The 139,138-nt window shown below is 36.4% G+C and overlaps 1 protein-coding gene across 1 annotated transcript; it reads right to left on the reverse strand.

Annotated features, from left to right (window-relative positions):
- Positions 1 to 24,461: 24,461 nt before the first annotated feature.
- VWDE (von Willebrand factor D and EGF domains) lies at positions 24,462 to 95,235 on the reverse strand. The gene is made up of 30 exons (XM_044247011.1): positions 94,826 to 95,235; positions 86,218 to 86,312; positions 84,343 to 84,527; positions 80,722 to 80,953; positions 70,766 to 70,831; positions 69,371 to 69,618; positions 68,156 to 68,245; positions 65,702 to 65,846; positions 62,455 to 62,672; positions 62,136 to 62,209; positions 60,249 to 60,519; positions 57,450 to 57,658; positions 56,340 to 57,301; positions 53,051 to 53,187; positions 49,412 to 49,567; positions 49,201 to 49,305; positions 47,488 to 47,602; positions 45,304 to 45,554; positions 44,024 to 44,243; positions 42,359 to 42,496; positions 36,423 to 36,992; positions 34,916 to 35,011; positions 34,739 to 34,834; positions 33,014 to 33,109; positions 32,354 to 32,449; positions 31,027 to 31,122; positions 28,604 to 28,681; positions 28,391 to 28,486; positions 27,534 to 27,629; positions 24,462 to 24,779 (listed from the first exon to the last, which is right to left on the reverse strand). Exons 1-30 carry the CDS (start codon positions 95,233 to 95,235, stop codon positions 24,667 to 24,669), a joined length of 5,760 nt encoding a protein of 1,919 aa, XP_044102946.1. The 3' UTR covers positions 24,462 to 24,666.
- Positions 95,236 to 139,138: the final 43,903 nt, after the last annotated feature.

Raw genomic sequence — 139,138 nt, forward strand, 5'->3', positions numbered from 1 at the left:
GCTGAAGAGTTTTCCTTTTCCTTTTATTTGGATATTGAAACATGGGTGCAGCGGTTTCTGTAAATTCCTGACTTTGATCCCAATGATGTTCCTGTAATAACTGGTCTGAGAAATCCTTTCTGCCATTCTATTTTGTAGAATAGTCCCCTTTGTGGATAAGACCAGGCTTCTTTTCTACTATGGTTTGCCAATATTTTTTTTTTCCTCAAATGAAACAATGGTTGTGTGAGTAACTCTAGGTCATGAAATTACAAACATATGCACAGTAGGGAGAACAGTTAACCCCAGCAGTTACCAGTCAAATCCTTACTAGGAAGCAACTGACACTATCAAGGAAAAGAAAGACCATGTTGAGCTACTTAGGGTGGAAGGTAATATTTCGCAGGGCCCAAGGCAATCAAAGAGAATGCTCACTACTCTGCAGAAGGGAAAGAGGACTTTTACTTTTTCCTGCTCTTGCAAGCAAAGCAAAAACAAAAACAGAAAAGGAAAGAAAGGCCAGAGAATGGAATAAAAGTGGCAATGAGAGAGTGTTAGGCTGAAGGCTGAATTCTGTGTGGAGTAAAATGATGATAATACCTTAGTGGTATGGATGGTTTTAGAAATATTCAAGAACAAGCATGTCCAATTGATGTTTGTTATTTACTGAATGCAGTGTAATTGTTGAGCAAAATGTCTGCTCCTTGCAAACCTTGGATTATTGGTTAGTTGGAGGGGGAGAGATAAAAAAGGGCAATGCTGGGCGCCTGGGTGGCTCAGTGGGTTGAGCCTCTGCCTTCAGCTCAGGTCATGATCTCAGGGTCCTGGGATCGAGTCCAGCGTCGGGCTCTCTGCTCAGCGGAGAGCCTGCTTCCCCCTCTCTCTCTGCCTGCCTCTCTGCCTACTTGCGATTTCTCTCTGTGTGTGTCAAATAAATAAATAAAATCTTTTAAAAAAAGGGGGGGGGCAATGCTTGGTGCTATATGTACATGAAGGGATGATCACAAAACAAAAGAGAAACAGCCGGGGCGCCTGGGTGGCTCAGTGGGTTAAGCCGCTGCCTTCAGCTCAGGTCATGATCTCGGGGTCCTGGGATCGAGCCCCGAATCGGGCTCCTTGCTCAGCGAGGAGCCTGCTTCTCTCTCTGCCTCTGCCTGCTTGTGATCTCTGTCTCTCTCTCTGTCAAATAAATAAATAAAACCTTTAAAAAAAAAAGAGAAACAGCCAACTTTGTTCTTTGCCCAGGATTTTGCCTAGGTTATATGACATTGGTTTGAATTGATATGTCTATTTCAAGGAACTGGGAGACACTAACTGACATAAAGCTTATACAGATTATATAATGAAATTTACTTTGAAACAGAATTTTCTGTGATCTTCAAGTCAAAGAATATTTCATGGTAATGCTCATAGAATACTAACATCTTATATCTTCTTTAATATTGGGTTAAGTTCACTTGGATTTTAAAAAATAAATGTTAATTTTGTATTGTGTTCCTTAGGTTGCTGTTAATAATGAATTTTGGTTGTGACCACAGGTTAGTGCATATTCAGGGTAACTAAACACAGATTAGAGCTAGTGTTAGATTTAACAACATTTGTTATGTACCTTCAGGCACTAATGAACTTTTTTTCTTACATAATTTCATGTAACTTTGAAGATCTTTCTGTTGTTTGTAGAGAAAAATCATACTGTAATAAAAATATTATAGTAATAGAGTAGTAAATATTTCATTATCATTGATGTGCTGGTATTTATTTCACCCCATAAATTTGATATGTAAAATATCCCATTCTTTATCTTTGACTAGAAATGCTCCTGGGTCCTACTATTAAGTACACAAATCAAGGGAATTTGAATCTGGGTACAATCATAGAAATTGAGGTCCTGTCATTTAGATATATACTATGTGTAAAAGAAATTATTCTGAATTTATTATCTTTACCTCCCTTTCTCCTATTTGTTACATTTTTTTACGAATATAATATATATATATAACATTACATTCACTATGCACTGCATTATAAAGTATATATAATATTGATTACATTTACCTTTATTAATCTGTGTTCAGTTCATTTAAGAAATTCCTTTCTTAAATATGTTCCTCAATATAACTGATTCCAATTATCAAAGCAGTCTATTTATTTATTTTATTTAATATTTTTATTAAGATATGATTGATATGTTAGTTTCCAAGGTACAACATAATGATTTCATATTTGTAAATATTGCACAGTGATCACCACAATAAAGCAGTTTATTGGTACATCAATTTAAGAGTTGCATTTATTTAAATTTTAAAGGCCCATTTTGAGATAACATAAAAGGGCCTTGGAATTCTTTCTAAATTAATTCATTTATGTTTCTTATTCTGAGAATTTAGCCTTATACCCAAGGTTTTTTACATCTTTGTTATAAACCTGAGAGTATTTTATGATGAACTGCTTTGCTTGTTTGAGAAGTTCTTATATATTTCAAGGAACATTCAGAAACTAGGGGACTAAATGATATTGAAAAATTGCTTTATTCTTAAGATCAACATAAAAGTAGGTCCTAAATATGTTATGTGTATTAGACAAAATGTTCCTTTCAGTTTTAATCTCTTTTGAGGTCCTTATTAAATATATAGATTAACTACATTGATTTTGATTTAACTTAGAATTATTATTTAATGAAATTTTGATTAAAATTGCTTTTAATAATGATGTTGAAAGATTAGGGTTTTTTTTTCTCCTGCTTTTCATGCATAATTATAAATGTGTTTTCACCATTTACTTAGCTCACTGTGATATTTAATTCATTTATATATGGTTTTCTGTATTTACCAATTGAATATAATTAGAAAGAAACCATTAAAACTTCCATCCATAATAATAATCAATGGAAACAAAAAGCAAAAATAAAGCTATTAACACATTTTAAAGCTGAATATTCAGGTTACAGTTTTTAACATAAAGATCCTGCTTTGAAATGTGTAACTAAACTGGTAAAATGCAATATAATTTTCACAGCTCAATAAAACAAAACAAAATAATCAACAAAAGTCTCTTCAAATTAGAAAACAAAATGTAGAGTCAAGGAAAAAAAAGTTTCTGAAAACTTTACTCAGTCTTTGAAACTTAACTCATCAGATAGGGCTTAAAAATACAGAATTTTTGTATGTGAAGTAGAAATTTTTCCTGTAAATGGAGGGAACATCTGGGCAGACTCAGATGAAAACAGAATGCCACAATCAGCTTATAATACAAGCCAATTCAAATGGAAAGAGATGATTCTCAAAAAAGAAAAACCATTTTGAGAATAAAGGAACATACTCAAAACCTACAATTTATTCTTAATGATGCTTCATTTTTCATTTGCTTTACAGCAGCTTCTACCCAAAGGGCAAAGATTGACAGACTATTCCTTAGTCCCTTAATTTTAGCTGTCCCCTTAACTATGACTCTGGGGCTGGAATGCACAAACAGGACAATAAATCAGAAGGAACAAAGAACTTTTAAAGCTATATGGCAGAGGGAAGAAGTAAAGTATGCAGAGAAATTCCCTTTATATGTATCCTTAATAATTGATAAAAAAAAATACTGAGTTTGCTGAGTTCGGTTATATATTTTTCAAGACAGATATATTTGTTTATGGTTTCCCTGTCTAACTTAAAGCAACACAGAGTGCTGTTTCACATTTCTTCCTTAATGTTATACTCTAGTCAATGTATTTAAAATTAGAATAAATTGGGTTCGGTTTTAGAAATATTCATACTTGCCCCATCCTTACCACTTTCAAAACACACAATATATGCCTTTGTTGGTTTGAAGCAAACCTCCGTTTAAATGTCATCTTATCAAAAGTAGCACACAATTGCATTAGTCAATAATACTCTGAATGAAGGTCTCTCTCTAGATAAATCTAGCATTTCTGAAACAAACTTAATTTGCCAACTCCAATACATGAATATTAGTAATTTTTAGCATCTTTGTTATAAAGCATATCTCATTAGATTTTCTTTCTTGATTTAAATGTTTTATAATTTAATAGTTGAACTGTTTATATGCACTGAATTATTGTAGATAATTTTCTTTATGTAAGTAATAAGACGTCTTTGACCTAGTAACTAAAAGCATGCATATCAAGGTCAACATTTGTCATATGAGACGTCATTACTATTTTACTTCTGTCACTGTAGGATGGTTAAAAGCACAGTTAGGTCAGAAGGAAAGTTCAAGAATGGGGGTGGGGCGCTTGTTAGAGGTGCCTTAGACAAATTGATTTTGTTATTTCTGGTCTCAAGGACTTCAGTGATACTATTATATTGGGATTTGGGAGATGATCCCAAAGGGGCAGCACAGGGGAGCTGGTTAAGCTTTCCAGCTACTAACTCCAAGGAACAGTATTGAGAAAGAAAAACAACTCTGGTAATGATATACATGCTTCATCATGTACAACGTATACATGCTTCAGTTCCGCTGAGCTTCCTAAGGAAACTAAATATGAGCCTGGATGATGGCACTGCCTGTTCTCATACTTACTACATGTAGATGATTGGGGAAAGTTTGTAAAATACAGAAGGGATGGAGAAAGTTTGTGCTAATGCAGCAGTTTCCTTTGTAGTATGTCACTTCTAAATTTCTGTTCTTCCTTCTTAAATCTAGAAGTTAACTTGCAATATTTCTACCTTATATGTGGCATTAATATTGCAGTAACTGTCTATAAACAATAATAACTAGTACAGAAAAGTAACAAAGCATCTTTATGATTAACATCTGTTTTTTATGTCACCAAGGCGGGGGGGGAACATTTTAGTTTATAAATTCACTTTTTCAGCAGTCTTTATTTTTTTCCTTTTCTAAACACTTTGGATCCATTACACCAAATCTCTAAGCATTTAACAAATTTTATTTTGTAATCAGATTCCCCATCTTCATTCAACAATGCCCATTCTGTTACCAGATGTGCTACATCTAAAGAGAACTGCTCTGCCTCTCCTATTTAGAGGGGGAAAAGATTTGCTTATCTTTAACACTGTTGAAGCAATCTCACATAAAATACCCAGTGATGATGGGCATGGCAGTATTCAGGTGAAGCAAAAATGTTTTGTTTTCCTGGTTTATTTGGGAATTGGTCATGATTCTGAAGAATTCAACTCCCTCTTGTCTGAGGAGAAACACCCTTTGTGTTTTTGTGCCTTTCACACGTTGAAGAGTAAATCCAAGCTTTGGAAAGAAGTATTAACTCCCTTAAAATCATTAAAATACAAGTGCGATGATACCCCAGGGAGAGAGAGGAGACAGAAGACCCTGACATCTCTTTTCTTCTAGGCTTAGATCTCCACTGCTGCTGACCCCCACTGTCTCGGCCCATCAGAAGCTGCAGTGCTTGGTACCTAGGTAAGGGGCTCTGTAAAGATCAACAGCAGGACACAGAGGCAGAGAAGGACTGACAGTCAGTACAGATGTATTAAATAGCAGATTAAACAAATTTAAAAGATAATGATTGATTGAGAGACAGGTGTGAAGAAATCATCTAGCAGCAGAAAGAGACAGGATTTGGAAAATAAGGAATATGAGTTAATTGACATGTAGAATGGAATAGACAAGTGTTTTATATTTCTAATGGGTGATCTAGAGAAAAGAACACAAATAATGGAGGTAGGTACTATTAAAGGAGACGATAATAAAAGTAGTTGTTTTCCAATAATAATAGAAAACACGGGGGTGCCTGGGTGGCTCAGTTGGTTAAGGGTCCTACCCTTGGTTTCAGCTTGGGTCATATCTCCAGGTCCTGGGATTGAGCCCTCACATTGGGCTTCCTGCTCAGGGGGGAGTCTGCTTCTCCCTCTCCCTCTGCTCTTCCTCCTCTATGCACACTTGTTCTCTCTCAAATAAATAAATCTTTAAGAAATAATAATAATAATAGAAAACATATATAGCATTTTCTATGTGCTGGGTATTGACATCAACTAATTTAATCATTGTAACAATCTTAGGAGTAGGTATAACATGAATCCATAGATACAAGAAACACAGTAAATAGTGAGCAGTATAAACAAAAAATAAACTGACATTCACCTCTTAGTCGAACTGTAGAATACCAAATAAAAAGAGAAGAAGAAAGAGCCACAATAAAAGACAGTATCAAGAATTAGACTGATAACAGAAATTTTAAGAACACTGGAATGAGTCCAATGTATAGAAAGAAAAATAGGGTACCTGGGTAGCTCAGTTGGTTGAAAGACCGCCTTCAGCTCAGGTCATGATCCTGGAGTCCCAGCATCGGTCCAGTATCAGGCTCCCTGCCCAGCAGGGGTCTGCTTCTCCCTCTGACCTTCCCCCCTCTCATGCTCTCTCTCTCTCACACACAAATAAACAAATAAATAAAATATTTTTTAAAAAAGAAAAATAGCTATGAATGTAGAATTAGGTATCAAGCAAAACTATTTTCAGGTATGAGGGAATCACAGCAATACCCTAGGATAAAAACAATGTTTATATTCAAGACTTTCATTAAAAGAGCTTCAAAATGAATGTAATTCAGGGGGAAGAAAACTAATTACAAAAAGAGGGTCAAGAGGCAAGGCAGAATGGAGAGCAAATTGATAAACATTTAATTAAATTTTAGCAAATAATTGTCTTAATAAAGTAACAGTAATAATTTCTTACTTAGGATATACAAGAGGATAAATTTAAAATACAACAATAACATGTAACTTGGAAAGAGGGTGAAAATGGCTCATATATTTTGGAAATGAGAGTGGAAAGTGATTTATATTTTGTTCATCAATTGAAAATTTCAAAGAAAATTATCAAAAAGATCAAAATATAATATAAATCACTCCCAAGACAGTTAAAGGGAAAAGAGGAACCAAGAGTTAAATAAATATAATATCTCAGTCAAGAAATGCTTGAGTGGCTCAGGCAGTTAAGTATCCCCCTTCCACTCAGGTCATGATCCCAGGGTCCTGGGATCACCTGGGATCAGTCCAACATCAGGCTCCGTGCTCAATGGGGAGTCTGCTCCTCCCTCTGCCTGCTGCTCCCCCTGCTTGTGCTCTCTATCTGACAAATAATTGAATAAAATCTTTAAAAAAAAATACCTCAGTCAATCCAAAATAAAGGAAGGGAGGAAATAGTAAAAATGTGACAACTAGCAAAAACAAAATGATAGGTCAAAGTATTTATAATCACAATATTCAATTTTTTCCTGTTGAAAGACAGAATGAGGTACGCCTGGGTGGCTCAGTTGGTTAAGCAGCTGCCTTCGGCTCAGGTCATGATCCCAGCGTCCTGGGATCGAGTCCCACATCGGGCTCCTTGCTCGTCAGGGAGCCTGCTTCTCCCTCTGCCTCTGCCTGCCTCTCTGTCTGCCTGTGCTCTCTCTCTCTCCCTCTCTCTCTGAAAAATAAATAAATAAAATCTTTAAAAAAAAAAAAAAGAAAGACAGAATGACTAATTGTATTTTTTAAAAGAAATCCAGCTATACTTTGAATTCAAGAGATATGCTTGAAACCTAAGGAGAAAGAAAGGTTGAAAATACAAAAGAAAAAGATTAATCAGGAGGATTTTTTTTCTGGGAAAATTCTTAAAAAAAAAAAAAAAAGATGGAATAGCTATTAATAACCTTTAAGTAACCTTTAATAACCATTAAGCCTGGGTGGCTCGGTGGGTTAAGCCACTGCCTTCGGCTCGGGTCATGATCTCAGGGTCCTGGGATCGAGTCCCGCATCGGGCTCTCTGCTCAGCGGGGAGCCTGCTTCCTCCTCTCTCTCTCTCTGCCTGCCTCTCTGCCTACTTGTGATCTCTCTCTGTCAAATGAATAAATAAAATCTTTCAAAAAAAAAAACCATTAAGCAAAAAGCATTAGGAATAAAGAAGTTGGAACACTTACTGATTTACTAATAGCTGTATGTCAACTACTGTTATGGGCTTCTAAGTATTCACTTATTTAAACCTCATGTCAATCCTTAGGTAGGTATTCTATGTATCTCTATTTTTCAGGCAAGGAAAGGAAGGGATAGAGGTTAAGTAATTTGCTCAAGGTTACCCAGCTAATAAGGAATAAGGTTAGGATTCAAATCCAGAGAGCAATATGTCCCTAGAGTCCATGCACTTAACATTTTTTTTTTTTTTAAAGATAGGTACTGGTCCTCTTCTGAAACAAATCACTACCTATTCAAAACTGACCTCTTTAGTTTCTACTGAAAATTAGCCATTGCATTTAATTTGGTTCATGAGTCTTTGGGACGGCTGCTTCACCTCTGTCTGCCCCATACTATATATATATATATATATATATATATATATATATATATAATGAACAGAGCATTTCAATTCTATCTATAAGGTAAATGTTCATTAATTCATTTTAAAGTATCATTAAGTTATTCCTAAAAGGTTCCAAAATTTTTACATAATAGGCACTCTACAACTTTTAAGTATAAAACATTATTTTGTGGTGTATTTTCTCCCATAAATTCAAGCAAATATGAGCTCTTTGCTTGAATTATTCAGGTAATAAGCTCAATCTTAGCTGTAAATGTGACCTCTAAATATTAGAACTAATGCAGACAAAAGAACCTGGTTCCATCATTTTCATATGTAGTATATTTCTCTCCTGCCCACCTCCTTGCCTGATAGTATTAGAAATACAGTTTGATAACATGAATCAAGCTAATAACATTAGTCTGTGACTGATTACCTGTCCAGTTTGGACTCATATGAAAATTCCAAGCAATTAATTTTAATCTTACGATAATACTCATGGGATGGTAAACCATTCTCCCTAATTTAAATATAATAGTTTCCAAGTTAAATACATAAGCAATAATGAAAAAATAAAATTTTTTCTCTGAAAAGTATATAAGTACCATGGCTAAAATTTTATACAAAGAACATATTAAACTTTTAATTAATTTTTATTCTCTTCAGTTAAAGAAAATTACATATTGGTTCTTTGATTTTCAATTCCTATTATTCTGAATGTCTCTTAAATGGCATTTCAAGAAAGCTGCATTGTTTAGGACTAATTGGAGATTCTGCAAAAATATAAATTGCAAAAATAATATCACTATAAAAATTTAAGCACTACAAAGATTTATGAAATAATAAGTAAAATCTACCTTTATCATTCTTCAGCTCCCAATCCCATTTCCCTGACATATCTAGTTTTAAACATTTAATATTTGTCTTTTTAGAAATTTTCTATACTTAATATATATTAAAAATATACATGTTTTTATACATATGCAAACATATACACTTTAAAATGAAAGTATACTGTAATTATTACCTGGAAATTTGCCTCCTCACCTTTTTCATTTGCTATAACATAGCTATCTTTACAAGATATAAGAAATAGTTCTGCATGAATCATTATTTTATTTTATTATTTTATTCTAATGATGAGTAGGTAGTAATTTAATTATTTTCCTATTGACAGTCACTCAAAATATTATTTATTTTTATTTTTTCATATTGGAAACTGTGCCACAATAAACATTTTTGGCAGTGGAATTACTGCCCTAATAATTAAATTATCAGAAAAGTAACATATCAGGGGTTATTTTAAATCTCCAGTGCTCTATTAAATGGCCATATTTCTCAAAATTTTCACTGACAGTTCCCAGTTTATAGCACTACTCTTAACAGTAGATGTGATAATTCTTTAAATTAGGGCCTCAATGAAAGATTGTGGATTTTGATTTTAATTTTCATTTGTTCATTCTATTATTATTATATGTTAGCTGAAGTAATTATAATCATATGCCAATTTTATCTAGTTTAGCATAAAAATTATCATATGGTAGTATAAGAGTATTTGCTCTCTTCTGACAGTTTTATAGCTTTAATAAGGAACTTACTTTGCTTTTTAAAATATAATGAGTAGCAATCATCTTAATTAATTGCAACGTGGCTTTTACAAAGAGCTTGGAGCCTCATTAGTTAAAATCTCACATGTATATTTTCCACATGAGTATTCTTTCACAAGTTACAAACTGATTATTCATTTTGGTTTCAACCACGCTTGTCTTTTTAGCATTCCCTAAGGGGTAGGGAGTCTATCAATTCACTCTTTCTAGCAGATTCTCTCACTGGTGCTTAGTAATAGGGACAGTGCCTGTAATCGGCCTGCCTGCCTGGGTTGGTAAAGGAGTTTTTTGTTTTAGTGGAAACTCAGTATTTACTCACTTGGAAGACTCGTGTTCAAAACAATTACAAACAGGAATTTTCTCTTAATTGCTTGGCTTAACAGTGATAGGAAGGTTAAGTCATCTAAAAAGAGCTCACAAATAGTGTTCTGTTTGGGATCTTCGCTCTCTCATTTCAGGTGAAAAACAACAACAACAACAATGTATTTCTTGGCAGCCTCCCCTTTTTAATGTGACTCTAATGCTGGAAGCTTTTTAGAATTTTTTTATGCATCAGGACTTTATCATTAACTGCAAACTGCCTTCTGTCTGCTCTAGCCCGTTGCCCTTCTTGATTCAACCATATGGCTCTAGAAAAATCCCCCTCTTGCTCTGCAGAGCCAGGCACACAGCCATATGCCAAACCCTCAAAATGAGCAATTCAGGCTTTATGTTCTGGTAATGCAAATTTCCATTTCTTCTAGCTATTTCTTCTTTTATGGGAAGACAAAACCAAAATATTTTTTCAAAGTATTTGTCTGTGACTCATGTGAATCATAATACATTTTCTCTGTAAAGGAACCCACATTTTTCACCAAGCTCTGTTGGTGCCTTGTGATCTTTTTCTCTCCTGGATTGACCCATTCTACTCTTCTATGTAGTCCACTCTGTAGGAAACAACAGTGGTCAGACTATACATATCATTGCTAATGCTTTATTTATTTCTTTTGTAATGCTGCAGCGGGCTGTCTTTATGACATTACGCTGGATATGGCTTGACTCTTTGATATGGGGAGACAGGATTCAGGTCAACTCCAAAGAAGAAATTGACAAATTACCACCAGAAGGGTTTTAAAATAATAATAATAATAAAAAAAATCCTATCCACTTTTACAGTCCTCAGAATTGTCAATCATCAGCGAGAATGTATCAGCAGAGAATGCTGAGGTGGCAAAAACAGTCAGGTGGGGGATGAGGCATCCTTCGCCTGCCATCTGTATTAACCAACATCAAGGCAGCATCAAGGTCTTCCTTAAAAATGAGTGACAGGTCGGGGCGCCTGGGTGGCTCAGTGGGTTAAGGCCTCTGCCTTCGGCTCAGGTCATGGTCCCAGGGTCCTGGGATCGAGCCCCGCATCAGGCTCTCTGCTCGGTAGGAGGCCTGCTTCTCCCTCTCTCTCTCTCTGCCTCTCTGCCTACTTGTGATCTCTCTGTCAAATAAATAAATAAAATCTTAAAAAAAAAAATGAGTGACAGGTCTTGACAGCTAAAAAAAACTTGGCGGGGTGCCTGGGTGGCTCAGTCAGTTAAATGTCCCACTCTTGATCCATGTTCAGGTCATAATCTCAGGGTCCTGGGATCAAGCCCCCCCATCTGGCTCTGCACTCAGCAGGGAGTCTGCTTGAGATTCTCAAGAGATTCTCAAGAATCTTGAGATTCTCTCTCTCTCCATTCCCTCCCCCCCCACACACACATGCTCCCACGCACGCTCTTTCTCTTAATGAATAAATAAATCTTTTCCTCAAAATGTTGAAAATAGAACTGCCCTATGACCCAGCAATTGCACTACTGGGTATTTACCCTAAAGATACAAACGTAGTGATCCGAAGGGGCACGTGCACCCAAATGTTTATAGCAGCAATGTCCACAATAGCCAAACTATGGAAGGAACCTAGATGTCCATCAACAGATGAATGGATAAAGAAGATGTGGTATATATACACAATGGAATACTATGCAGCCATCAAAAGAAATGAAATCTTGTCATTTGCAACAACGTGGATGGAACTAGAGCGTATCATGCTTAGCGAAATAAGTCAAGCAGAGAAAGACAACTATCATATGATCTCCCTGATATGAGGAATTGGTGATGCAACATGGGGGCTTAAGGGGGTAGGAGAAGAATAAATGAAACAAGATGGGATTGGAAGGGAGACAAACCATAAGTGACTCTTAATCTCACAAAACAAACTGAGGGTTGCTGGGGGGAGGGGGGTTAGGAGAAGGGGGGTGGGGCTATGGACATTGGGGAGGGTATGTGTTTTGGTGAGTGCTATGAAGTGTGTAAATCTGGCGATTCACAGACCTGTACCCCTGGGGATAAAAATATATTATATGTTTATAAAAAATAAAAAAATTTAAAAATAAATAAATCTTTAAAAAAAGAAATAAAAACAAAAATAATAAAACCCCACAACTTGGACCCATGCAATAAGCAAACTCTAAGAAATTTCCTTTGATTTGTAATCAGAGCCCTTAACCAAGAAAGGAGCATCTCAATTTTGGCAGCACTAAGCCAAAACAGTGAAGGAAATGCAGATGAAGATCCCTAGATCCTAGAATTAGAATCCAAATTAGACAGTAACAATATTTCTTGGCCATATTAACAAGGATTACCACCAATTCCATGATGAGGAAGACTGAAGTCTGATATCAGAAGCCACTCTATATATTTTGATCTATGTATCGGTCATGTCTTCTGAGGGAATTGAAAAGTAAAATAAATTGGGATTATTCTCACTATAATATTTGTAACCAGTAAAGTCTTATTACTTTTCTCAAGTTCATAGTGTCTTGAGTCAAAGATTTTTCAGGTATCGTCACATACAATACGTGTAGCTGGGGGGACCTTACTTACTTCAGACAAAATGATGGTGCCAAGAAGGAGCACATTCACGAAAGAATCCTTTACAAAGATTTTTTTTTTCTCTCCCCCACAGGGTGTGCTACATACTGATTTAGGATTATTTGTTAAAGACAGGGAAAACAAGGCATAATTTTGAAATACCTCAAACTTCTGGTTATTTTAATTGCGAGAATTTTCCAAGCTCAATGTATATATGAAAAGCAAATGTTTTTCTGCTTACACTAATACCACTCACAACAATTTTAATCTAGTACAAATTGGGTAAATCACCACTTCTTTGAATGAATTGTTCAGAGCACTCAGGCAAGTGGCTGTTATTATTGATTACTCACCAGGTGAGATGAAGACATCTAAGTTCGCAGGAAAGACAGATATCGTATTAATGACGACTTTTATTTTGAAGAACATCCTGTTTGCATTAAATATTTAATATGCTTTCTCACCGAAGCGGCCCTTTCGCATTTCTGGTATGTTACCTGGGAACTGAGGATCTAGCACCACCTGCAGGCAAAAATTGGCTCATTTCATCTGGCTGTCGAAAGTTTGACAAAAGCTTTCCCACTGAGGTCAAAATTGTTTCTCCAAAGAAAAAGGTGGTCCTTACAATAAAAATGCAAAGCGAAGTGGCATCTGGTTTGTCTTCCCTTTCTTTTCTTCTCTCAGAGCATGCAGACTGCCTCCTTATAAGTACTGTGGTCTAACATGGTGTGTGGGCCACAGGCTGCCACGCTGGCCAGTGTGTCACCTTCTTGACCACGCACAAGAGGCACAGTGACTAGGGTTCACAGTACTTTCAAAGGCTCTTTTCTTTCTTTTAAAATCAGGGGGAAGAAACCTTTTAGCTCAAAGAAAATGTTTTAAAATATAAATACATTTGCCTTTTTGCCAACCCATCTGTAGAATATCACTTTAAATATTTTTATGTGAAGGAAGGGGCCGTAAGACAAAAGGGCTTAGGGCCCCCAGCCGCCTCCACGATGAAGAATTACAGGGAGCACCTCCTCACAGTTGCGTCAGGAGGCACAATCCACCGAACCCTTTGGAAAGCACTCACAACCCAGCCTGACACATGCGCAGCTCGGGAACGGTGCTCACTCTGTGCCAGCTGCTTTTAAAGCCTATTTACCCTCGTTCTTACTAATCATATGCCAGACTTGAAGTAAAATTTCCATTTACTTATTTTATCTTGTTTTCAACCCACATACTGTTTAATCAATGCTTTTTTAAAAGTAAATTCTTTAATCAGGGAGCAAGACTCATCAATATACAGTAATCATTGGAAAACCTAAAGCCCAAGTGGGGGAGTCTGCCTGCCATCCTTTCTTCAGCTAGTTGCACAGATTTGTTTTCAGCAACAGAAATAATATAAATAGTAAATATTAAAAACAAACATCAATATTGTCAGTAATACTGATAAATATTAATAATCAAACCCATATATTTGGCATTTATTAGATGGCAGTCACTGTGAAAAAATCATTTCTAATAATCTCATTTTTTACTTAAAAATACCCAGTAATGCTGTGAAATAAATATTATTTACTCCTATGTTACAAATGAAGGAATTAAATATAGAAGGAGGTGAAGCTCGGGGCGCCTGGGTGGCTCAGTGGGTTAAAGCCCCTGCCTTCGGCTCAGGTCATGATCCCAGAGTCCTGGGATCGAGCCCCACATCGGGCTCTATGCTCCGCAGGGAGCCTGCTTCCTCCTCTCTGCCTGCCTCTCTGCCTACTTGTGATCTCTGTCTGTCAAATAAATAAATAAAATATTTAAAAAAAAAAAAAAAAGAAGAAGAAGGTGAAGCTCTCTGTGCAAGTCCACATCACTGGGAAGAGGTAGAACAAGGATTTGGGGTTGAATTAAACTGAGAGTCTCCTAACTCTAAATCATAGCTCAATGTCCAGCTGCTCTCCTGGCTTTAGTCCTATCTCTGCAAGGATGCTTTTTCTTACCAGACATCTTTCTAGATACAGATGCATATTCCACAGCTAAGATCAAACAGGCTACTAATTCAGAAAGTCTTCTGGAAATGTGTTCCTTTCAAAAATATTTTTTCTGGGAGATTTAGAGCAAGATGGTATAGGAGCAGCAGACTGAAATATCATTAGGTCCCAGGAGTTCAGCTAGATATTTATCAAACCATTCCAAACACCTACAAACTCAATAGGAAATAGAAGAGAAGAAGAGCAGCAATTCTAGGAACAGAAAATTGACTTGATTATCAAAAAGGAAAGAGAAAGGACCCAAAATAAATAAAATAATGAATGAAAGAGGAGAGATCACAACCAACACCAAAGAAATACAAACAATTATTATTGTTTGTTAATATTGTTAATATTATGAGCAACTATATACCAGCAAATTTGACAATGTGGAAGAAATGGATACATTCCTAGAGATGTATTACCAAAATTGAACCAGGAAGAAATAGAAAACCTGAACAGACCCATAAGCAGTAAGGAGATTGAAGCAGTCATCAAAAATCTCCCAACAAACAGGAGCCCAGGGCCAGACACCTTTCTAGGGGAATTCTACCAAACATTTAAAGAAGAATTAATACTTATTTTCCTGAAACTGTTCCAAAAAATAGAAATGGAAGGAAAACTTCCAAACTTATTTTATGAAGGCAGCATTACCTTGATCCCAACCAGACAAGGTTCCCATTAAAAAGAAGAATTACAGGGACGCCTGGGTGGCTCAGTTGGTTGGACGACTGCCTTCGGCTCAGGGCGTGATCCTGGAGTCCCGGGATCGAGTCCCACATCAGGCTCCCAGCTCCATGGGGAGTCTGCTTCGCTCTCTGACCTTCTCCTCGCTCATGCTCTCTCTCACTGTCTCTCTCTCTCAAATAAATAAATAAAATCTTTAAAAAAAAAAAAAAAAAGAAGAATTACAGACCAATATCCTTGATGAACACAGATGCAAAAATTCTCACCAAAATACTAGCCAATAGAATCCAAAAGTACATTAAAAGGATTATTCACCACAACCAAGTGGGATTTATTCCTGGGATGCAAGGTTGGTTCAACATCTGCAAATCAATCAATGTTATATGATACATTAATAAAAGAAAGAATAAGAACCATATGATACTCTCAATAGATGCTGAAAAAGCATTTGACAAAGTACAGCATCCTTTCTTGAGCAAAACTCTTCAGACTGTAGGGATAGAGGGTATATACCTCAATATCAACAAAGCCATCTATGAAAAACCCGCAGCGAATATCATTCTCAATGCGGAAAAACTGAGAGCTTTTCTCCTAAGGTCAGGAACATGGCAGGGATGTCCACTATCACAACTGCTATTCAACATAGTACTAGAAGTCCTAGCCCCAGCAATCAGACAACAAAAAGAGATAAAAGGCATCTTAATCTGCAAAGAAGAAGTTTAACTATCACTATTTGCAGGTGATATGATACTTATGTGGAAAACCCAAAAGACACCACTCTAAAACTGCTAAAACTCATACAGGAATTCAGTAAAGTGTCAGGATATAAAATCAATGCTCAGAAAACAGTTGCATTTCTATACACCAACAGCAAGAGAGAAGAAAGAGAAATTAAGGAGTTGATCCCATTTACGATTGCACCCCAAACCATAAGATACCTTGGAATAAACCTAACAAAAGAGGCAAAGAATATGTATTCAAAAAACTATAAAGTACTCATGAAAGAAATTGAGGAAGACACAAAGAAATGGAAAAACATTCCATGCTCATAAATTGGAAGAACAAATATTGTGAAAATGTCTATGCTACTTAAAGCAATCTACACATTTAATGCAATCCCTATCCAAAATACCACCCATTTTTTTCAAATAAGTGGAACAAATAATCCTAAAATTTATACAGAACCAGAAAAGACCCCCAATAGCCAGAGGAATGTTGAAAAAGAAAGCCAAAGTTGGTGGCATCACAATTCCGGACTTCAAGCTCTATTACAAAGCTGTAATCATCAAGACAGCATGGTACTGGCATAAAAACAGACACTTAGATCAACGAACAGAAGAGAGAGCCCTGAAATGGACACTCAAGTCTATGGTCAACTAATCTTCGACAAAGCAGGAAAGAATGTCCAATGGAAAGAAGTATTTTCAACCAATGGTGTTGGGAATATTGGACAGCCACATGTAGAAGAATGAAACTGGACCACTTCCTTACATCACACATAAAAAAGGATGAAAGACTTCAGTGGGAGATAGGAATCCATCAAAATCCTTGAGAAGAACACAGGCAGCAACCTCTTCGACCTCAGCCACATCAACTTCTTCCTGGAAACATCGCCAAAGTCAATGGAAGCAAGGGCAAAAATAAACTGTTGGGACTTCATCAAGATCAAAAACTTTTGCACAGCAAAGGAAACAGTCAACAAAACCAAAAGACAACTGACAGAATGGGAGAAGATATTTGCAAATGACATATCAAATAAAGGGCTAGTATCCAAAATCTAGAAAGAACTTCTCAATGAGTAGAGAGAATAGAGAAAAGAGTGGGTCTATTTTCTTGATTACTTTCCGTTCTCATTAATCCCAACTTTGCATCTTGCCTTTGAGCTCTGCGACATTTTCTATATCCTTTTTCGCTAAGTCACCATTTTTACTGAGTTCAATCAAATGTAAAACTTCAACTTGATGGTTCGTACCTTAGAGAAGGGAGGCAGTTTTTATCAAAGTGAGACAAGACGGAAAATGAAGGAAACTGAGGGCAGTTACCCACTCTTCAACACCAGGGAGAGGTAGCTGTCCAACGTACTTGTCCACAGCATACTCCGGAGCAGTTCAGGCCATTGTGAACAGATAATAGATGCAGTGTCAACGACGCTGTCCATCATTTTCAACATCAATGAAGAGTTACATGAGGAGGTCCTTGGGAGGCAAATTGAAAACTGGGGGGTAAAACTGACAAAGTCATCAACAAGCTCAAGTTCTGCAACCCATTTTCAGGGTTGGGGGGCTGAGTTCTATGAAAAATGGAAGGTATCTAGGAAAAGGCTTTGTAAGATATTTCTTATTTAATATTAAATATTAGTAATTTCAGCACGACTGTGTTCTACTGCTGTTCACAAGTACACCATTTCATCCACTTCATCAGATGAGGAAAATGTGCTGAAGACTTATGCAATCTTAAAACTATCAGGCTTTTCTTTTTCTATAAACAAGAAGAGAGTTGACGTTTTTGATATCATTTGCAAACAGCGACTGAGAAAATACCAGCTACAGTGCTATTCCAAGTCTCTTATATAAGAATTAATTAATACATTCCACTTAGGTCATCTACTAAGCTTTATATGAACACATAACTATAGCTATCCCACTTTTTAAAAAAATACAATCTTATAACTGCCTGTTATTTACTTCTTACTTATAACATTGTAGATATAATACTGTGTTTCTTTTTTTCAGGTTTTCTGTATTTATTGCTTTTTCCCCATTTAATATGTTTAATATTTAGGTCACTTCATCTCATTTTAGAAGTAAGTGGCATGCTTATCATAAGGAATGAATTATTAAGTGACGTAAAGGAAAGAAAATATCACATTCATTTAACTAATATAAATACACGTGGTTTAAACTCTAGCACATGGGGCACCTGGGTGGCTCAGTGGGTTAATTCCTCTGCCTTCAGCTCAGGTCATGATCCCAGGGCCCTGGGATGGAGCCCCACATCGGGCTCTCTGCTCAGTGGGGAGCCTTGCTTCACCCCCCCACCCCGCCTCTCTGCCTAATTGTGATCTCTGTCTGTCAAATAAATAAATAAAATCTTTAAAACAAAAAAAAGAAAAAAAAAACCTCTAGCATGTAAATGCTTTAAAAACAATTACTTGGTTATAATGATACTTATTTTATATCTATCTGTCTATAGATAGATAGATAGATATAAAATGTTCCATTATAGGCACTAAATATTTCCAAGTAGTTCTAATCTGAAATTTAAAATTTTATTATGTATGTTGCAATTTGGATAAGTTTTATAATTTGTGAATATGAAAAATAAGATATATTTCTAATTCTATCAAAAAGATTATGATACTTTAATATTCTGGAGTAAGGGCTAGCAGCATTATTTTAAAGTTTAGAGAAGTTTGTATTTTAAACAAAGGGCCAAAGAAAGAGTCAGAATATTGGATGCATAATATTGGACGTAAACCTTTCATTTAAATGCTAACATGAGGGCGCCTGGGTGGCTCAGTGGGTTAAGCCGCTGCCTTCGGCTCAGGTCATGATCTCAGAGTCCTGGGATCGAGTCCTGCATCGGGCTCTCTGCTCAGCAGGGAGCCTGCTTCCTCCTCTCTCTCTCTCTGCCTGCCTCTCTGCCTACTTGTGATCTCTCTCTGTCAAATAAATAAATAAAATCTTTAAAAAATAAATAAATAAATAAATAAATAAATGCTAACATGAATAAATACAAAATAACCAAGCATATTAAACAAGGTCTATGATCTGAATTATTTTTGGAAAATGATTTATAAAGTAAACATTGAAAGGTATATATTTTCAAGCACCTTTGCTTTATCTTCAAAGTATTATCCAATAGACTATGGATAAAAAATTTTAAAGTTAATAAATGTGAAAATATCAACAAGAATAAAAAAATTAAATTTCTTCTCCATAAATTTATCAAATTAGTTGCTTTTCTAAACTCACATTATATTTCTAAAACATTACTTTCATTTGCATGAGCCATTAGCTTTCATAAGGAGTGCTTTTATATAAAATCTGTAAACCATAGCATTTCTTCATTATTAGCATGTACAGGCCCATTAAATCTATTATAAATGGGCAGTCTACTGATGAATATTTTAATTGTAGCTTGGGATTCTTGGTGTGGATCTAGAAAATGTTTATGAAAGATTTAAAAGTATTGGTTTAGACATTTCAGAATAAGTCCTTGAGCAATTATAACTTTTTAACCATAAAAATATACATTGATAAAGCTGCTATGTTGTATACTGAGCAAAGGTGACAAAGAGATGAATATTCAAATTACATCTATTTTTATTACAACTATTTTTGTAGGAATTTCAATTCTAATGATTAACTTTCAAAAAGTATTCATTTTTATCTAGAGTGCTTTTTTCTTTCTAGGACTTCTGTTTCTGTGAGAGCATAAAAATTCAAGCACACACTAATAGTCAAAGGTTTATTTTACATTTATGTATCCATACTTTTGGTAACAAACTAAAACACAGTGAAACATTATATTTTCTTAAATCTTTAAAACTATCTTTCAGTAAATATGATATAAACTAAAATCTCTTTAATTCTGACATTGAATGCTATTATTTACAAGATTCTTATCAAAGTTAGCATAATTTTATTCTAATAATGTCTTGCTTTATCTGATACTTTAAACACGGCTTAGGAATGTTCAGTATTTCCACTTAAAAGAACAAAATGAGTTTTGTGAACTTCTATGACTTAAAATAGACACAATCAAGTTAAAATATTTTCGAGGGCACCTGGGTGGCTCAGATGGTTAGGCATTTGCCTTAGGTTCAAGTCTTGATCTCCAGGTCCTGGGATCTGCAGGGAGTCAGCTTCTCCCCCTGTCCCTCTTTCTTGTAAATAAATAAAAAAATAAAAATCTTTTAAAAACATTAAAATATTTTCTGAAAAAGACAAACAGTGTGAGGTCAAGTATGAGATAGGAGAGGAAAGATTTATAACTATAGATAACCTATAGTAATTTTTATCTCTGAGACAAATCTTTCAATTATATGTATATACCTGTTGATATTACCCACTTCCCCAATAATTAATGCCATTAAATTTTGCTTTTATTTAGCTTTCACTTCTCCTTTGGTATTTGTAGAAGGATCTGATTTTGTGATAGTTTTTCTCTTGCTTCTACACCAAAATAGATCAAGGTACCAAAAGAATGGAAAAATGAAACGGACATCTTCATGTTCTTTTTACATATCAGCACAGTGACCAAGTAAGTCTTCTAAGACCAAAATTTCATTCTTTTTTCCACCTCTGTACAGGTCAGAGCAACAGAAAGACTGGAGGGGAAAAACAGGCAAAAGTAAATATGGTGTTTTCATCATGGAAAAACGAACGATGCTTCAGTATCTGGAATACAGTCCAAAGCAGTAAGATGCAGGGTATGTCCTATGTTAGCTCACTATCATCTCTTCATGACTGTCAGTTCTGTGTAAGGGTAGAGCTATGTTTTCTGGAATCCCCTTTCCTGTGTGGTTCTGGGTTAGAGTTTGCTGATGACAAAAGCTTTCCAGGGAGACATAAGATGGAAATGGGAAGTCATTATTTTTTCAAAGGTGTTTGCAGCTAGATATTTGGGTGGATAAAAGATTCACAGTGGCCTTCCAACAGATTTTTTTTTTTTATAATGACCTGCTTTGCTTGAGAAGTTGGAGTTTTTTAAAGATTCTCAAGTACTGCAGCAGCTCCAAGAAAGATGAAAAGCATCTGCTTGGTGCTTAAGGCTAGCATCTTCAATATCTACCTCTCTGACTTTCAGCAGCTGCTTTTGGGACCTCTATCTCCCTCTCTCCCTACATTCACCCCCAGGTCTTCCAAGAGTCCTGAGAGTTCGTAATTCTGCATTAAACACTTTATATCTGAATACATCAAATAGCTTCAGTTATGCTGACTGAGCCCTGATGATAAAGACACCATCACATAAGAACTGGGAAATAGTTTATTAGATAACGTGAATGTCTTGAATATCAGATACATCATTTTTATAAGTAAATATCAAATCACATTTCAAAATCCATTCAGATTACCTGGATTTCTTCTTTGCTTTTCTCTAACAATGATAGGTAAGATCATTCTATATGTTATTAGTTTCTTCAGTCTTTAAAGTAATTTTTAAAATTATGCTCAAATAAATTTCAAATAATTATCTTCAGCTTTTTCTGAATAAAAATTTCATTCTTATGACAGGCTTGTGATTCACATACTTGATATTAATGGTGTTTTATCTGTAATAAGAAGAGGGAAATCAAGTTTCAATGAATATTAGAAAACTGTTTAACCCTTGCTCATTATTTGTCACCTACTTCTCTCTGGCATGATACAGAAAGCTCTTGGTTCTGTGTTTGCCACTGCTTTCATGAAACTGAGATCTAATCCAGATCATATTTAAATATGAAAAAGGTTGTGACTAAATGGAGCTTAGAGACTACATGACTCCATCTTGACCAAAGGTTACACTCAAGAAACAGCCTTGCTCAATAAAACCCAGTACATTTTTTTTCCTGAAACTTTTCAGGAAAAGACTGTTTTCAATTCATGGCAACGATTCTTTCCAGTCTCTTTCCTCATTCTTTTCCTTCTCCATGTCTATTCTTCTCTTCAGTGTAATAACTGATAACCAACTAACCAACTTACACAGTGTTTTACATACCAGCCACCTGCGGCGACCTATTTAGTCCTTTAACAACTCTGTGATTAGGTGTTACTGGCACCACAGTACAGATGAAGAAACTGAGGCTCAGAGGAGTTCAATACCTTGCTGAAGGTCATAGAGTGTGAACAAGTGGCAGGGCCAATGCTAACTATACCTACAGCAGCTGGGCAGCAAGTTCAGAAGCCTCTGAAAGTCTTTCATAAACCTCCCCCTCTTCAGCACCTCCTTCGCCCAATTTCCCTTTTCTTTGTGTCCTTTGTTTCTAGCTAGTAATTCTCATTCTGTTGTTGTTTTCATTGAAATGCTGGCAACTCAATCACTATCTTCCATTTCTTTTCCCCCGGTATCTCAGGATGGTGGAAGAAGGGCCAAGAAGCAGGAAAGGAGTGGGGAGGAGTCAGGGAACGTTCTGTGAATGCTCATAATGGTACTTGTTTGTTTGTTTGTTTCCTATTAAAAAGAAAGTTATTTTTATCCTCTGTTTTGGAGCCATAGAAATATATAAAAACAAATGAAGCGACGATACCAATGAGCAACAGAGTAAAACTCAAGTGAGAATTAAAGTCAAGGATTTAGAAGAGCTGATTATATAGGAAAGCAGGACATAGGATCCTTGAGCTAATCTCTTCTTTGTTTTCCTTTTCCTTTCCTAATGTGGTTCCAGATGCAATCTCAGAAGTACCATTAGTGGGGATGATGATGATCTGAGGAAGGATTCAGGTAGTAAAGAAATAGATAAAAACAGGTTATAGCTAAGTCACCTAGTTTGGTATGTCGGAGTGAAATTGAAAGCTTTTGAGGTTATAGGGTTTTCTATGCCATAAAAATCTCCAAATTAGGGCGCCTGGGTGGCTCAGTGGGTTAAGCCGCTGCCTTCGGCTCAGGTCATGATCTCAGGGTCCTGGGATCGAGTCCCGCATCGGGCTCTCTGCTCAGCAGGGAGCCTGCTTCCTCCTCTCTCTCTCTCTCTGCCTGCCTCTCTGCCTACTTGTGATCTCTCTGTCAAATAAATAAATAAATAATCTTTAAAAAAAAAAAATCTCCAAATTAAATAAAATAATACATGTGTACACTGCCTTTAGGCCAGGGAATTCACATTTTTACATTTATTGTTCTTAACAACACTTGATCCAAGAGGTACTCCATAACTTATGTTTTCTGGTTTTCAAACCACAGTACTGTCATGAGCTTGTTTGCTTTGTTTTCACAATGGAGGCCATACGCATCCAGGCCAAACACCTGTGCAAGTAGAAACACATGTGCGCATGCACTTTGCCTCTGAGCCAGACTGATCTTGGATCACACTTCAAAAAGAAAATTCCTTATCATTTTTCAAATTATGGCACTCCAGCGTACTTTGATATTCACAACACTTGGGCCTTCTGAAGTGTGTAAAATTGCTTTTTATATTAAAATTAATATAGATTAAGAAATTTTTGAGATCTCTGTAGATATTCAGAAACTTAAGATTGGAGACAAAGTAAAGTTCAGTTTGATCTTATGAGCACAGATTTGATCATGGAAACTTTAAAAATAGATGTTTCTACAGCACTGGCCTTGTAAGAGTGAGGCAACATCAGAAACTCTAAGAAAGTGTTTACTTTTCCTTTGTTTTCTTGATTTTTCTAAAATAAAAATAAATCCTAATTCTAATGATATGAAGAGTTTTTTATTGCTTTCCCTGAAATGGATTTTATTTTATTTTATTTTATTTTTTTTAATATTTTATTTATTTGACAGAGAGAAATCACAAGTAGACGGAGGCAGGCAGAGAGAGAGAGAGAGGGAAGCAGGCTCCCTGCTGAGCAGAGAGCCCGATGTGGGACTCGATCCCAGGACCCCGAGATCATGACCTGAGCCGAAGGCAGCGGCTTAACCCACTGAGCCACCCAGGCGCCCGATTTTATTTTATTTTTTAAAGATTTTATTTATTTACTTGAGAGAGAGAGTGCGCATACACAAGCAGGGCGAGAGGCAGGCAGAGGGAGAAGCAGGCTCCCTGGTGAGCCAGGTTTAACCAAATGAGCCACCCAGGCACCCCTGAAATGGACTGGGGAGCAAATAAAGAGAAAGAAATACTGTCCGGGAAAAGAATGAAGATAGACAAGGTCTTAGTGGCACACAACCCATCCTCAAATCAATGAAGCAGTGGATATAAAAGTAGTAGATTTAAAAAAAAAAAAAAAATGGAGGGAGGGATGAAGGTAGTCTTTTTATCTAGTATTTGACCAAAATATAAATTAGTGGTATCTTAAGTCCATATTGGGGAATATTTGCTCTCTTTCAGCTCCAATGCCATGAAATAGAATATTACACTTGACAGTTATACCTATACATTAAAACTCCTTAAGTGCACATCAAACTTTTGAATAAGAAGATAACTCTATCATGACACAAAAATGATATTATTTTTAGTTTGAGGGTAAATAGTAAATCCTTGCATATTTTTTTAATTTGGAAATAAAATAAACATTAACAGATAGGTATCAATTGCTAAGCAGAATATCTGAGTAGATAGATGTCAATATTTATTTTCCATTTAAAATTTAAAATACCTGTACTTTCTTTTCACATTTGACTCCAGAATATCCATCACGACAAGAGCACACATTGGGAAATACACATCTGCCTCCATGAAGACACTTTTGATTGCAAATTGCTGTAATACATAAATTTTGACCATTAACATCCTTTGACACCAATGCTTGTGACATAGTCTATGCTAGTGGTCAGAAGCCATTCAGTAACTCAACTATAAAATAGTTGTAAGGGGCGCCTGGGTAGCTCAGTGGGTTAAGCCGCTGCCTTCGGCTCAGGTCATGATCTCAGAGTCCTGGGATCGAGTCCCGCATCGGGCTCTCTGCTCAGCAGGGAGCCTGTTTCCTCCTCTCTCTCTCTGCCTGCCTCTCTGCCTACTTGTGATTTCTCTCTGTCAAATAAATAAAAAATAAAAAAAATCTTAAAAAAAAAATAATAATAAAATAAAATAAAATAGTTGTAAGACTTTATTTATGGCCAACTACACTCCCATCCTTGTGTGGTCAGAGCACACACGTATAGTCATCATACACATAAAAAAAACAAAACACCCAGAACTTAACATAGCAGTTTCACTATTCTTTAAAGATATTATTAAAGCAAAGAGAATTTTCATTGGCTACATTTTAAACACTGGGTGTACGTTTTTGCTTTCTTTAGAGAGGAGATTCAAATTAGAAACACAAAATAGCATTCATAATTTGTTTCTTATTAATTTAGCAAGCATTTAAAAGAAACAATTCAGTACCAGCCAGTGTCTGGAAAAATTGACAATTTAATATACTATCATTGGAAGTTTAATGTGAAATAACTGTTTTAGACACTTCCTAAACATTTTTACACTACCAATTTCTTCCTTAAAAATTTCTTCTCGGGAAATTTATATATAGCTATATCTATCTCAACATACCTCAATATCGATCTATTTTTCTATTATCCACCTACTCTATCCACCTATATTATCATCTATTATCTGTGTCTATTATCACCTATCCACTTACAGACAGAAAATGCTTGTCAGAGTAATAACATAAACAACAGAAGGGCAAAAGTCAAGTGAATTATATAAATTATGTTATATATTTAAAATTATATTATATATATTATGGAACTTAATATTTCATTCAAAATTGTGTTTTGAAGGACATGGAAAATGCTTTTAAGTAATACTGAGTGAAAATAAGTATAATATAAAATTACATACGATACAGTTATTTTTCATGAGAGAGATATCTGCTTCCATAGCTCATTAGGAAAGTTTGTGTAACCCAAGAATAATATTCACTTTGGTATAAGTGCAACATTAAAAGGTTATGTTTTTAACCATGCTGTTGGGTATAGTTGGGCAGGTTGTGTAATGCACAAGGTACCACAGCTAAGGAAGAACTTCTCACATCACAGACATCATAGATTTGAATATTTGTTACAATAACTTTCCAGCAGATGGCAATAAGACATCTTGTTCAAATAATGTCAATATTCAGAATTTCTGGACAGTTGGAAATAAAACATTTTGAGAATGGGGACTTTGAAAAATTCATATAGAAGTGCTGCAAGGCGCAAAATTAGAGTGCAGATCATGAGGCTGCAGAGTACCTCAACCCACACTCACTGGACCATCTTCAGACACTTTTTTAACATCTCATTGTTCTCACCTGTGGACCACATAGCCCTCTTTCCAGAAAAAGCAGCTCAAATTGAGGGTGATAGCTCTTTTTTTTTTTTTTTTTTTTTAGCGGTTTATCACATCTAATTTCCAAAGAGAATTATTGATTTTTGAGCAGATATTTCTTAAGTAGATACTAGCACTTGGTGAATTCTTTTTGATAATATCTTCTTAAGATGTAAAATGTGTAAGTTATAATAGGTATTACCAATAAAATAAAGTAAGAGAGTCACGGGAGTTATATGCAGAATCTATGATACATGGAAACAAGTGTAGTTCATAAAACATAAAAAAACAGGGCAGGTATTTCCAGTAAAATCACATGGTTCAGTTTAGTAACTGTGTATTTTCAGTTTATAATGCACTTGGATTACCAGTTTTGAAATGATGTAAGTACTGATCATTTGAAAATATTTGGGGGGAGGGGCACCTGGATGGCTCAGTGGGTTAAGCCTCTGCCTTTGGCTCAGGTCATGGTCTCAGAGTCCTGGGATTGAGCCCCGAATCAGGCTCTCTGCTCAGCAGGGAACCTGCTTCCCGCCCCCCACCCCCGCCTGCCTCTCTGACTACTTATGATTTCTGTCAAATAAATAAATAAAATCTTTAAAAGAAAAAATATTTGGGGGGTATTTCCAGTTTTCCCCCATTCGGTTAATCTTTGTTAATATTTTAACATGTTATTTCAAGTTTTCACACATTTTAAAATTATATAATATTTGATTTTCCTCAATACCCTGAGACCTCATCTATGTAATACACGTGATTAAAACTAAGGGAAATGTATTAACATATTAAAGTCATAATAAGAATTAGTTCTGGGTAGTAGAATCAGGGACAATTTAGTTTTTAAAACTTTTTAATATAGTTTATGATTTTCATGATTGATATGTATTTTTCTCATAATATGAAAAAAATATTTAAAGTGTATATTAAAAACCATCTCCAGCACACCTGAAAGAACTTCAAAGGCAATGCACAGACCACAATTAGGAGTTACCTGTCACATAAAATCTTAATATATTTTACCATATTTTCCTCTTTTAAATGGGTATGACAATGAAGAAGATTTTCTTTATTTCTAAAACCATTTTTTTAATGGATCAGCATGCTGGGATTTGTTTTTTCTATGATTTCTCCTCACACTACTTTGCTCAATAACTGTAACAGATTCAGGTTCAGAAGATAGAGTAGCAAATTCTGTAGGCTTACGTATTTGACACTGCACTCCTTCCCATGTGGTAGGACAATGGCATATACTGGGAGCAATACACTCACCACCATTTTTACATTTCTGAAAGCAGACAGCTGCAAAGAGAAATATAAACAAGTTAAAAATTTATTTTGCTAGTCAAATACTCATGAATAAACCACAAAAAATTTCACCAAAGAAAAGAGAACCAGTTAAAAGTTAATGATTTAAAGGAGATTTTTTCCCATAACATTTTATCAAGAACATTTTTCAATGTCACACTGACTCTTGAATAAGGCGACTTTAAAGGTTCTATAACATTCCACTGATCGGATGTGTGGTGATTTAACTTTTCCTCAATTTGGGGGCATTTATGTTGCTTCTTTTTTCACTTTGACCAATAGATTATAATGGCTGGTAATTTTAAATGGTAATTTATAAAAAGAAAAAAATGAAATATTTGAATGAGGAGAGCTATTATCACCTCAAAACCTAGCCAGATTTAAAAGCAGTGGCACCCCACCTCGGAAGGTTCTGAATTGGCTGGTCTGAAATGGGGTCAAGGAATCAGTAACTTTTTATACCTTCTCCTGCCCCCTACATAAGACAAGGAGATGGGACTTAAAGACTTGACATTTATCCTGGCAATTATAGAGGACAGACTGGAAATACGGAACATCCTCTTTCTCTGCTAACCTAAAAGAATGAACTCAGAGCTCTTTTTATTCTACTCTATTTCAAAAAGGGATCCCCTAATGTAGGAACAAACAATAAAAAACAAAGACAAAACACAACAAAAACAAGGAAAATGCTCTTTGTAGTAAATTCTGCTTTATGTTCTCATGAGGCTTTAACATTTTAAGAGTGTTCCTCTTACCTATGTTGCATTGTTTCCCTCTCCAACCAGAAGGACAAGAGCAAACATTTGGTCCCATGCATTTTCCTCCATTCATGCACATTGGATCACAGATACCTTCAGGGAAAAGAATGAAATAGCCCTCAAGTAGCAATCCTTCACTATTTCATGTGTTGGATTTACCTCTGGCTGGCAATACCTTCAGTGGTGCCTTACTTTTTTGGCATCTCCTACCAGTGTATCCCTCACGACAGGCGCACACGTTATTTCTCATGCAGCGTCCACCATTCTTACAGGGAGGGTGACAGAGAGCTGAAAGAACACATGGCCGCAATCTGTGAATATTACATCTCTGATTATTACATATTACATATTGCCTCATGTGCTTGTTATCTATGGGGCCATAAGGCAGAAAAATGTGCTATTAAAATAAAAGATCACAACTGCAAGTCATTAAAATCATCCTTTCTAAATCATAAAATCCAAAGCTCATAGCTCTCAGCAGCCTGTGGATTAGCAAAATTTGAAATGTATCGATGAACTGTTCATAACAAACGGCATCTTGCTACTATAGTGCTTAAATTACAAACCCAGTCTTATATTTCACCATTCTTGAAAGTAAAGAGTGAAATGATTGGGGAAGAACCAAGAAAATAAGTCAAAACCTAGCTCAAAATAAGAGATGTATCTACGCCTGTAGAAATTAGAAAAATCTCCACAATCTAACACATGATTTTTGGAAAATAATTTTAAGTTGACTTTTGAACACCTGCTGAGGTCATAAAGGCAGAGCTTTATATGTCACTTATTTCTGTGAAAGCTTAGTGAAAAGTCCTTTTAACAGTAATTCCTTGGCTTTGTTAGGACTGTTTATTGGATAACCTTGACTACACCATACTAGTATTTTCTGTGTATATGATTCTGCTCCATGGAACTTAAAAGTTAGTATTTATTATCTTTTATGAGAGGATTTTTATTGCTTCATGTTTCTTCCAGAAATGACAATTAAATGCCTTTATTTAAAAAAAATAATAATAAGCAAACCTGCCTGGAAATTTTAAAACTTATTTTTTCCCTAAATGATAATAAAGATCATGTTTTTATTTCTTCTGCATCTTCTGCAGCATGTCCTAAAGACCACTGTGCTGGGGCACCTGCGGGGCTCAGTCGGTCAAGTGCCCGACTCTTCATTTGAGTCAAGAACTCTGGTCATGAATCTCGGGCTCGTGAGATTGAGCCCTGCAGTGGGCTCTGCCCTTGATGGAGCTGGCTTAAGATTCTCTCTCCTTCTACCTCTGCCCTCCCCCTCCTCCCCTAAAATAATAACCCCCCAAAACAATTGTACTATTATTTCTGGTAGCTAGCCATGCACTTACAGTATGTATGTCTCACTGACTCCTTATGTCAACTGTCTAGTTCAAACCCGAAATTCAGGAAGTCTGATCCTGGAAACTTTAAGTCAATCCCCAAATCAATGCCAGCTAGATGTTTTAGAGGCTACCTAACTCCAAAACCTGCTAGCATGACATATGTTCAACAAATGCATTTTAGTGCAATACTTAATAATTTAGAGATTTCCTCCTTTCCCAGTTACTCGGTCGGAATATAAATTATAGAGACGTTTTCTCACTATATCTTACATCGACAGCAAGGAGCATGGGGGTTATCAGCTTTTTATTCCCTTCTTAACGTTCTCAGTCAAAACTACACCTACAGATCACAAATACGGGTTTAGATGTAGCTGCTTGGTTTTCAAGGTTTGCCTTAATTTAGTCTTTACTTCTTCCCATTTCACAAGCTGTTTCCTTAAAGAAAATCTTAATTAGAAAAACTCATTTGCTATGCCTGTGTACCTAGTACTTCAGCAATGCCTTCTTTTCTACCTTGACTGCAACCTAAGAATCCTAGCCAACCTCCAAATAAAAGAGATGAAATCACATTAAAGTATAACATGGCAAAAGGAAAGTATAGGTTTTAGGAATTAAATTATGACAGGTTTTGACATGTTTCGACTAAAAATCTACTCTGCATTTTGCATAAACTCAAAGATATGAAGATGTAGAAAATACATTTTAAATTTCATTTATTGACATTAATTCATGCCTACACTGTCAGCCTCAGGACAAGCTGATAGCAATGCTACAGATTTTTTACTAGAATAATAACTGGGAAAGTGTTAAAATAGCAGGACATGAAGGGGGGAAATGATGCATCTTTTCGTCTCCCTATCACCTTGCACAGTGCTGTGCATAGCTTTTCATAAATGTTTAACAAAACTAAAGTTGAGAGATCATAAGATAATAGTGGACATTGGACTGGCCACAAATCAAGCATTTTGGCTGTGAGGGCAATAAAAATGGCACCACGGCACACAGCAGACTGCAAGGGAACTTTGCTTGTTTGGTTCACACCTTGATCCTACAAAACTGCCCAGCCAAGTGCTGAGGCAGGAGCCTAATACACGGGGAGGAAATACAAATATTTTACATAAGAACTCATACATTTCCATGATCTGATCATTCGGTTACCACAACAGCAACATCACAAGAAGGAGAAAAAAAAAATGGCATCTTCCCCTTTGAGACTAGTCTTAGGTTTACTCTGAGTTCTGTTTATGCCTTTCCCTTTTTATTTAGAAAGAAAGAAAGAATAATTACCATTCTGACACTGTGCACCAAAGAATCCATTTGGACAAAGGCAAGTGTTTGGCTTATTACAGGAACCACCATTGAGGCAAACAGGGTCACACAAAGCTAATGAACAGCAGGGGGAAGAGAGACCATAAAAGTTTTATTATTTAAAAAAATGAAAGCTGACTAAAGTACAAAATGGTGCATAATGAAATATTTTATTTTTACTGCAAGTAAAACCCATAACCTATAATTAATTTGACTTTGCCAAACATAAGAGGAATGAAATAACTGGATAATAGCTTTGAGAGTCTGTTCATTAAGTTTACAAATAATACCACGCTAAGAATATGGAGGTTATGATTAGAATTCAGAATGCCCTCTGTAAGCTGAAAAAATGATGGGAAATTGGAAGACACGTCAACAGCACTAACTGGATGGTCTTTAATCTGCTCAAATACATGGGGCCACATGTGTACCTCTTTAAGTCTCCTTCCTAATTCAAACAGGAACACTGCGTTCAAGTCCTGGCATGCTCAAAAGCATTCTATTTTTGCTTCTTTACTTTTGTTCCACTTTGAGAGTCACCCCCAAATCCACTTTTCAACCCAGACTTTATCCATCCTCCAAAGCCTACCTCAATACTATTTTCTTCCAAAGTGTAATTGCCAGAATGAATTTTTGTCTTTTCTGCTCCCAAGGAGCAATGCGCTATTACATTACTTATTATAATCCAACTTGTATCATAGTCTTTTTGAATAAGTGTATCCTGTGTCTCCTTCACTAATGATGTGCTACTGGAAGTCAGGGGAAAAATCAAATTGATCTTTGTTTCCCCTTGCATCATGCTTCACACATAGTTGGCAAGCTATAAGCATTAAATTACGTTTATGTTAAGAAAAGTCATTAGATCACAATGGCTTAGATTATTCATAGATAACCTCGAACATGCTGGCAAAGAAGTAAGCCTGATATTGTGATAAAGACACAAATACCGTGATGGTGTCCTGTAACTTTGAATGTTTCATGAAACAGAATGTCTGTGCTGTGATAGAAAACTTGAAAGAGATCAAGGAAATTTAACACAGATTTCTCTCCACTATGAGGCAAGTGGATGATGGAAATACAAAGGCTAAAAAAAAAAAGTACTAATTGGTCTTGATAACAGTAAAGCTGAAATTCTATGGTCTGATAAGAGAAGAAGAAGAATCAAGACAAAAGGCATGTTTTTAATAAAACTTCATACCAGTCTTGTTGCATTAGCTTTCTGCTTTGGGGTGCTGGTCTTTAGGATACCAGTGCACTTTACATTTGTTTTAACTGATTTATTCTTTGAACATATTTCTGATTTTACCTGTACCACAAGTAGGTCCATACCAGCCAGGCTTGCACTGGCAGGTATCTGGTGTAAGACATTCACCTCCATTTTCACAGTGCCTGTTACAAACCACTAAGGTCGTAGAATAAAAATAAAAGCAAGGTAGATTAGGTTTGGAAATGGCCATATTATTGGCTATTACCTAGCTCGCTTGTAATTGCCAATCACATCCTCTAATGAATAAGATCAGAGAGAAAAAGAAAAATAACTTATTCTTTGGCTTTAAATGGTCTCTGATTCTCACATTCAGCTATTTTTTGCTCATAGAGTTGGGGAAGGAAGGAAATCATTGAGCTGAATGATAAACAAGAGTTTGCTGATTGAGAAAATTAATGAAAATAATCATAGATCTAAATTAAACAAGATAAACTTATATGCAAACCAACAAACTGGAATTCTTATTATTATCTCAAGGATAGGGTCAAGAAGAGAGTTGCTTCCAAGAATAAACTTCTTTATCTTAGTACTGGCACCTGGGGCTCCCAGGGGTATGCAGAATGAGAACTGTCAGAACAAATCATGAATAATATGTCCTTTAAGTAGGCATAAATTGGGTTTATTTTAGTTAGTACTAAAGCTACCAACTACTCAAAGGAGCAGTTTTCTTACATTAGGCTGCAAGAGAGTTTTGCTTACTTGTTTCACATCTTGGTCCTATAAAACCATAAGGACAAGTGCAGAGATTTCCAGCCAAGCAGGTGCCGCCATGTTGACAAGGTGGACTACAGTGTTCTGCAGACACAGATTATGTTCTTAAGTCAGCTCTGAATTAGGAAAAGGTCAGTTGATATTTATGAATCACAGCCACAATATACTTTCTTCTAACAGCAGTTTATAGTAAACTCAGTTCTCATTTAGCCCTGTGGGATTGACGATACAAGTTTATACTCTAACACCACCAACAAATCATCAGCATGTTTTGGTTTACAAAACTCTTGGTTAGCATATAAATATATCATCTTGGGTTTCTTCTGAAGAGTGAGACCTGGATGTACACATTCCTGCCCTAAAAATGGAATACTCCTCTTGGGGCGCCTGGGTGGCTCAGTGGGTTAAGCCTCTGCCTTTGGCTCAGGTCATGGTCTCAGGGTTCTGGGATCGAGCCCCGAGTCCGGCTCTCTGCTCAGGAGGGAGCCTGCTTTCTCCTCTCTCTGTGCCTGTCTCTCTGCCTACTTGTGATCTCTCTCTCTGTGTCAAATAAATAAATAATTTTTTTAAAAAAAGGAATACTCTATATTTCCACAATTATTTTCATCATCATTGATATTGTTTCTATTCGTTCACTCTGGATTTACTTTAATTTGTACTTTGCCTTGTCAAGGAAGTATTTAGTGTGGCTCTTAGCTTGTTCATAGTTATTGTACCATCTATCAAAGATATTCTTTAAAATATTATTTAAGGGGAGCCTGGGTGGCTCAGTCATTAAGCGTCTGCCTTTGGCTCAGGTCATGACCCCAGGGCCCTGGGATAGAGTCCCGCATCAGGCTCCCTGCCTGGCAGGAGGCCTGCTTCTCCCTCTTCCGCGCCCCCTGCTTGTGTTCCCTCTCTCGTTGTGTCTGTCTTTGTCAAATAAATAAAATATTTTAAAAATAAATAAATAATAAATAGGATATTATATTAAAGATAACAAATATGTCCTTTTAAAATATTATCCATTTGAAAATGCCATTTCATAAACTCTCAAGATTCCAAAAAAAAAATTATATAGCTATAGACATGTTTTTATTTTTTATTTATTTTTTAAATTATTTATTTATTTATTTGTCAGAGAAAAGAGAGAGAGAGAGAGCACAAGTAGGGGGAGAGGCAGGCAGAGGGAGAAGCAGGTTCCCCGTTGAGCAAAGAGTCCCATGTGGGACTCAATTCCAGGACCCTGAGATCATGACCTGAGCCAAAAGCAGACGTTAACTGACTAAGCCACTCAGCTGTCCCTATATACACGTTTTTAAAAATCACTTTTTAGGATTCTTTTTACCGCCTAATATCTTCTAATTATTTGGTATTTAGCACTTTCTTAGAGCCATGACTGACAAGTCATTGAATAATCAGGAGTCCTCTGTTTGAAACTAAAATACATATTGGGATATGGCACCTTATAACTAAATCTCAAAAATATTACTTCTAAAGACAATTTTACCAAGGAAAAATAAGCTGTTACTCTTTGGCTACCTAATTTTAGAAACTTAAATGTTTAGAAGCTTCAAATAAATTATTTTTAATAAACATTAAAAAGCTTAGATTTCCCTGCCAGCGTTAAGATTTATCAGTATAGACACAGCAAAACTGAATTATCTTTCTAAAAAGTTTTAAAGAAAATAGTGTTATTTTGCTTCTTATTTGATTTTTAATTTGAATGATCACCTTCATCACATGTTGCTCCGCCATGCCCTGGGGGACATTCACAAACGTTAGGCTTAATACATTTTCCGTGGTTTCTGCAATCAGGATGACATATAGCTGTATAAAATAAAGCTCATGTTTTAGAAATGCCCATTATCAATTAAATTCATTATGCAAACTAGTGAGTGCTGTACCTACCAGTTTGGCAGTTAGAACCAGTGTAGCCAGGTTTACACCTGCATATGTTTGGGGCAACACACTCCCTGCTTTTTCCACATGGGTGTCTACAAATGGCTGCAAAAATCAAGGAAAAAAGGTTGAACTGCTGATACAATATACACATGTTGCCCATAGACTTACTTATAAGAAAAGTCAAATTCTCTGAAAATTCCGAGGCTGCTTATTGAACAATAATCACTACATTTATCTATAAAGTTATTTTTTTCCCTTTGGATTTGTTTTACTACTAGAGTGACTGAGAAACATGACTAATACAGTCAAAAAGAAGTATCATATGAGGTAATTACTCCCATAGCAAAGCCTGATGTTGAAGCTGGCTGCTAGCCATAAATGGGATTACACTTTTCCAGAGGTCAATAAAGTTTCAGAAACTAATCAGACAAATGTTGGTAAACAGTGGGAATAATCAGAATTTCAAAGAGCAAGAGGCTAGAAACACGTCATAAGTTTATAGGTTTATATTCCTTGAGCTTAACTACCTGATATATTTTATTAGGCATTTAACATTTTTCTGAGGTAAACAAAATGTATGATTGTTTTGTCTTACTAATAATATGACATTTTATATTATAAACATGTAAGTATTGAAAGTTGTTATTATTATCACTATTCCTACAAAAAAAAAAAAAACCCAAAAACAAACAGAAAAAGTACCTCTCAGTAATACGGAGAACAAAGAAATACATACCCCAACAGCTCTATTGCTTAATTAAGTTGGTCTCAAATAAATCAAAACACAAATAACACAAAACAAAATAACAAAATACCAACAACACGAAATAGCTTCTGCAGTATCAAAGCCAAAAATTTGATTTGCCTCAAAGAAAACAATACTGATAATTGTGAAAAGAAGCAAACACTCCTTTCAAAATTAAAGTGATGCCCAACTTGTTTTATTCTCAAGAGCTGGAGGGATTATAGAGAAACCCAGTTTATGCAAATAAGCAAATACACCCAAATTAGTAATTTAAAGTGCTAAATGCCCACTGCGAGCTGAAAAGAATCCAGACCACAATGTTATTCATATCCTTATTTTCTCTCTTTATCTGCTTAATGCTAGGCAAGTCAGTTAGCCCTGTAAGGCTCTGCCTTTCCTATCTGGATAATGGGAAAAATAATAGTCCATGTGCGGAGTCTTTATGGATTATATGACATAATTGATAAAGAATGTGTCTATAAACCTTGGAACACAGCATGTACCCAAACCATATTTATAATATATTATATAGTTATAGTACTATTTGATTTAATTTTTAAAAATAACTCAGGAACAGCCATGTTAATTTTTTTTGAAATATGAAGAAGATATATATATATAAATAATAAATAAATACAATGAATAGAAATTGGTGAACTAAATGGAATAAGCAGAAATTAATAGAGAGAATAGAGAGGCATCTCTTTTTAATCACTTAATTGTGAACTAAATAGTTTCTTTGCATCTTCTCAAGAATTTTCATACTACCTCTGCAATTGATACCATCTCCATAATATCCAAGGGGGCAGCGTCCACACTGGAAGTGACCATCTGTGGTTGGCACACAAGAAACACCAAGAAAACAAGGTGATTCAGCACAAGTTGATATTCTGGTCCATCCAGGCTTTTCTGGCAAAATAGTGATGGCTCTAGTAACCGATGAGGCAAACCCATCCTTATACTGTGTGTAACCTTTGGCAGACCTGTTAATTTGAGAATTATTCCCTCCAGCCTCTGTCTGGATAGTGCTCTGTTTAACATCCTTTACTTCACCAGGGGAACCATTTGGGTTGATGCTTAAAGAACTATGGTTTTTCGTCGACACTCCCAATTCCTCCAGACTGAAATTTGTACTGATAGTATGATCCGCCTGTTCAAACCCTGGTATCTGATGGGAAATAATGTTTTTTGAATTATTCATTTGAGTTGTAACTGATTTTAATGAGAAGTGCGAGATGTCACTGGTTGTGTTCAAGAACTTTTTGATAGTGGCAGGCCTGTGGGTAAAGCTTGCACCAGATGATGAATGATCTGTTGCCAGTGACTGAAATTTTATATCTGAAGAACCAAAAAAGAAAAAGAAATGTCAGTCAATAACATTTATTAATATTCTGCTCTTTCCCCAGTATTTAACATTAAGTAATTCATTCCTTTATTTAATGCCTATCACATGTATGCCATTACACTAAGAGCCATGCAGTAGTAAGAAGTCATCATACACTTCCTGCCTTCAAAGAATTTACAATCTATTTGGATATATCAGGTACCCAGACTGTTAAACATTGTAAAAGTTAAAGAACAATAATTAATAATTTTATTAAGAGTTAGAAATAGCCAACAAACATTTATTGACCACTTCATACACTGAGGCTCAAAGCAAAGGAAATTGCTCACGTTTGTATTCTTGACATGCGAGCAATTCATAATAATAATCTGAAGCAAATTTTAAATCATACAAACATACTATGTATAATTTTAAGTGAAGACTTAAAATTTTTTTGCTATTAAAATATAATTAAATTGACTGAAGAAGAGCCAGAGGAGTTGATAGAACAATTGCAATGAGAGAAACAAAAATAATCTAAATCTAAATAATCTAAAATAATCAAAAGTCATTAAATATGATGCTAAGACAGATGATCCAATAGAAAAAAAAATTACCAAACTATCAAGGAAAGAATATTGTATAAAACTCTTGCAATGCACAGAAAGAGATAATTTTTTTTATTTTTTATTTTTTTAAAAGATTTTATTTATTTATTTGGCAGAGAGAGAGAGATCACAAATAGGCAGAGAGGCAGGCAGAGAGAGAGGGGGAAGCAGGCTCCCCACTGAGCAGAGAGCCTGATGTGGGGCTTGATCCCAGGACCCTGAGATCACGACCTGAGCCAGAGGCAGAGCTTAACCCACTGAGCCACCCAGGCGCCCTGAGATGAAAAGTTTTATAAACATTTGATCAAGTGACATAATCCTAAAGTCAGTATCATTTATGAAAATACATATACATTTTCAATGAAATACTACCAGATGAAATGAAGCAGTGTAGTTATAGACTACAACATCAGGATGAAATTGACTTGTATTTCTACTTACCGAATTATATTACATAATTTCATTACGATATTATAATATAAAAAATATATAAAATGTTAAAAAGTAATTTGATACAATTTTCTCCTGAAAAACATTCTAAAAAAGTTAGTCTAACAAAACATTAATAGAAATTATAGCAAGTCATAAATGATGCCGAAAAACCATTTGATAAAATTTAAAAACCACTTTTTTTTAAAAGATTTTATTTATTTATTTATTTAACAGAGAGAGTGTAATCACAGGTAGGCAGAGAGAGAGGGGGAAGCAGGCTCCCTGCTGAGCAGAGAACCCAATCCCACTAAGCCACGCAGGTGCCCCTAAAAACCACTTCTAACAAATCTAAAGAGAATTCTGAGAAAGCAACAAATAAAAGGAAAATCCCTTAACTGGATGAAGGGTTTCTAGCAGAAACCTACCATAATATCATACTTAATGGTGAAACATGAGAAGAATTTCCATTAAAATCATTAAAAACTATTCCCTGCCTACACACTGGAGGTCCAGCCATTACAATGGGGGCTCAAATTTGAGAGCGGGGACTGCAGTTAGACTGCTCATGTTCAAATCTCTCTTCTTTTACAAATTGTATATATCTGAACAGAATACTTAACCCATCTATGCCTCTGTACAGATGACTAACATGGAAATAATAACTGTTACTGTCTAAAGCTATTGAGAAGATGGAATGACACAGTATATAAATATTTGTCCTGGCATATCATAAATATAGATTAAATCATAATTACTATTATAATAAGAAAGTAAGTAAGAATAAGAGACAAACTCACTATTGGCAAGAGGTATTGTCTATTTATAAAACCAAGAAAAAGAATCAACTATAAAAAAAGTGTAGAGTCTTTAATAAGGCAACTGGATGCATGAATAAATTAAAATCAAGAGTTTTCTTATATTACAGTAATTGATAAAGATATCTTGCAAAATAAGTGCAGTGATAATCTTGCAAGATGAATAGCTAATATAAAATGCAAAACCATAAAGAAAGCTTATGTAAAATGTGTAAGGTCATTGTGAAGACAATCAGAATATTAATTGAATAAATCAAGAGTTATAAGGACAGCACTGTGGAAAAGAAAAGGCCTAATGAAATAATGAGTTTCTTCTAGTCTTTAGGATTTAAGTCGATGTTGAATGACCAGGGAGCTGTAAAATGTAACTTTGAAATGGTCACTTATAATCATAAGCCTCGCAGAAATCACCTTAGATATCATTTGTTCATTATAGAACATGTATCATTTTTCTAGACTATAAGCCAAGGAGTGAATGGATTAGAAAGAAAAAGAATAATTTGTAAACTGCATTGTATAATCTTAGGCAATCTTTCTAAAGGGAAAAATTCCTAAGGAAGAAATATATTTGTCTTCTGGAAAATAAATGAGAGGTATTACTTATCCTTTGATTTTATTTAGCAAGACCATTACTTACTAGAGGCATTTCTATTTGTTGACTTAAAATGCCTGTCTCTCTGTATGGCATTTTTACCATACTCTTCCATAGTTTCACTTTTGTTAGAACTTGTTAAGAACTACAGTATGTGTGGTAGACTCATGTAAAAACTGTGTTTCAACTGCAGATGTATACATGAAAAACAGATTGCATGATTATAAAACCAAAATACTATGAATAAAAATGTCACTAGGATTGAACTCTTCACAAATTAGATTACAGAGCTAGCTTAAATGTCACCTCTTCAGCAAATCCTTGTATTATGGACCGAATTGTGTCCCCCAAATTTATTTACGTTAAAGCCCTAATTCTAAATGTGACTCTATTACCTTTAAGGAGGTAATTAGGGTTAAATGAAGTCATGAGTGGGGCCCTAATCCAATATGACTGGTGTCCTTTTAAGAACAGAAGGAGCCACAAGGAGGGTGCACATGTGAGGACACAGTGAGAAGGGGCCATCTGTCAGCCACGGAGAGAAGCCAGAAACCAACCCTGCTGGTACCTTGGTCTTGAACTTCCAGCCTCCAGAATTCTGAGGAAACAAATTTCTGTTGTTTAAGTCATCCTATCTGTTATTCTGTTATGGCAGCCGGATGTGACTAACAGGTGTTCCTATAGTCATATACCCACCCAACCAATTTCATCCATCTATATTCTCCCACAGAGTTTTGTCCCTGATATTGACTCGTGTGTCTCTTCTAGTCAGCAATCTAAAGAATAAGAACTGTGCTGTGTTGACTTTTATAATCAGTGACTCTGGTGTCTGCCATAAAACTAAGTAAACAATACCAATAAGAAAAAAAAAATTATTTTGTATTAACAAGCATCTTCCTAAATACACAAATGCCTCTGACAGAGTTAAGGAACTTATTAATCACTCATATGTAGTGGGAAATGGTTCAAATTGTTTTCCTCTTAAGTTCCACTTGATACAGGTTTTATTCAAGGAATGAGTCTCTGTTTGCAAAAGGCTGATCTTAGATCACTTTAGTGCACACAGTGAAGGGTACGATACTGTTGAGTATTTGGAACTGGGTATTGAAGGGGAAGTGTGAGTGGCTGAGATAGTAGGGAATTCCCCTTACCAGCCTGCACTGGGCTTAAATCTGTTACCTCTAGTGCTAGACTGGCCCACTCCAATCTGACTCACAAAGTGATTTATTTTTCATCAATATGAGGTCTTATTTACTTATAGGTAACAAAATACAGTAGACACTGTCTTCTATAATTAACTTTTCTCTTTTAAGCTTTTAAAAGGTTGATATCCACCAATTTTTGTCCTCCTATCTCTTCGTGTTCTCTTTGGGTAATTTCATCCATGACTGATAACCTTAAGAACTGTATCTTTAACTTAATCTTCCCTCCAGAGCTCCACCTGGAGTCACCTCTGTCCCTAAGTATCCATACTGAATTCATTCTTTCCCTTCCAAAACCCCTTCTTCTTACTTAGATGTCATGTGTGTCACGTATCTTGGTCAGCTCAGGCTGCCTAATAAAATACCATAGACAGAGTGTCCTAAACAAAAGGAGTTTGTTTTCCTACTGTTCTGGAGGGTAGTCAGTTCAAGATCAAAGTGCAGGCCCATCTGGTTCCTGGTGAGAGTCTCTTCCTGGCTCCCATACCTTTTCCCTGTGTCCTTACATGGCAGAGAGAGATGAAGCTCTCCAGTGTAGCCTCTTCTAAGGATACCAGTCTTATTGGATCCCAATCCTCCCTTGTGACCTCATTCAACTGCTTACTCCAAATACAGCCACAATAGGGTTTTGGGACACAACATATGAATTTTCAGGTGACACTATTTAGTGCATAGCAATATGAAAGCCAATTCTACATGCCCATTCACCTAAACTGAGCACTTGGCACTTAGTAACTCTCTTTCCTTCTCCATGCTAATCCCAATCACTAACCATGGACCATCACCTTGCTCCTTTGGTGTTTCTTTCAACCATTACCTCCTCCTCCAAGGTCAGAATATCTTCATGTCTTTCCTGTTTATTTGTAATACTGTCTTAGCTTTTCTCCCCACCTTCAGACTTGCACAGTTCCTTACACGTAAGTGGTCCATCCTCCATACTGCTTTTGAGTAGACTGTAAACTGTATCGTGTTTCTCACAGTTTCTCGGTGATCTGGCCACTGGCTAGGACTCCAGCTTTAATTCTTGCAGCAGTCCCTCTTACCCTCTATATTTTAAGCACACTTAATTACTCATAGGGCCCAAGTGTGCTGTGATGTTACATGCCTCTCCACCTTTGCTCATGATGTTTCTTCTGCCTTGAAAGCTTTTTCTCTCTTGATTGGATACATCAGATTTAGCTGTAATGACTCTTCTTTTTAAAAAACTTTTCATTACCCTCCAGGTAGACATGATTCCCTGCGTAGTATTCCTGCTAGTCTCTGCAGGCACTTCTATCAGCAGACATAGAACGCCATATTGAACTACGCTGATTACATCAGACTCCCTGGTATCATACTCAAACCCATTAGGTCAGAGGGCATGTCTTACCCATTTTTGCATCTTCCACCTCCAGCTTAGTGCATGACACTTAATGAATATACACTGAATGAATACAGGAGTAAAAGATATAATAGAACTGAGGGATTTGGATTAATTAAATGGAGCAAAAAATACTTCATGGCAGAAAATAGGGACTTTGGGGGCACCTGCGTGGCTCAGTGGGTTAAGCCTCTGTCTTTGGCTCGGATCATGATCCCAGGGTCTTGGGATCAAGCCCCACATTGGGCTCTCTGCTCAGCAGGGAGCCTGCTTCCCGCTCTCTCTCTGCCTGCCTCTCTGCCTACTTGTGATCTCTCTCTCTGTCAAATAAATAAACAAAAATCTTTAAAAAAAAAAATAGGGACTTTTACCATGACATATTTTCCCATCACCATAAAATCCTTTAGGACATGCACCACAATGATAGGAGCCAAAGGTATTGAGACACTCTGCTCCTGGAAAGCAAGGCCTGGATTCACACTCATCAACATCTTCCTGGCAATTTTTGCCTAAACAAAATAAAGATCGAGAGTTCAAATTATTTATTTTGAAAAACATTATGTGTCCTGTTAAGTGCTCATTATTTGATTTCTTTTACTTGAAGATATTTTACTTTTACTTTCCAAAAGATATCTTTACTTCTGTTACATTAAGGTATGCCCTACAAACTTCAGAAAAGCTGTAATATATTAAGAGGAATGTACTAATTTTAAAATTTACAACAGAGTAAAACATAGTCATTAATTAGATTCTATTTAACATTAAACAAGACCCTTCAAGTACATAAGATTTTCCCTATAAAAAAGAAGACAAAAAGCCATTAATATTTTAAGGAAAAAATTTACCATATTAGAGCAGCAATTTTCACTTTGTTAAAAACACTCCACGAATTTTTAAAAAGGTCTTAGAATGGTTGCCAGCTTAGTTTAAGGACACCTTACTGCAGTTATTGCATTAGCTGTGAAAGTCCATGAAAATTTTATAGCATGCTAGGAAAAGTTAGTCTTTCCTCAGTAAAATTTTTTGAGATCAAGTGTTGCTCTTTGAAATGTTCAAAAACTTATTTGAATGAATATATTCAGTCATTTACTCATTAGAGTAAAATCCATGAAACAATCAACCTTTGAATTCTTTCAAATGTAGTCTGTAGCCTAACAGTCCCAAATGATAAATTTTTTATTTTACTTTAAGATTTTATTTATTATATGACAGACTGAGCAGGAGGAGGCGCCAAAGAGGAGGGAGAGGGACAAGCCTAAATCCTCATGGAGCCCAGAGCCAATGTGGGGCTTGATCTCAAGACAGAGATCATGACCTGAGCTGAAATCAAGAGATGCACACTTAACTGACTGAGCCACCCAGGCACCTCTAACATTTTTATGTTAAAAATAGATGCCTTCAGGGAAAAAAACTGCAACTCAATAATTACATATTTACTTATGTAACATTTGTATCTATTTAAATTAGAGGGAACATTGGTATGACTTGCAAAAAGCTTTGGGAAATTAAAAGGTGTCATTCATACTCTTAGTTGAGGTTTCTAGAATCAGACATTTGAGGATAATTAATGAGTTAGCAAATTTCATTTGATTTCAACTCTAACTTTATATCATGATCTTTTAAGTAAATGAATTATCAACCTTTCTTAAATGATAATTTTTACATTTCCCATGGCAAACTTCTTCATTATTCCATGTTATATTTTAATAGAATACATTTAAATACATTTCTACCTACCAAATTTAGACAGAAATGTTTAGGAACCTGCAAAATACAACACAGCCATAGAATATTGCCATTAAAATGACAAAAATGGGCAAAATTATAAAAGAGTTTCTGTAAGCAATGTACAATAATAAAAGGATATTGGTAGCAAATGTATTTGTGATGACTATTACTATACTTTTTAAATGTATATTAAAATCTTTAGGAACATACACTTGGTTGAGTAATCTGTAGATTACTTAGAAAGCCACAGAACTTTCCTTTCTAATCTGATCACATACTAATTTCACTCATGAAGAACCAAAACTCACCTTTGAGTTCAGGTGGACATACACAAGAATAACTGGGAAATCCACTAATACACCTGCCAAGGCCACAGGGGTTTGATTGACACTCAGTGACGTTCACTTCACAGAGAACCCCCTCAAAGCCAGGCAAGCAGATGCACAGGTACATTCCACTTCCTGGAGGAAATTTCCTATCTGACACACATGATCCACCATTCAAGCAATCACAAGACTTCACAGTCACCTCCAAAAGAAACAAAAAGTAAGATGCTTTATTTTTCAATAAAATTAACTTCAATTTATGCTCCAGAAATTGTGATTGGCATGTATGTTTATGTACAAGACCAGACCACAAGTTTTACAAAAATTAATTAATTAATTAATTTTTAAAAAATATATATTTAATGTAAAAGACTATTTAAAAAGATATGTTAATAAAGTAATTATGCCAACTTTCAAGAGCATAGCCAAAATATAAATGCTGGGGATAATTTTTAAAAATGTTACAAGATGGGACGTCTGGGTGGCTCAGTTGGTTAAGCAGCTGCCTTTGGCTCGGGTCATGATCCCAGCGTCCTGGGATCGAGTCCCACGTCGGGCTCCTTGCTCAGCAGGGAGCCTGCTTCTCCCTCTGTCTCTGCCTGCCTCTCTGTCTGCCTGTGCTCACTCTCTCTGACAAATAAGTAAATATAATCTTTAAAAAAAAATGTTACAAGATGATTGATCACTTTCTATAATGCACACACCACAACTGGAACAAAAATCCGTAAGGAGTAAAGCAGTCAGGCCACTGAGTTATCCCAAAATACAGAGAGTAAACAGTCACTTGAATTCTGTGGTTACCATGAAATTGTACACAACTGCACTTCATACCATTACTTCTGTATGAGTGTGTCCCAAATGTCGAGCATATACAGTGCAAAACAAAAAAAAATAGCATTAACAGCTCATGACTGATAATATCTAAAGAATAGTCAATAAAACATGACTTTGCTTGAATGAAAGGGTATAATTATCAACCTTAGGTTGAGCACAGGCCTTTCAGAGAGGCAGAAATGAATGCATTCTTTATCCTTATCATAGTTAAGTACAGGTGAAAATGATCCTTTAGCTCCATGCTCTAGAATTGAGAATCTCCATAAGATTTTAAATTCTGACAAAAACAGCATGTTGGCAGTTTAATTTTCCATGAAATGTTGAATAATTTAGTTCCTCTTCACAAATTAAGGATTATATTGCAAGTTTAAAATGGATACCGATATTGCTAATTAATTCAGTGGCATTTATGTAATGATAAATATTACCATAATCGTGACTCTCGTTTCAGCATTGCAGTCGTCGTTAAAGAGTAAAGTGAATTGCTGTGGAGTCTGGGATTCTGTTTTCCATGTGAGAAGTCCTGTAGAGGAAACATTTGCTCCCTCAGGACCTGAGTCCAAGGTAAAATGGATGTCAGAACCTTCGGGATCCAAGGCCGTGAACTGGTACACAAAGTTCTCCCCCAAAAATGTCTGCAATTTGTCTTGCGGTATTTGAATCACTGGGGGTTGGTTGTCTGTCACAGAGAAAACATTTACTTTGTACTTGTGTAGAAAAAAAAAAAAAAAAAAGGAAAAGGTAAAGTACAATAGAGAGAGCTCCTACTGGAACTTTCTGATGAAGTTCAAACTCAGCTAAAGCTTCCATTACCTTTTTTTTTTTTTTTTTTTTTTACATTCAGAATAAACTCAATTGCATTCTGAGAAAATGTAAAAGTAACTCACAGGTCCAAGACTTCAAACTTTGCTACAAGAGTGTAAAAGCACTTTGAACAGAGAAACACTTCTGCATTCCCCAAACTGGATGCCTCTTCTTTCCTGTCTGCAATTACCTCTCCATGTTGACCAACTCAGTGCTTGTTCTTTCACTCTTCTTTGTCCTCTACCCTTTTCAGCTTTACTTTCCCTCTCAGCATCTTCTTTTCTTTATTTCTCCTTTACTCTCCACCATGTCTGGACTGTTCATTTGACTCCCCTGACTCTTCCTCACTGTACATGTCTCCCCTTTATAACTGGGGGCCACAGAGTCACAGCAACCCTCTGCTCCTCAGAGATCTTTCCTGCTGCCAAGCTCACTTGCTGGAACTCTGGTTATTTCAGAAGACAGAGAGCGCTCCTTTTGTGCTCAAGTAATGCTTTAAAACATCTTTTTACATTGTCACATTAAAGAATGGCTCCCTCCCTTGCCAACTGGCTTAACAGATTGGAAGAACAGCCTTTTCCATTGTGCTGGGCACAAACACACTCCACTTGCATCAACAAAGCACTGATGCCAAGAGAGTGTAGTTCTGGTTCCTGCTCTGCCCTCATATATCTTTATACAATTTACTGATTTTAATTTCCTCATCCCTCAATACAGGAAACTTGGGACAGATGGTATTTCCAGACCCCTGGTATCCTTGAACATTGTAAATCTATGATGTCAGTCATACCGAAACCATTAAAAACACAGATACCAATTCAGAAGTTATAGTGTGTTTCCCTTGTCCCTGGCACTAAATTCTTCTCCAAATTTTCATTGTCTTCCCATAACACCCCATGGGTCTTGCACCTGAGCAATGAATCATCTGACAAATGGTCTAATGCAGTCATGAAATTTGTATATACAGTAATATATATAGTGATGTTACAAAGCACAGTATAAATAAAAGGTTTTATGACTCAGATAAAATTACATGGGGATGGGGCCAGGGAGTAAATATATCTCATTGTATTTTGTGATGCCTGGTCTTTTCACTGAGGAAAGAGAATAAGAAACATCTATGTGGAATTATATATAGCTGTACTTAAGGAAGTGAAGAAATTATATGGTACATGACTACGAGGTGGGATGTTTTTTCGGGTGGAACTAAGTATCCAGACATTATCTGGACCCACTATTATATTCACGTAGTCACAGAAAGGTAGGGCTGGAAGGCACTTAATAGATTACTGAATCCAGGAAGACTTATTTAACAGCTGATGAATGCATGGCCTCTGGAATTTAAATAGCTAAATGTCTTGTCACAAAACTAAAAAAAAATAAGGCTAAGGATAGGATATAGAGCTTTGGTCTCAAAGTAATGTTCTCTTTCCACTAAACCCACCAACTTTACTGATGGACGTTTTATGTACTTATATAGTACTTGAGAGCCTATTTTGTTAGTAGCTATTTGACTTGTACAAACTGTGTGTAACTGAATTAGCCATTCCCATTTCTTCCATTAATAATTCACATTTGCTTTCAGTATCAAATATTAAAATGGAAATCCCATACCCTATTGTATTATAATCATAGAAATTACATGAAATAACATTTCATCTTATATTACGTCCAAGCAAAGTAATTCATGCAGTTAGGAAGGATCCTAAATTAAACACATCTTAAATATGTTTTAAGTACCTCATGCTTTAAAATCACTTAAAAACATCTTGTAGAGAAAATATCTGGATTAATAAAGATTAACTTACTTTCTAAAAATGACCAAGTAAATTTTGAAATTTTTGGTCTACAAATCAAACAAGGGCTGGTAGGATTTTTATCTCCTTCAATGTAGCAGAGCCCATCAATAATGCAAACATTTTCCTAATGGAAATTTTAAAAAGAGAAAAACAATTAAGATGTCATTATAGTTAGTGTTTAGGGAAAAAAATGTACATAGAAAGGTAATACCATATATGTTGGTGATTCCAGTGAAAGCATATAATAAGTCTATTCTGGTTAGGAAACATTTTTTCATATATCCTCATCATAAATGTATGTCAGAAAACAAATCATTTTCTTTTGTGCAATTTGCGTATGGAATTGATCAATAAGGAGGGAATAAGGAAATATATATGTAGATTTATCTTTGTCTAGAATTAGTTTATAAATAACAAGGAAGAAAACCTGTCTTTTCTTCTTGTTTTCTTTGTTTGTTTGTTTTGCTTTTACTGCTAACTCGGGCTGGAAATGCTCTATTAATAAAGAAATGAAACAATTTTTCCCCTGCTCATCTTACTGAACCACATTAGTTTCTAGCGATTTTCCCTTGCTCTAGGAGCCCACCATGTCCTCTGAATATAGCAAAACTGAACAAGAACTATGATATAATTATCCACATTTGACAATGGATATCCTTATACAAAATAATAGAGAAGCTGATCTGCAAAGAAATAACATTAAATGTAGCAATCATTTTCAACCTGAGAAAAAGACCAAATTTTGTTCAGCATATATAAACTTTGCATATTTGACAAAAATCTCTTCTGATGTCACTTAGAACACAATACAAAAATAAAAACAAAATAGCCCCAACAATATAAAACTATTGTGAATTGTAACATTTTAAGTATTTCTTATAAGACATGTGGAAATGGAATATTTAAGGGAAAGTAAGAATCAAACAACTTTTCGAAACAGAAACTTCTTATTGATAACATCTAGTTGCTAATCTCAGGGGAAGAAAGATCTAAAACTTAAAATAATACTTTAAATTTTTATCTACATAAATATTATGTGATATGCTTCTCAGTTTTGAAGAGCCAAGTAATACTAGATCCCTGGCATCTATTACATCAGCAGCTGGCCTGTGAGAAAGATCTGTTGATAAACCAACAGACTGAAGCTAAATGAGGAGGGTGTGGCTGTGAGGATTCAGTTCTGGCTGGGCTCTTCCGTAATTCCTTCAGTGGTGGAGATTTGCAAGGTCCAATGAATTTAGTTGCCACAAAACAACAACAACAGCAACAACAAACAAACAAAACCCAAAACAAAAAACCTCCTTATAAAAGTACTAGCCTTATACATTACAAGCTCCATCCTGCACGCCTCTAGTTACAAAGAAGATTAGGTAACTGTGGAGAGACGTCTTACTGGAAAATCATTATTACTATTTCAGAAGGAATATATGTAAGAGTTAAAATTCAATCTGAACCTCCTTTCTTTTTTTTTTTTTTAAGGAATAAACACTTGCCATTTCAAAACATACAAGGTAGAAACCTTCTCCTTGCCATTTCAACAACAGTTATGGGCAGAATAACAATTTTAGTTAACTGTATATATATAAACTTGAGAAAGGCTTTTCTCCATTAGTATTTCTGATATGAAGGTAAAAAAACTAATATGCCATTAATATGCCAATAGCATGGGAAATGAAAATACCAACTGCGTAAATGTGAAAATAAGTGGAAAAAAATACATACCTTTATAGTACATGAGTCCTTCCCATAGAGACCACAAACTTGACAAGCCCCATCATATATGATCATTATTCTGGGATTACTGAACTTATAACCATCATTAGATACCTGTAAGATGTAGTTTTATAATTAGAAGATCTATTCTAAATGTAGCTTCATAAATTCATTATGAAATTTTAATATATAAAATTTACTTATGTCTTTTCTCTTTTACCTTTAATTGCCACTTTGCAATTGGTTTCTCCCCCATCAGATTTATGGTATCAGACTGTTGAACATCAGGGGGCAGCTGACAATCAATGGTTCTGCTATTTTGAAAAACAGTATTCGTGTAGACAGCTTTTCCAAGGACCCATTTACTGTTATTATACTAAAGGCATAATGAGAAGGCAATTAACCTCTGTTTAATTGTAGAAATTCCTTGCTAGTGAATTACATATAATCAAAAGATAAATTTTAAAATGCATGGCTGGTATAATGGAATATATAATGAAGTAATAAAAGTGACATCAACATTAAATTTTATCCAGAATAATGAAAACCATATACACTTTAATTTGATGTAAACTGCTTCCAACACCTCATGCATTTCTTGTGAGTTCAAATCAAAGAAGTTACCAATATCAGTCATACATAATGAATCACCATGCCATGAGTTTTGTAGCAAGAGGAAACACATTTGACTACATAACTGGCCAACAGTGGATTGATTTCCTACCCAGGAAGTCATTTCTCCTGCAAAAGCTCCTAACCTTCTCCTGCAACTTGAAATTGTTCTTTCTGTCTGGTTCCCAGAGCCCTCTCATGTTCTTATATGACCCATCTTCCTGACTACATGTAACCACTCCAGGGATGGATCTAAGTTGAGCTAATGTATTGATTACTTGGACTATTTTAACTTTGTCCCAGGGGGCACGTTGGACCAGGCTGCTTCTGGTGGCTTGAGGTGCAAGACACAAAGTTATGGAGCTATGGGTAGCTGTTGTTTTTCACTATGTGGAGAAAGCCAGTATCTAATGAAAGGGAAAAATGAAGCCCACAGAGAAAAAAAGAACTGAGATAGATAACTACACACACATACAAATGCAGACATACTGAGTTTTCATGTGTTCAAGTCCCAAATTCAAGTTATTCCCGAGAAGTCGGCAATTACATTCTAATCCTGACTCTGTGAAAAACGTACTGTACTCATAATAAGTGTCATTTTTGCTCAAGGCAGTTCGGATAAATTTACGTAACTGAAAACTTAATTCTAACCAGTTCACCCTACTTAATTAACTCAGTAGCAAATCATACTTAATCTATATTAAGGGATTACTTTTCAGTATTAAAATGCATTGGTGCCTAAAGAAGAAAAGCCAGAGTAATTTTCTGGGTCCTGGTAACTACATAGAAAACTAAAAGGCCATATTTTATTAACAATATTTTGATTTAAATTTTTTTTTAATTTATGACTGTAGAATGCTTTCAGTTGCTCAGAAATGGGCAAGGAGCATGTTGATGCTGCCATACTGAGTGTCAGTAGGAGATGGAAAAGAAGGCAAGAACATGTGGTCATCTGCAGCCTGCAGAAACTATCTTGTTAAATACTGATGACTGACAGGGTAGGTCACAGTAGAAATCTCCACGTTTAAGGGGATGTGTAGAGTCTGGCCTTACAGACAGGTCAGTTCGGTGGTCCCTCCCTATGGAGGGCGACTGACAATGTCTCCGGGTCGTCATGATAAGGACACTTAGATGGATACAGGACTTTGTGTATTGAACAAGATTTCATACAGACATCATTTCCAGCCATATTTAGAGAAGCCTACCCCAAATAAGGAATAAAGAGAGTTCTATTTATTTTCCATTCATCAATATTTTGTGAGTATCTATAGGTGCTGAGGACTTTCTGATGAAAAAGATCACAGAGGAAAAGACAGACAAAATAATTTTTGTCTTAATGAGCTTAATGAGAGAGAAAGAAGCCACTGACTCTAGCAGTCACGGGAGGCTTCTCTTCCTGAAAGTAGAAGAGACTGCTCTTCGGACACAGGGAGCAGAAATGGAGAGAGTGGTATTCAAGTTGTTCGGAGGGAATAGCAAGTGAAATGCGGGGATGCGGGAGACAGCATGAGATTTTAGTAGAGCATATCTGGGAGGTTCAAGTTTGCAAAAATAGACAAGAGCTGGATCACAAAGGGCCATTCATTTTTAGGATAGCTATTTGGATTTAATCCTCTAAGTATTTAAAAATTGAATTCTGTAAAGTCCTGGTCTGGGGGCAGGGAGTGAAAGAAAGGATTGGGTGGGTGCTTGCATCTCTAGATAAAAACTTGTTTAAAATTACTACTGCAAAAGTAGGAAAGAACATCTATAACCTCTCATGTGAAAAAAAGGGATTTATCTGTTCCTTTGTGCAAAAGAAAGGCAGTAAGAATAAACCAGAGAAGAGTGAAAGTGGATACTTTCAGGGGATAGATGGAAATGGGACGGAAAGAAAGGGTAATGGACAGAATGGTAGAGATGATAAAACAGTGACATTTCTCTGTGTGTACCTTTCGTATGGTGCAAACCCTCAGAACCATGATCGTATTTTGTATACGTTCCAAATAAGTACATAACTAAAATCAACCAGAGTGCAGGGGATATTCAAAGTGGAATACAAACATTAAAAGAAATCATATTACAAATGAAATATATAAATATCCTGAACAGGGTGCTAAAGAAAATAGCTAAGCTAAGTAAGTTTGGTTTGGGCTAGTGAACATCAATATTTCTTTCTGTATTTCTGTATAGTATGTTAGAAAATTTCATAGTGTGCTCTTTCTCAAATGTTTAGGGGGAAAAAAGGTAGTATGAGAATAAATATCACAGCAAATAATATATCTGAAAGTAAGTACAAAGTATACTTTCTCTTTCTTGGCAAATCACTTAATGGTAGTGTGATATCATATGATTTATTCTGCCAAAAACAATATAATGTCTACTCTCTTGAGTAATACTAAGTGAACAAAATTATACATATATTCCATTTTCTATTGTGTGTCTTATTATTTCATTAGGATTAAAATATTTCATGGTTATTTAGAAAAGCTCTACTCAAAAAATCTGGAAATAAGCATATTTTTCTTGTATAAATATTTGATAAAGACAGATACGAAAGTTATTTCCTCCTTAAATTCTCAATTTCAGGATCCCATTTGGCTTTAGCAATTTAGAGAAAAAGTAAAAAGAATGCTAAAATGTCATTTGCTGTCTTAAGTTTTCAGCTTATCCAAGTAGGTGCTTTCAAAGAATTTCCCTTAAAATAAAAATCCACTTGAATAAAGAAAAGGAAGACCATATAAATAATCATCAAAATAAGGTGTAATCTGATAAACCAGTGTTCAAACTGAGTGATCATGTCCATTATTTATGGCCTAAAGAAAGAAAAACACTATTTTCTTTTTGAAATAAGGGATAAGTGCAATTATTCTTCAACTTTTTGTTTTGTAAAGGGAACTGTTCATATCCCTGTGCCCCTTAAGCCACACAGGCTGGCGTGGATAAAAATGATCTCCATTCTTTGTGGTTTTACATTTTAATAAATACAGAAGCTTCCATATCAAGCTTAATATTATTTTAATTTTTTATTATAACTAGAATAAAACTGCAATACTGCAATAAAAATTAGATAAAATAGTTTAATAGAGTTAACAAATAAGGAAGAAGCTTTAAGGTCAAGCAATTCAACCATTTTCCTATTGAGCACTCTGTGGCTATGACATCCATTGGAATTATGTTATTAATTGACAGACCAAATTAATTCAAGATAAAATTAATCTAAATAAATCATAAACTTGATTGTTTTTCAACACTATAATTAACATACCTGCAGTTTAGTAACTTCACATTTAATTGAAGGTGATTCTTTGAAGCCTTGACCAAACACTCTCACTGTCATACAATTATATTTTTGAATATTACAGAATCCAGCATTCTCGAGTTCTATAATTTCAGGAGCCCTGTCTTTGGACAGAATGATAAAACAAAATGGACAAATTTTCTTTAATTCCAGAAAAATAAACTAATTATTTTCAAGGTCCAAGTTAAAAGCATATGGAAAATATATTCTGAACTCTAAATATTAGTACATTAAACAAATATATATGTATATATATGTATGTATGTATTTTATTTTGTTTTATTTATTTATTTATTTAAAGGGCTTTTTTGTTTTTGTGGTTTTTTTTTAATTTGTCAGAGAGAGAGAGAGAGAGCACCTGAGCGAGCACAGGCAGGCAGAGAGGCAAGCAGAGGCAGAGGGAGAAGCAGGCTCCCGGCCAAGCAAAGAGCCCGATGTGGGACTCGATCCCAGGATGATGTAGGATCATGACCTGAGCCGAAGGCAGCTGCTTAACCAACTGAGCCACCCAGGCATCCCTGTATGTATGTATTTTAAAGATATTATTTATTTGACAGAGAGAGAGAGAGAGTACAAGTAGGGCGAGTATCAGGGAGAGGGAGCAGGAGGCTCCCTGCTGAGCAGGAAGCCCAACCAGGGGCTCCATCTCAGGTCCCAGGATCATGACGCTTAACCCACTAAGCCACCCAGGCACCCCTGAACTATTAAATACTAAGAGAAATCTGGTGTTAAGTGTGACCCACCATCAAAGCAATAAAAATAGCATTAAAGATACTACCAGTGCCTAAATATACAGGTTTAATTAATGTTTTAATAATGTTTAATACCAATTATTTACAAGCATTAAGAAATTGCTACTATAATGGCTTGTGTTTTGTTCTTGCCATTTTGGTCTGTGCCATAGAAATGGGTTATACCAAAAATACTTTTGTAGGGGTGCCTTGGTGGCTCAGTGGGTTAAAACCTCTGCCTTCAGCTCAGGTCATGATCTCAGGGTCCTGGGATCGAGCCCTGAAGCAGGCTTTCTGCTCAGCAGGGAGCCTGCTTTCCCCCTCTCTCTCTGCTTGCTGCTCTGCCTACTTGTGATCTCTCTCTGTCAGATAAATAAATAAAATCCCTAAAAAAAAAAAATACTTAAAAATACTTTTGTAATAAAACAGTGTAATTAGCAATGTGTTAAAATTTAATGTATTAAAATTTAAAAATTCTTAAACAGTATAAGAGTTATCAAAATTTCATGAAAATGTTACTAATGTTCTTATGTATTATTGCTATCCTGTATGCCACCACAATCTTAGGTGTACTTTCAATCATTGGAAAAAAATTTCTCCTAGCCATCAGAGTTAACTGATCATCATATTGTTATATATCTGATTCTGGTCTCGGTAAGATGATACACTATCTGTATCAGCAAGATCTGGCAGTCAAAATAGATAAATGCTGCATATAAAAGTAACAGTTCTCTAAGTACTGGCAAAATCTAAGTGAATATAACTTTACTAGCAGTGGAATATAAGATCATAAATTATGTGCTCAGAACACTAAAATATTTGTGAAAATTAAAAATATATATTTGCTAGTTGTTCTTTCATATTCAACAAAATGTTTACTGAGCATTTTTTTTTCCCTGATGTTATTCTAGGCACCGGGGATATATGAACAGACTAAAGCTCCTGCCTTATTATAACTTACATTCTAATATAGGAGGACAAAAAATAAACAAGTGAAAAATAAAGTATATTGCATAAATGTTTTCAAGACTATGAAGAAAACTTATATATTAACTATATGTAGGGACATAAAGACTATGGGGTGTGTGAAGGAAACTACTTTATTTTGAATGACCATGGAAGATGTCTCAAATAATGACATTTGAAGAGAGAAGAGAAGGAAGTCCATCACAAAGATAGATGTTGGAAGAATGCTCCAGTGAGAGGGAAAGTACATGCAAAGGTCCTGAGGTTGGAGCAGGTTTGGCCTCTTTGAGAAACAACAAAGCAACCACTTAATAACACTGGGGGGCCGTGGAGAGAATGACAGACGAAATTCAGTGAGGGAGGAAGCTCCAACTGCATTGGGTCTTCTAGACCATGGTAGGGAATGTAGGTTTTACTTGGAAGGAGAAGGAGAGCCATGAGAGGGATTTAAACAGGAATTACTATAATTCCACTACCATTTCAAAGGGATCACTTTAGCTGCTGCATGGAGAATAAATTTTGAGAAAATCTATAATAATCCAGATGAGAAATAAAGGTGGCTTGGACTAAGTTGTAGCTGGGGAAGAGATGAAAGTTGTTGAAGCTAGAGTCAGATTTGCTACTAACGGATTAAGCCTGAGGCATGGAAAAAAAAAAAAAAGATGAAGAGTCAAAATGACTGCAAGTTTTTCACGTAAACAGTCAGGAGTGAAGTTTGTATTTACTGAGATGGCAAAGTCTCTCAGATAGAAGGGTGGGATGGTGGGGGTAGAAGGAAAATCTGGAATTGCTGGTTTAATGGCTAATGAAATCAAATTGATTTTTTTTTAAAGATTTTGTTTATTTATTTGAGAGAGAGAACAAGAGCAGGGGGGTGGGCAAAGGCAGAGGAAGAAGCAGGCTCCCCACTGAGCAGGAAGCCCAATGCCCAGGCTGGTTGGATCACAGGGTCGACACTGTGTTCATGACCTGAGCTGGACAGATGCTTAACTGAATGAGCTGCCCAGGTGCCCCTCAAATTGATATTTAAAAATTTCTTTCTCTTACATATTGGGATATTTAAAAATTTCTTTCTCTTACATATTGGGATATAATAGTTTGTACCATGTAGGTGGATTAGAGAAAAAAAATTAAGAAAACTGGCATGATTAGCAGAATATTAGAAACACAGTATCCAAAAAATACTAAATTTGAGTTCTAGAAAAAAATGATTATTCTCTACAACAGGAGGGACGAACTGCATGCAAAGACCCTGAGGTCAAGAGAACTTAGCATTATAGAAACCAAAGTGGGTAGAGTGAAATGAGTGAGGGTTTTAGTTGTAGGAGATGAGTTTGAAGAGGTACAGCCTGCCTTAGAGGCTATTATAAGTACCACAGCTTTTACTCTAAGATGAGATGCTTTGGAAGAATTATGACTGTATCGATTAGTTAATTGGGGTTCTTTTCCCTAAATAATCTGAATAAACCCTGTTAAGATACTGAAAGTAAAAAAAAGAACAAAGAATTTCCATAACCCAATAGCATATGCAATATCAAAGCTGTAGAGTTCTCACTCACCATGTGAATCACTGCAGTCATAGGAACTAAAGCCTGGGAAGCATGCGCATCCCCATTCCACACACTGCCCATTGCCACTGCATAAACTGGGGCATCTGAGGACCTCGAGAATGTCTTCAACTGACTTGCTGTATTCTGTGCTGTATTTCCCCTCTTCCAAAATTCTCTTTTCACATTCATTTTCTAAAAGAGCCACGCCTGCTTCTGCCCAGCTAAGATCATCTTTTAGGAGAACGTCTTTAACACACATATCTATAGCAGTGTCTAGGCTCTTGCCCAGAAAGGCGAGACAGTGTCTTCCTATGCTAGAGCTGGCAAGAGTCTGCTGGCAGAGCGCCAAAGTGCCGTGTTCGGTGAGACCAGAGGGTGTGGGCCACGTAGGGACAAACTCCTGGTGGACATCCTCAATATGGTCCTCAGGGAAGAAATAAGCAAATTCTTCTAGGTCGCTTTGGCTAAGACTTTGGAAAGCAAACATGGGAAGAAACTCGTAAAAGTTTTGCCGTTTCCATCTGTTTTGTGGATCCCGCCTCATTTCCTGGCTGTGGCTACCCTCACCCCGTTTATGCTTCCCATTGTCCAGAGTTTTTGGTGCCTCTTGTTTTTCATTTCCAGGATGTTTTTGTAAATGTAATTCCAGTTTGGTTAGATTCACATGCTTTTTTTCTTGAGGAAGGAAGTTCAAATTATTTTCTTCTCCAGATGTAGACTCATTTATCCCTCTGATAAGAGCTTCTGAATTAATATACTCAGAGGTGACATCTAGTTCTGGTATCAAGAAAGAGAATCTGACATGTTTGAGATCTCTGCAACCTGAAACAATCTCTTGTTGAGAAGCACTGTCCAGACGATTGGAAGGATATAAAGAATTAGTGTCCGATGAGCAGCTACAATAAGACAGTTTTCCAGGTGAAGGCAGAGAAACTGGCATTGTGTCAAACATGCTTTTCCCTGGCAAAATCCTTCCAGGTGAAAAACAGAAAAGAATAATAAATTGCACAAGAACATTCTTTCTCAGTAACATGTTGCCAAAAAAAAAAAAAAAAAAAAAGACAGAGTATTGTGTCTCTACTAAAGACAATAACAAATGAAAACAGTTTACTTTCTTACCTCCATTCATTAATAAAAGCAACACAATTATCAAAAGTTAGATCAATTTTTATCCCATATTTATTATGGAAATCATTTTCTGGGTTTTCATCAAAGGTGCCACAAAGTCCCAAAGTGTTTCTATAGTCTAGGCTAGGGGCTCTGATTGTTAAACTCATGCCCCATTCACTAAGATCAGCACGGATAAATGCTCCAGAAGAAAACCAGACCTGAAATACAGAAATAAGAGATGCTTAAGCAATATTCAATATGTATTAAGAAAAAAAAAACTATTATTTGAGAAGAAACAAATTCATTTATTCCTTCAATATAAAGAGAGGACAGAATACTGATTTTCTTCAGATTACAATTTTCCTTTTAATGCTCTGTGTCAAATCAATGGTTTTTGCACTTTGCTGACTTGAAATCTGATCTCTATATTGACTGTTTTATTGCAAAATATTGTTCAAACCTCTTTCTTTTTAAACTAAGGTGGGGTATTTTATACAATCAAAACAGCTATAAATGTTGAGGATTATGTTTACCAAGTAATGCCTCTGATAATAATTAAGTATGGAACTAGACTGCCAAGTAATTAATTTACACAGATAAATGTAATTCCAGAGGAATACATGTTCCTGTGGCTAATCAACATTCTCATCTTCACAGGAGGCAAACAGAATCATAAGCCAAATTATAAGCAGGGCAAACCTGGGGAGTCGGAATGAGAGCAAGGGGTTTGTCAAATTATCTCAATAGCCTGTGTCATCCATGATCCTCCTCACAGGCCTACGGCTGCTCCCAGATCAGGGACCTGAATGTTGAGAAACACTCTCTTCTAAAGTCACTGAAGATACACCATATATGTTTGTTCATCTGACTCTCCTTTAATTTTTTTAAATTTAAAAATGGCATTTTTTTCTCTGTATAAAAATCGTAAGTGCTCACTCCCAAAAATTATTTTAAAAGCAAACAAACCTTACATTACCATTCAATCTGAGCTAGTTCATGTTAAGATTTTGGTGCCGATTTTTCTAAAACTGTTCCTATATGCCATTAATATCTTTGCCTGCCAATTAATACAATTGACTCCAAAATTTTCATGACTAGACAGTGTTCTATTGTGTGACATCACTTTACTTAGGGTTTTGGTTAAACTACAAGATCCATCATTGATTAACTGTAACTTTTCCATCTTAGGAGGAGAGATACAATGAACACTATCAGGACTCTGAATATACTTATTACGGTAAATTTTCAGAAGTAAAATTTCTTGAAAAATGACATGCGTAGGTTGTGTGCATGCATAATATAGCTATGTCCTTTGGAAAGACTGTAGCTACTATATCTATTCTTGCCAACATTGTATGAGATGTTTAATCTGCATTTCTTTGATTGCTAATGAGGTCGTGGTTTTCATATTTTTGTTGGTTATTTATACTTTTGGATATATTTATCAGTTTTCTTTCGTGAATTGCCTGTGTATATTGTTTGCTCATTTTAATTGGAGTGCTGATTGTTAGTGAGTGTTTTCTAGGGGCACCTGGCTGGCCCAGTCAGTAGCGCCATGTGACTCTTGATCTTAGGGTTATGAATTCAAGACCCACGTTGGGTGTAGAGTTTCTTAAAAAAACAAACAAACAAACAAAAAGGAAGATAGAAAAATACTTCCAAAAAGCAGTGTTTTCTATATTAACTGTATATTTTATATGTAGAAAATATTTTCCCAGTTTTTCATTTGCACTTTGGTTTTTAAGGATAGAATTTAAATACATAATGTTATGTTTAAAAATTCTTGTTTACCTCAGTGTTATAAGAAACAGTCACCTGTATTTTCTACTACTTTCATTTAAATTTGAATCTTATTCACTTGGAATATACTTTTTTGGAAGATAAAAGGAAAATGACATTATAATAAAAATAGCTTACACACACAAACTATTATTTTAAAATATTAATGATCTCTAATCTTTTCCATGTATCTACCAGTCTATTCCTGAGACAGAACCACCTGTACTCATTTCAAAAATTGGCTAACTACTCCTGGAGACTTATTTTTTTTTTAAAGATTTTACTTATTTGACAGAAAGAGACACAGCAAGATAGGGAACACAAGCAGGGGGAGTGGGAGGAGAAGCAGGCTTTCTGCTGAGCAGGGAGCTTGATGTGGGGCTTGATCCCAGAACCCCGGGACCATGACCTGAGCTGAAGGCAGATCCTTAACCAACTGAACCACCCAGGCACCCCCCTGAATACTTATTCTTTTTTTTTTTTTTTAAAGATTTTATTTATTTATTTGACAGACAGAGACTACAATTAGGCAAAGAGGCAGGCAGAGAGAGAGGAGGAAGCAGGCTCTCTGAGGAGCAGAGAGCCCGATGTGGGGCTCGATCCCAGGACCCTGAGATCATGACCTGAGCCGAAGGCAGAGGCTTTAACCCACTGAGCCACCCAAGCGCCCCCTGAATACTTATTCTTAATTATATATTTCATCTCTGTGTAATATACTATTTATTCAGCACTGTCAAAAATAATTTATAGGAATAACCCACCAAGTTACTACACTGAAATCTAAAAGTAAGGCTGGTTAGATTTGATGAAGTATTAACTATGCTGCATCTATTCGTGTGTGCTAAGCCAAAAAAAGAAAAAAAGTTATTCCTTCTAAGATCAGTATTAGTTGTCAAAAAGCTATTTCTGGGGGAAAACTAATGTTAAAATATGATAGTTCCTAATTTAATAGAGATGAAAAGAAGTTCAGATTTTAATCCAAAATCTGTAGGAAAAAGAGGACAAATACTTTTAAAAAATCATACATACTGTGACTTTTCTTCCTAAGTAGGATTCACTTATCTTGATATTGCTGGTTACATCTTGGCTCTTTACAGATAAATATGGCTGTGATTCATGTAGCTGACCACTGCACATATCAAAAGTAACAACATCACCTTCTTCTTTGGCAACAAACCCGCAGTTACACGACACAGGATAGTGAAGGCTTCCACAGTCCCACTGGCGTACATGGACTTCAAAGTCACGTGACACACTCTTATAAAGCACAAATGTTCCAGTTTTGAAATTATCATATACCCTATGGTTAACAAAAATCAACTGCATTAAGAACTGTACAAAATACCACAATACGTTATAAGCAAAAAATGTGTGTTCAATTTATTTATATACATTCAATGTATTTTGATACAAGAATGAAAAATCCATATATCTAATAGCTTCATGTTAGTTTTATTTTTTTGATTTACTTATTTATTTGAGAGAGAGAGAGCATGCACATGCATGTGGGAGGGGGAGAGGGAGAGAATCTCAAGTAGACCCCCCACCAGAGTGTGGAGCCCTATGTGAGTTGATCTCACCACCCCGAGATCAGGACCAAAGACCAAATAAAGAGTCCGACGCTTGACCGACTGAGCCACCGAGACACCACTACTTCGTGTTAGTTTAGAGCACTGAATGAAACACAGTAGTGACAAACACCTAATCCTATGACTTGTTTCTTCCTTTTTCCTATGACTTTGGTCAACACTGCTAGAGCCTTCTCCTCCTGTCCCTGCTACAGTTTTCTTCATAGCACCCATGTTCCTCAGATACACTTTGTATTTTATTTATCAACTGTGCATATCTCTTTACCTATGCATAAGTGAGCTGCATGACAGACAGCAGGAGATGTCTGTTTTATGAACTGCCTTACCCCCAACATTGAGAACAAGGTCTGTCACTTGTTGCACAATTAATCTTGTTGAATTATAACTAACTGAATTAATCCCTACTATGTTTTCTAGAGGATTTTCCACTAAACTTCTAAGATTTTTATTGTAACCATAAAGGAATCTTGCATGTGGGATCAATTTCTACAACTTTTCAATAATTGCTCAAACTTTTTGATTATCATTTGTGATGGAGTTCTGTATTTATTTGCCCATACTGAATAATTTTACTGACTATGATTGCATTAAAATTTTTAAAAAGAATAAATTATTCTTATTATTCATTATGTAATTATTCATTATTACATGATGAAGACAATTTTGACTCAACAAAAAGTTGTTCTTATAATTTTCTTTAGGGACATCTTAAAATCATATATTCCCCAGAACAGTATAACTGAGTTTAAATCCTCATATACAGATATTAATAGCAAGATAGCTTAGATTACTTTTTGATCATTTTGTCCATTTTACTTGCATTCCAGGGGCAGATATCCAGGTATTCATGATGGCTACAATAGTTTTCCCCTGAGTATCCTTGTCATGAAATAGAAATACTCAGTTTTTTAAAAAAAATTATAATGCATTCGCCTAATCATCTCACCTAAACCTTAAGGATTATTTCAGTATCATGTGGAGATACAATATAGTAAATATCTCTAGAGCCAAGAATTTAACCACTATTAAAGATAATGAAATCAAGTTAAAATGACTATTTGTATTTGTAAGAATCTTCATTTTTACTAATTCATCCTCATAACTACATTGTGTACTTATCAAGGGCCAAATTTTAAGGCAAAAAAACTCCACACAAATATATTCGTATTTTGAAACAAGCCAGTGATATCCATACATGCCTTCCTGTCTAATCTTTCAGTGAATAGGACGAAGAAACAATGAAATAGGAAGATGTTTAAAAGAAAACAAAAGCAAAATCCAAAAAAACAAAATCTACTAAAAGAAAAAAAAACTTTCAGGAAATTACCTGCCATCAAATGTAATTATATGTGGGTCAGTAAATGAATAGCAGTAAGCAGTTGGGACATCCTTTACTTTGATCTTAAAAGCAAAAACATTTTTGGTAAATATTATTAATTGTATTTAGTGATACACAATAAATTGCTTAGCAATCTCAATGACTTTGTCATTACTGTTTTTACCACAGTTATTGAAATTGACTCATTTAAAAATGGAAAAAGCTTATTAAACAATTTTGAAATGAAAAGTTTACAAGATGTACTGATCAAATAAATATATCTTTTTTAAAGCTCCAATTGTAAAAGTAGTTTTTGTAATTTGTCAACCTGGATGCTGTCTGGAACGTAGCTATTCCATAGGAAATCCTCATGCACTACAGGTTCCACTACAATGTTTGTCACTCTGTCTCCATCTCGAGAAAAATCTGTCACAGCAGTGTAGTACACCAAAGCATGGCTACATGATCCGTTAGCACAGGACGATGTCCGGTGAAGGTCCACATGACAGGAAGACAGCGCCAAATTTAAACCTCGCTGTTCATTACCTATTTTGTGAAAAAATACATTGACTTTTTTTTAAAGGAAATATACCAACAAAAGCATGTAACTTGGTTAACATGGAACACTGAATTGAGAGATTATTCCTCTTTTCTCTTGTTTAAAAATATAGTTGTAATTTTGTCTAAATAAAAACAAAGCTACTGAACCCTAGCCAATCTTTACAGTGAATTAATCAACTTCAATATATGCATATATATGTATATACACAGTACTATTTTCAATAATGCTATAAATCCATATGTACCTACATAAAATTCAAAAGCAGTATAGAAAATGTGTGTTTGGGGCACCTGGGTGGCTCAGTGGGTTAAGCCTCTGCCTTCGGCTCAGGTCATGGTCTCAGGGTCCTAGGATCGAGCCCCGCGTCAGGCTCTCTGTTTAGTGGAGATCCTCCTTCCCCCTCTCTCTGCCTGCCTCTCTGCCTAGTTGTGATCTCTGTCTGTCAAATAAATAAATAAAATCTTAAAAAAAAAAAAAAGAAAGAAAATGTATTGTGTTTCTGAAAGAAAAATCATCATTCCACCACCAAGAAACATAATGTAATATTCTTTCTGCCTAAGAATTATGCCTTTGGTCCTGATATGTCTGTGACATTTCACAGGGTTTGCACTCATGTCCTATCCATTGTTGAGTGATAGCAACAATTGTTGGTATAGATGATTATTGGATCATCATCTTAAAAAAAGAAATGTTAACATAAATTAAGTAATTCCACATCGGTAATAAACTCTCAATTCCTTTTTATCTCCCAAATGTCCCAATATATTCAGAACCTTGAGATGCTCCCTTTCCTCCGGAACAAAGAACAAAAAATAATAATTTAGAAAGAAAATGGTAAGAGAAGAGGGAAAAAGGAACTTCTATAAAGTACAACTAAACAAAAAGGATAGATTGCTCCAAAAACCGGCAAAAAGGGAAGTTTGCTCTCATATCTAATTAATGGTTACAAAATCCTTTTGAGATCCAGAAAAAAAGCAGCAGTTGTTTAAAATTTCTATCTTCTTTTCTTCACACATAATTTTAAGGTATAAAATTATATTGGTCTGATATAGAACACTGTACTGGACTACAGATTCCTGAGAAAGAAAAAAAAAAGTTCTTCATGCATTTTTCCCCCCTACTGCTCCTATACACATAAAAATTAACAAAAACATCTAAACCCTTAGCCAGCTCCCTAAGGTGATCAAGGAATACATCTGGCTTGGATATAGCCCCTGACATCATTTCCTCAGTCTATGGTGTGAGGGCCAAGTATTGTTCTCTGTAAGCCTATAATAAAGCAGCATAGTCATTGTAGAAATACATTAGGAGAGACCAACTTGTTCTCTATGGAAGTAGACACACTTAAAAAAAGATAAGGTGAGACATATCTAAAATGAAATCCAGCAATTCTTCTCCAGAAAAAAAGGAAATTATTTTTAATTGACAGATAATAGGAACATGCAAACTTTGAAAATGTAGAAACAGAGTGCTTTTCTATTATTATAACTCTTGTCTTGTTGAAAGAATTGAGAGCACACAAATATAACTCAAAGTAAACTTGCAACTGGAGAAAATCTTAAGCTAACACAATTGGAAAGTACCAGTAACATCTTCCTCTTCCTATTCGTCCCCGTAAACTGTAGCAAAATTTACAAAATACGCTTTTCACAGGTTGTCTGAAGTAGAATTATGTCAAATGGTGTGAGAAAGGGTTTAATTTCATATTTCTCTGCTGAATTTCAAAATACAGTACTGCTCATGGTGCTCCCAGAAATCTAAATATGTAGCAGGGTATGACCTCAGCCTGCTTATTGTCAACTGCCTGGAGATAGCCTCTCTCGATGCCTCTTTCTATTTCCATATCCATCTCTTTACTGGGTGCAGCATTCATTCCCATCAGACTCTCTTTTTATACTTTTGTTTCTCTGGTTTAATTTGGTGTAATACAGTGCTCGCTTTGGCAGCACATACAATTTGGTGTAATACAGACATGAAGACCTAGATATATTGTATTTGGTGTATTTGTTACATAACATTTTATGTCCTATGGTGAAAAGATGTATAAACAGAATCTCTCTTAAAAGTTGCATTCTAGGGCACCTGGGTGGCTCAGTGGGTTAAGCCGCTGCCTTTGGCTCAGGTCATGATCTCAGGGTCCTGGGATCGAGTCCCGCATCGGGCTCTCTGCTCAGCAGGGAGCCTGCTTCCTCCTCTCTCTCTCCGCCTGCCTCTCTGCCTATTTGTGATCTCTCTCTGTCAAATAAATAAATAAAAATCTTTAAAAAAATTTTTTTAAAAGTTGCATTCTAAAAAAAAAAAAAGCTGCATTCTAATTTATGTATCTCTTATGTGTTTTGGTCTGTATATCGGAGTCTTAGGGGGAGAAACAGAATCTAATCAAACCAATGATTGCTATAAATGGTTTGTCCTCTCGTACTCTATCAGTTCATGGGAGAATTTCACCTTTCTCTATAGGCTGTGACAGTGACATATATGCAGCCATGCATCCTGCAATCTATATAATTAGTAATTTAAATAGAATTTTAAAACAAAAGATCTCAAACATAAGCTTACATTAGGGAGAGAGAAGTAAAGAATGCATTAGAAGATTCATGTTGCCTAAGTTGGAACTTATGTTGGCATCAGTTCCATATCACACCTCCCTATGTCGGGATATTTGGAAAATCTTCAAGAGCAGTTTGTACCTCCATCTCCGAAAACAAAACAAAGAAAAAAAAATAAGTGGGAGGAGGAAGAGAATGATAAGAGGAGGAGCTGCTCATTCCTGGGCTGGCTGGTTGGTTTTAACAAAAGCTTCCAGGCCAGGGATAAATGAGAACTGCAACACAGATTGTTTTGACAGTCATAATAATGGCCCAGAAGTATTAATATGAGTGAGCCATAACTTGATGTAAACACAGAACATAATTAATTACATGTACACACTCCAGTGACTTTTTCTAGAAGAAAAAAAAAGCATTAATTATTATCTGAAATCTAATAATAAAATTAAGTGAATTCAATATATTACCTTGATCAACAGTTTTCAGTTTTAATGAGATTTTGCAATGCTGGCCAAGCTCACTGGGTTCAGAACAAATGACAGGAACTGTGCTCTCTATCTTCAACTGATATTCTTTCCCATCTTCTGATATAGTGCTTAACTCTGGGTGTAACTGGCAAAAGAAAGCATGCAGAGCAGTCATGTCAAAACAGAATTTATTCCTAAGATAAAATTCTGCAAGAGCATTTTTCTTGACAGCTCATATTTTGCTAAATAAGCTATGAGTAATAACTGAAGCCCCGGAATTTTTAAATTTTTAATTAATTTAATTTTAATTGAGGCCTCTGCCTTCGGCTCAGGTCATGATCCCAGAGTCCTGGGATCGAGCCCTGCATTGGGCTCTCTGCTCGGCAAGGAGACTGCTTCCTCCTCTTTCTCTCTGCCTGCCTCTCTGCCCACTGTGATCTCTGTCAAATGGATAAATAAACTCTTTAAAGAAGATCAGTTAAAAGCAAACCCTTAAAAACACTGGCAGCACGTGGAATTGCTGGACTGCTCCAAGCTGAGCCATAATCTGGTTCCCCAACAAGTTAGGCAGCCTGGTACTGCCTTAGTGATTCTGGTTCTGGGATGGGCATTAGAGATGGAGGAGACAAAGATGACTATATTCTTCTTTGCTTTGTCAACGTTTACTGACTCACCAAGGTAAGAGCGTATTTATTCTTAGGGACTAATATCATTCCTAACATAAATTAAAAATGTAAAGTTTTTTTTTTCAAACTCCTATTTAAATTCTAGTTAGTTAACATACAGTGCAATACCAGTTTCAGGAGTAGAATTTAGTGATACACCACTTATGTGTAATACCCAGTGCTCACCATAAGTGCCCTCCTTAATATCCATCACCCACCTGGCCCACTCCCTGCCCACCTTGCTCTATAAACCCTCAGTTTGTTCTCTATCATTAAAAGTCTCTTAAGGGGTGCCTGGGTGTCTCAGTCAGTTAAGTGTAGTCAGTTAAGTGTCTGACTTCGACTCAGGTCATGATCCCAGAGTCTTGTGATAGAGCCCTGCATTGGGCTCCCAGGTCAGTGGGGAGTCTGCTTCTCCCTCTCCCTCCGCCTGCCTCTCTGCCTGCTTGTGCACTCATTTCCTCTCTCTCAAATAAATAAATAAAATCTTAATTTTAAAAAAAGTCTCTTATGGTTTATTTCCCTCTCTTTCTTCCCCCCCTCCCATATTTCATCTGTTTTAGTTCTTAAATTCCACACATGAATGAAATCATATGGTATTTGTTTTTCTCCAACTTTTTGGCTCAGCATAATATACTCTAGCTCCATCCACATCACTGCAAATAGAAATCTATGTATTTTTTAATATATAAATAAAAATACTATTATCACTTTAAATATCTTAACCATCACTTCTTTCACTGCCTGTGTTTTCCTCAGTTGGATTACTGAGTACTGAAAATCTAGGACCAGTCCTATCCAGTTCATAGGCCAATCTTTTTGTGAGCCAGCAAGTTTTTAGTCCATCTTAGTTCCTGGCTAGCTCTCCAAACAGATGCTTCTTCGCACCACATTTTCTCCCTGTTAACCTAATCAGAAACATTTTCTGGCAGTGGACTGCTGAACGCTGATGTTGTCTGCTGAGTGTTCACCAATGGAGATCCAAAGGTTCTGTGCTCCAAGGTCTGAGCTCTGCTCTCCCTCCATTGTAATGATGCTGTTCAAAAACATGGTTACTCTTCTCCCTCCTTTCCCTGGTCCCTATTGTGTATAAGTGGACATTCTACAGGAACAGGGTCTGCCCTGGTTCTGAGTGTTAATCTCACAATCTATATATCATCCCATCTTGTCCCCGAACTGGAGCTGAATCCAGGACAAACTCCAGCACCGTGGCTGAGACTGCAGAGGGTGTTCAGTGCTTGCCTGTCTAGACCTCCTGATACTGCCCCATTCCTTCCACCCCTTCTGGATTCCCTGTCATACCTGCTCGTCTGCTGCAAAAGCTCACCTGTTCTTGGACGACCATGCTACCAGCAGTGACCACAGATACTGCCTCCTTTAATGAGGCTCCTCATCACAGTTCACAGAGCACAGATCCCTGGGTCAATTCTATTCCAGTCACAGGCATCAGTACCGGACCTCATCCTGTCTTCCAAATGCGTGATAACTAAATATCAATACTCTAACTTTTAGTTACATGATGGAATGAATTATGGGAATAAAACTTTTATTTTATTCTAATGTGAGCTACTTCTGAAAAAAAATGCAAATATATTCCAATTTTTGTTCATTAATAGGGGCCCTCAAACATCATTGTGCATTACAATCATTTGGGTTACTTTTCAAAAATATAGACTCTGGGATCTCAATAGTCAGTGATGAGGTCCTAGAATCAGCATCCACAGATTGCAGTATGGAAAACACAGTGATAGAGAAATAATCTTTCTGATCCACCCCCATGGCTACATACCTTAATGCCTGCAAAAAATTCTTGGCTTTCGATGGCTAAACTTTGTACATGTGGTTTCTCCAATAAAAAGACGGAGGCACTACAGAATATCTACAAATACAATTAACAAATAATCATTTAGCAATAAAATTATGGAGAAAATATGTGTAAAGTATTATAATCAAGTACTTTGGGTAGATAGTGCAAACAAGATAATAAGAAATGAAATAATTTTAAAACTTGCTTGGAAACTGGGAAAAAGTCCATCATTCAAAAATATTAGCTATTCAAAACCTCAACATAAAGTGTTGTAGACTTTGTGTTTTAAGATATATTTAAAAGTAATTGCACTACTGGGTATTTATCCCAAAGATACAGATGTAGTGAAAAGAAGGGCCATCTGTACCCCAATGTTTATAGCAGCAATGGCCACGGTTACCAAACTGTGGAAAGAACCAAGATGTCCCTCAACGAACGAATGGATAAGGAAGATGTGGTCCATATACACTATGGAGTATTATGCCTCCATCAGAAAGGATGAATACCCAACTTTTGTAGCAACATGGACGGGACTGGAGGAGATTATGCAGAGAGAGTCAATTATCATATGGTTTCACTTATTTGTGGAGCATAACAAATAGCATGGTGGACATGGGGAGTTAGGAGAAGGGAGTTGGGGGAAATTGGAAGGGGAGGTGAACCATGAGAGACTATGGACTCTGAAAAACAATCTGAGGGGTTTTAAGTGGTGGGGGGGTGGGAGATTGGGGGAACCAGGTGGTGGGTATTAGAGAGGGCACGGATTGCATGGAGCACTGGGTGTGGTGCAAAAACAATGAATACTGTTATGCTGAAAATAAATAAAAAATAAATTTAAAAAAAGATATATTTAAAAGTAGATAATAAGTGATATCATCATTAAAAAAAAGAAAACATCTTTCTAGAATAAAACCTTATCATTTTAAAACCAGAATGAGACATGAAGTCATATGGGTTCCTTGATAATCCAGCCAACTGCAACAGCGGATCTTCACATGTAGTCTCTAAAATTATTGACTCATCCAATTATCAGTGGAGTTGGCACGATTACAAAGGAAAAAAAGAAAAAGAAAAACAATAGTACTTTATATTCTGAGGCCAAAAGTATGTTTAGGATATGTTATATTAAAAAGAATCCATTTTGAAAATTAACACATCATGAAAAGAAAAGAAAAATCCAATTATTTGTGAACATACCCTATCTCCGAGCCTGAGATTTATGCCATCCAGTTCTAAAAGAGAGGATGCCTGAACTGTGGTCTCTTGCTTCAGCTCTTCTTTCACTTCTTGAGAAGAAAGCCTAGACCAAGTTATGAGAAATCCCACCGAAGTGTTTGTAGAGGAAACCTCAAAAGCACACCTACAGAAAAGCCTGGATCCAATCATCTCCACCACAACTTCGGGCCTTTCTGGGGGTGGTGGTGGCAATGAGGCAGACAGCTGACCTGATGGAAGAAAATGCATCATCTGAAGTCGGGAATATTAAAGAACAGAGACTTGGTGATGGGGAAAACTCATCAGACTAACTCAGGGATTTATATTAGGAAAAGGAAGATAGCACTTAGAGAAATAATTATTCTCTAGCAATCAGCAAAGTTGCATGTTCTTATTTTGATCTATAATCACAGAAATACTGACAGCAGAGAAATTATCAGCTCAAGTTTATATTAATGCGTGTTGGATGTGTCTACTCTTGAAGAGTCTAGCTCTTGGACATAAAAGTAATTTACCTCCTTTAAAGCAATTTCTGAAAGATTTCCTTTTCTAAGACAGAACAAACAATAAAATTAAGGTTTTTTACAGTATAATTTCTCACTTAAAAAACAGTCATTATAATGTAAATTTAAATGACTCACTGTTTTACTCTTATCATTTACTCTTACAACTCAACTCATCATTACTCTGGATTGAAAGAGCTACTCAACACAAGAGTGATTATACTGTTCAGTGAAATATATCAAGTGTTAAAAAATAGTCTTAGTCTTTTCATTTTTTCTGATGTTAAAAATGTTTGAAGTTTTCTCTAGGAATTTAGGAAGACTTTGCAGTTTCTATCTCTGGTCATTTGCAAAATTAAATTTGGGGATCTAATGTGTTTTGATTTCAGGCAGCTGGGTGGCTCAGTCAGTTAAGCGTCTGCCTTCAGTTCAGGTCATGATCCCAGGGTCCTGGGATGAAGTCCCACACTGGGCTCCTTGCTTAGCAGGGAGTCTGCTTCCCTGTCTCCCTCTACTCACCCCTGCTCTGGTGTGTGCTCTCTCTCTCTCTCTCACTAGCTCTCTCTCCCAGAGTATAATTAACATCTAAAGTAAGTTACAGAACATAAAAACCCACTGAAATTGTTAGTTTATAAATAATTATTAAAAAATAAAATATGGGGACGCCTGGGTGGCTCAGTTGGTTGGACGACTGCCTTCGGCTCAGGTCATGATCCCGGAGTCCCGGGATCGAGTCCCACATCAGGCTCCCAGCTCCATGGGAACTCTGCTTCGCTCTCTGACCTTCTCCTCGCTCATGCTCTCTCTCACTGTCTCTCTCTCAAATAAATAAATAAAATCTTTTAAAAAAAATAAAATAAAATATGGTACTTACGAACACAGAGACCTCCAATTTCAATTTCATCAGGATGACATGGGTTTAATTCTGCATCAGAAATAGCTGAAAAAGGTTCAGATTTATATCCTTATTCAGTTGAGCATAAAGATATAAATACATAAATATCTGAAATGACAATTCTTTGGAGAAGTATGTTTTAATACAGATCTAGACTTAATAGTTCTCTTTTTTAATAATTTTTTCCCTTTTCAAGATGAGATTAAATGGAGATAATTTATAATCATATTTTAAAACAACCACAGCTGGGGCGCCTGGGTGGCTCAGTGGGTTAAGCTGCTGCCTTCGGCTCAGGTCATGATCTCAGGGTCCTGGGATCGAGCCCCGCATCGGGCTCTCTGCTCAGCAGGGAGCCTGCTTCCTCCTCTCTCTCTCTGCCTGCCTCTCTGCCTACTTGTGATCTTTCTGTCAAATAAATAAATAAAATCTTTAAAAGAACAACAAAAAAAAAGAAAACAATTAATTGGAAACCACCTGAATCATGAGACTATCTGGGTATCTGATGAATGCTTCACTTTCTAAATTTCTAAATTCTAAATTTCTAAACTCTCTGTAAATAAATAAATAAATAAATCTTTAAAAAAAAAAAAAAACAACCACAGCTTTCATATCTTGTTTTCTAAATTTTAGTCTACATTATTAAATAACAAAACTACAATTTCCATGAATTTATACGAGAGTTGGTTTGAACCGCTTCCATGTAACTTGCCACCCCTTTAACCATGTGCAGGATTACAGAAATGAGTCAGCAGCTATCATGGTAATAACTATAACTATAACTATATAATAATTCTCAATGCCAAACTCAGTTAATTGGGGTAAGGGTAACTACCTGAACAAAGATAGTCTCAGCATATTGCTTCTTGGGAAAATTTAGAATTTAGAATTTGAGACAGGAGTTGAAAGCTGGGTCAAGTCACTGATGAAGCTCTACAGGAATGTCTTCAGACTCTTACTGCCAATATCATGGGAGCTGCTCGATTGCCGGTACCTTCTGAGGCCTTCTTTTTTTTTTTTTAAAGATTTTATTTATTTATTTGACAGAGAGAGATCACAAGCAGGCAGAGAGGCAGGCAGAGAGAGAGGAGGAAGCAGGCTCCCTGCTGAGCAGAGAGATCTGAGCCAAAGGCAGTGGCTTAACCCACTGAGCCACCCAGGCGCCCCTTCTGAGGCCTTCTTATTTAACTCTTTCTTGGATTCAATGACAGATCCTAAAACTGTTACAGTTCATCATTTTTAAACATTCTCTTTACTTGTTTTCTGTTACTTGCAACTCAAACTAATATTCATTGTGAGTTATTTTTTATTTGCATTTTGATCATTTTATTTGTATATGAAACCCAATTTGTTGAAACTTGTCCTTAAAAACTGTGTTCCTGTATTGAAATCAGTTAACTATGTGTGTTGATTTATTTCTAGACTCTATACTTTTCCATACATCTATTTGTCTATCTTGATGCAAATACAATACTCTGTAGATTAGTGTAACTTTAGAATATGTCTAAAAGTTAGCATAAATTGTCCAATTCTTTTCCTTATCACTGTAGTTGTGGATATTGATATCTTGTATTTTTTTTAAAAATTTTAGGATTAATTTTTCAATGTCCACAAAAAAGCTTGCTGAGATTTTTTTTTTTAAATTATTTCTTTATTTTTTTTTTTTAAGATTTTATTTATTTATTTGAGAGAGAGAGTGTGAGAGAGAGAATGAGCGAGGAGAAGGTCAGAGAGCGAAGCAGACTCCCCATGGAGCTGGGAGCCTGATGTGGGACTCGATCCCGGGACTCCAGGATCACGCCCTGAGCCGAAGGCAGTCGTCCAACCAACTGCGCCACCCAGGCGTCCCGCTTGCTGAGATATTGATCAGGATTGTTTTAGAGCTATAAATTATTCCAAGGAGAACTGATTTCTTTTTTTTTTTAAGATTTTATTTATTTATTTGACAGAAATCACAAGTAGGCAGAGAGGCAGGCATAGAGAGAGGGGGAAGCAGGCTCCATGCTGAGCAGAGAACCCGATGCAGGGCTTGATCCTAGGACCCTGAGATCATGACCTGAGCCAAAGGCAGAGGCTTTAACCCACTGAGCCACCCAGGCACCCTGAGAACTGATTTCTTAACATTGAATCATTGTTCCATAAACATGGTTTATCTCTCTGTTATTTTAAGTTTCCCAATTTCTCTTAGCAAAGTTTTACTGTTCTTAGTAGGTCTTATACATCTTTCTCCATATTTATTCCTAAGTATTCCATATACTTAGTACTATAATTGGTATTTTTAGACAAAATTTTTGCTGGTATATAAAGAATTACATATAACTTTTTTTTTTTACATTTTTTTTACATATAACTTTTATATGTTGATCTTTTTATTCAATATCTCTGTTTGCTAGTTCTAGTAGTTTTTTGTGGATTCCACTGGATGTTTTCTAAATAGACGATATCATCTGTATTTATATTCACGAGTGATACTGTTTCATAGTTTTCTTGTCATGTGTGTCTGCTCTTGGTGTCAGAGTAATGTGGGCCCTAGAGAAGTCTCATAGTTCCTACTACTCATTTTTCTGGAAAAGTTGTGTAAAATTAGTATTATTTCCTCCTTTATTATTAGGAAGAATTCCCAAACCATCTGGGCCAGGGTTTTTCATTTGTTTGTTTTGTCTATGGGATAGATCTTAACTAGAAATATAATTTGTTTAATAAATATAGGGCCATTGAAATTATCTTTTTTGAGTGAGCTCTAGTTATCTGTACATTTCAAGAAATTTGTCTACTTCATTTAAGTTGTCAAATGTACTGGGAATTATTTGTAATTGTTCTTTATTCTTTTAATATTCATAGTACTTGTATTACATAGTACTTGTATTATCTCTCTTATCCTGATATTGGAAATTTCTGTCTTATCATTTTGTACTGATTGAGTTAGCTAGAGAATTATTAATTTTATTGAATTTCTCAAAGAACTACCTTTTGATTATCTTAAGTTTTTTGTTTTGTGTATTATTTCATTGATTTTCACTCTGGTCATTATTTCCTTCCTGCTTACTTTGGGTCTCATTTGCACTGCTGCTTCTAATTTCTTAACTATGAACTAATGGTTGTCTGTGTGGCTCAGTTGTTAAGTATCTGACTTTGGCTAAAGTTATGATCCCAGGGTCTTGAGATCAAGCCCCATATGGGGCTCCCCACTCTGCAGGAAGCCCTCTCCCACTCCCCTAGCTTGTGTTCCCTCTCTCATTCTCTCTCCCTAAAATAAATAAATAATCTTAACTATAAGCTGAGGTTTTTATTATTTGTAAACTTTGTTTTCACTCTATATTTAGTGAGTTTTTTTTTTTTTAAACTAACATCAAACTTTTTCTAATATTCTAATTTCCTTACTTAGGGTCTAGCGTGTAATCTATCTTGATAATGCTTCCTGTGCACTTATAAAGAATGTGGGCTACTCAATTATTTGTGGAATCTTCTCTAAATGTCATTTTGATGAAGTTGGTTGATAGAGTTTTCTAGTCTCCTCCATTTTTTTGTTTTTGTTTCTATGTGCTCAATTATCGAATGATGGATGATAATCTCCAACATGAACCATAGATTTGTCTATTTCTTGTTGAAATTCTGTAAGTTTTGCTTCATGTAGTTTGAATTCCATTATTAGATACACAAATCTTTAGAATTCTTTTGTCTTGTTGTTCAATTGACCCTTTTATCTTTAGGAAATGACCCTTGTTTTTCTAGGTAATATCCTTTGCTCGTTAATTTACTTTGTGTAATATGATTATTACTACTCTAGATTTCTTATGATATGTGGTACTTAAGTATATCTTTTTCTATCCTTATATCTTCAACCTCGTCTTTCTTTATATTTAAAATGGGTTCTTCTGGGGAACCTATAGTTGGTTGTTGCTTTTATTATCCAATCTGAAAACTTCTGACTTTCAGTTGGGGTGTTTAGACCTTACATATTTCTTTTTAATTTTATTTATTTATTTGTCAGAGAGAGAGAGAGCACAAGCAGGGGTAGTGGCAGACAGAGGGAGAAGCAGACTCCCTGCTGAGCAGGACCCTGGGATCATGACCGGAGTCAAAGGCAAATGCTTAACTGATTGAATCACCAAGGCATCCCCCAATGAATTCTTAATAATTATATATAAGTCTTTTTGTTTGAATGGTATTGATAAGTATAATCTTGAATTAACCTTTCTTATTTGGCTTCTAGAAAGTGCAGATAGGGGCACCTGGGTGGCTCAGTGGGTTAAGGCCTCTGCTTTCGGCTCAGGTCATGATCCCAGGGTCCTGGGATCGAGCCCCACATCGGGCTCTCTGCTCAGCAGGGAGCCTGCTTCCTCCTCTCTCTCTGCCTGCCTCTCTGCATACTTGTGATCTCTGTCTGTCAAATGAATAAATAAAATCTTTAAAAAAAAAAAAGTGCAGATAAACTGTGTGAAAATTATATATAAATTCTAAAAAACAAAACACAGTCATGAGAATATATTATTAAAGTAAAACATTTTTCTTTAATTTTTGCTGTTTTCATGATTTTTTAAGCTAAATATGACTGACTGTTGCCTATCCAACTGCCCATTAGCTGGAAGCAGAAGTTTGTCCAAGTAAAAAAGTACAATTCACAGACTGCCTCTTGAAAACAGAGATAAGCCAAAGAATTCTTCTAAAGTAGCTATCATAAGACTTCTTCCAAATCAACTCCTTAAAGGGAAGTGTTTCTGTTAGCACATGCCCTCTTTCCACCCTTACGGCTTCCCATTTCATCTTGTCTAAAATGCACATAAAGGGCTTAAACTGGACCTTCATCCCCTCACTGTGAAGGAAAAGCAAAAGCCTAGAGACTCACAGAGTCCTCAGCCTTACACTGTAACATGGCCAAACCACCATCAACTGGGAACATCTGCTACAGATTCTTGGTAAGCAAGAAAAAGAGATACAACGCAGATTAAGTGACTCATTTTTGTTTGCTATCCATGAAGTCTAATTCCAGTCTAAATAGTATTTTAAGGTAAGCTTTTTTTTAATTGGCACATCAGAGAGGGTAATTCATGTGTTTGTCTGATTAATATCTTACACACAAAGAGTAAAAAATAACAACCTTCTCCCCATAATTCTCCTTAATTAAAACCAGTAGCAGGACTTGAATATGGAGAATAAGAGAAGTAATTCTCGAATATTCAAGCTTGAGAAACTGAATGGGTGGAAATTTTTTTTAAGCTTTTTTTTTTTTTACAGGAATTTTTTTTAAGTTTTAAGGGTATGTCATAAAAATGCAAACTTCATGTATTTTGTTTATAAATTCAATGTAAACAGTATTTCTGATGACTTGATTGTTTTTATTTTATGATATTCTCTGGTATGAAAGTTTTATTTTCATTTTTAATAGTAATCAATATTTCTTAAAATAATGTAGGCATATTATTGGGTTTTTTTTCCATTGAAACACCTACACAATTTTCCACAAATACTTGGCAATATTATTTGAAATTTTATAAAAATTAACTTTTTAATGACACGAATATTGGAAAACACTTAAAAGACATTTTTCTTTTTTTTTTTTTAAAGATTTTATTTATTTATTTGAGAGAGAGAGACAGTGAGAGAGAGCATGAGCGAGGAGAAGGTCAGAGAGCGAAGCAGACTCCCCATGGAGCTGGGAGCCTGATGTGGGACTCGATCCCGGGACTCCAGGATCACGCCCTGAGCCGGAGGCAGTCGTCCAACCAACTGCGCCACCCAGGCGTCCCTAAAAGACATTTTTCAAAATCTCTTAACTGAGTGCAGTGAAACAGATGCATCTCTCTAGATTTTCTCCTTCCCAATGAGTAACACTAGCTCTATTAGCTGAGCAGATGCTGTCCTTCCTCAGTGAACGTAACGCTTTCCGCCAGGTTTAGCTGGCCAGCAGCTGTGTAAGAAACATGAAGATTTACTGGCTCATGCTCTCAGGATAATTCTCCTAAGACCTCTCATAGCACAGAGAATAAAATTAAGAGCTCCCTAAGGATCAGGCATTGCTGCCTTCCCAAATCCATGTCTTGTTGAGCTCTCCCTCACTCTCTGATCCAACATCTCTGTACTGCTTCACTCGTGAGAGCAACACCACACTCACTGCCTTAAGGCTGTTCACGTGCTGCCCTTGCTCTCTAGGAGGTTCTTCCCCACACTCTTCATCTGCCCCAGGACTGTCTACACTCAAACTCTCAATGTCAATGCCCTGCTCTCAGTAGAGGCTTTCTCAGCATCTCATAAATTTCACCCTCCCTCACCTCTGGTGTTCTTAGCTACAGCCAACTTTTAATCTTCTCATTCACATCATTCATTGCAATTTGTGGTTCCACATATATACTCTTTGCCATTGTTTTGCCGGATCTGTTATTCGTTTTTGTTTGTTTATTTTTATTTTAATCTGGAGAGTCTAAGAACCTCAGGATGAAAATATTCGTAGGTGTTACTCATACAATTTTTATTGTTTGCTGAATCCAGTGTTTGCCTAGTTTAAGATGGCTGATCTACAACACTATCTCCCAGCATTTTCAATCGACTACATATGAAGGAGTCCAGATAACATAGGGGGAAATTGGTTTCCTCCCATAATCTGGTCACATATCAGTACACTCCCTCTACCCCAAGAATAAATCCCTCAATTATTGGTTCCATTCTTATCTATGCAGCCCAAGCCAAAAAAAAAAAAAAAAGAAATCAGTATTATGTAGTTTCTTTCTATTTTGAGCTCCTCCTATCTGGAGTTGGGTCACTAGTTCTATAAAACACTTCTAAGGGCACCTGGGTGGCTCAGTTATTTGAGCATCTGCCTTCAGCTTGGGTCACAATCTCAGGGTCCTGCGATCAAGCATTGAATGGAGCTTTGGGTTAAGCAGGGAGTCTGCTTCTCTTTCTCTGCTCCTCCTCACTGTTCATTCTCTCTCTCTCCCCATCTCTCTCAAATGAGTGGATGAAATCGTAAAAGAAAAAAAAAAACAAACAACTTCTATTAAACATCCATTTGTTGAATCCTTACTTTGTTAAGGACACAAGGTTTTGAGACCCTGATGTAAAGGGTACATGGTCTTCAAAATGTTCACAGTCATAATTGAGTACAGAGAGAATGAAACAAACAAACAAAAACTCAGTAAGTTTGATTATCTATTGTGAGCTCCATGATGGTGTGTTATGAGAGCTACCCACAAGCGCTCCTATTCCCCAGTATCCTTAATCAATACCGTATCAGTGGCAGGCTCATGAACCTGGTGTACATTTTATGTCTCTATATCTCATGTTCCCTCTTACAGAACAGGCCAAAGTACAACTTTCCATTTCTCTCCCAACTGATGTCTTACTTTCCCATTTCCATTGCTCAAGAATATAACCTAGGGTTTGTCCTTGGTTCCTTTCTGTCCATCTTCTCCCATACCCAGTGTATGAGTTCTGCTTCCAAAAGACATCTCAACTCAATAACCTCTTTCCTCTGTCACACAGTATAAACCATTTCCTTCCTGCCCCTGCCCCCCGCCGCAACCTTAGAGCCACCACCGTCTTTCCTAAACAGAGTCTTACTGCAGGAATAGTGGCCCTTTAAATAAAATCCTTAGACCATATTTGCCTATTTTAAATCCCATAAGGTTTTATACTGCAGTTATGACTAAATCTAAGTTCTTACCATGGTCTACAGACCCTACATATTCCTACAGATTCTGTCCCCTTCCTACTTTTCTGACTTCATCTCTAAAGTCTCATCTACTCAGTCATCCTGCCACATTGTTCCTCCTTCAGTTCCTTAAACGGCCACCTTCATGTCTATCCTAGGACACTGGCATTTGTTGTTTTTTCTACATGGAATGCTCTTTCCCCATATATTTCCATGGCTGACTTATTCCCCTCATTCAGAGCTCAGCTCAAGTTCATCATCTATTGAGAGAAACCTTCTTCAGGCATTCTTTGTAAGATAGCATCCCTGTGCCTGTCAATTGCTATTTTCTCTAATTTATACAGATACTGCTCCTGGGTGGCGCAGTTGGTTAAACGACTGCCTCTGGCTCAGGGCGTGATCCTGGAGTCCCGGGATCGAGTCCCACATCAGGCTCCCAGCTCCATGGGGAGTCTGCTTCTCCCTCTGACCTTCTCCTCGCTCATGCTCTCTCTCACTGTCTCTCTCTCTCTCAAATAAATAAAATAAAATCTTAAAAAAAAAAAAAAAATTTAAAAAATTCAAAACTAATTTTATTTTTTGTTTTATTTTTGGGTTGTGATAAAACATTTTATTTAAAGTTAATTTTAGGGGCACCTGGGTGGTTCAGTGGGTTAAGCCGCTGCCTTCGGCTCAGGTCATGATCCCAGGGTCCTGGGATCGAGTCCCGCATCGGGCTCTCTGCTCGGCAAGGAGCCTGCTTCCCTCTCTCTCTCTCTGCCTGCCTGTCTACTTGTAATCTCTGTCTGTCAAATAAACAAATAAAATCTTTAAAAAAAAAAAAGTTAATTTTAGACTCACATAAAAATTAGGAAAATAATATGGATCTTTACCTGTAATAATACCCCTTTCATTAACGTTCACATATTACAAAACCATGATACATTTATTAAAGCTCAGAAACTAACCTTAGGAATCTATTCTTAAGTAAACTGAAAGCTCCATTTGGATTTTACTAGTTTTCCAGCAGCATTCCTTTCTGTTTTGGTATTAAATCCAGGCTATCATCATATTGCATTATTCTTCATGTTTCCTTAGTCCTTTCCAATCTGTGACAGTTTTTGCACTCTTTCAAGGCTTTTCATGATTTTGTCACTTTGAAAAGTGTTGTTCAGGTATTTTGTAGAATGCTTCTGACTTTAGACTTACATGAATTTTCTCATGATTATACCAGGGTTATGGCTTTTAGGGAAGAACACCACAAAGGAGAAGAGCATCTTATTGCATATTATTAGTAGAAGCCCAATATCAACATACATTATCAATAGTGATATTAACCTTGGTCACTTGATTAATATAGTGTCTACTAGATTTCTCCACTATGAAATCACTGTATTTTCCTTCCTATATACTATTATTTGGAAGCAAGTCACTAAGTACAGCCCACAACCAAAACAAAAGGAATTAGACTACACCTTATATATAGGTGGGATAGTAGCTACACATATTTGCATTTGTCCTTGAGAAAGCTTTATCTCCTTTCCTCCACCAATTTATTTCTCTAATCATGCCTTGATATAGTAGGGACTCATGGATATTTATTTTATTCTTTGGGTCATATTCAGTTCATTTATGTATGTTGTCTGAGGCACTCCACTAGAATATGAGTTCCATGAGGTAAGATAACCCATTTGTCGGGACGCCTGGGTGGCTCAGTTGGTTAACCAGCTGCCTTCGGCTCAGGTCATGATCCCAGCGTCCTGGGATCGAGTCCCACATTGGGCTCCTTGCTCGGCAGGGAGCCTGCTTCTCCCTCTGCCTCTGCCTGCCTCTGTCTGCCTGTGCTCGCTCTCTCTCCCTCTCTCTGACAAATAAATAAAATCTTTAAAAAAAAAAAGATAACCCATTTGTCTTGTTCATTACCATAACTCGAGGTCGTAAAATAATTCCTGGCAAAGGATAAACATTCAATCCATATTAAAGAATGAAAGATGAAATAATATCAAACACATTTTCATGATCTCTTTTACTCACCATTCTTCATCTCTTAATTGAAAAGAGTGAAGGGGCATGAGGAAACCAATGAATTTTTAACACATTCAATCATCATGTTCAAAGGGAGGAAAGAATCCTAAATAGGTTTAGCTAATTTAAACCAGAAATTTAGCTTCACTCTACAAACAGTGGCAGACCAAGACTCTTCCTGAGATCTGTATTATTTCAACACAACCCATCCAAAGAATGGCCCCAAAACACCAACAAAAACAGTTCTGTGATTAACAGCTCATGGATATCACTCATATTTTCTTACCTTGTGCACAATATCCCATACATCCCTGAGTGGGCTGTAGTAAGTACACAAAAAAGTTTCCACAGTTTCTTACAGACACTGGGATTTGAAAAAGGCAGCAGTCTTTTGTAGCACTAAATGAAAACTGCCACGTGGCACAAGCTGTCAGTTGCTTGATCTCTCCAGGTGAAGGCAGTGTCTCTGAATCTCTCAGTGATAGCCAGATGGGGGCCTGTGTTCCACAGTGATTTACCTTTTGCAACAGAGAAAACAAAAGTTGAAAATCCAATTTATTTTCACACATGAGTCAACTCTGCATTTTCTTCTAAACAATGTTTAAAATAATAAACTCTTATTTAAAAACTCTAATAACTTGTACCTGTACTGTAACAGGAACTTTCCATAGCTACTAAATTTAAAGAATACTAAATTTAAGGTTAATTGTTCATAACTAATACAATCTTATTCCATTTAAATTTATTCTATATTACCTTTGTAATGTAAATAAGACAAATTCAGTATCAGATAACTTACCACCATAGTGATACATTCTAAGATAACACAAGAGAATCTGAAGTCATCTTAATAGAGAGCAAAAAGATAAACTCACCTTGGAAATTTCTTCTAAAATTACTGGATGTAGTATATGTAAGATTACTGGGGCGGGAGTATGGTGTAATTGGGTAATGGGCATTAAGAAGGCCACTTGATATAATGAGCACTGAGAGTTATATGGAACTGATGAATCACTAAATTCTACGCTTGAAACTAATAATACAGTATATGTTAACTAAATTGAACTTATATAAAAAATTTTTTAAAAAGAAGTTAATATGGGGTGCCTGGGTGGCTCAGGGGTTAAGCCTCTGCCTTCGGCTCAGGTCATGATCTCAGGGTCCTGGGATTAAACACCCCCCACCCCAATCAGGCTCTCTGCTGAGAGGAGGGAGGGAGCCTCCTTTCCCCTCTTCCTCTCTGCCTGCCTCTCTGCCTACTTGTGATCTCTGTCTGTCAAATAAATAAGTAAAATCTTAAAAAAAAAAAAAAAGAAGAAGTTAATGTGTAGTTCATGAGGTATCAACAATGAGGGGAAAAGGAAAGGACTGTTCAAATCCAGTGATGAAACAGTTGGTTGGGAATTTGGAAAAGAAAAGTCTCCCTTAAAGCCAATTATCAAAATCATTTCCAGTTGGAAAATGAAAACAAATAGGAAACTAACCCAGGAAAAATAAACTACATATGATTTAGGAACGACCCACGCAGGTACTTGCTAAAAGCATGACCTCAGGCAAGACACTTAGCATCCTTCTTTTTTGTTCTAGGTGGATTGTAGTATGTGCTATGGTAAGGTATAAACATAATTATGTACATAACATAATTTCTACATAGCAATGACTCAGTTTTTTTTTCAGATTGTTATCCAAATTACAATACTCAATATTATGACTTCTATACTTAAAAACAATGGAAATCATAAAGGAAAAGATTGATAGTTATGTTTAAATAATAATTTTAAAAATATAAGACAAATAAGAGTTAATAAGAATTGGGGGCCCCTGGGTGGCTCAGTGGGTTAAGCCTCTACCTTCGGCTCAGGTCATGATCTCAGGGTCCTGGTATTGAGCCCTGCATTGGGCTTTCTGCTCAGCGGGAAGCCTGCTTCCCCTTCTCTCTCTCTGCCTGCCTCTGTCTCCTTGTGATCTCTGTCTGTCAAATAAATAAGTAAAATCTTAAAAAAAAAAACAGAATTAAATAAGAACTATTTAATAACATTATATTTAGTATATTATTTATTGTCACATTATTGTATTTCTTATTTTATTTTAATTATATAATATTATCCACTTAAAAACTGTAAGATCATAGATGGGTAAAAGACACAAACACATAATTCACAAAAGAAATACAGATGTCTAATGAATACATGAAAGTATCTAGTATTTAAAAAGGTATTTTTACCTACCGCTCCTAAAATGAGAGATTAGCATTTTTTTTTAAGATTATTTATTTATTTATTTGACAGACAGAGATCACAAGTAGGCGGAGAGGCAGGCAGAGAGAAAGGAAGGGAAGCAGGCTCCCCGCTGAGCAGAGAGCCTGACCAGGACCCTGGGATCATGACCTGAGCCCAAGGCAGAGGCTTTAACTCACTGAGCCACCCAGGTGCCCCGAGATTAGCATATTTTTAAAAAACAATTATATGTATCAAAAACTTCAAAAAGACATTAACTTTTACTAATTTTAATTATAAAATAATCTTAATACACTAAAATATAAGCGATTTATATGCATGTTTACTAGTTGCAGAATTACTTATAGCAAGAGCCCAAAGGCTCACACATGGCAATGGTTTATATAAATATAGTATATGCATATGACAGAATATTATTTTCAAAATTAATATTAAAGAATTTTCAATAGCATAGGAAAATGCTAATGCTGTAACTACCTGAAAAAAGCATGTTGTGCAATTGAACATGTAGCATGAACCTTACAGAACAATATAAAAAGAGGGAATGATAGCAAAATGTTTTTATGGTATTGTGACTATGTGGGTATATGATGAATGAATGTTATTCTATTAATAGTCCTTCATTTTCTAAGTTTTCTATAATGTACATGAATTACTTTAATCATCATAAATAAACATTTTTATTTACACAGACTTGTATTATCCTCTAGAGGTAAAAAAAAAAAGAAAGAAAGAAAAAAAAGTCCTATGGATTCTCCAGGTGGCTCCTCTAAAGCTTTTAATCAAGTAGGGAATGAGAGAGTCGGGGCAGAGAATACTTCTCCCTGGGGCACAGACCCAGTGAAATCAGTTCACTTACATTTGTGTGAGGTTCTAGATTCTATTATAATTAGTTCAGCCAAAGAAAGAAAACACAAATATTTAAGGATGTAATGAATTTCCTCTAATTTCCTCAAATTTTACTTCTAAATTCTGATTTTTTTAGTTTATTACAAACAAAATGTCACAAAAGTGACAAGCAAATAAACAAAAAGGAAAGAATAAGATGGCCACAGTGTCACAACTTAAATACTATTAAAATTTGGATATCTTCCCTGAGTTTTTTTACATTACGTTTGAAAGGGAAAATAATTCCTGCTTCTGCATAATTCACAAAATGTGGATAACAATAAGGAGAATGAAGAGCCCTCACATAGAAGGAGCCTTCTATTTAAGACTGACAAGAACTTGAAGCACTTACACAACACAGTATTTTACTGTTTACAAGTTACTTAGAGGTAAGTACAGGAGCCCTGGAGACTGGTGGCCTGTGATCAAAACGTGGCTGTTTGACTAGGTAACCCTAGCAGGGGTGTTTTCGCTTAAGAAACTGTGTGTCCTGTGTTCTATGATGGAAATAAGGATAACAGACTTTATTCTAGGGTTGTAAAAACTACATAAGATAGTGTAGGTAAAAACCCTTGGTGGACTGCATGAGAATAACATCAGCTATTACTATTATTATTACAACAGGGAACATGGCACAATATTCCTTTGGATTAACTCAATCTTGACACAAAAGTAAAATCATATTCCAGAGAGAGAAATAAAATTGGTTTTAACAAGATTCAATTCTCATATGAAAAAATACATAAGAAAGCACACATGTAGTTCTTAGTGAATTGAAATACCTCAACACATTTGGTTGGCATCTCAGCAGGTCTGTCAAAGATGAGAAACCGATACCATCCGGGAGAGAGAGAATGGTCACATATCAGGTCTTGAGAGGGAGAATGCTGGAGGTGCATTGAGTCAAAATGCACACTTCTGTAAGGACTCTGAAGAAACCGGTGTCCCGCAGGAGAGCACTCCTGAGCTAGGATGGAAAGACAGTGTCTTATGTATGTGTTTTCCTCATTAACACAGTTTATTCCTCAGTTAAAACTGTTTTTCCTGCCAAATAAAGCAAAAACCTACAACTGCACATCACGACCATATAAAATGTCAGGATCTCTTAGTAAGTCAAAGATGACTTGCATTTTCCATAAATGCAATAAACCAATCAATAAACTATAGAATGTATTTTTGAGGTACTTCAATTTGAAGAACTTTATTTTCATTTAATTTGGACAAGCAATACTGCTGCTCATTGTTGAGTTAGGATTTGTTTACTCTTATCACCTGAAGTCACAGACCCTGCAAAGATGCCTCTTGAGAGTAGCCCTCCAGATCTGAATGCCATTATTGACCCTTCACGACACACATCCCTCCCCAGTAGCCATATGCCCCCCCCATCCCATTTCTGCCAAGTCCTGGAAGGCAACGAATTAAGCTTTTAAGGCCAAACTAATTTTTGCAAAATGCCCTCCTACTGAAATTTCCTGCATTCTTGAGTACAGGAAAGAATTTAGTTTTCAGTTTTTTTCCTTTTTCTTTTTTGTAAGATAAAGTATTGAAGTCCCTTTTTATTACCAGGCACAAGAAAAGGAAAGGGGTGTAGGGGAACGGTTTTGAAGGAGAAACAAGAAAAAACCCTGGAGAAAGGGAGACTGTAGGGTTTTTCTAGGGAAGTCATTTTCTGAGCAGCACTTCGCCTGGAGGGTACTTTTTCTGTCAAACCCACAGAGGCAGAACATAAAGCTCCTCTCCTAGCAAGAAGAGAGAAACAGTGGTAGTAATCCTAGAAATATATCCTAGAAATATAACTAGAATTATAACTCTTGTTTGAAGTTCCTGTACTCTCAAATGATAGGAAGCATAAAGAACTGTCCTTATTTGAATACTAGAGTTTCTTGTTGATACAGTAGGTATAAAATCTCCAAATATTAGCTATTATGTATGTTGAAGGAAACTACTATAATACCGATAATATCTATAAAATAGAAATGTGAAAGAAAAATTCAATCATTACGAAAGTACCTCACTGTGAGAAAAAATTATCTAACTGAAAAAAATCTCTCAAAATTTATTACATAATTTTAAATTACAGAAGTGTTTTTAAATAAAAATTACTTAACTTAGTAAGAGTCCAATAAACTAGAGATAGTAACTTGTAAGTCAATCTCACAAATGTAGCTTATAAAAACTTATTATATATATACATATTTTTTTTGCTTTTTGTTGTTGGCAGAGATCGCAATTGAATTGTACAAAATGTATTGTTCTCCAAGACAAAAGATATTCCCAAAGAAATTTTCATAGTAAAAAAATTTAGGAATGAACACAAAAGTTTTCTCCTCCTTTTATCTCTTGCTCTACCGGTTTTCAACATCCCCAGAAAAGTATAATCCAAAAAATACTACTGACTTTGATTATCTCAAACTGTCAACATTAGATAAATATTTCATAAAATGTATATGGCGAGAACTCAGGAGACACGCTTCATTTCGCTTAATTTTGAAATAACTCTAAGATCCTATCAGTACCACAACATTGTACCTGGTTAGAAACTAAGGAAAATATATAAAAAGAGACTCCTAGTGAGGTTTGCATGAATTATTGAAACATTTTCACTGATCTCTTTCCTGCAAGAATTTTGTCTTGGGAAAAAAGTCACTAACTCTAACTTGATTCTGAAGGGTATTTCTCCTTCTTTAATGCTTCTATAGTGCTCACATTTCCTCTGACTTTGCACTTCGAATAACTGTTTTCTAAATCAAAGCTAAAGATGTAGTAAATGTACTGGCAATCAACAGTGTGCGGAAATGTTGGGGTTTAGAGCAAACATTCAAAAAAGAATTCTTGAGATGTCTTTGGTGCAAAAAGGTGGATTTATTAATGCATGGTGACAGGACCCATGGGCAGAAACAGCTGCACTGAGGTTGTGACCAATTACATACTTTTAAGTTGGGAGGGGGTTAGGGATAGTGAAGGTCTATAACGAATTTTGGAGGCAAGGTTTCTAGGACCTTGAGTGGGATAGCTATTGTTAGGAAATGGTCATTTATTACTGTCTAGTAAAACCTTAGTCATAAGACCCCTAAAGTGTCTCATGTATATTGGTGGGCCATATGCTTAGGGGATAACTGCTAACATGTATCTTGGGGGGTAGAGACAAAGGAAATTTTCAAAGGAATTTTTTTATGTTAAAGGAAATTTAAAGGACCCTGGAGGTTGGGTTAATATTAATGTAAAATTGCCTTTTGTCCTTAGCAAAGTATTAACATTGAGACAGTTGAGTTCTTAGGGGAAATCACTCGACCTATCTTAAGGACTTGTCAGTGGGCTCTAGGCAATAAGGAAATTTAATTTTTTCTTTTGCCTTTGTTCCCCACATCAAACATTACTAAAGAATTATATAATATTTACAGAGAAAAATTTTAAAATTTATTTATTTTTATATAGTATTTATTTTAGAGGTAAATTCTTAACTCATATAATAGTAACCCATATTTTATATTGTTCATTTCATATTTTTCCCAAAAAATCTACTTGTCTTTTTAAAAATGTTAAAGGTCTCTGCAGAAAATTTTAAAATCTATTAGCAATAAATAAGCCACACTCTTAAAAACATCATTATAACCTTAACTCTAGAATCAACATACAGTTAACTAAGTGAGAATTATATCCTTATAATTCCCATCCTATCCCATCCTTGGTTTGGGCTCCCATTTGGAAATTTGGGGACTTAGCTCCTCAAATACTAAAAGAAGAGCTCTACAATTAGAGCTCACTCATTAGTCAATTTTATGACATGGATGATGTGCTAAGCTTTCTAGCAAACTACCAGTATAACTTTCCCCTCATATCAAAAGTACATATAAAATATATGTAAATTGATATTTCTATTAAAATTGATATTTCTATTTATTCTGTCTTTCCAAAGAGGATTCAAATAAGTTAGATAGTATATAATAGAATCTGTAATATCTGGATTTCAAATACTTTGGGAGAATTTGTCAAGTTATAAATAATAGGTACATAATGATACAATATGAAAATGGTTTTCTACTTTTCTTTGTAGATATAAAATGATCTGTACTAGATTGTTTTCTAATTTTAACACAATGGCCAAGATTCCTTAAGATTCATAACTGGAAGACAAACAAATATGTTAGGAAAGTAGATAAATCACTGTTTTGAATATGCTTAATGCCTGAAGACAGCTACTTCATTATACTTGAGTTTATAATCATAAACCTTTGGTGTATTGCTCTATGGTAATTTTAAATATTTGTGATTTTTTAAAATTTTAAGTATTTGTGATTTTTTTCAAGGCTTCTGATATTCAAAATAAGACTATGAGTTCTGCAACAACACAGAAGACTAAAAAGCAAGGTCTGGTAGAGTGACTAGTTTGCTTTATCTCTTTACTTTGCCCTCCTTCACATAACAAGAGGCAAAACTGAATGCCTCTTGTGAAGAATACAAATAGACTGAAAGTGTAAGTATGGAACAATAACATACAATCAGCACCCACAAGAAAACAGGATTGGCCATATTAATATCAGACCAAAAAAATCTTTAAAAATGTTTCTAGAGATAAGGACGGGCATTTTGTAATGATGATAGGTTCAGTCCATGAGGAAGATACTCAGTTATGAATACACACACACACTGAAGGAAAAAAATACCTACTTCAATGTAATAGTTGGGGACTTCAATACTCCACTTTTTCTTTTTTTTTTTAAAGATTTTATTTATATATTTGAGAGAGAGTGAGTGGGGTTGGGAGGGAGAAGAGCAGAGGGAGAGGGACAAGCAGACTCCACACTGAGCATGGAGCCTGACACGGCTCCATCTCACAACCCTGGGATCATGACATGAGCAGAAATCAAGAGCCAGATGCTTAAATGACTAAGCCACCCAGGCATTCCACAAAACTCCACCTGCAATATGAATAGAAAAATGGGCAGAAGGTCAACAAAGAAATAGAGCTAGAACAATACTATAAACCAACTTACCCTAACAGGCATCTACAGAACACACCTGCCAACAACAGCAAAGAGAAGTTCCTCTGAATTATGCATGAAACATTCTTCAGGATAGACAGTAAACTAAACCACAAGATAAACCTCAATCAATTTAAAGAAGATAGAAATCATGAAAAATGTGTTCTCTGACCACAATGGAATGAAATTACAAGTCAACAGCAGAAATAAATTTAAAGAGCTTACAAATATCTGGAAATTAAACAACCTAGATAATTGATGGGTCAAAAAGAAATTAGTAAGGAAATGAGAAAATATACTGAAAAGACTAAAACAAAGATACAGTATACCAAAATCTATGAGATGCTGCTAAATTAGCAGAAAACTTGTAGCTATATATGCCTACATTAGACAAGAGTAAGACCCCAATGTAATACAAGCTAAACTTGCGCCTTAACAATGGAGAAAGAAAAGCAGACTGTATCTTAAGGAAGCAGAAGAAAAGAAATTTTATAGATTAGAGAGTAAATTAATAAAATTGAGAACAGAAAAACAATGGAGAAAATCAATGAAACTAAAAGCTGGTTCTTTAAAAAAAAATCAACAGAATTGGCAGATCTCTAAAGAGACTGGGAATAAAGAGAGAAGACTCAATTGCCAGAATCCGAAATGAAAAAGGAGACACCACTAAAGATTTTATTAAGAAATATTATTACAGGGACACCTGGGTGGCACAGCAGGTTAAGTGTTGGGACTCTTGGTTTTGGCTCAGATCGGGACTCTTGGTTTTGGCTCAGATCGTGATCTCAGGTTCATGAGTTTGAACCCTGCATGGGGATTAGTGCTCACCATGGAATCTGCTTAAGACTCTCTCCCTTTCTCTCTCCCCTGCCCAACATTCTGTGCACTCTCTCTCTCTCTCTAGAATAAATAAATATTTTTTAAAAAGGAATATATTATAATAAATTAGATAAATTAAATAAGATTGACAAATTCCTAAAAAGACATGACAAAACTGACTCAAGTAGAAATAAGCAATCCAAACAGATATGTCATGTAAAAATATTGAGTTTAAAAAAAATAACACACCCATAAAAAAAGGCCAGGCCAGATTCAGATGGCATCAATGCTGTATTCTACCAAACACTTAAACAATAATACCAATTCTTCACAAGCACAAACAATATAAAAGGATGGGATATATTCAAACTCATTTTATGAACCAGTATTACTGATACAAAAATGAGAAAAAAAGATATCACAAGAAAAGAAGACTGCAGACCAATACATTTTTTTTTAAGTTTCCATTTATTTATTCAACAGAAAGATCACAAGTAGACAGGCAGGCAGAAAGAGGTGAGGAAGCAGGCTCCCCGCCGAGCAGAGAGCCCGATGCAGAGCTCCATCCCAGGACCCTGGGATCATGACCCCAGTCGAAGGCAGAGGCTTTAACCACTGAGCCACCCAGATGCCCCCAATACATCTTTTGAATATGAATGCAAACATCCTCAGCAAAATACTAGCAACATGAATCCGGAAATTAGGAAAAGAATTATAAACCATGACCAAGTGGGATTTAAACCAGGTATGTAAGATTGATTTAACTTCCAAAAATGAATCAACATAATATACTAATATTGATACAATAAAAACATAAAAATTCTCAAGTACTAAAAAAAAAAAAAAAAATTCTCAAGTACTTTCAAAAGACCCAGAAAAATAATTTGAAATATATCTAACCCCCCTTTTTGATATATGTACTGAACAAACTAGCAATAGAATAGAACTTACTCAACCTGATAAAGAGAATCTACATACACACACACACACACACACACACACACCCAAACAGGAAAAAAACAAAAAACTAACATATAAAAAAACCCCTCCAATTTACATCATACTTGATGAAGTAAGACTGGGTCCTTTCTCACAAGATTAGGAATGCCCACTCTCCCTAATTTTATTCCACATGGTACTTCAGGTTCTAACTAGGACAAATAGGCAAGATAAATAAATAAAAGGTATCCAGATTGGAAAAGAAGAAGTAAAACTATCTCTAGTCACAGATGACATGATTTTTTATGTAAAAATTCCTAAGAAATCCACACACACGAAAGCTATAATGAACACATTTAACAAAGTTTTAGGATGCAAAATCAAGATACAAAACTTAATTATACTCTTATACATGTACAGTGAATAGACTGAAAATGAAAATTCAAAAATCGATTCCACCTACATAGCCTCAAAAGAACAAAAAACTTAGGGATAAATTTAACAAAAGAAGTCCAAACTTACAATCTAAACATCACACAATATTGCTGAAAGAAACTGGAGATCTACATAAATGGAAATACATCCTTGTTCATAGATCAGAAGATTTAATGTTGTTCAGATTGCAATCCTTCCCAAATTAATATCAAATCCCTATCAGAATATCAAGGGACTACTTTGTAAAAATAGGCAAACTAATTCAAAATTCATATGGAATTTCAAGGGACACAGAATAGCTAAACCAATTTTATAAAGAAATAGAAGCAATCATATTTTCCATTTCATAATTTACTACAAAGCACCTGCAATCAAAACAGCATAGTGCTGGGCACCTGGGTGGCTCAGTGGGTTGAGCCGCTGCCTTCGGCTCAGGTCATGATCTCGGAGACCAGGGATCGAGGCCCGCATCGGGCCCTCTGCTCGGCAGGGAGCCTGCTTCCTCCTCTATCTCTCTCTGCCTCTCTGCCTACTTGTGATTTCTCTCTGTCAAATAAATAAATAAAATCTTAAAAAAAAAAAAAAAAACCAGCATAGTGTTGATATACGGATAAACACAGACCAATGAATAAAATTGAGAGTCCAGAAATAAACCCACATTTCCATCTAGTTTTCAACTGACTTTCGGCATAGGTGCCAAGGTCATTTAATGGGGAAAGGACAGTCTTTTCAACAGATGGTGCTGGGAAAACTGGATATTCACATGCAAAAGAATAAACTTGGACCCTTATGCTGTACCATATATAAAAATTAACTCAGGGCGCCTGGGCGGCTCAGTGGGTTGAGCCGCTGCCTTCAGCTCGGGTCATGGTCTCAGGGTCCTGGGATCGAGGCCCGCATCGGGCTCTCTGTTCAGCAGGGAGCCTGCTTCCTCCTCTCTCTCTGCCTGCCTCTCTGCCTGCTTGTGATCTCTCTCTGTCAAATAAATAAATAAAATCTTAAAAAAAAAAAAATTAACTCAAAATATATCAAAGACCAAAATACAAGAGCAAAAACTATAAAACTCTTTAAAAAAAAAAAAAAAAAAAACAACGGGGGTAAAAAAAAAAATGGGGTAAATCTTCATGTCTTTATATTTGGCAACAAAGGCCACGATATGACAACAAAGCACAAGCAACAAAAAAATAGATAAATTGGATTTCATTAAAATTAAAACTTCCATGCTTCAAAAGACATTATTAAGAAAGTGAAAAGACAACTCACAGAATGGGGAAAAAATTGCAAATCATGTATCTGGTAAGAGAATTGTATCTATAATACATACATAATTCATACAACTCAACAACAAAAATAACTCATATAACTCAACCCAATTAAAAAAAACCGTTGAGGGACTCCTGGGTGGCTCAGTTGGTTGAGCAGATGCCTTCGGCTCAGGTCATGATCCCAGCGTCCTGGGATCGAGTCCCACATCGGGCTCCTTGCTCGGCAGGGAGCCTGCTTCTCCCTCTGCCTCTGCCTGCCTCTCTGTCTGCCTGTGCTCGCTCTCTCTCCCTCTCTCTCTCTGACAAACAAACAAATAAATAAATAAAACCGTTGAAGTATCAGAGTACTATTTCTTCACAGAAGATATACTAATGTCCAATAAACACATGAAAAGCACTTGCCATCATCAGCCACGAGGGAAATGCAAATTAAACCATAAAGAAATGTCATTTCATACATAACAGGATGGCTAAAATCAAAATCTCAAGGTTGACAAGAATGTGGATGAATTAGAACCTTCGTATACTTCTATGGGATGATAGAACAGCACAGCCACTATGGAAAACAATCTGGCTGTTCCTCAAAAGGCTAAACAGAATTATTCCCTGATTCAGTAAGTCTACCTCTAGTTATATATATATGCCTAAGAGAAATGAAATCATGTGTCCACACAAAAACCTGTACCAGGATGTTCAAAGTAGTATTATTTATAATGGCCCAAAGGTGGAAAAACCCCAAATGTTCATCAACTGATGAATGTACATACAAAATGTATTAAACACAGAATGAAAAACTATTCCACTACAAAAAGAGATGAAGGACTAAATACAGTACAACGTGAATGAACCTTGAAAACATAATGCTAGGTGAAAAAAGTCAGTCACAAAAGACAAAATAGTATATGATCCCATTTACATAAAATACACAGAATAGGCAAATCCATAGAACAATATAGGTCAGAGATGGCTTATAGTTGGAAAGGTGAGAGGGTAATGGAAGGAATAGGGGATCGAAAGCTAGAGTACAGTATTTCAAAGTGATAAAAATGTTCTAAAACTGATGATAGTGGCTGCATTTTTCTGTGAATATGCTAAAACCCAGATCACTGTACACAGTAATAACTATTGCACACTGTGAGTGAGTGATTTATATGGTATATGAGCTGTATTTCAATGATGCTGTTTGAAAAAAAAAGAACTCATATTTACTTCCTATTTTGACTCTATTAAAGATTAAAAAATGACCAACTTTACCAAGATATGAGTTAAAACCTAGTAAGGGTTAATATTTGCCTTCAGTAGAGAGATTATATGGAGGCAAGAAGGGGTTTTGTGATCTATGGTCAACAATGAAGCAGATTCTCTTTATAAATACTGGTCATTTTTCTGGAAATATTTTATCTAACCATAATACATGCATATTTAATATTATTACATGTATGTTTAACTGTTCTTCAAGAACTAGATCTTCAGGAAGATCTAGTATATCTGTAAGCAAACCAAAGAAGGTATAGAAGAATGATACCTTTTTAAGGTATCATTTCAGGAGGGACGCCTGGGTGGCTCAGTTGGTTAAGTGCCTGTCTTGGGCCTAGGTCATGATCCCAGGATCCTGGGAGAGAGTTCTGCCTTGGGCTCTTTGCTCAGCAGGGAGCCTGCTTCTCCCTCTGCCTTCAGAACCCTCTGCTTGTGCTCTATCTCTCTGACAAATAAATAAAAATCTTCAAAAAAAAAAAATTATCATTTCAGGAAATAATAAATTGAGGTTTAATATTATTTTAAAAATCTTTCATGAGAGAAAGATTGCTTGCTCTTCCCCCTCCGTTGTTTATAGAGCAAATTTAACTTAGTAAAATACTGAGATTAACAAGATGAGAAGACAGAATTATACCCTAAGCAATTATAAAAGTTGCCCATAACTTTTTTCGAAGTTGTACAACAGATCAGATTTAGTACTGAAAAATATAGGGAAATTTAAAAGAATAAGTTACCCTTCACTTAATACTTTTATCTGTATATACACAAAAAACAATAAGGAAGACCTAATAAATGTTTTGTTTTAACTTCACTGAATTCTAAACGGTTTTCTTTGTCATGGATTAAAGAGGGGGGTGGCGCTATATTTTCAGAGATCTCTTACAGCAGAAAGAGGGATTCTAACATAAACTAAAAAGTCATACACAAAACGTAACTTACTGACTTATTTTTTTTAAGATTTTAATTATTTATTTGAGAGAGAGAGAGTGAGAGAGAGCATGAGAGATGAGAAGGTCAGAGGGAGAAGCAGACTCCCCGCGGAGCTGGGAGCCCCATACGGGACTGGATCCCAGGACTCCAGGATCATGACGCCAGCCGAAGGCAGTAGGTCAACCAACTGAGCCACTCAGGCGCCCCAACTTATTGACCTATAGTGGGGATAAATGTTCACCAATTACTTATTTCCAGCGGTGGGGTGGGACTGGGGCAGAAATCGCGCCGTTTGGAACTGAACTCTTTTCGAATAATTCGGATTCACTTTCCGCAAGGATGCCTGGCAGATGCAGTAAAAGTTTCTTACAGTAAACTAAGGGGACCCAAAGACCAGGGCATGGGCAGGAAACAACCAGAGGAAGAGTAACAGTACTGAGGGTCTCACAGCGGGAGAAGAGGAGGTGCAAGTTGGCCATTCAAGGATTGCGGTAGGGGACGGCGGAGGGCGGTGAGGGACAAAGAGCAGATGCGGCCATAAAAATGCGCAGGGACGCTCCGCGTGTCATCCAGAAGTCAGCCCCCTTCTCCCTCAGGCCGGAGTGTCGTCCCAGGGCTCCCCTCCGCCGGTGCCCTACCTTGCCGACCTTGCCCCGGGGCCAGGAGCAGCAGCGCCAGCGCCCAGAGTCGGCCAAGCATCGTGGCTGCCGCGCGTGGGGTCCAAAGTGTCGCAGAGCCCGGGGCCCCGGGCGCAGACAGGATGGGGACACCTCAGACCTATCACAGGACTCTCTCGGCCGGTTCTTGCTAACTCCTCAGAGCCGCTGCGTGTTCTCGCTCTGGGGCGCAGCAGTCCCTCCCAGGAATAGCGTCTTTCGCGCCGCCGCTTTGCGGCTACGTCCCACTCTGAAGCCACGCCCACCCGGCGGGAAGCCACGCCCACCCTCCCTCCCTGGAGGCCGCGTCTGGCGTTTTGCGGTTGTGGCTCCACCACCTTGTATCTCAACAGCGGTTGCGTCCAGGGGACAAACTCACGGGGGTATAGCATGGCCCCTCGCGTCTCACTGTTTTAACAAATGCTTTAAGACAACTTGATCATCCTGGAAATTGTTCAGATGGATCTCCAATAAGAGCAGCCTTGGAAGGGGCAGTGCCCTTGATTACTCCTATAGACGGATTTTTAACCTGGTAATTGGGGGTGCTGGTTTGCCTCCAAAGGTGCACATGCTTCTCAGAAGTTGCTTCTCAGAAGTTGCCCCTGTCACCTAAGGCCTCGGTGATGAAGGATGGAAGGAGGGAGCAGAGATTAATATTCCAATACTGGTAGCTCTCCTCCTCCGCCTCTATGACAGTTTTAAGAAGTGGAAGGGAGGGCATTGAGACTTCCAAACACCTAGGGTTACCCAGTTTATATTTGCAGGTGATTCCTGTGTTCTTTCAAGTTGTCCAGTGGTGACCCAGTAACTCAGGATCCTGCCACACATGGTCACATGACTCCCAAGGCTGTGGAGGTGGGGGTGATGGTCTTTCTTTTGAAGTTATTTTTATATGTGTGGTTGCCTCCGCAGAGGAAGCAGGTGCCCGCCTTAAGAAACAAACAAACAAAACAAAACAAATTTTTTTAAAGATTTTATTTATTTATTTGACAGACAGAGATCACAAGTAGGCAGAGGCAGGCAGAGAGAGAGAAGGGGAAGCAGGCTCCCCGCTGAGCACAGAGCCTGATGTGGGGCTGGATCCCAGGACCCTGAGATCATGACCTGAGCCGAAGGCAGAGAGGCTTAACCCACTGAGCCACGCAGGTGCTCCAAAACAAAACAAATTTAAAACAAAACAAAGCAAAGCAAAACCCCAAAAACCCACAACTGTTTATGCATCATTCTATGTCATTAAATGAAACCTCACTTTCCTAGTTCTATTCGGCAGTCTCAGTTCTTGAGTCCCCTTAGCCATCACTTGGGACTTTGCCCTCAGAGCTAGTGCCTTAGGGAAAAGAAAACACTAGTCAACAGAAAGTAGTCCCAATGTCCTGGTGGGTTCCAGGATTCAGGCCACAGTTCCACTTATGGATTTGGAGGACTGAGGGGTTGGATGAGGCATGATGATAAACACAGGAGATGCCCAAAAGAAGTCCTTCTGAAAATAGTTTATAATTGGGTGCCTGCATGGTTCAGTCCATTAAGTGTCTGCTTTCAGGTCATAATCCCAGGGTTCTGGAATTGAGTTCTGCATTGGGATGCCTGCTCAGTGGGGAGTTTGCTTCTCCCCCACCTTCTGCCCTTCCAACCTGGTAGTGCTCTCTCTTGCTCACTCACTCTCTCTCAAATAAATAAATCTTTTTAAAAAATAGTTTATAACTTTTTTTGAAAGATAAATTGCAATTAAAGAATTTTAAACCTGAGTATTAACTCATTTTGGGGGGGGAAAAAAAAAAACTTTGCACTGCATATAACTTGTGTGTAGTCCCCTTTTACATGCAAAGAAGTCACCCAAGTATAGATACAGTACAAAAGTGAAATATAACTTTTTGGTGGGGTTGGGCAGATGATTTTCATCTTCAGACCTAATTATGAAAGAAAAATTTAAGGTGAGCAGGATGAAAACCCAGAGATTTTTTAGTGTACATCTTTTATTTCAGCATATTAAGTCCTAATAAAATGGACAGAAGGGCACCTGGGTGGCTCAGTTAGGAGACCGACTTTTGATTTTGGCTCAGGTCAGGGTTCTGGGATCCATCCCTTTGTAGGGCTCCATGCTCAGTGGGGAGTCTGCTTGAGATTCTCTCTCTCCCTCTCCCTCTTCCTCTGCTCCTCCACCCTACCCAACACCCACCCCCTGCTAGCTCTCTCTCTCAAATAAATGAATAAATATTTAACAAAAAACTGGGGCAGAAAAATAAACATCAATTGTCTCAGTCTATTTGTGAAATCACAAGGAATAAAGTAATAGCTATAAACAAGATTAAGTTGTAAAAGTCTTTTTGTAAATTTTTTTTTGTCCAACAATATCTGTAGAAATGCAAGCAACGTTCATATTTTCTTGGAGGACAACATTACTTACCTAATTCTCAACAAATTATACAACTTAAAACAAATTATATAATTTAAAATACAGTGGGTCCCATTTTTCCCCTCAGTTTTTGACTAATGAATACTATTTTATGAGTTTATAATAGACTTATAACCACCATTTTTCCTTTATATAGTGAGTTAAGATAGAAAAAAAATCAATTTAAATTGTTTTCCAAATCTCAATGGAAAATTTATCTACACTGGTGTGGGCCTGCAAGAATATATCAAATAAAAATTAGTTACAGGATTGTGGGAAAAAACAAAGTAATAAAAATGATGTTTTAACATATATCTAGTAAAGTTCATCAAAAATTGGTATAAGATTCAGATTTTTTCACTTTTTCTTTATTTTTTGAAAGGAGGAAAAAACAGTGGATGCATGGTATCACTAGTGTAAATATCTATGACACCAGGGAAATTATGGCAGGTATCACTGAGAGAGAAATAGTGTAGAATGTCTGGAGGAAGATGAAATGAAGCCAAGAGTTAATAAGTATAATGTAACTTGAATAAAGAGAAAAGCCCACCAACAGAAACCTCCATATGATGATTTTTTACGGGGGGAGAAGGGGAGAAAATAACTCTGCACTTGTCATGTTCATTTGCAAAATGATAATGAACTTGTCTGGGTAAAACCCCTCAAGGGGAGGCGAGAAGACAGAGCAAATGACGTGTACAAACCTTGGAGTCAGGACACCTGGGCTCTAATCCTAGATCTGCCACCTATTTACTAGCTGTGTAACCTTGGACAGCATACTTAATGTCTCCTAACCTCATTTTTCTGCACAATGAGAATGATGATAGTAATACCTACTGCACAGAGTTTAAGGGAAAAAAGTGTGTATATGTGTGGGAATGGGTGCTGAGGAGGAGTGTGAAGAGAGAGCACTTAGCATCTGATTCAGAGTAACTAAAGTGAATGTATATAACAGTGTACCGTTAATAAAATAAAGGTGCAACATCACATAATTATTCTTTTTCCTGTATCTTGTTATTATATAAAGGTGCATAGTTTCTCAGTGTTAGCCTGTAACAGTGTACAGTATAATTTGGAGTACACTTATTGGAAACATGGGTTTATATAATATATGAATTCCTTGGCCAGTGTGTGTTTTACTAAATGAGAGAGTCTGGCTCTCTCCCAGATACATCTACCTTTTTTGGCAAAAGCATCAGTGGGGGGGGGGTAGATAATGGCATTACCAAATCAATACTTAAGCTTCATAAATTAATGTCTTGGCTCTGATTCTGAGTTTATATCAGGAGGCTACTGCTCCCAGACAGAGACACTAAATGGAATAGATATCTTGCTCCCAAGACTAGCAAGTTCCTTTTTCTTAATGAGGAGTGAACTAGAGATGTGATACATTAAAGAAAATTCACTGAGAATATCCATTAACTGTGAATTTTATAGTGTTTATTGTGGGCATGCCTCTAGGAAATAATGTGGAAAACCTCGGAGAGGGGAGCTGTCTGCCTTGGCATGAATGCTGGTTATTAGAATGAATCTTTCCACACCCATGTTCAAAGTAGCATTACTCACAATAGCTAAAACGTGGATGAAACCCAGGTGTCCACTGATGGACGAACTGTCAGCAAAATGTGGTATATACATGGAATGGAATATTATTGTTTTAAAAAGGAAAAAAATTCTGATACAATACAATAGAAATTCTAATACAAGTACAGAAGTTCTGATACAAAATATGGGTGAACCCTGGAGACATTATGCTAATTGAAATAAACCAGTTCAAAGGATAAATACTGTATGATTCCATGCATGTGAAGTACCTAGAGTAGTGAAGTTCATAGAGACAGAAGGTAGAATGGTGGTTCCCAAGGACTGGGGGTGGGGGCAATAATCTGTTTGGAAAGATAAAAAACCTCGGGAGATGAGTGGTGGTAATGGCTGCACAGTAGAGTGAATGTATTTATTCCTACTGAACTGTACACTTAAAATGGTTAAGATGATAACTTTATATTACATATATTTGGCCACAATAGGAAAAAACAAGTAAAATGAATGGATCTTTCATCCATCAGCCAGAAAGCAAACCCTTTATTTAAACAGATCCCAACTTTATTGGCTTGAAGGAGATTTTTCGAAATGTTCAGTTGAGTAAAAATAGCTTAACCTCTGACAGAATTTACTTTGAGACATAAACTCATACTCAGAGGTTGTCAAATTGATTACACCTCCACCAGCCATGCAAAACCACATAAATTGCAACATAGGGTCATAAAATTTACCAGCTAAGCAGTTTTCCTATCTTACGGTCACAATACTTTATATAATACTGAGAAATTACTTTTCAAAGATTTGTTTCCGTCACTTTTACACAATAAAAATAGCTTTTAAGGATAATTATTTTAATAAAGAAATTAACTTGTTTCAACTTAGTATTTTCCATGATGTGATTTAGAAATGAGATTAGAATACTAAAGTTCCTTTGAATGGAGTTAGAAAAGGTGTATATTATCCCTTTCAACAGCCATCCATATACATAAGTATTACTGTTTGCATCCAAAGTACATATTATAAAATACCTTTATAACTGAAATGTCTTCCTAATAAGTATCATGATTATAATTGAATGTTATTTAGATTTCTTCTAGAAGACTTAAATAAAACGTTGTAGCAGGTGGGAAAACTATGTAACATTTCCATTTTTGTTTATATGATTTATGCTATCATCCCTTTCTAAATCATGAAGCATTTTGAGCCTCATAATTATAACTTGCAATATATAATTAGTTAAATTCTGCAACTATAGAAGGAACTTTGATAATATTAGAGCAGAAACTCCATTACTTAGGAAATAGATTTTTTATGAAAAAATCTAATAAATATCAGTAAATTTAGCTTTTGTCCAACTCTCCCAATCACCCTTAATCCAATTTAAAATAAACCAAAATTTTATAAGATACAAAATGATTTTTTACAGTATCTTTATTATAAAAATAAACATAAAATTCACCTGGTTTTAGTGTATAATTTAATGAATGTAAGCATATCTAGAGAACTGTGCGACATCATCACAGTCTAGTATTAGAACACTTCCATCACTCTAAAGGTAAATCTCATGCCAACTTACAGTTGCACTCCATACCAACCTGCAGTTTTAAGCAACAGCTAATTTCTTTTCTGTTTCCATATATTTGCCTTTCTGGACATCCTATAAAAATGGAATATATGTGTTCTTTTGTAACCGGCTTCTTCCACTTTTTGAGATTATCCATGTTGTAGCTTTATCCTACTCTATTTTATTTTATTCCTTTATTTATTTTATTCCTTTTTGTTGGCAAATAATATTCCATTGTGTGGATATGGTGCATTTTGTTTAGCCATCAGTTGACATTAGGGGTTGTTTCCGCTTTTTGGTCATGTAAATAATGCTGTCATCAACTTAGTGTAAGTCTGTGTGTGTATATTTACGCTCATTATTTTAGACAGAGATCTAGGAATGGAGTTGGTCATGTGATATGTCTATGTTTCACTTTATTTCTATTTTTCCACCCAAGGGTTTTTATTTTATTTATCTATTTATTTATCTATTTATTTATTTGAGAGAGAGAGAGAGAGAGAGAGCACGAGCAGGGGGGACAGGCAGAAGGAGAGAGAGAAACAGACTTCCCTCTGAGCAGAAAGCCTGATGTGAGGCTCCATCCTAGGACTCTGGGATTCTGATCGGAGCTGAAGGCAGACACTTAACTGAGTGAGCCCCCCAGGTACCCCTCCTATGGTAAAGTTCTAAAAAAAAAAATTGGTTTTTTTTTGGTGGGGGGACAGTTAGAGAGACCCTGGGAGCAGGGGAGACACAGAGGAAGAGGGAGAGGGAAGATCTCAAGCAGGCTCCATGCTCACCCCAGAGCTCCACAGGGGGCTTGGCCTCACAACCCTGGGATCATGACCTGAGCCAAGATCAAGAGTTGGACACTTACCCAACCGAACCATTCAGGCACCCCTCCTATTCTAAATTTTTATAATTTGGCTAATACAACAACACCTCTAGCAAATTTCTCTGAGAGTCTGAGAGTGAAGGCAAGGTAATATTCCCCCCTCCTTGGGCTCCTGGATGCTTAGTGGGTTAAGCCTCTGCCTTTGGCTCAGGTCATGATCTTAGGGTTCTGGGATAGAGCCACACATCGGGCTTTCTGCTTAGAGGGGAGCCTGCTTCCCCCTTTCTCTCTGCCTGCCTCTCTGCCTACTTGTGATCTCTCTCTCTGTCAAGTAAATAAATAAAATCTTTAAAAGAAATAAATTCACCCCTTCCACCATATATACTCCTGTGACTACCTGTTGCATTGATGCCTAGGTTTAAATGTGACAGTAAGTCTGCTACTTAAACTATCTGGAAATGGAAATAATATAATAGTGCTTATCATTGTGATGGCATAAATATTAAATAAAATTATAAATATATATATACACTATATATTAATCTATACATTATGTGTAGCCTAATGCCTATTTTCTGTATATATCTGTATTAATTATAAGCACCATTTATTGAAATATCCTATTCAGTATTTTGTGATAGAGTGAATGTACCAATAAGAATATGTAGTGTAAGTAGGGAGGGACAGTGTCTTAGTCATCACTTAACACTGGCAAATCTATATAATGACTTAGTCCCATCTGAGCTAGAACCATTCTGCTCTATGGACATTGCCCAGCTTTTCCTTTAGGGTTGGCAAACTTTTTCTGAAAATATCAAATATAATATTTTTCAGACAACATGGTCTCTGTTGACACTACTTTCCTGTCACTGTCAAGTGAAAACAATCATAGATAAATTGTAAATTTTTCAGTATGGCTTTGTTACAACAAAACTGTATCCCCCAAAATAGACTGCAATCAGATTTGACTTGTGGGCCATGGTGTGCAGATCTTTCACAGAAAGCTAAAATATTATTTGTATTGTTATCTACTTGCTTGTACATAGTAAATTTCTTTCCTTCTTAGTCTCTAAATATATGATCTTGGTTTTTTGTTAGAATATTTTAAGCCTATCATAGAATTTCTCTATTTTCTTACCTGCATACTAATAAAAACAGTTAAAAAATATTTACCTATTTTAGAGCTGGAGAAGTCACCAAGGTCAATGATTTTTAAGTTTGTTTTAAGACAATTTGTCCAAAGGCTCTAACTGAAAATGGAGTGAAAGTCCTGAAGCACTCCCCACCAGCTCTGCAGAGGACAGTTTGGGAAACATGGCTTGAGGTAAGGGTACATGCTCAGAATTCCACAGAGGCAGGGCAGGAGAGAGAAATACGTGACAATGGTTCAGTGCAAGACAACTGGGAGAGGTGGGGACTAGGGCATGAAGTTGCATCGATTATATAGAAGTAGGTGCTACCACCAGCTGATTGTTATACTAACAGAATTCCAGCCTACTTTGCTGGGTCATATCTTTTTTTTTTTTTTTTCTAAAAAGCAAAGTTTTTCTTCTTCCATTCTTATATATTTTTTTAATTTTTTTTTTAAGATTTTATTTATTTGACAGAGAGTGAGAGAGCACAAGCAGGGGGAGCAGCAGAGGCAGAGGGAGGTGCAGATTCCCTACTGAGCAGGAAGCCTGATGTGGGGCTCCATTCCAGGACCCTGGGATCATGACCTGAGCAGAAGGCAGATGTTTAACCAACTGATCCACCCAGGTGCCCCCATTTTTTTTTTTTTGTATTTATTAAACACTACAATTCTAAAATTCAAAAACTAGTTTAAAACAAACAAAAGAAAACATTGCTTGTCAGACCAAAGAAACAATTCTGCTGATCAGCAGCTTCTGCTCAGGATCAAGGTTCTCATTCATTTCATGGATAAGAGAATGGAAGATCAGAAATCATGCTTTGGTAAGGCGGGCATATGTTCTTTGACTTCAGTGTCCAAATGTCCTTTTCATTAACACATTGTCTTTGACTTGGGAAAATGGGCTGATCATGCAGTGGTTAAGAGAGCAGAATTTTTGGCTGGGCAGACCTATTCTAGAAATCCCAGCTCTGAATCCTATTATATCTTAGCTTCTTCATTTGTAGCATAAAGGGATAATTGCATCTTTTCCAATGTTGTAGTGAGGGTTAAGGGGGATAGTAAATGGAAAGCACTTAGTCCCATTCCTGACATACAGTAATCACTTGATTAATGGGGCAATTATTAAATTTTACAAAGTAATGAAAATTTTTATAAGAAATTAGTGTGAAAGTATAGGTCTAATTCATTGGTTAAGTGTAACTATGCCTATATATACATTTCTGTCTTTCTGGGTCTACAGAATGAATAAAAGTCTTCAAAAATTATCACACAAATAAAAATTGTATAGTTATATTAGTTTTCAATCAAGAAAACAACAAGGATGGGCGCCTGGGTGGCTCAGTTGGTTAAGAGACTGCTTTCAGCTCAGGTCAGGATCCTGGAGTCCCGGGATCGAGTCCCGCATCAGGCTCCGGGCTCCACGGGGAGTCTGCTTCTCTCTCTGACTTTCTCCTCGCTAATACTCTCTCTCACTTGTCTCTCTCTCAAATAAATAAATAAAATATTTTTAAAAAGAAAACAACAAGGACAATGTGTACTTTTGGAAGTTTCCAAAGGGGAATGGAATGAGCCCTCCACATAGGTAACACTGACAATTCATGTCTTCCAAGTTGTAGTGAAACATTATATATCTAGGTTTCATGTTTAATGTTGTAACACCCTAGATGAAGAAGGAACTACACCTCAAAATAAGCAAACACAGGAATACAATTCACTACAAAAAGAGACTAAAGAAATTGTCATGTTGAGGAAATATATGGCTTCTTGTAAATTACATCATGTTGAACAATGGTTTTAATGAGAGACTTTCAAAAAATAATGCCTTTGAAAAGACCTTTCTTCCCCTTTAACTGTCAGGAAAATCCCCAGTCTTGCTTCAGGGAACTTGAATTTCCTGTTGGTTTTTTCTTAGAACTACAAGTTGTTTTTATTGAGTGGGAATTTCAACTTCAGGCAGTAATGAAAAAGGCATACCACCAAAGCACTATAATAAAAGGATTTTATAGATGATAGAGGACGTTATCTGAATTAAATAAAGGTTTCAAAAACAAATCACTAGGTTCATGTTTCATTTCTTAAAAGCAAATGTATAGCTCACTATTAGAAGCAGGATATAAAACAAGAAGACTCCCAGGAGTCCTTAGCAGAAAAATTCTCTTTTTATGGTCCTCTTTAAACCTAATTATTTAAACAGTGAACAACTTGCTTTAATAAATCATTGTGAAATGTACAGTAACAAATGTATAGTAACAAACATTTTCTCTCTTGTCTAATCTCTCATGTTTACACGTGGATGCCATTTGTAATAGAATATAAAATTAAGGAGCTATTTTGTTGTATTCCATAATGGGATTTTTTTGTATAAGTTTCTCCTGTGTCTGAGGGCACAGATGGGTCCTTTATTTGGATATGTCCTAACAGTGTAACTATCCATGTGAAAATGTAGTTTTCCAAAAATGTAGATATGTTTGATGACTAGAATTATACTGTATTATATGATGAAAAGTAGAGTGTATTTAATGCTGCAAAGGAAGTTTACTTTTTGGCATTCATTTACTTATATCATTTTATGTAGTGTTAGAGTTTCTGTAAACTTGGCCATTAAAGCAAGCTTTTGAACCTTTTAAATTTACATTATATTTCACAAAGCTTTTGAGTCTCAACTTCCTGAAGAATCCTGACTGGTCTTATCAGAACAAAGTGCCAATGGTTTTGGTTTTGAACCTACAAGTTCTTATAAGTAGCAGTATGTTTGATACACTTTTTCTTCTTTATAGTTCTTCACCGTATTCTGTGTTCTGTGTATTTAGAGTCTGAATTTATGTCTTCTGCCATCTCAGTGAACTGAATGAACAAAATGCATTTATCAATTCAACTTGTATTTTGAGCACCTATTGTGGATTTGTTCCAGAGGAAAATAGACAGGAATTGGGAAAAAGGAAAAGCAATGAAAATTCTCCAAATGTTCTGTTTTCAGGAAAATGTATAGCTAAATGAAGAAAGTAAAATGATACATGTGACTACTGAAAAATTTGATATTGATAGTTTAGGACTTTTAATTTGTGCTCCTGTTGTTGCTGCTGTTTTAATGTTAGGGTTATTCAAGACAGAGCCCAATTTAAATGGAAAAGGAGCTGGAAAGAACTTGTGACAATTTTAGAGATAAGAAAATTTCTCAAATTCATATAGTGTGTTGATGTTGGAAAAGGGTTAGATTTGTGTGAACCCAGTAGTCTCAGTAAATGGATGTTGACTGATTAATTGATTAAAACTGTTAATTTGTCAAATCTGTTAAGTAGCCAATCCAATTTGAGTGAAACAAATGAAAATTGGATTTTTTTTTGAAAATATGGATTTTTTTTTGCAGTCTAATTTAGCCAGTCTACCTTTATTTATTTATTTATTTATTTATTAAGATTTTATTTATTTATTTGGCCCAGGGAGAGCAAGTGAACGAGAGGGAGAGAGACAGAGAGCAAGCGCAAGCAGGGGAATGGCAGGCAGGGAAGAAGCAGTTGCCCGCTCAGCAAGAAGCCAGATGTGGGGCTCAATTCAGGGCCCCTGGGCTCAGGACCTGAGCTGAAGGCAGGCACTTAACTGACTGAGCCACTCAGGTGCTCCCAGTCTACCTTTAGATAAAAAGAATGCTTATCATCATCTTAATATTGTTATTCTAAAATTATAAAACTCAACCATTATCCTTGATCTTCACCTTTAGTCAACTTTGTTTCTACTTAGGTGCCTTATTCTCTGTGTGGATTTCTTATAATGGGAATTTCTTTAAATGTTGTTGGTTTGTGGGCTCAGCAAAAAAGGATAAGCATCACGTTTCTTTATGCTATGTAGTTTATGGACTACATTTGTAATGAACATTAATCAAAAGAAAGAATATGGGGGCGCCTGGGTGGCTCAGTGGGTTAGGCCGCTGCCTTCGGCTCAGGTCATGATCTCAGGGTCCTGGGATCGAGGCCCGCATCGGGCTCTCTGCTCAGTGGGGAGCCTGCTTCCTCCTCTCTCTCTGCCTGCCTCTCTGCCTGCTTGTGATCTCGCTCTGTCAAAGAAATAAATAAAATCTTTAAAAAAAAAAAAGAAAGAATATGGTTATTTACGACTTGATTAATACAAGAATTTACTTCCTAACATTACCATCAATATAAAGTAGACTCAGCAATAACAATTAGGCTCATGCTTCATATAACTTCCTTTGCAGCATTAAATACACTCTACTTTTCATCATATAATACAGTATAATTCTAGTCATCAAACATATCTACATTTTTGGAAAACTACATTTTCACATGGATAGTTACACTGTTAGGACGTATCCAAGTAAAGGACCCATCTGTGCCCTCAGACACAGGAGAAACTTATACAAAAAAATCCCATTATGGAATACAACAAAATAGCTCCTTAATTTTATATTCTATTACAAATGGCATCCACGTGTAAACATGAGAGATTAGACAAGAGAGAAAATGTTTGTTACTGATAGTACAAAATAACCTAGAAATATATATGTATATATATACATATTTATTTATTTATTTATTTAAAAAAAGATTTTATTTATTTATTTGACAGACACAGATCCCAAGTAGGCAGAGAGGCAGGCAGAGAGAGAGAAGTGGTGGGGAGGGGTAGTAGGCTCCCTGCTGAGCAGAGAGCGGGATTCGGGGCTTGATCCAAGGACCCTGGGATCAAGACCTGAGCTGAAGGCAGAGGATTTAACCCACTGAGCCACCCAGGCACCTATTTTTTTTTTTTTTTTAAGATGAGCAAAACAACTAGTTTGCCACTTAATATCTTTGTGCTAATTCTACTCACTTTCTAATGTAAAGCATCAGATTAAAATATTTACCTGCATCTTCATTGTGGTAGGTATGTGCAAGGGAGGAGAAAAACAGATGAAGATTGCTTTCAAGTCTCTATTAGTACTGACCATGTTTGAATAAATTCTAAGATAGTACTAGTGTGTAAACTAGGATTGTGATGATTGCAAATACTTAATAATGTCATATATTATTTTTAGGTTAACTGTTCAAAAAACCATAAGAAATATACAATAAAGAAAGGATAAGGACACTATTAACTCCTTACATGTGAACAAATAAAAACAAACAAAATCTTAAGTGAAAACATGTAAGAGAATTTTCCTCAGTGCCTGCTGTATGTCTTCAGAATATGTCTTACAAATGGAAATATGTTAACCATTTTAACAAACTCCTCCTCTTTTGACTTATAGTTAATTCCTCTATGCAGCTTCTCCTGCAGGAGAACAAATGAAAAATAGCTTATTCCCCATACAAATGTTCCCATAATGGTCTGAGGTGAGATTTCAATAAAAATTTACTCTATTATCTTTATTATTTTATTTTGATACTAAAAGGAAGTATCAGTTATAATTTCATGATAATATTCTGTTAAAGCAACTATCATAATATAAAAAGACATTGACTCCTTTATTGCTTGCATATACTGTGAAACCAAGGTGTTCTCTAATAACACATCTCGATGATAAATCTTCTATATTTCTGGTGCTAGAGACTTGTAAATGACCTTAACTGAAACTATCTCCCAGTTTAATAAGGATTACTTAATTGAATATTTTAATGCCCTTAGGATTCTTGCTAAATATAAAAGATACTCAATAAATAATTTTCTTCTCACTTCCCCTTGTATCTCTACTCAATTAAACAGAAGGATATTATCCACTTTCCTTTCATAGGAGCTTAGAACCTGGTGATAATATTAGTCTTAGAAAGTGCCATTACTATTTACATGACCGCTGAAAAGGAGATATGTGGGCTATAGTAAAAATGCAATAAACTTTAAAGTCTCTTTTCTTTTTAAACGTGGGTCAAATATTTTCTTGCAAAATATTTTGTCTATTTACAATAAATACATATTTTATATTACATAAATCCACTTTTAAACATTCTTTATGAAGACATGGTATTTCTATCGGAGAAAATGGAAAGCACTTGTACTCAGGGGTTTTTCAGGATATGATCTAATAAACTGGGTTTAATATTCAATTTTTAAATTGTGTGGTGGGTTAGAGGCTCGCTTCCTAGTTTTACAAATCAAACTGACCTTAATAGAATAGACTAAAATCAATAAGCCAATAAAAAGACAAGATCATATTCTAAACTGTTAAGACTTGCACTTAACCTTTGTAAAGCTGTGGATAATTATACTTCCCATACATGACAGATTTAAACTTGTAAAACCTAAGAGTATTTGGAAAATAACAAAGTAACTTTAATATTCTGTAGAACTACTGAACAGTAAGTAGGAGTGACTAGGGAACACTGTTGCTGCTCTAAACACTGTTATGAGGCTAGGTTTTCTTTGGCTAGCTTAAAGGAGTTGAGGGCAGGAGGGTCTTCCCTCAATAGAGATCTAATTTACAGTAGCAAAAGGGATTGTAACAGAATCAGTGTCTGATTATCCTTCTTGAGAAGTAGAAGTTCCTTGCCACTAAGATGCCTTCAGGATCTAGCAGAAGTTTCTCACAGATTTTATTAAAGAGATTTTAAGGAGTAGGCTATCAGAGGAAAAAACCACAAGACCGCAAGGAGGCAACCACCACCGCCGGGAAAACTAATATCACCGAGGGCAAAGGGATCACTGCAAAGGCAGGAGCGGCGCCTGGGTCAGAACCAATCACAACATCCAGCCGTCCATAAAGATGCCCCGTGACCGTCCTCCTGTCGCCTGCCAGTAAGCCCCCGATTGCACACTAGGCGGCGCCCTGCGCCTCACTCCGTCTCGAACCTCTCCGACCTTGCCTGTGACCTCGGCCAGGCTCCGCCAGTCGCTGCTGCGGCCGGCGCAGGAATCAAAGATGTCACAGAGCCCACCCAGGTCGCGGGGACAGGGAGGATGGATCCACCTCCGGGCTTCCCCGCTGTCCCTGCTACATTTGGGGTTGGCCAGGGGTCCTGGCTCCCGGTTTAATCGGCCCATGGCCCCAGCAGCCAAGTGAGGCTGCGCGGGGTTCCTGCGTGTCCCCGGCCCGAGACCCCCGCCCGCAGGCCCGCAGCCCGCCCGCCAGCCCCTCCTGCTGGTTGTTTGTCGCTCTCGCACCCCACGGCCCGCGCTCAAGCTCAGGGAAGGCTCCCCAGGTGGGGCTGAGCGCCGAGCACCTCGCTGAGTGCAGCTGTTTGGGGATGGCTTAGCAGTTCTAGAAACTGCAGAGAGGAACTGGGGTCAAGACCCGCAACGGTTTCCGTGCTCAGCGGAGAGTCGGCTTCTTCCTCTCCCTCTGCCCCTCCCCCTACTTGTGCTGGCTCGCCCTGAATCTTTAAACAAACAAACAAACAAATAATAAATAAAACTGAAATGATAATAGTATGAATTGTGCTGACGAAGAAGGATGAAGAACGGTAGGTCAGTAGGTTCATGAGAGTTAGGAGTAAGGCCCTTTATTGGTCTCAATACAGAGTTGCTTCTGCAACCCCAGCTGGGAGACGAGGCTTTGGTACCAGATAACCTGTTTGAAAACTCAGCTGCTTAGTCCTCTATTTTTTTTCCCCACCCTCCAGCATTTAAAAACAAAAGGAAAAAGCCTAAGTTGGTACATAATCACTGCCAATGGGCTCTGCCTGCCTGCGAAGTTGTTGGAGGGGGGCATCAAGAGGACAGACCACTGGCTGACAGGAGAGCTGACCCCGTGGCTCCTCACGTCTTCCTCTGTCCTTGGAATGTCTGATCTACTCGCCCGTTTCCATAGCTGGGATTGTCCCAAGGACACAGCCTTGAGGGAGAAATGTATTGTTGAGACAATCGGGCTGTTCTATGTGACTGAACCCAGTTAAGGCCACTCAATCACCTTTTAAGATTCTAGGGGGTACACCCAAGACAAGCCTTGTTCTCTTGCTTATTAAGCTTGCCCGTCTGGAGCGGCCTGCCTCTTTCTTCACTCTCTCCTTACCCTCTTTGCATGGAGGCCAATTTATGAACCAAGACAGGTCAACAAAATGCTCAGTAATTAATTATATTGCCAAAAAACTTGTCATTGTTTTTCAGGTGACAATACAATTCCAGTTACATACTTGCTTAGCATGATGTAACTCAGTGATAGGCGATGCAGACTACAGACCATCAGATGGTAAAGTGGTCTGGTATTTGGTTTAGGAAATTGAGATGGATGCTGACTGTTTTCTGTAACCACGCTGTATTGCACTGTGACATCAAAATGTACTATGTGTTCTCACATTGCCATACCCTTGTTCACACTGTTTTCTTTGCCTAAACTGCCTTTGCCACTGTTCCTTACGGACAAGATCCTCTTCATGATTCAGCTGAAATAAACCCAGTGACAAAGGGGTTATAAATTCCGTGCCAAGAAAAGGAAGTCATCTCTAGAGTGTCACATTCACTGCTCTCAGCCCTTCCTCGTTGCACCCATTAATCTTCATCCATACTTGCAGAGTAATTGTCAAGCTGTATTTTAATAAACTTTATATGTCTCCCTCCAACATTAAAAATGATTTATTTCTTGCAAATCAGCGACCCTGGCAGGCTGTGTTTGGAAAGAGATGTTGCTGGTCAGGTAGCACTAGAGCTCTAAAGTGAATATGGCATTTTTATAAGGATTAATGTCCTTAATAGTACGATGTTGTGTGAAGGAAGACAGATTCAAATGGCTACACATTGTTAGATGTCATTTACATGTCATTACTGCAATGGAAATACGCTCTGGCCAAAGAACAGATTAGCAGGGGTAGGGGATCCATTGAATTTAAATTAACAAGGGGTACATTCTGTGGTGAGATTCCTGCTCTGTACCTTGCTGAGAGAGGCAGGTACACACATCATATCATAGAAACTCTCAGAGCTCTACACAAAGAGGTTACATTTAATGGAGGGAATTTTTTATTTTAAAAGGAAAAATACGAAAGCTTTGGGCAGCAGCCACGTTGGTGATTCATACCCAGGAACCAAAATCTTATTTATGGTTCAGCTTCCCAGCACTGCAAAGGGTAAGAAGGTTAAGGAGGATTTGATCTCAGTTGTCTTTCTCCTGGTTAAGGTGCTGTAACAGGGAAAGGGGCTTGTACTCACATAGTCACTGTGTACTTTTTAAAAAAAATTTTTTTTATTATGTCCAGTTAGCCAACATATAGTAATGTATCATTAGTATTAGATTCAGCGTCCATTGACTCATTAGTTGCCTGTAGTGCCCAGTGCCCATCCCAGCAAGTGCCCTCCTTAGTGTGTACTGGGTACTTCTGATATGCCTACGCCTAGCTGTGCATGCCATATGTGCCCTTATTAACTTCATAAAATTGTAAAAATCAAAGCCACAAACAATTTCATTCTTTAATATCAACTTATGAGAAAATACATCCCAAATTACACAAAGAGTTTAAGTCAAGGAAAGAAAATTTCCCTCAAATGAAGTAAACAAAGATTAACATTTTAAAGTATTATATTTTCATAAGTATTGATAAGTTAAACTATCTAAAAACAAGTCTAAAAATAAACATGGAGCACATGGATAAAAAAATGTTAAAGAACATATAAAAGAAGTCTTAATTAAATATATATGTATGTTCTCCTGCGGCTATGACTCAACTCCCCTAAATTGGTCTATAAAATTATTACTGAAACCAATAAACAACTTAATAAATTTTGCTGGGGCTTGGACAAAAAACTCAACCAAATGACAATGGATGCATTCTGCCAAAGATAAGCATATGTTAAAAAATGAGGAAAATTCCTTTATATGTTTATTTGTGAGAGAGAGTGAGCACACTTGAGCACAGAGGGAGCGGGCGTGGAGGGCAGAGGGAGAGAGAGAAACAGACTCTCCACTGAGCAGAGATCTTGATGCGGGGCTCTATCCCAGAACCCTGAGATCATGACCTGAGCTGAAGGCAGACACTTAACCAACTGAGCCACCCAGTCACCCCCAAAATGAGGAAAATTCTTAAAGAGAATGAAGAAACAAAACATTAATAAGTTTTGCTAGGATTTTGCTGTTTTGTATTTTGCAGGGGAGGGGGTTCTGTTACTTTTAAATCATCACCAATTATTAAAGTAAATATTAAGTTACAGGATTTTTAGTATACTTGATATATACAGAAATAGACTTTAACGCTACAAATACCTCCAGCTGGTCATGTCAAACTTCAAGTATAGCTGAAGTAATTATGGGCCAATGTACTCCTTTAGAAATACAATACTTATATAATCTAATTCTAGAAGGTCCAATGAAATGAAAATAATATATTAATAAGAATTATATTTCAACCATCTATATTTGGGAATCAATCTCTCAGGAGTTATTGTATACAAAATCTTTGAAAGAGAATGTGCATCATTAGCTATAGGGCAACAGTTAACACTCAAAAGAGCTGAATCAAAATTACTTTAGGAGGTTTTATGTAGTTATTCACTTATTTGAGGGCAAAAGGGAGAGCATGAGCAGGAGGGAGGGGGTAGAGGCAGAAGAAGCATTCTCCCCACTGAGCAAGGAGCCCAGTTCGGGGCTGGATCTCAGGATCTTGGAATCATGACCCGAGCCAAAGGCAAATGCTTAACCAACTGAACTGATTATTTAAAGTAATCAAAATTACTTTAAAGAGAAGAAACCCCGGGGCACCTGTGTGGCTTAATTGGTTAGGAAACTGCCTTTGGCTTAGGTTGTGGTCCTGGGGTACTGGGATAGAGCCCAAATCGGGCTACCTGTTTGGTGGGGATCCTGTTTCTTCCTCTGCCACTCCCCCTGATGTGTTCTCCTGCTCCCTCTTTGTCAAATAAATAAAATCTTAAAAAAAAAGGAAAACCCCATGAGATGTGCCCCCATTCTTATGGATGTTCAGACTCACCTGCTGTAAACGCGACTCTGACCTCTGACCTATATGTTACCCTGGATCTCTTCCCTCTCCCTGTGGACCTGAGGATGTGGGGGAATTCTCTAATCCTCTCCGGTCACTGCCCAGGGCTGCCTGGGGACTAGCAGATACAAAAGGTCACTGGCAAAAGCTGGATCCTAAGCTCTGAGTCATTTTGACCATTTTCTTCCCTTAGATCATGGAGGTTTCTGTCAGTCAACAGAGCTGTCAGACAAATGTTCTTCAGACTCTTTGTCATAAGAGAAAAATCCACTTGTGCTAGAATAAAGTGATCATTTCCAATTCTATCTCCAAGTCTCTGGCCAGCTTACTGCCAAATTTTCAATGTGTAAGGTTGATGTTTTGAAGAAGCTTGGGAAGTTTCTATTCTGTTTCTTTCCCTGCCCCCCTTTCTCCTTTAACCTGCAGAAATTGTATTCTTTTACAGTTCTGGATGCCAGAAGTCAGAAATAAGTATCACTGGGTAGAAATCAAGGAGATGCAGGGCTTTGCTTTCCATGGAGGCTCTGGGGGAGAATTCCCTCCTTCCTGTTCCAGCTTCTGCTGGCTGCCAGCATTCCGTGGCTTGTGGCCACATTGTTCCTATCTCTGCCTTCATCTTCAGATTGCTTTCTCGTCTATGCATTCTGCTCCATCTTAAGGTATAAATTTCCCCATCAATTGATGAGATGCTGCCTGACATATTCACGGTGTAGTTGAAGCACTATTGGGGTCTCAGCTGAAGCTTTTGAATCACATTTTCAAAATGTGCATTTCATACTGTAAAGATGCTGTCCCAGTTTGAAACTTCGAACTTTGTTTCATTCACTTGACTGCCTTCACATAATTTTTAAAGTATTTTAATATTTAAATTCTCATTTTTCTTTTTTCTCTAATGTCAAGTTGGTCCCATCAATGTGATCTTCTCTAATGAGAGACAGTCACATTTATCATCCTCAGGAGAGTTTCAGTCAGAGGGTGATTTATCATTTATGACCAGTTCACATTGTGTGTGGAAGTTTTTAAGTATCTTTTTTTTTTCTGTTTCTTTACCTTCCACGTTCTTTCTTGCCATTCAGCCTCTTCTCTGGCAAAGAGTTTTATGCTTTCCTGAAGCTGAGCATTTCCATCAAGACCACTATTCTACTCTGACATACTTCTATAGGCTTCGGAGATATCTTTAAATTGTCCTTGACCCCAGTCACTTGGAATTGGAAATATTTTGATGGCTCTTTGAGTGAGATAGCGACTGCCTTTAAAGATAAACTATCATCACTCTATTAAATGAAATTTTTGGTGACTCTTCTTAGTCCCTGTGAAGGTCTCTATCAGAGAAAAGGTAGACCCGTATGTCATCTAGCTCAAAGAACATGTCTACAGCTTTTGTTGAAGATGAAATGGGAGAAATGGGAATCCTGAAGTACCTTCCCCAGTTTCTAGGACAGCTACCAACTGGCGAGCACATATCATTAGCAGGACAGACTTTGAAATGAATGCTGCTTAAGGTCTTAGAAAAAATCTGATGTGATATTACACTTGTCTACGCTTTTCTGGCAAAGTAGACTTCATAGTTTTTTTCTTTCCCCTGTATGTAGCTATGTCATTTTGTGAGGCAAAGTTTTTAGTTCTTAAGAGTAAGTATTAATTAAAATAAAAATACTTGTGGAGCATAAGTAATAACACGGAGGACATTGGGAGATGGAGAGGAAAAGTGAGATGGGGAAAATCGGAGAGGAGGGAGACAAACTATGAGAGACTGTAGACTCTGAGAGACAAATTGAGGGTTTGGGGGGCTGGGTGAGCCTGGTGGTGGGTATTAAGGAGGGTACGCATTGAATGGAGCACTGGCAGTGGTGCATAAACAATGAATTTTGGAACACTGAAAAAAAATAAAAAAGTAAAAATATTAATTTACCATCAAATATAATATTTATTTTGCACATTGAAGTCTACTTTGCAAACTGAGACTCAAGAGGATATAACTATTAGTTGATATTGCTTTTTATTCCATAACTGATTAAATGAACTCTTTTAACTCCACAAGTTGATACCTATTATACTAATTATACTGTGTTATTAGTTAACCTTACATATTCTATTTTAAATTACTTTATATTTATTTTACATTTTAAATTTATTTTAAAAAAGAAATCAAATAAGCACAATGCCTTTAGTCTTTATGCAGTTTTTTTGTGTTTTTCTGGACAAGCACCCTTATATTTTTATCAAACATTTTTAAAGAATCCTGTGACACAGGAGAGAAAAAAAAAGGAAAAATTCCTTTTCAGTGCCCTTGGGAGTCTTCTGATTTTACCCTTATAAACTATCTCCTGGTAGGTTTTTTGCTCTTCTGACTCTTAATAAATGTGTTCTTAGCTCTTCTTTTTGGCTCATTGTTTTTTTCAGTTTGTTTGTATAGTGTATTGCACAATCCATTCTTTCTCATGATTTATCTATTATTCATATCCACCAGCTCATAAATGTGAATATCCGCTCCCGACTTGTGTCTGAGCTTCAGATTCATAAAACCAGTATGTCCATCCAACATGCTCAGGATGTAACTACTGCATATTGTATTTTACTCAACCCTCCCCCACCATATATGTTGTATTAATTTACATGAAATGCTTTTCTGCCTTAAAACACAGTTTTTCCACGATCTGGGTTGTGCCTAACTTCTCACCCCATACTTCTCACACTTTCTGCTTCATACTTACACATTATCAAGACTGAATTCCACTGTTTTCCCGTAACACGCGTTCTTTTATTTCAAGGTATTGAAATTATTCTGTTTCTACGTTTATCTCCACTGCTATCCTATAAACTCCTTAGGAATCAAAGACTTATTTATAGATGAATTTCCAGTGCCTAATTCAGTGTTTAGTATTGATATTAAATATTATTTGAACTGTGGGATGCCTGGGTGGCTCAGTCGGTTAAGCCGCTGCCTTGGGCTCAGGTCATGATCCCAAGCTCCTTGCTCTGCAGGGAGCCTGCTTCTCTCTCCTCCACTGTCTGCCACTCTGCCTGCTTGTGTGTGCTCTCTCTCTCTCTCTCTCAATCTCTGACAAATAAATAAATAAAATCTTTAAAAAATACTATTTGAACTGAACTGAACTAAAATGAATGAAAGGCAAGCCTACATCTGATACTGAGGGACATTGGAAGTATTGACGCAGTCTGTCATACTTTGCTCTTACCTATAGGTGGCAGCAAGCTCCTAAAATAAGGGGGAAATGGTCTGTGAGTAGAATCAGTTCCTCACAAGTTAAAATGGCATATTCTTCCCTGTATTTGGGCCTTTACATGAATAACAACTATGTAAACTTTAATTTTCGAGAAACACTAAGAAGAGAACACAGTCTATTAAGTTCCTCAAAGTGAGTGTTTTCCTGTCATAATTATTCATCATCTCCAGAATCACTTAGAAAACCTCATTGTCTCACTCCTTCTAGCTTCTTCTATATAGAGGCTGTCATTCTCGCCTCTACATTTTTGTTTAATGGGCATTGAACAAAACTGTGAAGCTGATTAATTTCTTTTTGTAACACTTTTTTCCTTGATTAAAAAAAAAAAAACCTTGGGGCGCCTGGGTGGCTCAGTGGGTTAAAGACTCCGCCTTCAGCTCAGGTCATGATCTCAGGGTCCTGGGATTGAGCCCCGCATGGGGCTCTCTGCTCAGCAGCTTGCCTGCTTCCTCCTCTTTCTCTCTGCCTGCCTCTCTGCCTACTTGTGATCTCTGTCAAATAAATAAATAAAATATTTTAAAAAAATAAAAAAATAAAAATAAAAAAACCAAAAAACCTCTTTCTCTGACTATTCCTGAAGTATATATCACTCATTTCATAATGAGTCTTCTGAAGCACTGTTAAATTTTAAAAAATATTAATTATATCTTCTGAAATGTTTATACCATAATACAGGATAATCTTTAAAAATGAATAACAAGGGGTGCCTGGGTGGCTCAGTGGGTTAAGCCTCTGCCTTCTGCTCAGGTCATGATCCCAGGGTGCTGGGATCGAGCCCCACATCGGGCCCTCTGCTCAGCGAGGAGCCTGCTTCCTCCTCTCTCTGCCTGCCTCTCTGCCTACTTGTGATCTCTCTCTCTGTCCAATAAATAAATCTAAAAAAAAAATGAATAACAAAAATTAGCAGTTTTTCTATCTTTCTATTTTCTAGGTAACCAGTTATAACCACACGATACGTTATCTTTCTCCATACTTAACACTTACAGAAACACATACATGCACACACACACACATAATATTTAGGGTAGTTTTGGTTTTGTTTTTAAAAATGAGCTTATGTTGTATTAATATACAGAAAATATTTTTCTACCTGGAAACAGATCATGCACATTTCTCCAGGCCCATATGTAGATATCTAATTATTTTTAACAAATTCAAAATATTCCCCCATGTGTACTATCAAAATCTACTCAGTATTTATGAATAATTAAGCTGATATCAGCTTTTAATAATCCCTCCCCTCAAAATACTGCTGTACAGATATTTTACAATCTAACATTAGGAATGATCCTTTGTCTCTGTGGAACTCATATACAAACAGGAACTCCAAATTACTTTTATATTTAATTTTAATTGCTATTTCCAAAAAATCCCTGAAAAACAATAATAATTAATATTCCCACAAACATCATAAGAGGCACTTATGAAAAAACCATAGCTAACACCATTCTCAATGGTGAAAAACTGAAAGTGTTCTCCTTAAGATCAGGAATGAGACAAGATGCCCACTTTCATCACTTTGATGAACTATTAGCTCTAGCCGAGCAATTAGAAAAGACAAGGAAATAAAAGACATCCAAACTGGAAAGGAAAAGAGCAAAACCATCTCAGCTTGCAGATGACATGATTCTATATATAGAAAATCCCAAAGAATTCATGAGAAAGCTGTTGAAGCTAATACATGAATTCAGCAACATTGCAGGGTGCATGGTTAACACACAAAAAGCCAACTGTGTATCTAAATACCTGCAGTGAACCACCCAAAAAGGAAACTAATGAAGCAACTCCATTTACAATAGCATCTAAAAGAATATTAAATAGTAGGAATGAATTTATCAAGAGAGAGACTTGTACACTGAAAACTACAAAATATTACTGAAGGAAATTAAAGAGGATCTAAATAAATGGAAATACATCCCATGAAGAGGGAAACAATATTATTAAGGTGTCAATATTATTCAAAGTGATCTACAGATTCATTGCAACCCCCATCAAAATTTCAGCAGACTTTTTGCAGAAATGTAAAAGCTGCTTCTCGGTTTCCTATGTGTAGCCAAAACAAAATCTGAAAATAAAGAACAAACTTGGAGAACTCACAGATCAATTTCAAAACTTACTGCAAAGCTATGGTGATCAAAACAGTATGCAGTGGTATTAGGATAGACACAGAGAACAATGGAATTGAATTCAGAGTCCAGAAATAAACCCATACACTTATGGTCCATTAATTTTTTATAAAGTTGCATACTTCATTCAATAGGAATAAAACAATCTTGTCAACCAATATACTGAGACAACAGGACTTTCCACATGCAAAGGAATGAAGTTGGACCCCTACTTCACATCAGCTACAAAAATTAATTCCAAATAGATCAACAACCTAAATATATATAAGAGCTAAAACTAGGGGTGCCTGGGTGGCTCACTGAGTTAAGCCTCTGCCTTCTGCTCAGGTCATGATCCCAGGGTCCTGGGATCCAGCTCGACATATGGGCTCCTTGCTCAGTGGGAAGCTTGCTTCCCCCCCTGCCTGCCTCTCTGCCTACTTGTGATCTCTCTCTGTGTCAAATAAATAAATAAAGTCTTTTAAAAATAAGAACTAAAACTATAAAACTCTTAGATAAATACATAGGGCTAGATCCTCATGAACTTGGAGTGAGCAGTAAGTTCTTAGGTATGAAAGCATGAGCAACAAAAGTAAAGACTATATGAATTGGACTTCATGAAAATTAGAAACTTTCATGCCTCAAAAAACATTATCAAGGAACAGAAAATACAACCTACAGAATGGGAGAAAATATTTGCATATCATGTATCTGATAAAGGTTTAATACCCAGATTATAAAAATGACATTTACAACTTAACAGCAAAAAGGTGGCCCAAATTAAAGGGCTACAAAATTAAATAAACATTGCTCCAAAGAAGATATGCAAATGGACAATAAACCAGTAACCAAAAGATGTTTGATAATATCAGTTGTGAGAGAAATACAAATCAAGATCACACGGTGAGATACCATTTCATCCCTACTAACATGCCTTTAATAATCATTTTTAAAAACCTCAAAAGCAATAGAAAATAACAACTGTTACTGGGAATGTGGAGAGATTTGAAATCCTCGGGCACTGCTGGTGGGAATGTAAATGAGTGTAGCCACTGTGAAAAGCAGTCTGGTTGTTCCTCAGAAAGCTAAAGAGAGAATTACCGCATGACCTAGCAATTCTCCTCCTAGGCATATACCCCAAAGGTTTGAAAACAGGGACTCAACACCTACGTGTATGCCAATGTTCATTGCAGCATATTCATGAGAGTCAAAAGGTGGAAACAATCCAAGTGTCCACTGACAAATGAGGGTGTTAAATGCATACAATGGCCATAAAAAAATGAAGTCTTGATCCATGCTGCAACATGAATACTGACAACATTATGTAAGTGTAATAAGCCAGACCCAAAACCACAATTACATGATTCCACTTAAATGAAATATCTAATATAGGCATTTTCATAGAGCTAGAGAGTAGTTTAGAGATTACCAGGGGCTGGATGGAGGGGATTCTGGGGGTTATTGCTTAATGGTTGCAGAGTTTCTGTTTGGAGTGATAAAAGTTTTAGAAATCAAGCGTGGTCATGGTTGCATAACACTGTGAACGTAATTAATGTCATGACTTGTACACTTAAAAATACATGAGCATTTCCCTTTCTTCACATTAGTGTCAACACTGGATAGAACAACTCTTACTTGCTCTCATCAATCCAATGGGTGAATAATGATATTGCTTCAATTTGCATTTCTCCAACCACTGGTGAGATAAAATATTTTTTCATATTCACTGACCATGTGGGTTTCCTCATCTGTGATTTTAAAATATGTTTTTCTCATTTTAATATTTGTTTTCTTACCAGTTTGTATAAACCCTGTAATATCACAAGTATCAAGCTAATTTCCCCTATGTATCACAATTTTTTTCCTATTCACTCATTTTTCCTTTGAAACACAAACCTTTAAATGTCAAAGAACATACCCCATCTATCTATGGATAGAAGTTAAGAGCAGTCTTAACACTAGTCTCACAAAAAGAAAAGGATAGATAGATGATAAAGATAGAGTTGATATGTATATGGGTATAGGTACAGGTAGTTATAGGTATGGGTATGGATATAGGTATAGATGTAAGTATAGATATAGGTTTATTTTAGGTGCAATAAGGAAAAAAGCTTGTGGTGTCAGCAGCCCATTTCCTGAATCTTACACTCCTTTCATTGAAGTCAATGCATTTTTGTGGTCCAGGCTGTCTTTTGGATTTGACTGATGACAAATAGTATTACTGATCTCTCCTTGGCCATGGTTTTGAGTATGTTGGGGCACCCTGCTTCAGTTTATAGTTCAAGTGGAAAGCTAAAATTTTGAATTGGGTCCCTATGTATAACCCAAATAATTGTCATTTTCAATGCAACTGTCCCAGGCAGTGGCTGAGGATCAGTCTTCTCTCCCTGCTCTCAATGTCGGCTCCCACCACCCAAAGCAGGAAGCTACTCTTCATGGAGGGATATTCCACAGAATTTTTATACCGAACCTTAGGTGTTTTTTCTAATTAACTGAACAGTATTGTTCTTGGCAAAGCTATTTGCTAGTAATTTGTAGAATTAAATATTTGAGTAACAGGTCATAAGTAACCTGATTGTTGCTTTTGATTTGTTTCCATTATAGATGTCATCTGTAAGGCAACTTGATGTTTTTATCCTTTTTTGTAAGCTCCCAAAGAAATCACAAACAAAAAAGCTTCCCATAATAAATAATCTACACAATCTAGAGAGTGAAGAAGCCAAACAGAAGAACAGATAGCTTGGGGACACCTGGGTGTCTCAGTCGGTTAAGCATCTTCCTTTGGCTCAGGTCATGATCTCAGGGTCCTGGATTCAAGTCCCATGTTGGGCTCTCTGCTCAGTAAGGAGCCTGCTTCTTCCTTTCCTTCTTCCCTTCTCCCCTCCTTGTGCTTGCTTTCTCTCTCTCAAGTAGATAAATACAATCTTAAAAAAAATAATAAATAAGAACAGGTAGTTTACTAAAGATGAAGATCAAGGATAATGAAGGAGCTTGGGGAAAATAGTAACCAAATGGTAACGAGTATTCTCTTCTCCTAAAAGGAGCAAAGCACAGAACAATTTATACCGTTAAAGTTCCATGTACAGTATTTGTTTGATTCTAGTTGAAACTTTGTATCTGCTACCGAGTCCACACTAATAGTGAGTACATACTAGATACTTGTATTTGTCAAATAATTGGTTTTCATCATTGATTTAGTCAAAAAACATTTACTGAGATTATGGAAGCCTAGGATTCTGTTCCTTCTCCAATATCAGCATATTATATGAATTGGGGAAATTTTATTATGCAGAAAATTATTTCATAAGTTTCTCCCACCTCCTTTCCTACTTGAAGCCATAGTGAGGCTCTATGATAACCAACATTGTCAATAACAGCAACACTGTGGCAATAACAACAAAATGATCTCTACCCAGGACTTTTTCCTTTATCGACACTATTTGAAAGAGCAAAGTATTAACGTTATTTTGGGTAAATCATCACTAGACTCTGGCTTCTGACATATGAGTTAACATTGCCAATCATTTTACTAAGAAATACCTAATGCGGGGGTATCACCTTTCACCGGTTTGCATATACAATTTGAATAGTCACAATTTTATTTCATTATTTAATTACATGATTGTGTTAGTATTGCTTAAATCATAAAATAAAGAATGACTTCTGAAAAAAAATAAAGTGAAGTCTATGAACATGTCAGTTATATGGAACAGAATAAGAAGAAAATAGCCTTTGTGACTTTGTGTGTTTCTGTGTGCTCAGGTGTCAAGTCACTCCTGTAAATACTTTTCTAAAAATTGGAACATGTTAACTTATACACCTGGTATCTGATTTTACTATGACTTACCCTGATTTATTTTATGCCATATAGCTTATTTTATCATATCTTTAAATCTGGCATGCTATAAATCACCTTTGGTTATTATATTACTTTTGGATCAGCAATCTCTCATTCATTAAAAACATTTCATTTAGTCAGTAGATCCCACAAAGAGGTCTTAATAATAAATTTAACATCTGTCTATTCTTCAGATAGAAGTAATAAATGTAATTAGTTAACCTATACCCATTTTTTAAAATTTTGCTTCATTTTTAGTTAATATCTATATATTTTGAGAGAAGCAAAGGGAAGCATTTTTAAAAAAATATTTTTATTTATTTATTTGAGAGAGAGAGAGAGAGGGCATGAGAAGGGGGAGGATCAGAGGGAGAAGCAGACTCCCTGTTGAGCAGGGAGCCTAATGTGGGACTCTAGGATCATGACCTGAGCCGAAGGCAGTCACTTAGCCAACTGAGCCGCCTAGGTGTCCGGGAAGAATTTTTAAATAATGACATTATATTAAGGATATTTTACTATAGAAAAAGATAATTTACTTTCTCTTTCCTTTATTGGCTTATTCTGTTTCAATAATAATAGAAACACACACTCTTCAATAAAAATTTTAGAAAGTCCAATATAATCTTAAGGGCTAGAAAATATGATTTACAATCCCAACAGCCAGAGCCAACCATTATTAACATATTCTACCTCTATTCACTTCATTTTTTTATTTCCCCCCTTTTTTTATATCATACTTTGTCCCTCAGCATATAACAACTTTCTGTAATGTTCTTTTTTTTCCAACATGGTAAAGCCAGAGTAGGCAGCTTTCCTCTGTGGTGGCTGACTTGTCTCAGAGCAAGCATTCCCAGAGAACCAGGCAAGAGTTGAATGGCCTTTTCTAACCTAGCTCAGAAATCACATAGCATTACTTTTAATGGTAGAATCCACCATATCTTCCCTAGTTTCAAAGAAAGAGCATAGACACTCACCTATCAATGGGAAGAGAGTCAAAGAATCTTGATTAATGTTTACTTCCACAATACAGTAAGACACAACTGTAAACCAGAACCGTAACTGGCATTATTTTAATGAAAGAAAGTACAAGAATTTCTGTAACGGAAAAGCCTCAGCTTTTGTTATCTCATTTCACTAAAAGAGCTCTTTCTTCTATTTAGTATATGAAGATTTTTATAAACTTCCACAATAAAACTGAAGGTCATGGTAGGAATGCTGAAAAGGAAACAGATTTTGCAGATACTTGAGGAGTAAAGATTTGAAATGTTGCTCCTTGTACTATTCTGAATGACAGCTGGAATTACAGAGAACTTGCTTCGAGCCAGGTGATTGCAAATAGAATTAGGTGTGTTGTCTCATACGTGTGTCAGTTTCCTAAGATGTTGGAAAACATTATGAAAAAGTCATACTGTGGAATATTCCACAACAGAATGAATTGGATCTGATATGTTGATTTCTAGAGATGTCCATGATGTATCAAGTGAAAAAGGAAATTCCGCATTTATACATGTATGTGATGCATATATAATAGATATAATAGAAAATGTCTGAGGATACTTAACAAATTGTCACACTTGGTATCTTAGGGAGTTGAGATTGGAGTAAAGAAACATGAATTTTTTATGGGGCACCTGGGTGGCTCAGCGGGTTAAGCCTCTGCCTTCAGCTCAGGTCACGATCTCAGGGTCCTGGGATCAAGCCCTGTGTTGGGCTCTCTGCTCAGCAGGGAGCCTGCTTCTCCCTCTCTTGCTGCCTACTGCTCTGCCTACTTGTGATCTCAGTTTCTCAAATAAATAAACAAAATCTTTTAAAAAATGAATTTTTTATAGAGTTGTCATATCAAATTGTTAGAATTCATATATATTGCTTCTATAATAAATAAGTTAATGTCTCTCACGCTTTTTCTCTTATAGGGAAAGAATTGGGGCAAAGGAGAACAGAGTAAGAAACATGAAATGAAGTCAAGGGTCTCATCAGGGAGATGCAAAATTTTCAAGCCAGAGTAAAAAGTGCTGTCAGAACCTGAAGGAAGAATATTAGATCTTGCTTGTGGGGTTGGGATTCCAGATGCCAAGGAGACCACTCATGCAAAGACATGGAGAAAAAATCCTGAAGAGTAAGAAAGCTGGCCAGGTTTGGTTTTGTAGGAGCAAAATGCCACTGAGCAAGACAATGGCGAGTGAAGATACTGGGTAAGCTGGCATGAACCCAACTGGGAAGGATTTGCTTTTTTGGCAAAATAATGTTTTGAAATATTATGCTAATTTTTCATCCTTCTTCTGATATTTTAGCCTATTTAGATTTTAAGTACATAGTCTTCTCTATGTTCATCATTCAAAGGAGAATTCTGAGACATAAAGCTAGGATATGCTGAGAATCTCAACTTTTGCTTTAATTTCATAAATTTATAGGAGAATGTACTAGATTATGATTCATAAGGAAAAATTTGTACATCATAGGTAGGATGATTCCCTTGCACCTCTTTACTCCATGCAAAAAAAAATTCCAGTTGGCCAGAGAGGGAAGAAAAAGTGGCCAAAGTCACATGCATAGAGAAGATGGGTTAGCGAGCAGGTCATGTTCTCAGTCATCATCCCAATGGTGAAGCAGGACCAGAGAAGCAAGTATCTTATGACTGATTATTATTTTGTATTAACATGGTCTTGTCAAATCACAAAGTTATTACAATTAGAGTGACATCTTACTTTGTATAATTGCTATGCACTCTCCATTTTGTTCTCAAAATTTCCATGGTCTGAGCAATAACTTACATAGTCACCCTAATTATAATCAATGTGTATCAAAGCGATTCTCTACTTTTTTGCATTCTGCCACTCTTGCTTCTCCACTTTTCTCATTTTCAAAGAATTTAAAAGATCTTTGTAAATAAATGACACAATAACATAAAAGGGTAAATATATTGAATTCAAAGATCTGAAGATATCAAGTAAGATGAAGCCAGGAATCAGGTCAACACACAGGTAAATAACACAAGGTTCTGTGTGGTTTGAGCATCTAAATCATGAAAATGTTTTTAGTGCCAAAATCAGCAATAGGATTCATAGTACTGGTGAAAAAAGAAGAAATAGCTCAGTATAAAACATCCACAGGAAACATGTGAGGAACTGAAACAAGCTAATATAAGTAAAAAATTTTGGGCAGGTTTTACCAATTTTCTTGCTGGATGCCTGCTGTAAACCACACGTGACCCTAAGGCACTAGGAATGAACCAAGCCAAGTTCTAGACCTCATGAAACTTATATTCCATTAGCAGAAACAAATAACTAACAATAACTCTATTTCATTCAACTATGAAATTAAAATGGTGCTAGTTCTAGAGATGTCAGAAGACAAAATTTGTTGGATCCAAGAACAAAATATAAAATATGGGGAGGTAGGTGGTCAAATTTCCTTTTTTTAAAAAAAAATTTATTTATTTATTTTACAGAGAGAGAGCAATCACAAGTAGACAGAGGCAGGCAGAGAGAGAAGGAGAAGCAGTCTCCCCACTGAGCAGAGAACATGATGTGGAGCTTGATCTTAGGACCCTGAGGTCATGACCTGAGCCAAAAGCAGAGGCTTAACCCACTGAATCACCCAGGCACCCCTCAAATTTCCCTTAAACAAAGTAATGCTCTTTTTCTGAGAACCATAGATTCAATTAATAATTGAGTAATCTGTAATTTAAGACTGTATTTTAGACATACATGGTTATAGTGAACACCTAAAAAGTAATTCTGATTCTCCACTTTGATTTTATATATTTATTCATTTTTACATTTAACTCCAACTCAAAAGCTGTATTTATTTAAAGGTCTAAGTATAGATGTTTAAACTAGAAAATTGAAAATATGAGGAAAGAAATTATCAAGTAATAACCAACAAAAATATTGAGTGCACATCCTTTCACATTTTTTTGTGTAATCACTTACATTTAGTACAAGTAGGTTACTATTTATGTTCTTTGTAGCCTACTTTTTCTGATGTATTGTTATTGTTTTAATAGAGAAAACTACATGTCTTCCCCTTAATGATTGCCTACTCCTTTATCATTGTGTGGATTGTATGGACATACTTTTGATTTTATTTTTTATTTTTATTTAAAAAATTTTTTAAAGGATTTTATTTATTTATTTGACAGAGAGAGACACATCAAGAAAGGGAACACAAGCAGGAGCAGGGGAGAAGGAGCCTGATGCGAGGCTCCCAGGATCCCAGGATCCTGGGATCATGACCTGAACTGAAGGCAGATGCTTAACTGACCAAGCCTCCCAGGTGCCCCATATTATTTGATTTTAAAATATTCTGTATATCATCGTTTAGGTTAAGAGCTTTTTCAAATTTTTATAATTTAATAGTTGTGCTTTGGCGTTTGTATAAAGAATTCTACAACTTGATTATGTTGTATTTGAAATGCCATAAAAGATTATTACAAGCAGAAACCCTGTTAAGTTATTGGCTGGGATATTTGAAAATAAAATTTCTATTTTCAAAGAAAAAAATTAAGTATTAGAATTCTTTGGGGCTGAAAGTTTTTGACTCAGATTTCAGTTTAGACATGCTTAAAAACAATGCACATTAAGTAAGCCAATCGAAACAAATTTTAGTATACATTGCTTACTGCATATTCACCCAAAACGTCAACAGACTTGACTTTTTAATGTTGAGATGGTAATTAAGAGTTCATTTAAGTCTAAGTGTTATAGAAAGTCACAATTATTCAAATTCTAAGATACACTTCAAGTTGAATCATATACTTGTTATATGCATTAAGTGCATTTTATATCATTTTATATCATTCCATTCAATCCTTTCAAATTATAATAGCTAATGATTATATGATATATAAAAGGTGAGTGGAGACAATGGCACCTAAAGCTGGGTTGGTTGTTGTTTTTTGTTTTGTATCTGAAAAAATTGTGTTTGGGATAAATTACGAACAGATTCTGCCACCCAGGATAGAGGTAGTGTTTTGTTTTTCAGGTGAATATCTTATTCTAGGAAGGATCCCTTTGTTAGGGTCTTTTAATAGGAGCTATTGCTTCCTCATTGTTCTTGGGGAGTCAGTATGGTAAAATAAGCCAAAGCAGGTAGATCACAGCGAGAGACAAGTGTTAAATCAGTTCAAGGACAGCTCATACCATGAAATGATAATTTTTCTTCTGGGAGAGAATCTGAACGCCATATTCTTCTCTCAGTCTGGAAGGACAGGACTGAATTTGGAATGGAGGAGCAGCACACTGAGATACATAAATGTTACATTCTATCTTCACATTCTCTGTATCTTCCTTTCAAGTGTTACTAAAATGTGCTATGTATTTCTTAGTGTTTCTCATTCTTTTATTCACCAGAATTAATTGTGTGTTGCCTGCATGTCAGCTCTCTTGCTGACCTCTGCCTCTTAAAATTGTGCATTCCCTGGAACCCAAATCCTAGCTCTTGTTAAAAACTTCCTTCCAAGGACACCCAAGTGGCTCAGTCAGTTAGGCATCTGCCTTCAGCTCAGGTCATGATCCCAGGGGCCAGGGATCAAGTCCCACATCAGGATCCTTGCTCAGCGAGAAGCCTGCTTCCCCCTCTGCCTGCCGCTCCCCCTGCTTGCACTCACTCGCTCTGACAAATGAATAAATACAATCTTTAAAAACAAACAAAAATTTCCTTCCAGAGAAATGCAGAAGTGTCAGGTCAAAGTCTTAACGGTCTCACACAGGAGCAAAAAAAAGAGCCTATATTGCACATTTTATAATAAAATAACCTGGAATTTTGTATTCTCTGTCCATCCTACAATGCCTTCCAGGGTTTTCCTTGGAAAAAAAATTCCTCAACCTGTAGGGCCCTACTTAGCCAGAGTGACTCCATCTCGGTTAAATGGCCATTTTGTTGTTTATGCAGTAAAACTTAAACTGACCCTGTCCACCGCCCACCACCACCACCACCACCACCAAAAACTTACTTAAAAGCAAGTCTGGGAAACCAGTAAAATATGGTTGAACAGTCCCTGATAACAGAGCCCAAATACAAGGACAGGTCAGGTCAGATGGAGATAACAAAGCCCAGAATGCAAGGACTAGTCAGGCCAGGTAGAGACATCCAATCAGTAAAGCACACATACTATCTCCCTAACCACCAAAGAATGTAAACCCTGCCTTTTGGGCGCCAAACTAGGGCACCAATTCTGACCAGAGTCATAGGCTAGTTCAAACAGCTACTATAGGGTAAATTGTAATTCAGTTGGCCACCCATGTGTGACCTAGCATGACTATGCAACTTTCTCTGTGTATTACAATCTCATTGGCCAGGCTCAACCACACGGCCTTTGCTCTATAAAAGCTAGTCTGTGAGGCTGGGGGTGGTCGCTCTCTCTGTAAGAGCTGGCCCCGACCGGTAAGTTTGATTCTCTGTGCTGGTGGGAAATAAAGCTTTGCTTGACCTTCACTTTGTGTCAGTCTTGCTCCTTTGATCATGGACCCCATCAAACCTATAAGAAAAGCCTTCCTGCTAAATGCTTGAAATACAGGCAAAGCAGGCTTCTGGAGGCCCAATCTGAACCCTAAAGGAGGCTTACTAAATCATCACCTCCACCAAGAGCAACAAGAAGCTGTCCCTTCAAGGAATCTTCTCACCAACAGTTAAAGAGAACGAAGTGATCTCTACATGTGAGTAGGATTTATCCCCCTCCGAGAAAATAACCAAAATGTGTAATGAAGGGAGAAAACAAGGGAAAGAAGTGACATGTAGAAATGGTTCTTTTTTTTTTTTTTAAGATTTTTATTTTATTTATTTGTCATAGAGAGAGAAGCGAGAGCAAGCACAGGCAGACAGAGTGGCAGGCAGAGGCAGAGGGGGAAGCAGGCTCCTGCCAAGCAAGGAGCCCAATGTGGGACTCGATCCCAGGACGCCGGGATCATGGGCCCAGCACGCTTCCGCTGCACGACTCTGCTAGGACGCCGGGATCATGACCTGAGCCGAAGGCAGCCGCCCAACCAACTGAGCCACCCAGGCGTCCCTTTTTTATCTGGAAGGTTATCTGTCTTTTGTGGAGACATGGAGGAACGTGAGTTCTCCAGCCGTTCCCATGAGACCCAGAGATGGGCCTTTGTTTTAGTCTGCTTGAGCTGCTTGAACAAAATACCACAGGCTGGGTGACCTAAACAACAAACATTTGTTTCTAACAATTGTGGAAGTTGAGAAGTCCAAGATAAGAGCCGGCAGATCCTGTGTCTGGTGAAAGGCCTCTTCCTGGTTTTCAGATGTCTACCTTCTTCCTACTGTACCCTCAACGGGGCAGAGAGCAAACACTCGGGTGTTAATCTCCTCAGCAGGGCCCTGCCTTCATGACCTTGTCCAGATCTAATTACCTCCAGAGGCCCCACCTTTGAAAAACACCACTTTGGGGCTAGGATTTCAGCATATAAAATGGGAGGACATTTAGTCCATAACAGCCTTTAACCCCAATCATCCCTCACTGCCCTCCACAGAAAGTCCCTGTGAACCAAGAAGGACCAAAGAAGTAGGGAGATGAAGATTCCTCAGGTAGTCAAGTGCTTCTCCACAGACTGCTCAGATAGCATAAGAGACTCAAGATAATTTACAAGAAATAAGCTGTGTTTCCTGCAGAAAACCAACTTTGTAAGATTGAATATTTAGAACACACTCTAGAATTTTTTCAGGTTTTTTGGTTTTTCATACATTTTAAAATTAACCTTGTAAAGAATTAATTATTTGGATAATTCTATGGCCTGACATGTAATAAATATTCAATAAGGTAAAGTCATGATCAATTTGAACTGAATTTATGAGAACAAAATAATTTTCACTGCATTTAAGCCAAGTTCTTTAAAATAAAACCTTAATTTTAGAAGCGCCTGGGTGGCTCAGGGGGTGGAGCATCTGCCTTCAGCTCAAGTCCTGATCCTGGGACCCTGGGATCGAGTCCCACATCAGGCTCCCTGCCCAGTGGGGAGTCTGTTTCTTTTCTCTCCCTCTGTGCTTCCCCACTCGTGCTTGCTTGCTCTCTCTCTCAAATAAAAAAATAAGGAATCTTAAAAAAAAAAAAAGTAATATGAAAAAATAAAACCTTAATTTAAAAAAAAGGAAAGCACATTTGCAATGTAGAAAATAAATATAAGCCATATCAAAAGAACATGTATTAAAAAAGAGAGAGAAAGAGACCAAGAGACCAAGAAACAGACTCAACTATAAAGAACAGGCTGGTGGTTACCAGAGGATGGAGGGAATGGGTATAATTGGTGAAGGGGATTGAGAGTACATATATCATGATGAGCACTGAGTAATGCATAGAATTGTTAAGTCGCTATATCGTACACCTGCAACAATATAATATTGTACATTAACTACACTAGAATTAAAACAAAAACCTTTTAGAAAGAGCGAAAAAAAGAAGATGTATTTTAAAAACCATGCATAGTCTTACCATACAAAGATGACTCACTGTAACAATTTTGATGCAAACTCTCCTTTGGAAGGAGTGGAGACAAGATGCAGAATTTCAAAACAAAAAAAGAAATCTATTTTCCTGAAGGCTAATTGTAGTGGCAGCTTCAGGAATCAAGTTAGAATTCCATAAGAAAAAGATCACTGAAAAGACAAAGAGAAGGAAAAACAAAAAGGTCACTGGGCTGTTTCTTCCTTAACTAGGATCCTATCTAGAGTTCTTTATGACTTTCTCATGTAAGGGGCAGAACCAGGTTTTATGAGGCCTAAAGTTGTATAATTTGGACCCTCTTTACAAAAAAGAATACAAATTTATGCATACAAAATCTGACACAAAATGAATATCTTTTAGAAAGAGAAAAATCACAACACATTACATATTTTAAAAAGTTGGCAAATACAATAAACATCACAAAATAAAATAAAATGCAGATTTTTATTAATAACTGCCTCACACACTTCTGTAATACTTTTCCTACATCTTTTAGCTATATACTCTTTGAGTGCCTCTTCACGTGAAACAATGTTATGACATTTTCTACAGAGAATAGAAAGATAATCCAATTTTCTATTGATTATAGATAGTTGATAGAAATTTTTTATTACTAATAATAATTTAGAAAAATTTCTTCTAGATTCACAGCTCACCACTAGTGCTTTCAAGTAGAGCTTTGCAGTATTTGTTTCCTTTATTTGTAAACTGTTCAGTTTGGACAAATTTCCACAGAGCAGCACTTGAGTATGTATGTTTCAAGACCAATCTTTTTCTCCATTTCTCTTCTAGTGTCAGATGCTGTTGGACATGTTTATAGAGTACTATGCCTCTGACTCAGGTGCTAACATCCTTGTGACCGGACACCAGCCTAATTGGTATGATGGATGACAGCCTTTCCTACACAGACACAACCAGAAATGATGTAACTATCCATGTAAGAGACCGTGAGCCACATTAACTATGTGTTACTTTCAACTCACTTGCAATGTATCCCCAACTAACTTCCTTTTAGACTAATCTCAAAACTTTCTTTCTTTTCTTTTTCCTTAAGGATTTTTTTTTTTCATTTTTATTTTAGAAAGAGAGAGAGAGCACATGCAGTGGAGGGCCAAAGGGAGAGGGGAAGCAGACTCCCTGCTGAGCAGGGAGCCAGATTCAGGACCTGAGCTGAAACCAAGAGGCAGACGCTTAACCAGCTGAGCCACCCAGGCGCCCCTCAAAACTTTTTTTAATCATTCCAACACCATTTACCCTGAAGAAAGTATAAAGAAGACAAAGTGACGAGAGAACAGTCTTCACTGCTTTCAGATAAAATACCTGACTTTTGCAAATGTTATAAAGCATATGCTTATTCCCATTGCGAGGGTCCTTTGTGAGTCCCTGGAAGTAAATGGCCAGTCACAGTAAGAAGCCCGGAAGCCTGTGGGTGCCTCAGTGGTTTCCTGGGAAATCCAACTCTGACTGGAGTTGTGCTTTGTTTTATCAAGAGCGAGTCTCCTAAAATTTCTCTCACCTAAAGCTGACAACTGCTATAGACCTAGGCCGAACCACGTGGCACAAAGCATCCACATGGTTTCAAGAACATTTGTTCAGCTAAGTAGATCTTTTTTCATATCAAAGGTTAGTTCAGTATTTCAGTGTGGTGGACTAATAAGTTTAATAATGAATTTAAATTATGATTATCTGGGCGCCTGGGTGGCTCAGTGGGTTAAGCCGCTGCCTTCGGCTCAGGTCATGATCTCAGGGTACTAGGATCGAGTCCCGTGTCCGGCTCTCTGCTTAGCGGGGAGCCTGGTTCCCTCTCTCTCTCTCTCTGCCTGCCTCTCCATCTACTTGTGATTTCTCTCTGTCAAATAAATAAATAAAATCTTTAAAAAAAAATTATGATTATCTGTTTATAAGACAGTGGCAAACAATAATTAATAGTTAACTCCCCTATCATAATGTTTCCCTATGTTTATAGGGTATTTCCAACTTTTCAATATACATTTCCATAAAGCATGATGGCTATTAGCTAGATTCACTGTCAACAGTAAAAGTCTATATAATACATGTAAATATGGATTAGTAAAAAGATCTGTCATCTCACTTATTTACATACAACAAAACCTGCATTTACCTACAGTACGATAATTTAATGTGTAAGCAGACACAGCAGGAACTACAGTCCCTCCCCCCATGTAAATAAGTGCCATTCTGTATATACAAACTACCTCTACAACAAAAAAGGAAATTAGATAAGTGGGATTAAAAACCATAGTACATGATTTCATGTTTAAAGTAAGTCATTTAGGCAATTTATTTTTTAAAAGTATTTTATTTTATTTATTTGAGAAAGAGCATGAGCAGGGGGGGAAAGGGAATAGCAGACTCCATACTGAGCAGGAAGCCTGATGTAGGGCTCAATCCCAGGACCCCAGGATCATGACCTGAGCCAAAGGCAGACTCTTTTTTTTAATAGGAGAATTATTATTATTATTATTATTTAAGGATTTTATATATTTATTTGACAGAGATTACAAGTAGGCAGAGGCAGACAGATTGAGAGAGAGAGAGAGAGAGAGGGAGGTAGGCTCCCCACCGAGCAGAGAGCCCGATGCGGGGCTCGATCCGGGGTCCCCGGCATCATGCCCTGAGCCAAAGGCAAACTCTTAACCAATTGAGCCACCCAGGCACCCCAGAAATTTCAAGCATTATTTGGAGACTTAAAAATTAGCAACCTCTTTTACTATATCACAGATTTAGTTATCTTATAACCTAGTTACTAATGATATCTTTTTGTCTGTATTCCAGAAATTATTGTAATTTTTTTTACAAATAAAACACACAAGAAAACTGAAAATGAAAATTCTTATAAGCAAAGATAAAAAATCGGCATTTTGATTTTTGCTTAAGTGACAATTCATCTCAATAGATCAATAATGTGCCAGTTAACTAGAAAAAAAACAACCAGAATATCACTTGAACTGGGGGAGCAACAAATCAGCTATGCCATATGGCTTCTTGAACAAGATAAATGTTCTAAACAGAAATTATGTAACACCAACATGCTGTTTTTTATAATCCAATAGTGGACATGCTTGTGTCTGGATGATTTCTTATAGAAAAATTGATTTGAGAAAGAATTCCATAAAAACTAGTCTTGGTATTCACAGCTTATGCTTTTTTAAAGTAAAAACTTCTTTTTTAATCCACCAAAGAAAATGATGTAGCCACATGTCATTCAACTAACATTAAATTAAATAGAGTCTTATGAACTTATTTCAAATTAAAATTAAACTTGAAAATAAACAATATGCTTCTGACCAAAGGAGTTTTGGATTGACCTCCTGCCGATTATGACTCAAATTTTCATTGAACTTTATTTGTTATAAATTTTGTAAAGATAAATCCCACAAATAAATGACCAATGATTTCTCTATAACTATGCCCATAATATTAAGCCAGTTATTTTAAAGTTAAATATTTTAACCTCCTAATATGTGTATTTTGTTTTCCTTGAGATGAGGATCTTAATCTGTGTCTGTAATTGGTCAATCAAGCTCAGATTCTGTAAAACCTCTGAAATTATATCCATAATTTTGGGGGGGAATGATATTTTTAAAGGAAGCTAGTTCATAGTGTTCATCAGATTCTTAAAATAGTCTGTGGCCCATAAAGTCTCAATACCTAATTTACATGATTGTCAGCTAGAATGTAAGAAAGCGAAGAACTAGAATCAAGAAAGTCATTGGAGTGTTTGAGTGTCTGTATCCAACTGGATTTTCATACTTAAGTTGATTTCATGTATAGCTATTGTTCATTTCATTCCGGATAGATTTCCCTCTTCCCTCCCAGCAAATGAATCATTTAAATGAAGTATACGGAAACCACTTAAATGAAGTATACCAGAAACCACTTAAATGATGTATACAGAATCCCTGTCTCAGTGTTTTGAAAATTACTAAAATCTAAGACTATATATTATTTTTCAGTTTTAGATAGTTGTATAACAAGACCCATAATTTCTGATCAAAGTAAATAAAAAGGAGCCCTAAAGTGAGTAAGAAATGAACACTACTTTTTCTTTCTGTGCTGTGTGTGTGTCATTTGCTAGAGAAGAGTCTACATAAATACATAGTCCACATTGTTCTTTCAACTTAATCGTCTGTTACATAGTTACTAAAAAACCATTATAATTTTCTTTTCATCTTCTTTTAAGCACATTAATCATTGGCATCCATTTATATTTAACTTGTTAAAATGGGCAATTGACGGATGCCTGGGTGGCTCAGTGGGTTAAGCCGCTGCCTTTGGCTCAGGTCATGATCCCGGGGTCCTGGGATCGAGTCCCCCATCGGGCTCCTTGCTCGGTGGGGAGCCTGCCTCTCTCTCCACCTCTACCTGCCTCTCTGCCTGCTTGTGTGCTTTCTCTCTTTCTTTCTGACAAATAAATAAAATCTTTAAAAAAAATAATAAAATGGGCAATTGAGAGACCACCAATATATGTCTTTTAAGATATTATCTTTAGAAATTCGTTTTAGAAATAAAAACGTGCTGTGTTGCATTTTATTTTCCCTAATTGGCTTGAATTAGGGAACTGCCATTCATTATTATTTTGTTTTTCATTTTGTTTTGCTTTGTTTGCTATTCCTAAATGTGTACGACACACTTTGTCATTTTTTCCCCCTCAGGATTATATTTGTCTTCCAATCCGTTTGGTGTCAGGGTTGTAATATATATAATGTATAGAGAGAGTTGTAATAAATATGTAACATAGTACATATCTGTTATATATATTTATGTGAATATAAATATGTATATATAATTTTTTTAGTATATGTGCTGCCAAAGCGAGCACAGTATATATAATTTTCATATAGAATATATTTTTTCTTAAGAAAGTAAAAATACAGGGCACCTGGGTGGCTCCGTTGGTTAAGTAACTGCCTTTGGCTCATGATCCTGAAGTCCCAGGATCAAGTCCCATATCAGGCTCCCTGCTCTGTGGGGTGTCTGCTTCTCCCTCTAACCTCTCCTCTCTCATGGTCTCTCTCTCTCTCAAATAAATAAATAAAATCTTTAAAAAAAAAAAAGTAAAAATATGTACTTTATTGATAGCTCCATTGTTTAAAAATTATGATAACCAGAATTTGAGACGAAGTAGACAAAATCCTTTTGTTTATGAACAACAGAATAGTCTATTGAGTCTACCAGCTTCTTCCATGCCTGTAATAGTACCCTTAGATGGTTTTATTAATCAGTTACTCATTTTCTGAATTAATTCAAGATTTTAAAAAATTAAAGCTTTTAAAAAACTCATATCTCAAATGTCTCTCTCATACTTACCAGATTTCCAGTGTACTCTGACCTCCGTCTGTGATGGTATATTTAAAGGTAGGGTAACAGATTAAAAAGCAAAGCTCAATAGCTAAATTAAAGAGTTGCTATTAAAATTGCTTTTACAGGGGCACCTGGGTGGCTCAGTTGGTTAAGCGACTGCCTTTGGCTCATGTCATGATCCTGGAGTCCTGGGATCAAGTCTGGCATCAGGCTCCCTGCTCAGTGGGGAGTCTGCTTCTCCCTCTGACTTTTCCCCTCTCATGTTCTCTCTCTCTTTCAAATAAATAAAATCTTAAAAGAAAAAAAAAAAAGAATTGCTTTTACAAATAATACATTTTCATTTTCTGTCAAATAAATATATAATGACTTACAGATACAAATATAGAATTAAGTTTGACTTTCTAATTAAGAAACTGTTCAAAGCATAAAGATGAAAGAAAGTCACTTAAAGTAACAACAACAATGGATATAAACAGATGAATCATAGAAGAGAAAACATAACTGGGTAATACGTATATCAAAAAAAGCCAAACCACACTTACACTAAAAATGCAGCTAAAAATTAAAAGCCATTCCACTATCAAATTAGAAAACATCTTCAGAAGAAACCAAAGATGCTGATAGATGTACAGTAAACAGAAACAATCATATTCTCCTAATTCAGTTTCTCTGAAAACAATGTCAGTATAAGTCATGAACTTAAAAATTGTCACATAGGGCGCCTGGGTGGCTCAGTGGGTTAAGCCACTGCCTTCGGCTCGGGTCATGATCTCAGGGTCCTGGGATCGAGTTCCATGTCCGGCTCTCTGCTTAGCGGGGAGCCTGCTTCCCCCTCTCTCTGCCTGCCTCTCTGCCTACTTGTGATCTTTCTCTCTGTCAAATAAATAAATAAAATCTTTAAAAAAAAATTAGTGAGAAATTGGAAACAATGTAAATGACTAAAAAATTAAGAATAATTAATTAGTCTATGACTGTGCTATGAAATTTTACTTACCTATTAGAGATTATGTTTAGGAAAATTATTTTGCGTTAAGATAAATATTTGCAATATAATGGGAACAGAAATAAGCTGCTGCATCAATGTGCACCTGGAACCCCTTTTAAATTATTTTTGTTTTCATTTTATTATTTTTTAAAAAATATTTTATTATTTTTTTAATTTTTTTAGTGCTTAATTATAATTAGCATACAGTGTTATATTAGTTTCAGGTGTATAATACAGTGACTCATCAATTTTATACATTACTCAATCCCTTTCACCCATTTTACCACTCCCCTAACTGCCTATCGGCCACACGGAACTCCTTCTATAGTAAGTATATGTAGAACAATTATAGCAACTCCATTCTTTTCAAAAGAAAAACAATGTAAGATTATTTAAAGTTTATGCAGTTGTGATTCTAGACCTAGATTAATCACTAATCCATATTTGACAAAGAAAATATTTAACCAAAAAAGGCTCATATTTTTAGGACTATGACTAACCTTGACTGAAAATTTTGGTTTTCATTTAGAATACTGTCAGCTAGAAGAAGAAAAACAAAACAATAACAAACAAAAACGTTCTCTTAACCAATGACAGAATAGGGATATTTATTCATATATGATTTATCAATGTCAGTGATCACTCAGGAGACAGAGCAGAGTAGAAGGAAAGTGATTGGGACTCTAGAAAGCAGGCAGACTGCTGATAGTGGTTCACATGCAGTTACCTGCTGACCTACATAAATGGTATCACCAGGTTTAGATGCTTATTTCCTAAGCTAATGTGGTGCTAACCATAATCCAAAGTGTGATCATTAGATTTAGACCTTTGTAAAGCTTTGCTGTGACCACAGGGATGAAATTTTAAAGACCAATAGCCATATTATTAATAAAAATGATAGCAAAAGAGATTTTGTTTTCCCTTTTGTAGAGGAATCCATGTAATAAAATCCATAATTATATTGCATTATCTTTTTAGCATTTATTTTTAAACCTCCTAGAAAGAATAGAGTTACTTCATGAGTCTAATCATATTTATTTGGTTGATCACTAATAACTATTGAGTGATTTGAACAGTAGTCATGGATATGTTAATTTTCAAGGTTGACATCAATGAATGTACACCCTTCTCTTGGAGGCAGAACTGCTCTAGCATAAATAAATAAAGAAAAGCCTCTTAAGAACTTTCCCCATTTCCTTTGCTTATTACTACTGACTGCAAAATGTTAAGAGAATTGGAATACATACACTTAAAATAAGCAACCCACATGTAACCCAAGTGGAAAATTCAATTCCAAAAATTCAGTGATCCAAACGTAAAAGCAACCGGATTTAATGTATTTCCTAGAATCTATATTCTATTTCCAAGGGGCAGAACCAGCAGAATGATAGTAAGTACACAGATTCCTACACACATAGGCAAAAATGTACTATGCATGTAATCTTGGAAGAGAAAAAAAATTCTACTTTCTTCACTAGTTTTTAGATGTCACAGTCATAAATATACCAGCTTGGTATTTCAGATTCAGAAATATGTCTCCTCGAAGTGTTGACATTTTTATATATGGATGCCTTTCGAGGAAAAAACTCAATTTGCACACACTGTTGTGAACATAATCTGGTTTTCTTCCTCTGAGTTAGCACAGAAGGCCTACCTACCTGACCACATCACATGTAAATCAAGAAAGGTTGAGATATTTTTTTCTCCAGTTGTAGATGAATTGCTTCCTATGACCTTCTGAAAGGTCCATATAATAGCTACTTGAATACATCAGTTTTGAGTTGTCAGTGTCACCAGAATTAGGCATGGAGTTTTTTACTTTCTACAAATGTTGTCTCAAGGTAATATCAGCCAGATCTCAGACAAGGAAAATCTTGTTTGATTAACTTTTTATAATCTATCTGATACAAAGGACATGGGGGGAAAAAAAGAACAGAAATCCATCTTGTATTATAGACAGCTCAAACGGTTACACTAAAGCTAAAGAAGATAAATGGTGCTACCAGAGTTTTAACTCATTACGGGTTGGTTTACAGCGGCTACAAATCTTTCCTTTC

Source organism: Neovison vison, chromosome 4, assembly GCF_020171115.1.
Source record: "Neovison vison isolate M4711 chromosome 4, ASM_NN_V1, whole genome shotgun sequence".
Taxonomy (NCBI): Eukaryota; Metazoa; Chordata; class Mammalia; order Carnivora; family Mustelidae; genus Neogale; species Neogale vison.

Excerpts from the sequence above, each read along its gene's own strand:
- VWDE (XM_044247011.1), bottom strand. The coding sequence starts at position 95,235 with ATGCTATACCCCCGTGAGTTTGTCCCCTGGACGCAACCGCTGTTGAGA. Across the intron at positions 68,246-69,370 it reads ATCTCAGGCTCGGAGATAGG|ATATTCTGTAGTGCCTCCGT; the intron begins GTATGTTCACAA and ends TTGTATTTGTAG. Across the intron at positions 47,603-49,200 it reads AGGACTCATGTACTATAAAG|GAAAATGTTTGCATTATTGA; the intron begins GTATGTATTTTT and ends AATTTCCATTAG.